This window comes from Zingiber officinale, chromosome 6A, assembly GCF_018446385.1.
Source record: "Zingiber officinale cultivar Zhangliang chromosome 6A, Zo_v1.1, whole genome shotgun sequence".
Classification (NCBI taxonomy): domain Eukaryota; kingdom Viridiplantae; phylum Streptophyta; class Magnoliopsida; order Zingiberales; family Zingiberaceae; genus Zingiber; species Zingiber officinale.
The window spans coordinates 134,388,930-134,533,108 of record NC_055997.1 but is presented as its reverse complement, the minus strand read 5'-3'; the positions used below and the strand labels follow the sequence as shown (position 1 = coordinate 134,533,108).

At 38.5% G+C, this 144,179-nt stretch overlaps 3 protein-coding genes across 8 annotated transcripts; 2 read left to right on the top strand and 1 right to left on the bottom strand.

The window, feature by feature from the left end:
* Positions 1-44,139: 44,139 nt before the first annotated feature.
* On the top strand, positions 44,140-46,023 carry LOC121998234. The gene has a single exon (XM_042553046.1). It carries the CDS (start codon positions 44,171-44,173, stop codon positions 45,854-45,856), a length of 1,686 nt encoding a protein of 561 aa, XP_042408980.1. The 5' UTR covers positions 44,140-44,170; the 3' UTR covers positions 45,857-46,023.
* Positions 46,024-57,852: 11,829 nt separating this feature from the next.
* LOC121998233 lies at positions 57,853-94,670 on the top strand. Its single transcript, XM_042553045.1, has 8 exons — positions 57,853-58,007; positions 61,509-61,581; positions 61,658-61,724; positions 61,815-61,903; positions 86,630-86,810; positions 87,417-87,876; positions 93,886-93,951; positions 94,036-94,670. The coding sequence occupies exons 3-8, from the start codon at positions 61,676-61,678 to the stop codon at positions 94,520-94,522; spliced, it is 1,332 nt and encodes a 443-aa protein (XP_042408979.1). The 5' UTR covers positions 57,853-58,007; positions 61,509-61,581; positions 61,658-61,675; the 3' UTR covers positions 94,523-94,670.
* A 2,319-nt stretch (positions 94,671-96,989) lies between these two features.
* Positions 96,990-124,761, bottom strand: LOC121998232 (putative uncharacterized protein DDB_G0277003). 6 transcript variants are annotated; one of them, XM_042553041.1, is made up of 10 exons: positions 124,599-124,761; positions 119,939-120,008; positions 114,647-114,781; positions 108,462-108,525; positions 108,317-108,386; positions 107,818-107,902; positions 107,685-107,741; positions 99,353-99,460; positions 97,760-97,830; positions 96,994-97,358 (listed from the first exon to the last, which is right to left on the bottom strand). In XM_042553041.1, the coding sequence occupies exons 1-10, from the start codon at positions 124,700-124,702 to the stop codon at positions 97,115-97,117; spliced, it is 1,008 nt and encodes a 335-aa protein (XP_042408975.1). In that variant the 5' UTR covers positions 124,703-124,761; the 3' UTR covers positions 96,994-97,114. The 6 variants fall into 6 exon arrangements, with proteins under 6 accessions (XP_042408974.1, XP_042408975.1, XP_042408976.1 ...); XM_042553042.1 differs by having other exon boundaries at positions 96,994-97,475; positions 114,647-114,789; positions 119,939-120,057; positions 124,599-124,736; XM_042553043.1 differs by having other exon boundaries at positions 96,995-97,475; positions 114,647-114,789; positions 124,599-124,671.
* Between the last annotated feature and the right edge of the window lie 19,418 nt (positions 124,762-144,179).

Sequence of the window (144,179 nt, the reverse complement as noted above, 5' to 3'; positions counted from 1 at the left end):
GGAAAGCTCAGAACTTGATGTCTTGAAGTGCTGGTCGAAACCCCTTTATAAAGGGTGTTCAAGGCGCCTTGAAGACTGTTCAAGGCGCCTCCATGTTGCCGAGTCTTCCGCGTGGATCAAATCTGATCTGGTCGAACTTCATTCCTTTAAGGCGCCTTATAGCCTGCTCAAGGCACCTTCCAAGGTGCCTTATACTCCCATGAAGGCGCCTTCAATGAACTTTCGCAGCCAGGTCAGCCTTTGCACCCGAGGCGCCTCCAAGCTCCATGGAGGCGCCTCGGATACTGTTCATCCGTGGAAAAACCCCATTTCTTTGTACCTGCAAGATGTGTTAGTCCCAAACAATATCTTGCAACACAAAGTTAGCATAAATAGCAGAATGAATATGATAAGAATTGTTATGACAATCTCCGGACTGTCCGGGTCTGACTTCGGATTTTCGTCCGGAAACCCTAGGTCGACCCGACGCCTACTGTTCCCTCTACGGGGAACGCGTCCTCACCTACTCCACTCAAGAGATTTACCTGTTGCCAGTCGATCCTCCAGATCGACTGGACTTTTTCTCAGCACTCGATGCTTCCAGACTTTCTGCTGGACATCCGCTTCCCGGCTAGTCCAGTCTTTCACCTGGTTCGCAACACCAGGACTTTTCACCTAGGGTTACCACCCCCTAGGACTTTTGCCTGAAGCCATCGAACTGCCAAGACTTTCCGCATAGGGTTACCACCCCCTATGACCTAGGGTTACCACCCCCTAGGATTTTCCCTTTGCCTAACCGTAGCTAGGACTTTTCTCCACCTAGGGTTACCGCCCCCTAGGACCTAGGGTTACCGCCCCCTAGGACCTAGGGTTACCACCCCCTAGGATTTTCACCTGCCTAACCGCAGTTAGGACTTTCCTGAAACACTCATTCAACATGTTAGATAACAACAAGACTTAATTTTAAACCCTTTGCCATTATCAAAACTTGGGTTCGATCGTCGGATGCTTCCCGCACCAACAAAGAACGTCGGCGCCACCTACCAGAGGCTCATGAACAAGGTGTTTCAGAAACAGATCGGTAGTAACTTAGAGGTATAAGTCGACGACATATTAATAAAGTCAGTCCGAGCTACTGATTTGTTTGCAAATATCGAAGAAACATGTCGAACCTTGAGGACATACGGGATGAAGCTGAACCCGAGCAAGTGTCTATTTGGTGCTAAAAGTAGACGCTTCCTCGGATATATCATCACCGAACAAGGTATTGAGGCGAATCCGAGCAAGGTAAAGGCATTGCAAGACATGCCCCCACCCCGTAGCTTGAAGGAGGCCCAACGGCTGACTGGACGGATCACAGCATTATCCAGATTCATATCCAGGTTATCCGATCGGAGTCTACCGTTCTTCAAGGTGGTGCGCTAAGCGACAAGATTCCAGTGGGACGCGGAGTGCGATCGGGCATTAGAAGAACTCAAGGAGTATCTTAACTCCTTACCCGTGTTAACTAAGCCGAGCACCGGGGAGCCACTTTGGTTCTATTTGTCGTCCATTGACTATGCGATCAACTCAGCATTAGTCAAGCAGAATGACCATGAACAACAACCTGTGTACTTTTTAAGTTATATATTGAAAGATGTCGAATCCCGCTACACTGGTCTCGAAAAATTATCCTACGCTTTGATGCTTGCCGCTTGGAGACTCCGCTCGTACTTCCTCGTTCATCTGATCATCGTCATGACCAACAGTACCCTGGAAAGAGTCCTCCTCAACCCAGAGGCGTCTGAGCGACTAATCAAATAGATAACTGAACTAAGTGAGTTCGATATTCAGTATCAACCCTGAACGATGATCAATGCTCAGGCCTTGGCCGATTTCATCATAGAGGTCTAGAATGCCGAGCTAGCAGCAACTCGAAGAATATATGTCGATGGTTCATCCACTCCACAAGGCAGCAGGATTGACATTCTTCTCATTTCACCATGGGAAGACCGGATGAAACTTTCCATTTGGCTGGATTATCGGGCTGCAAATAACGAAGTCGAGTATGAAGTCTTGATAGCCAACTTACAGGCAGCGGGGCATGTCGGAGCAACAAAAGTCCTCATTCACTCAGACTCTTAGCTGGCCACTCAACAGCTATTAGGGATGTTCGAGATTAGCTGCTCCCAACTCAAATTATATGTAGAAACTTTCGAGAAGCTGAAGGCAAATTTTCAAGAGATCACTATACAGAAGATCCCCTGATCGGACAAGCAAGTAGCGGATGAACTGGCTAAGTTAGCTAATTCATTATCCCCAGTGGAGATCAGCCAGCTGATCGAGCGAGTCTCATTGGCGGTGCACATCGATCAGCTGGAGGGAGTGTGTTGGTGTAGCGGGGACCGGCAAGAGGGGGGTGAATTGTCTGCGATAAAAATTATACCCTCCTCAAAGCTTTCAACTCTTAAAATTAACGCAACTAAAATAATAAGAGAAAAAGAGAAATAGAATTTTAACCTGATTACAACCAAGAGGGTTGTTAATCCAGGGCGATGAAAAAGCGCAGTAAGAAACTCCTTCTCAAAAGGCCGAGAAGTCTTTTACACTTGAAAGCATAGAAGTTGCTAAGAGAGAATTACCGAGTTGATTTCGTTCATTTTCGTTGTTCTTCGTTGTACATCAAAGCCGCCCGAGACCCTCCTTTATATAGGGGTTCTAGAGCTTATCGGATGACCTGATCTTCGGGATCAGGTTTTGACTCGAGAGGGATTGGTCGACCGATCCCCAGGTTCGGTCGACCGAACTTGCTGTACCTGCCCAGTCTACCGTCCAGGTGTAGTCTCTGAGGATCAAGCTTTGGTTCGGTCGACCGATCCTTATGTTCGGTCGACCGATCGGCCAACGGTCTCCAGCTGAGTTGGCCCGATCAATTTGCTCGACTAAGTCTCTGGATCAACTTCGGTTCGGTCGACCGATCAAGAGGTTCGGTCGACCGATCAGCTTTACCAACGGTCAGCTTCTGATGTGGCATTGGCGATTGGCTGCTGATTGAGAGGGGTTCAGTCGACCGATCAGGAGGTTCGGTCGACCGAACGATTGACAAGTCAACCTCCAGTTGACTTGCTATGGTTCGGCTTCTTTGGGTGATTTCGGCCATCCAGAATAGGGTTCACCCGAACCCAGTTCTCGGCCTTCTCCTCGAGCAGTCTTCCGTCCCGGCTTTACGTCCCTCGAACACTGCGCATGTTCTTCACGCCCACCGGGTGTACTCTTCCGCAGCTCTCTCGTCCTTCGGACGCACCGAGCCCGTCGGCTCCCTTCCCGTGCCGTCCTTCTCGCTAGCTGCGTCTTCCGCTTGACTTCCTACGCTCCTAAGCTCCTGCACACTTAGACACAGGGATCAAACACAAAGCAGGACTTAACCTGAGCTTGGTTGATCACATCAAAACTACCACGAGGTTCAACAATCTCCCCCTTTTTGATGTGCATCAACCCAAGTTCAGGTTAGGGTTAAAACAAACAGATAGTAATTTAAAGAAATTACTAAACTAGCAATTCAGGCATAAATTTACAACTTTAAATTAAATTGCAATATGAAAATTTAATTTTAACTAACTCCCCCTAACTGAACTTAGCTTTATTCTCCCCCTTTGATCACAGCAAAAACGGGGTACAGACAAATTTGAGTACAAGAAAAAAATTCAAAGTTAAACAATTTCTAAGGAAAGATTTATTAAAAACTGAGTTAAATTTTTTTTTTCTAAGTTAAGATGAATTTAAACAAAAAATTCTAAGTAAAAATTTCAAGAAACATTTTTTCCAAAAAAAATTAAAGAATTTCTAAGGAAATGGTTAAGTACTTTTCAAAGCATTGTTTAATTCTAATTTTTAATGGTTTTATCAGAAAGTTAATTAAACATTTTTATTTTGATATTTCGGCTTCCAGGTCGTGGCGAGACACTAGGCCTTCTTGGTTATTGGAGTAACAACCACTTTCTTAGACAAAGCTTCCATAAAGAATCTCAATGTTTAATTTTCTCACTGTAAGCTTTTAATTAAAAGAGAAATTTAAACTAGTAAAGATTTTGGAACCTAATAAAGGTTCCTACCTACAGGGTTGGTCAAAAACTTAGGGGTACATAGTTTCTTGGTATTTTCTTAAGTTGACCATGATGCTTTCGTATATACCAATTTAATTTTCCATATAACTTTATTTTTGAATGTGGAAAAATATTTTTAAAACATGCATTAGTTTTCAATTTTTTAATTTCTAATTTTAAAGCTTCATTTTCTGATTTCAAATATTCATTTTCCTTTTCTATTTTATCTAATTCTTTAGAAAGAGCTTTAATAAAACGAAAGGACTGTTTAGGGTTTAGGGCATGTACCTTACTTACCTCGTCTTGCGATGCTCCCCCTTCATCACAACTTTCTTCTTTTTCTGTTGTTCCTGCCCCTTCATCTATGCTCATTTATGAGCTAGACGTTTCTTCTAGCTGATGGTTGGCCATCAGTGATAGCCCCAAGAATTCTTCGACTTCGGATTCAGAGGACGATGAATCATCCCACGTTGCCTTTAGGTTGACTTTGGGTCGAGCTGGCTTCTTACTCTTTTCTTTACTTTTGCTCTTCAGTTTTGGGCAGTCATCTTTTATATGCCCTTCTTCGTTGCAATTGTAGCAACGAACCACTCTTTTCTTTTGTTGGAACTTTTTCGACTGCGATCTAAATTTATTAGATTTAAAAAATTTATTAAATCGTCTTACCAATAGTGCCGCTTTCGATTCGTCGATCGAGGCTTTGGAGTCAGAACCGTTTGTTCTTGCCTTCAAAGCGATGTTCTGACTAATCTTTTCTACTCCATTGGACTCTGCAACTCGAGATTCGTGAAGTTCAAATGTAGAAAACAAATGTTCTAGAGTACTTACCTCGAAATCCTTAGAGATGTAGTACGTATCTACTAAGGAGGTCCACTCGGGAGTTCTCGGGAAGACGTTGAGCGCGTACCGGATCGAGTCCCGGTTCGTTACTTCTTCTCTAAGATTTGTTAGTTGCGTGATCAGCTCTTTGATCCTTGCTTGGAGTTGCGCTACCTTTTCTCCTTGGTTCATCCGGAGGTTCGTCAACTGGGTCCGGAGGATGTCGCGCCTTGCTAGCTTTGCCTCGGAAGTACCTTCGTGAAGCTCTAGGAATTTTTCCCAAAGATCTTTCGCGGAGTCGTAACTTCCGATCCGATTTACCTCCTGAGGTGGCAGAACGCTGAGCAGGTGGAACTCAGCCTTTCTGTTGGCGACAAAGTCGGATTGCTCCTTCTTGCTCCACGTGTTTTCTTCTTTATCTTTCGGTGCTGCAAAACCATATTTCATTGTAATAAGAATATCAAAATCCGTTTTAAAGAATACCTCCATTTTTCGCTTCCATGTAGCGAAATCTCCGTCGAACTTCGGGGGATGAATGTTCGTGTCGGCCATTGTTCTGATCTTTGTGCTTCAGATGGCGGTTAGTCCCTCTGAGGCTGTTGGGCTCTGATACCACTTGTTGGTGCAACGGGGACGGACAAGAGGGGGGTGAATTGCCTGCGATAAAAATTATACCCTCCTCAAAGCTTTCAACTCTTAAAATTAACACAATTAAAATAATAAGAGAAAAAGAGAAACAGAATTTTAACCTAGTTACAACCAAGAGGGTTGTTAATCTAGGGCGATGAAAAAGCGCAGTAAGAAACTCCTTCTCTGAAGGCGGAGAAGCCTTTTACACTTGAAAGCACAGAAGTTGCTAAGAGAGAATTACAAAGTTGATTTCGTTCGTTTTCGTTATTCTTCGTTGTACATCAAAGCTGCCCGAGACCCTCCTTTATATAGGGGTTCTAGAGCTTATCGGATGACCTGATCTTCAGGATTATGTTTGACTCGAGAGGGATCGGTCGACCAATCCCCAGGTTCGGTCGACCGAACCTGCTGTACCTGCCCAGTCTACCGTCCAAGTGTAGTCTCTGAGGATCAAGCTTTGGTTCGGTCGACCGATCCTTATGTTCGGTCAACCGATCGGCCAACGGTCTCCAGCTGAGTTGGCCCGATCAATTTGCTCGACTAAGTCTCTGGATTAACTTCGATTTGGTCGATCGATCAAGAGGTTCGGTCGACCGATCAGCTTTACCAACGGTCATCTTCTGATGTGGCATTGGCGATTGGCTGCTGATTGAGAGGGGTTTGGTAGACCGATCAGGAGGTTCGGTCGACCGAATCATTGACAAGTCAACTTCCAGTTGACTTGCTCTGGTTTGGCTTCTTTGGGTGATTTCGGCCATCCGAAATAGGGCTCACCCGAACCCAGTTCTCGACCTTCTCCTCGAGCAGTCTTCTGTCCCGGCTTTACGTCCCTCGAACACCGCGCATGTTCTTCACGCCCACCGGGTGTACTCTTCTGCAGCTCTCTTGTCCTTCGGACGCACCGAGCCCGTCGGCTCCCTTCCCGTGCCGTCCTTCTCGCTAGCTGCATCTTCCGCTCGACTTCCTGCGCTCCTAAGCTCCTGCACACTTAGACACAGGGATCAAACACAAAGCAGGACCTAACCTGAGCTTCGTTGATCATATCAAAACTACCACGGGGTTCAACAAAGTGGTCTTCCCGAGTGACTGGAGAATGTCGCTGATTGAATTCCTCTGATTGGGTAGCACTCCGGCTTACCAGGAAACAACATGACTATTAAAGAAGAGGGTCGGACAATTACCCTAATCGGAGACCAACTTTATAAGAGATCTTTCTCAAGACCCTTGCTCAAGTGTGTTGGACCACAAGATGCAGAATACATCGTGCAGGAAATGCACCAGGCTCCTGTGGAAATCATCCGGGCGACCGTTCGTTGGCTCGAAAGATTCTCCTAGCCGTATATTTTTGGCCAACTTTTCAAGAGGATGTCACTCGGACAGTAACCACATGCGTGTCCTACCAAAGGTATCACAATATTCCTCATGAACCAACCGAGGAGATGAAGGCAACCACGTTGTCTTGCTCGTTCGACCAATAGGTCATGGACATCGTGGGATCGTTTCCCATGGCAACTGGTTAGCAGAGGTTTCTGCTCGTTGCGGTGGACTACTTCTCAAAGTGGGTGGAGGCTGAGCCATTAATAAGGATAAGTGAGCAAATGATTATCAAATTCATCTGGCAAAATATCTTGTGTCGGTTCGACATCCCCCACCAGCTCGTCTCGGATAATGGGAGGCAATTCGCAGGTTGGAGGCTCAGGGAGTGGTACGAAGGCTATGCCATCCAGTAGACCTTCACCTCAGTAGCCTACCCCCAGAGCAATGGCCAGGCGGAAGTCACGAATCGGGAGATCCTTAGAGAATTACGAGCTCGGCTTGATCACGCAGGAGGCAGCTGGGTCGACGAGCTCCCAAGTGTCTTATAGGCATTTCGCACGACTCTAAAAGAAGCGACCGGTGTAACACCATTCAAGTTGGTGTATGGAGGGGAAGCAATGGTCCCCGTGGAGGTTGAAGTAAAATCTGACCGGGTGCAACTTTACGACGAGAAAAACACCGAGCGGAGGTTAATGAACCTCGACTTGGTGGATGAATCGTGGGATAAAGCCGCTGTCTGTCTAATGGCATACTGACAGTGGATGTGGCAGAACTACAACCAAAGGGTGATCCGAAGGTCTTTCCAGGTCAGTGATCTAGTGTGGAAGAAAATCATGCCGGTCGGTGACGTCTCCAAATTCGAGGCGCCATGGGGAGGACCTTACAAGGTCGTAAAGAAACTACACTCAGGGGCCTACTACATGGAGAATGAAGACAGAAGGCAGCTTGAGTGGCCATGAAGCGCGAATCATCTCCAACCCTATAGGGCCGGATGAGAGGTGTGTAAGTAAATATAGATGTATTTGTGCATATGTCTTCTGGATGCAGGACAGACATGAATAAAAAATAAGTTTTCCAGTCTCTTGAGCTAATTGTCCAAGTTAAAAGTCGAGCGGCGACTATAAACCCTTGTCTCCATCAATGGTCGAGCTGTGAGCTTAAACCCTTGTCTCCGTTAATGGTCGAGCGACGACCTTAAACCCTTATCGCCATCAACGGTCAATCAGCTACCTTAAACCCCAGTCTTCATCAATGGTCGAATGATGACCTTAAACTCTTGTCGCCATCAATGGTCGAGCGGCGACCTTAAACCAGTCTCCATCAATGGTTAAGCGGCGACCTTAAACCCTTGTCTCCATCAACGGTTGAGCGACGACCTTAAACCCTTGTCTCCGTTAACGATCGAGCGGCGACCTTAAACCCATGTCGCCATCAATGGTCGAGTGGCGACTTTAAACTCTTGTCTCGGTCAATAGTCGAGCGGCGACCTTAAATCCATGTCTACGTCATTAAACGGTCGAGCAACAATCTTAAACCCGGAACTGATTGATCGGCTAAGAAAACAGATAGCCCGTTGTCGATCAAAAAAGCACGAGGCCACACTTTGAGGAATAAGCAACTCAATTTTGATCGTGTCTACGTGACAATGTGTGGGCTAAATGCAAGTCAAAAATTGAAAATGCCAAATGACAAGAAGGGATATAAGGGTTCGCCGAACGAACGAACATTCATTGATACTTCAAAAAATTACAGAAGCAAAAACTCGCTCACTCCAAAAAATCAAAACATCGTCAGGCAATGACTCAGTCAGATTCTCCCGACTAATGACCTTTCTTGTTAGAGCGGAGGGGAGGTAGTCGCCTTCCTTTAGTTGAGCGAGCGTCCCGTCGATAGCAAGGTCGAATAGACGGAGTGCCCGATCGATGACTTTGTCGTTGAAAGCATCCAAGAGGATGTAGACCTGCTTCATGAGATCGAACCTGTTAGACTCAGCTTCCTGATAAGTCTCTAAGGCCGCTCGAGAGGCCTTCAACTCTTCTTTCAACTTGGCCATCTCTTTATCTTTGGCATCGAGATGGGTCTTCGTTGCGGTTTGCTCAGCCGATTGTCCATCCCGCTCAGCCTTCAATGTGGCCTCAACCTCCTTTATCTTTTGGTCCAACACCTGAGACTCCTTATTTTTGATCTCTAAGTCCTTGATGGCCCGGAGCTTCCTAGTGTTGGCCAAATTAAGCTTGGACTCGAAGGAGCTGACTTGTTTATCAAGCCGAGCCAATTGAACAGCCTGTTCAGTGCCTTTGCTCTTCTCTGCCTCCAGTTGCTAAGAGCTCTTACTCAAATCAGTCCTTAATTGAGCCATCTCAGTGCTCATTTTCTCCAGCTACGCCTAAGAAGCCACTGCTTGACCGCTCGGGGCGCACAGCTATTTGACTTCTTGATCTAAAAAGGCAAGTCTTTGGCACATAGCTAGACTTTCTACCCAATACTACGAGGAAGTAAAAAATTTTAGGCCCGAGCAACGATAAATAGTAACATGTAAAATACTTACCCCAGTGGACATCTAGGTATGACTATCGGCATGCGTCCTTAGAGGCATGCCTGTCGCACGGGCCAGGGCGTCGACCTATATCTAAGCGAGCGACCCTTGAATTTTTATCTGATGTTCCGAGGCTCGAGACTCAGCGTTATCAGAGTTGCGCCAGTCATCCGTAGGCAGATGGATGACCATTGTTATGTGGTGCTGGCCACTCAGAGCAGACTGGGCTGAGGTTGCTCTGCCAGCCGACTGAGACGTTGATGCCGGCCGGATGCGAGACTTCTGAGTCTTCGGCGGTGGAGGTGGTATGAAAGTGACCGGTGGCGCACAGATTGTTCCTTGTGGTAGCCCGAACAAAGATGATGTTCAATCGGATGAAAGCGAAGTATGTGGAATAACCGTCGCTTTTTCCAGGTGTGAGGGTTTCGCCCTGCTCTTGGTGAAAGATGTGGGTTGGTCCTGGTTGGAGTTCGTGTAGCGGAGGTAGTAGATCGGGTGGCAATATCGTCGTGACACATCTTTCGCCTTATCATCGGCTCCCCGGAAGAAGCCGATTCCGAGGCCTCGATGACTGGAATTACTGGAAGACACTCGGGTAGGAGATTCACTGCGACAATCGCTTCACCACAAACTGTCCGACTGGCTACTTCTTCGCTCCCTTGAGCTGGGGCTCCTATGCTCTCTCCGAGCGGATCCTCATGAGAGTCGACTGGTTGTAAGCCGCGGCTCGCCAACTCGGCCATGGCTGTAGCATTGATCTCTGCGTCCGTGAGTTTAGACTTGCCGGCCAGACATGCGCGCAACATGACTCGAGCTACAAAAGAAAGAGAAAAATAAGTTAGATTCAAAAGTTAGACCAAGAAAGAGCATACCTAGACTGGACGGAAGACTTGTGCGGATTGGGCTCAGGTCGAACACGTAGAGGACACCCTCCAGTAGTAACTTGTGTATATAGTATTTCTGACCGGCCAAGTTGAAAGCTGCATGAAGGTAGTCCGAGCGGCTCTTGTATTTCTTGAGCTCGAGAGGGTTCGACACCTCTAATTGCCACTTGGTTGGGAAGTCTGGACGCTCGAGAAAGCGAATAAAGAAATAGTAATCATTCCAATGTTTGTTGGAGGACGACATCTTGTCAAAGAAGACTAGGCCCACTTGGGCTTGGAAGAGAAAAGTCTCTGGCTCTGACAATTTGAGATAATAGAAATAGTGGAAGAACCGAGGAGTAAGGGGAATGCCATGCAGGCGGAACAAAACGACGACCTTGCACAACAGTCGAAAGGAGTTTGACACTAGTTGATGGAGAGAAATATGAAAATATTTACAAACGGTAGAGAAGAAAGGGTGGATCGGGAACCGCATACCGGTGGTAAATTGGTCCTTGAAAAAACATACAAACCCCGGAGGTGGCTTGTTCGGGTGGTCAAAGGCCGAAGGAAGACCGATTTGATAATCGGAAGGAATTTCAAAGGCAGCTCTAAAACTCTCATCACCACCTCCGTCGAACCTAGACTCGATGGACGTGTACTAGAGCCCAGGGACGGAGACAAGAGGTTGAGAGGAGTTTGGCATCAAAAATAAACATTGATAAGAAACAATGAAGAAGTTCGATTGAAAGAACAACGAACAAAGCTGATTGAAGGGTATAGAAAGCTTACTAGGGAGATCGCTACGACCGCTGGAAAAGAGGAACGCAGTGTCGCCGGAAAGTTCGAAGACGAAGACGCAGAGTGAGGAAGACGACGACGCACGAGAGGTTTATAAACCTTGCGGCTGATCAACCTCAGTCGTCTGATCTAAAGCCACGGAAACCTAAAAGCAGATCTCATCGTTGATTTTGAAAAGGCGCACACCTCGTTATAAGAGAATATCCGCCTGTCACATTGAGCGTGCGGTGATAGTGAAGGACACATGTCCTTCGGTCACCAGGTAGCATTTAATGAGCTTAATTGAAAAGGTATGGTCGCATGCTCGGCCATAATTATTAGGGATTTGCACGGTCTCCAAGAAATTTGGATGACGTCAGTCACGATCGAGCTCGCCCAAGGACGCGTAGGCAAAAAGAAACACATGTGCCAAGTGTTGTTGCGCATCGTCCCGATCGACGCAAGGAACGGGTCACAGGGTTGAACCTGGCAACGGTAGAATGATGCTAAAGTGGTGTTGGCTTGTAGGCCGATTAGTGATTAAAGACCAAGCACAAGTCGATTGACATATGGGCCGAATGGACCTTGAAATCGCTGAAGACACATCTTCTTGTCCAGTTAGTTGGACTTGCAACCTCCTTCAACTAGATTTGAAGGGGAGGCTTGTGATGCGGCGATAGGGAGGAGCCTACCTGACACGAGTCAACTGTCACGGTATAGGTCAAAGTCAAGGTGGTCAACGCCAGGGTTTAAGTAAAGCTCGACCACACTCGAGCGGGAAGCAGTTCATTGATTGATCGGAGAGATCATTGTCCGGTCAGCTATCTGAGTAAACCAGTGACTGGTCAACCTGGTCGACAGGAGAGCAAACTGAGCGGGTCAGGAGCCCGAGCCGAGTGGGTCGCCCGTCCGGCTCGAGGTAGGGCATTGACATTGTACACATAATGAACCGATAAAATAATAAAAGAGGAAAAGATAGATAATTAATGAGAGAAAGAGAAAACAAAAGAGAACACTCCATCTATCATTAAATAAGAAGAAGCCAAAACAAAGATGCTTTCTGTCGGTAATTAATATCATTATTAAACAGGGAAATATGGAGGGTCACTGAAAAAAATATAAAAGAGTATGTCAGGTATGAAGAAAGATAAAATGAATCTCTATCTCGAGTATTTCCATTCTCTTCTTCTTTTATTTCTAACTTGAGCGTCGTAGAATTAATGACAAAGACCCTTTTCCTAATTTTAATTTTATTTTATAGAAAAAAACGAAATCCTCATTCAGTCACCTTTCTAACTTTCTAACTTCGTACCTTCGGACGAGATCATCTGCAGATAGAATGTAAGAAATGCTTGAAATGAAATTACTTGCATGTTAGTCTTACTTTCCTCATTACTTTTGAAAACAAAACAAAATAAAACACGTAAAATAGCGGTGAGCATTGGGCCGTCTTAATCATTTCTTAGACTCTAGGTAGAAAAAAATTGGAGCGTTAATATATTTTTAAAAAATAAATATTAATTTTTAAAAATTTATTTTTTATATAAAATTAAATTTTCTAATATAAAGTTACTAATTAAATTCTTCCAGATTCAAATATTTTTCTTTGAAAATTTTTCACCAAGCAATTATTTTTTTATATCATAAAAAAAATTAAAATTATCTTCATATATATATATATATATATATATATATATATATATATATATATATATATATATATATATATATATATATATATATATATATATATATATATATATATATATATATATATATATTATAGACAGTTCAAATATTAAAGAAGTGATAAACAATGCAATTAAAATAATTAATTTTAAAAGAATTTTCAAATAAAAGTCCCATCTTATTAGTTTTATTCTTATCACGAAATAATTAGTTTCATTTGAAAATAAAAATACTTAAAATTAAAGAAATAATACAACCTAGTTTATGCTACTTTCAATTTAATGATACTTTGAAGTTTGACATTATTACCGAATAACTTATAATTTGTTGTAGGTATTAAAATGAGACGGGTGATCTTAAGAATCATGAGAATGAACAACTTTGATTTTTTATTTTCCTTAAATTGCTATGTTTTCTTACGAGGAAGTAGAGGGCAACCATTGCTTTGCGTCAATGGATAAGTTCTTCCTATTGCTAGCGAGCAAGAGGCTCCCTGCTTTTTGCATCGAATGGGTGAGGAACTCTTACTACCTATTCCTCTCGTGGAAGAGAAGGAAAGAGCAATGAAGGGAGATCATTGACAAGCAGGGGTGTAACTAGCAATATTTTCTCTAGTGGGCAAAATGTTTTTAAATATTAATTTAAACTTCATCTAATAGAAATAAAAGAAACTAAATAAAAATGCCAAATTCTTATTTAAGCAGTATTTTATGATTTTTCAATACATCAAACTTGTTTAAGATAAATTCTATATCAATACCTAGAGCAATATCCTTCTCTATATAAAGGTCATTTTCCATTTTATTACAAAGTGTGTCTTAATGAGTTTCATCCTTGAAAAAACTTGTTTTCTAGTTACGGTAGAAACTGGAAGAATCAAAGCCAATCGAACTAACCTATCAATCAAAGGATAGATAATCGACTTCGTCGTTCTGGCCAATGTTTGACACAAATGATGCAACGAATCAAGATTCTGAAATTACGCTTGACGCAATACATTAAACTTAATTATAATGATCCATTTCTCTCTTTAAATCTCTTCTTTCTTCTGGACTGAAATTGTGGTAGTAAAACTCATCAACAAAAGAACAAATGTCCGATAGAGAAAATGATTTGAATCCATCAACGAAGCTCAAAGTATTACTGAGAGTAAGAAGTTCCATTGTGCCCTCTAGAAATCTCTCATTCAATTCCATCAACTGAAACTCTATTACTGCATTGAATATTTCAAAATTATAGTGCTCATGGACTGTTATATTATTTTTCTACTAGCAAGAACATTTTGTACCTTGTGTGTAGGGAACCTCAACATCATTCCTTTCACAAAACTTCAACACATTCCAAAGAAATCATTCCCATCTAGCATCTCAAATCTGTTGAAGATTTAGTCTAGTAGTAAAAACCAAATTCATAGCATTCAAAATATCTCTATCATTCTTTTGTAATGTCTGACACAACTTATCTAATATTCTCAAAACTTCATGCATAAAAAATAATACCAATACAAAGTCAAATGATTTTATATCCAAATACAAACTTTTATCCTCTCTTGAATGTTACTATTGAGACCTTTGTCAATAAGATATTGAAGAAGTGTACTCACTGAACCAAACAAACCAATGAATCTTCTAACAGAGTTGAAATGTGAACTCCAATGAGTAGCTCCAGCTCAGACCAAAGAACAATCTTCATTAGATCCAATACCAGTGTCAATTTCTTGTAATCCTATCAAATCATTAATTTTAGCTTTTCAAATAGATTTTAATTGAAAATGAAATTTAGCAGATGAACCAACAAAATTAATAGCCGAAGTTAATATTGAAAAGAAACGTCACACATAATGCACCTCTTTAGAAACTGCAACTAAAGTAAGTTGCAGTATATGGGCAAAACAATGAATATAATAAACATGGGGAGAATGTTTAAGAAATAAAGTCAGGAGTTCATTCCATTCCCCATGCATATTACTTGTACTATCATAGCCTTGTCCCCTTAGATTTTCAGTTAACAGATTGTATTGGTTGAATAAACTGCATATCTCTTTTTTCAAAGTTAATGCATTTGTATTTTCACATGAACAACTTCAAAAAAAATTATTCTCTAATGAACCCATCCCAATCAACATATCTTAAAATGATAGTCATTTGTTCTTTACTTGACTCATCCATTCTTCATCAACGAGGATATAAAACTTGGCTTCTCCAATTTCTTCATGAGTTTTATCTCTGTCAATACCAACAATAATTTTCAAACTCTCTCTTTGAATTTACAGTGATGTGTATACTTTGCATTTTTAAATATTTTTTATTTTAAAATACTACCAATTTTTGGATTCATTCTTCCCAACAAAGTTACTAATTCCATATAATTTCCATAGTTTTTAGAGACAACTGATTCTTCATAAACCCTAAAAGCACAACCTTGCATTACAAGAAACTTCACACTTTCTATGGACACATTTAAGAGCAACCGATTTCGCTCAATTTGCTAAGAAGATTGTTTTTTTAATCTTCTATCAATATGCCGATCAAGATTTTTCAAATCTCCCCATTTTCGGTTGGCAAATCTATGTCTTGAATTTCCATCTCCTTTATGTCTCTTGAATGATAACTTTTACAATTAACATTTTTCCAATTTTTAAATCCATTGACAGTAAATGTGTCAAATTATGCTACATTAGTGCCAAAGACATAGCAAGGGAAACAAAATACACTTTGCTTCTCAATAGAAAATTCAAGCCTTAGATATTTTTGGAACCAAGAAGATTGGAATTTATGCTTTTGACCTTCACATTCAATAAAAGGATAATCATATATAGGTTGAATTGACCCTTTATCAATATATGTTCTTTTCACCTCATCTTGCAGTTCAATGGGATGTTGCAAAATTGGGATGTGAATTTCAGAATCAGGAACATCTTACAAATTGTTACTCGGAAGTGGTTCATCAAGAATCTCATTTTCAAGTTTGACGCTGATTCTAAAATACAAGAAAATATGTTATTTGACTCATTTAAATCACTTATTGATTCATCATTCTTCTTTTTGAAGAAATCAAAGAGTTTTTAATTCTTCTTTGTAATATTTCACTTGTAATCAAAATAAATTTTATAAGTTTAATTTATTTAAGCTAATTCAATTCAAATTACAAATTCTGTTCTTTTTTAACCATATAAGTTCAATTAAAAAATTTCAGCACAATTATAAATATAAAATAACAAGTAAAATCGTTTAAAAAAATAATTTTAAAAAAAATACACTTCGAACACATGGGAAGTGAACAAATGAAATAAAATTGTCAACATTTTCAAATATGAAGATAAAAAATTTCAACCCTACATTTTCAAATTTCAACCATAAAAAAGTTCACAAATTTGTCAATACATATAAACTAGATACTAGGTTTAATGTTTACATTTTCAACTATAAATATTAGAAATCTTGAAATCCCCTAAAAAATAAAAATCTTAATATATTCACATAATATTTAAAAACTGAAAGCTATATAATTGATTACACTATTATATCTAAATAAATTTGAAACACAAAACTAGAAGCATTTTCGGTTCTTCAAACTTATTCAAAGTTGTTCTTGGTTAGTCTCGTCTATGCACGGGCGCCACTTCTTTTGTGAATGATTTCAGTCGGTTGCTTTAATGATTTGTTAAATAATGATTCAACAATCTAATCTAGACATTAATAACCTGGTCCTCTAAATTGAATTGAGCTTTAAAAATGAATTGGGCTAGATTTGATAATTACTACTAAATAAATTGGGCTTTAAACATATATACCTAGACCTAAAATTTAAAAATTTCTGTTAGGCTTGTGTCCAGTTTTGCTCATATTGTTCTCCGCCCTGGTGACTACAAGAGAGAAGAAGGACATCCTTTGAGAGTTGGATCATCAACGAGGGAAGCCAAGGTCGCAACATCACTTGCGAGGGAAAAAAGGAACGTGATCACTGATGAGAGAGGGAAAGGGCATTGAATCACGGACGATTTTGAGGGAGGGGAAGCAATGCGGAAGAGGAAGAATATAGGTTTAGGAAAAGAGCTATGATACATCCAAGGAAAAATCTTAATGAAATCTTCAAGAATAGACACATAAATTCATGGACCGCCATTTCATTTTTGTGGGTCCCATCATTTTATGTGTTTATTCTTGAACATTTCATTGAGATTCTTTTCTTGAACATATCATTTTTCTTGAAAATAAGATATCGATATGGAAGAGGAAAGGTCGGTTAAAAAAATAAATTATACAATTAAAAAAAGTAATTAAGAAAAAAATATAATATAAATAATATTTAAAATATTAGGGCTTTTGGAGGCCCCAATAAAATAAGAGCCCTAGATATAGGTCTTGAGTGAGGGGTCAATTCAAATATACTTAATTAAATAAATTAGATTAAAGTTTTTAAAATTAATTGAACCGACTAAATTTTACTATTAAAATTGAAATCAATTAATTTGATCGGTTATCAAATTAATCAAAATTTTTTTGATCTGTGATATCATCTGTTATTAATGATATTGACTAATTGAATCAGATTAATTTATCAATGGAGTTGAGTCCCGTTCAAATATATAAAACTTCTCGTTATAATTGATGTTTCAATTTAATCAATTTAATTGATATATAAAATTTAAAATTGAATCGAGTAAATTAAAAAAAATGATTTTTTTATTAAAAAAATAATAAATTTTTAATTGAATTTTTGAAATTCGATGATCTTTTCATGATTGTCAATAGCATGATGATATATGGTATATAAATATCATTACAAGTATATAATAGGAAAACATATAAAATTAGAAAGCACATAAAAAATTAGGAAATAAATAAATATTTCCTAATAATGTAAATAACAAATAACTGAAGTTTAGAAAACGACTTGGTAAGTGCATCAACCAACTAATTCTCAGCAAGAATATAAGTAACTCGTAGTTCGGAGGACTGCACCAGATCACAAACAAAGTTATAATCAATAGTCAGATGCTTTATCCGAGAGTGAAAAACATATTAATTGAAAGATAGGTGACATCCAAATTATCAATGAAGAACACAGCAGATGTGATAACCGGAAGAAGTAGGTTTGCCAAAAGTAACTTAATCCATTGGATCTCAGATACCGCAAAGGCAATGGGGCGATATTTGGTCTCAGTTGAAGAGTGTGCAAACGTACGTTGCTTGGTAGATTTCTAGGAAACCAGATTAACACCCAGAAAAATAATAAACGTACCCGTAGAACACCGATCATCCGGACCTCCTGCCCAATCTGCATCGGAGAAACCATGAAGAGTAAGAGGTGTATCCGCAAGAAGACGAATGCCAATATCTCTAGTACCATTGAGATATCAAAGTAGATGCTTCACAATGCCTCAATGCGTCTCTAAAGGGGCATGCATAAACTGTGAGAGCTTGTTGACCGTAAAGAAAATATCAGGACGAGTCATACGGAGATGTTGTAAGCCCCCAACCACCTGTCGGAACTTAGTCACATCAAAAGACGAAGTCCCATCATGCAAAGTAAGACGAGAGCCAACAGTAATAGGAGTGGAGACCGGCTTGGAGTCAAGCATGTTGTGTTTGGAGAGAAGATCAGTGACATGCTTTTGTTGGCACAAAAGAAGACCATTTGATGTTGGGCGAACTTCAACACTGTAGAAAAAAGAAAGAGCCTCAAGATCCTTAATTGTAAATTTTGCATGAATTTTACATACTATGACGTCAACAGAAGAAGCATCACTTCCCGTAATGATTAGATTATCAACATATATAAGGAAATAGATAACAGTACCATCCTGAAGATAAATAAATAAGGAGATGTTAGTCCGAGATACGACAAAGCCAAGAGAGACCAAGAAGGCGTGAAGCTCCAAATATCAGGCCCACGAAGCCTGCTTCAAGCCATAAAGCGCCTTATACAAATGACATGCATGATTCAGAAATTTAGCACTGCGCATATCCGAAGGTTGTGTTGGTGCAATTGACCTCTAGGGTTTCGATATTTGACAATGCACCTAAGTCGGGTCAGTTTTGCCAAGGGTTAATCCAAACATGACTTGATGTTTGGAAGAGAGTAGTCTAGTTAGGATTAGATGACTAGTAACGGTAAGTCCTAACCGAAGGATAGGCAAGTGAGAAGTCCTAACTAGAGGTTAGGTAAGGGGAAGTCTTGGTGAGTGAAGCCGGAGCCTAGTGAGTGAAGCTAGGTGGTGGAAGTCTTGGTGAGTGAAGCCGGACCCTAGTGAGTAAAGCTAGGAGGTGGAAGTCCTGGTGAGTGAAGTCGGACCCTAGTAAGTGAAGCTAGGTGGAGGAATTCCTGGTGAGTGAAGCCAAACAATGGAAGTTGTAGTTAGTGAAACTAGGCAACCCTAGGGAGGTAACCCTAGGTAATGTGTGACCGACGTGCGGTCGACCGGACCAACGAATCCTGAAATATGTTGACACTATTTTATCTACTATACTAACCTAGTGTGTAGGAGTTAATAGGTTTGAGGGAGTCCAGATAGGTCAATGGGCTGACCGGATATCTGACACGAAGTCCAGTTGGGTCTGCAAATCGGACAATTGGCAAAGTGGTAAGTTAAGTCACTAGAGGAGAGTGACCTTGTGAGGGCGCGTTCTGGTTGAGGGGATAGTACGCGTCAGTCCAGATTAGGTTCATTTTGGATACCTAATCTGAGACTTTGACTAGTTTTTAGTCTTGAGAGGACAGAAACTAATGACTACTTATTATTATTATCCTAATACTTGTTTTGCAGTTATTTGGACTAACATTATTTTGTAGAACAAAAGGAGTAAATTTGCCTTCGGATGAATAGTATCTGAAGGCGCCTTCACTTTCAACGGAGGTACAACTATCATTCCAGGAACTGCTATACCGCTACCATAGCCTTGCGCATATCCACACGCTCCCGATCATGAGCCCTTATTTGGGGCCTACTTACTACTGAAGACTCCCCATACAATCTAGGACAACTAGAGTGGCATACTATTTAAATAGAGGGACAAAAAGAATGGCTGGAAGGCAGGACTATAGGCTTCGACTGTCAGGACTACTGGCAGGAAATCGACTACCTTGGGAGCGCCTTCCCCAAGAGTCTTTCTAGAGCTAGCTCCTTGCTTGTAGTTGACCTCTGACTAATTGATCTCGGGTTCTTTTCTCCCACCTCATTCGCTCCTTCCCGCTCCTTCCCAGCTCCCTACTCATTCATTGCTTAGGTGCCCTCGCTTACTCCTAATCTTCGACCGACTTGATTGTCTTTCCCCGAGCTCCGAGGCATTGACTCTTTCCTAAATTACGGTAAAGCGAGCTATCTAACCCCGTCGAATATTTTATCACAATTAGGTCGCCCCAGCAACAAACAAAAACATACTCACTCTCTCCAACACTAGTGATCCTGTCCGAACGCCGAATCGATGGACACTGGGCACGTGGCGCTCTCCGAACTGATGATGTGGACCTCCGACCGGTCGTCTGAATCTCCGGCGAACCTGCAAGGAAGTCGGGTCGGGAAGGGGTTCCCGGCGACGACCCTCCGACGCTCAAGTTAGGCAAGAGGAAGCTATGAAGATGTGAGATCGCGTGATTGCATACCTCCGCCGAAGTCTGAGGGCTCTTATATAGAGCTGTGGGGAGGCTCAGGCACACCTAACGAGGCGTATACATGTCCTTTGCCCATACCTTAGCATGAGCTTACTAGAGGAGCATGCCTAACACCATACTACTACAGTCCGAGAACCTCTCTGATGGGACAACAGCACCTTCTGTCGTAAGATTTTGCGTATGGTTTGATCACTGAACATGCCTGTTGTCAGAAGATGTTCCCCAATGTTCCCTTTGCCCTTGTCTTCTTTTTCCCCGAGCCGAGCGTCCCTCCGCTCGGCAAGCATCGATCCGACCGGACGTAGGTATCGGTTCGACCGGGCGCTCGGCTCAAACTGTTCCTTTACAGTATCGATGTTTTAAGCCTCGGCCGAGCGGGCTACCCGCTCGGCCCGGCGACTCTGTTCACCATGAGCGTCGGAAACCCAACTCCTCGTCGGGCTCTTTGATACTGCTACAGTCCGGCTACCTTTGACCTCCACGTGGCGTTGAATCTCCTCAAAGGGGGTCCTGCATCCGTACCACCGGATCACTTGCCTCCCCTTCAAGTCTAGTCGAAGGAGGCGATTAGTCCGACTGACTGGACCATCAGTCACGCCGAGCGACGTCTATATGCAACTATCCTCCGCTCGGCCCCCACGGAAGTTTGCGCCAATCTTCATGATTAAGGCCAAGCACACGCTCATTAAATGCGCTCCAGTAGCTGAATGCCACGTGGTGATGCTGACGTCATCGTACGACGGCGGCATGGTGTCCGACGGGATCGAGGCGGTTTGAAATGGACGGCGCGATGCGTGCTCCAGTTCTCGCGACCTGCATCCGACGTTGGAGGCCGCTCGGGCTCAACCCTATAAAGCCTTCGCTTTCTTCCTTCACCGCATTTCTGCTTCCGCGTGCCCAGAAGCTTCCTTCGGCGTTCCAGTGCTCCGGCGGCTTCGATTCTCCTTTTTCCAGCGATTCAGTGTTCTTCTCCGATCCTCATTCTTCTCTGTAAGGTTCTTCTTCTTTCTTTCTTTGTTAGCCTTGTGTTTCTTGTCGTGTTTTCGTCCTCTGGTCGCTGCCTTGTTCTTCCTCTTCTTCCCTCTATCGTTGGCCTTTTTTTTTCGCCTTTCGCTTGCTCTGTCGTTCGGACAATGGCCAGTTCTTCTCAGCCTCAAGACCAAGCCCTTGGCCCATGGTATACTGTCATGGAGTCGTGCTTCGATCGGCGCGACGCCGATATTCTGATGGACTCTTTCGAAATTTCCTCTGATTTTGAAATTATCCTACCCTCGCCCTCCGCTCAGCCACACAAGCCGCCACGCGGAGCTTTCTATGTTTTCCGCGACCAGTTCATAGCCGGTCTGCGCTTTCCAATCCATCCCTTCATCGTAGAAGTTTGCAACTTTTTCGACATTCCGCTCGGAAGCCTATTCCCCAACACCTTCCGCCTTTTATGCGACGTTGTCATTTTGTTCAAAATCCACAACATCCTCCTCCGACCGGAGGTCTTCTATTACTTTTATTACCCTAAACAGTCCGAGCTGGGCACATACATGTTCCAGGCTCGGCCCAGTTTAGTTTTCTTCAATAAACTGCCCTCTTCCAATAAGCATTGGAAAGAGTTCTACTTCTGTCTTTGTATGCTCGAGCGGGCCTCTTTCCGAACTCTGTGGCAGGTCGACCGCCAATCTCCCCAGAGCTCAAAAGGTTCAAGACCCGACCGGAGTATCTTCACGCTGCCAACATGTTGCCCGGTCTGAAATTTGACATCAACAAATTCTTACCCGAAGGGGTCATGTACATATTTGGCCTGAGTCCGATCAGGACCCCCCTTCCGAGCGGCTTCGGTAAGAATTTTACTTGTGCATTTACTTTGATTGCTAACTGATTTTCTCCTTTTTCCTTTGCAGCGGACATTGCCATGGAGTCCGTGATGGCTAGCATTTTGAAGAGGAAAGCGGCGGCGCTCGAGGCCGCAGCTGCTAAAGAGATGGAGCAATTAGGCATTCAGCCGGTCGGCTCTAACGAAGGAGAGAGCGAGACGAATGCTCGGGAGTCGGCCGCTCAGGCTTCTCTCCCAGAGCCGGCGGTAGGCATAACTTCCAGCCGAGGGCCTTCCGCTCGGGAGGAAGGCTCCGCTCACGAGGAGGAGCGCCCTCTTCGACAAAAGAGGCGCCGAGCGGAGACACCCCTTCGATCGGCCACTTCCGCGGTCCAGCCGTTCGAGCGGACCACCGCAGATTCTCACGGCAAGGCCCCAGCGGTGGAGGCTATTTCGTCCGATCGGACTCCTTCCCATCTGGACGCGCCCATGGACCCCCTTGAGGCCGTGTCGGTCAGCGTCCTTCCGCCTTCTCCCCGCCGAGTCCAGTGCTCGGCCATTTTATCCCAGATGTCGGCACCGGCCTCCGATCCTTCTCCAGCTTCCGCCCAGACGACTCCCGGTCGGCACCGTATCATCCGGATCTCCTTGTATCTCCCCACCGAAGAGCTGATGCCCCAATCCGCTCGGCCCACCGCGCCCGAGCACATGATCACGATGAAGGGGCCCCTAGCCGAGATGTGGGCTGACGCTCGGGCGCGCGTCGCGATGATTCCTCTCAGCAATCTGGCCAACAACCATATGCAACAGGCCACTGGGGTAAGCGTGTTTTCTAAAGTCCTTTTTGCATTCTTTCCGATCGGCTATTAACAACCTTGCTTATGTCAGAGATGGGTAGAGGAGATTGCTGTCTCCAATCGGCTCGCCATGGTGGACGAGGAACTAAAAAGATTAAGGAGTTCGGGCGGCGCGCCTTCCCAGGGTCCTTCTTACGCCAAGCTGCAGAAAGAGCTCAAGAAGACCCAAAATCTGTTGGAGGCCGAACGGAAGAAGACGGCCGACCAGGCTCACACTCTGGCCGAACTTGATCGCCAGAACAAATCACTAGATCGCAAAATAAGCCTGGCGACCGAGTGGAAGAAGACGACTATCTCCGATCTGGAGAAGAAAAATGTCGAAGCTCGGGGCCTGGAGCAACGGGTCAAAGAGCTGATGGAGCAGCTAGACGGTGAGAAGGCGAGCCGTTCGGCCGAGGTGATTAAATATAAAGATGAATTGAAGACTTTGCAGGAGTCCCTCGCAGCCTCCCAAGCGACCTTCAAAGAGTATCAAGAGGCGGAGCCCGGCCGAGTCGCAGCCCTGAGGCTGAATTACATCTGTTTGGATGAATTCTCGGAGAAAGTCTGCGAATGGATGTACACTACCTTCGAGTTTGCTATGACTGCCACCACGACTTATTTGAAGTCCAAGGGTCATCTTGCCGACTCCGTCCTCATCCCGGCCCAAGACCAAGCGGCGCTCTTCGGCACCATCCCCCAGGACATTTATGATTTCCTTGAGTAGAAATTTTTATGTAACTCGGCCGCTCGGCCAAAAACTTATCCATTTTTGTAATTCGGCCGCTCGGCCTTAATTTCTCTGATATGCTATCCTTTTGCTTACTTTTTTCTTTTGCTAATCAATACGCATGCTGTCCGCTCGCCTCTTATCACACCTCTCTTGTGTTCGAAAGGGATTTTTTACGAAGTATTTTGCATAGCTAGTTCGCTCGGGCTGAATATATCCTGTTTCGACAAAAGAGGTTGTTCGCTGGATGTTGACGAAGTACCTTTGGGTACTTGGCCGATCGGTGAAATGACTCACAAGTCGACCTCTTTATTGTCCTCTTCCGACCGGAGTGTTTATAGTCGCCGGCTCGACTTTCGATTTTTAACGTCGGAGCTCAACGGTCTTCCGGCCGGAGGGTTTATAGTCGCCGGCGCGACTCTCGATATTTAACGTCGGAGCTCGACGGTCTTCCGGCCGGATGGTTTATAGTCGCCGACGCGACTCTCGATATTTAACTTCAGAGCTCGACGGTCTTCCGGTCGGATGATTTATAGTCGCCGGCTCGACTCTCGATTTTTAACGTCGGAGCTCGACGGTCTTCCGCTTGGAGTGTTTATAGTCGCTGGCGTGACTCTCGATATTTAACGTCGGAGCTCGATGGTCTTCCGGCCGGAGGGTTTATAGTCGCCGACGCGACTCTCGATTTTTAACGTCGGAGCTCGACGGTCTTTCGCTCGGAGTGTTTATAGTCGCCGGCGCGACTCTCGGTTTTTAACGTCGGAGCTCGACGGTCTTCCACTCGGAGTGTTTATAGTCGCCGACGCGACTCTCGATTTTTAACGTCAGAGCTCGACGGTTCTTCCGACCGGAGTGTTTATAGTCGCCGGTGCGACTCTCGATATTTAACGTCGGAGCTCGACGGTCTTCCGGCCGGAGGGTTTATAGTCGCCGGCGCGACTCTCGATTTTTAACGTCGGAGCTCGACGGTCTTCCGCTCGGATTGTTGATAGTCGCCGGCGCGACTCTCGATTTTTAACGTCGGAGCTCAACGGTCTTCCGCTCGGAGTGTTTATAGTCATCGGCGCGACTCTCGATTTTTAACGTCGGAGCTCGACGGTTCTTCCGACTGGAGTGTTTATAATCGCCGGCGCGACTCTCGATTTTTAACATCGGAGCTCGCCGGTCTTCCGGTTCGACTGACGATGCTTTGTACTTGTTCTAATTTCCCGATTTTTTACTCCTACATTTCAAATATACAGCCGAACGGAAAATATACAGCATACATTACATTGGCGCACCTTTCACCCCGCCCGGTAAGGCTGGAGGTGGTTCGCGCTCCATGGTCGATCCAGTTGTCGTCCGTCTTCGTCCTCCAGATAATAGGCACCCGAGCGGAGCTTTTCGATGACTTTGAAGGGGCCAGCCCAAGGAGCTTCCAGCTTGCCAACGTCCCCGACCGGCTTTACTTTCGTCCACACTAGGTCGCCGACCTGGAACGCTCTAGGGATCACGCGCCGATTGTAGTTCTGCTTCATTCTTTGCCGGTATGCCATCAGCCGGACGGACGCCTTGACTCGCTCTTCGTCGATAAAGTCCAACTCCATATTCCTCCGCTCGGCATTGTCATCATCATAGTTCTGGATCCGGAAGGACTCGACGCCGACTTCAATTGGGATAACTGCTTCGCCGCCATACACTAAATGGAAGGGCGTGACGCCCATTCCCTCCTTTGGGGTCGTGCAGATAGCCCATAGGACGCCCGACAGCTCGTCCACCCAGCTTCCTCCTATGTGGTCAAGCCGAGCCCGAAGAATTCTGAGGATTTCTCTGTTGGTTACTTCCGCTTGGCCGTTGCTTTGGGGATACGCCACGGAAGTAAAGTGTTGTTCAATGCCATAACTTTTGCACCATTCTTCGAGCTGCTTCCCTATGAACTGTCGCCCGTTATCAGATACGAGCCGGTGAGGGATGCAGAACCGATAGATTATATGCTGCCAGATAAACTTTTTGACCATCTGCTCGGTGATCTTGGCCAGTGGTTCGGCCTCCACCCATTTGGAAAAGTGGTCGACCGCCATCAGTAGAAACTTCCGCTGACCGGTCGCCATAGGAAACCGACCCACGATATCCATTCCCCACTGATCGAACGGACAGGATACCGTAGACACTTTCATCTCTTTTGCCGGTCGGTGGGAGAAGTTGTGGTACTTCTGGTAGGAAAGGCAAGTCGCGACGGTCCGAGCGGCGTCCTCTTGTAGTGTTGGCCAGAAGTACCCGCCAGTAGGATCTTCCTAACCAGCGATCGTCCGCCCGGATGTCCTCCGCACGATCCTTGGTGCACTTCCTGGAGGATGTACACCACGTCTTCCGAGCTCACGCATTTCAACAGTGGGCGGGAGAAAGCCTTCTTGTTGAGTTGGTCTCCCATGAGTGTAAACCGTCCGGCTCTCCTCCCCAATAGTTGGGCTTCTTCCTGATCGGATGGTGTTTCTCCCGATCTCAGAAACTCCATGATGGTTGTCCTCCAATCGCTCGAAAACGCGAGGCCCTCCATCCGGTCGACGTGCGCCACCAAAGATACTTGCTCAATAGGCTGCTGAATGACGACCGGTGATATTGAACTTGCAAGCTTGGCTAACTCGTCTGCTACCTGGTTTTCCGCTCGGGGTATCTTCTGGATAATGACTTCTTTGAAGTGAGTCTTGAGCTTTTCAAAGGCCTCAGCCTAAAGCTTGAGCCGAGCATTGTTAATCTCAAAAGTGCCCGAGAGCTGCTGGGCTGCCAGTTGAGAATTTGAATGGAGTGTCACCCGAACAACGCCAACATGTCGGGCGGCTTGCAAGTCGGCTATAAGGGCCTCATACTCCGCTTCGTTATTTGTGGCTCTGTAATCCAGCCGGACGGATAGGTGCATCCTTTCTTCTTGGGGAGAGAGTAATAGCACGCCAATCCCGCTCCCGAGCCCAGTGGACGATCCATCCACAAATATTTTCTACATAGCTTCAGGCTCTGGCTTTTGCACTTCGGTGACAAAATCTACCAAGGATTGCGCCTTTATCGCCGAACGGGGTTGATACTGAATGTCAAATTCACTCAACTCCATTGTCCATTTGATGAGCCGTCCGGACGCCTCTGGGTTCAACAGCACTCTTCCCAATGGGCTATTGGTCCGGACGATGATTGTATGTGCCAAGAAATAAGGACGAAGTCTCCGAGCGGCGAGGACCAAAGCAAAAGCCAACTTCTCGAGCCCAGTGTAGTGAGATTCGGCATCTTTTAAAATATGGTTCAAGAAGTACACGGGTTGCTCTTCTCTGCTCGTCCTCACTAATGCCGAGCCTACTGCCTGCTCGGTTGAAGACAAATAAATACAGAGCGGCTCGTCTACAGCTGGCTTGGCTAGTACGGGTAAAGAGTTCAGATATGTCTTCATCTCTTCAAACGCCCGATCACAATCCTCGTCCCAATGGAACTTAGTAGCTTTGCGTAGAATCTTGAAAAAAGGGAGACTTCGGTTGGCGGTCTTAGAGATGAATCTGGATAAAGCAGTTATCCGCCCGATCAGGCGCTGTACTTCCCTCAAATTTCTTGGTGGCGGCATATCTTGCAACGCTTTTATCTTGCTGGGATTTGCCTCGATGCCCCGCTCGGTCATTATATAGCCCAAGAAACGCCCGCCTTTTGCTCCGAACAAACATTTCTGAGGGTTCAGCTTGACTCCATACTTCCTCAGCGTTCGGAAGGTCTCCTCCATGTCTTTAAAAAGATTAGCCGCTCGGACGAACTTGATGAGAATGTCATCCACATACACTTCTAAATTGCGTCCGATCTGCTCCTTGAATACTTTGTTCATCAGGCGCTGGTAGGTTGCTCCCGCGTTCTTCAGTCCGAACGGCATTACATTGTAACAGTAAGTGTCGTCGGCTGTGACGAAGCTGACCTTCTCTTGATCTTCTCGGGTGAGCGGCACCTGATGGTAGCCCTGATAGGCGTCCAGCATGCATATCAACTCGCACCCGGCTGTGGAGTCCACCAGTTGATCAATCCGAGGGAGAGGGTAGAAATCCTTTGGGCACGCTTTGTTGAGGTCCCGGAAATCGATGCAAAACCTCCACTTGTTGCCCGGCTTGGAGACTAGCACGACATTCGCGAGCCAGCTCGGGAACTGGACCTCCCTTATATGGCCGGCCTCCAGGAGGTTCTCGACCTTCGCTCGGATGATGACGTTTTGTTCGGCGCTGAAGTCCCTCTTTCTTTGCTTCACCGGCCGAGCGTCCGGTCAGACGTGGAGCTCATGCTGCGCTATACTTGGCGAAATTCCCAGCAACTCATGCGTTGACCAAACGAAGACGTCGCAGTTCCTCTGGAGACATTTGATCACCTCCTTTTTCTGGCTTGCCTCCAGATCGGCCGCAATGAATGTGGTGGCCTCCGATCGGGTGGGGTGGATCTGCACCTCCTCTTTTTCTTCATAAATCAAAGAGGGTGGTTTTTCGGTTATGACGTTCACCTCGATCCGTGGCATCTTCCGAGCGGAATTAGCTTCGGCTCGGACCATCTCGACGTAGCATCGCCGAGCCGCCAGCTGATCTCCTCGCACTTCTCCAAATTATCTTCGACCGGGAACTTAATTTTTTGGTAGAAGGTGGAGACGGCCGCTCGGAACTCACTGAGCGCCGATCGCCCCAAGATGACATTGTATGCTGAGGGAAAGTCGACCACGACGAAGTTTGCAGTCTGCGTCCTTCTGAGCGGCTCTTCTCCCAGCGAAATATCCAATCGGACCTGTCCGACCGGCATAACTTCATTGCCCGTAAACCCGTAGAGAGGGGTTATCATGGGCAGCAGCTCAGCTCGATCAATTTACAGTTGGTCGAAGGCCTTTTTGAATATAATGTTGACCGAGCTGCCTGTATCAATGAAAATACGGTGAATAGTATAGTTAGCTATTACCGCTTTGATGAGGAGCGCGTCGTCATGTGGCACTTCGACTCCCTCAAGGTCCCTGGGTCCGAAACTGATTTCAGTCCCGCTCGCCCGTTCTTGACTGCAGCCGACCGCATGGATCTGGAGCTGCCTGACGCTCGCCTTCCTTACTCTGTTGGAGTCACCTCCGGTCGGTTCGCCAGCGATGATGTTGATTTCGCTTCGGGAAGTGTTGCTTCTATTTCTTCCTCCCGTGCGGACGACCTGGGCCGCTCTCTAGACACCCGGGGATTGTCCTCGTGCCTCTGAGGATAATGCCGCTCGGGGGACTATTGATGTCGCCTGTCGGGTATCCGCTGATCGGCCTCATGGTGTCGCTGTCGCCTGTCGGATGATGGTGATCGACGACGGCTACTCTGAGGAGCGGGGTGGGCGATCAGGGGAAGGCTTCGGCAATCTTGTGTGTTGTGCGTGTCGGTCCGGTGGAACGAGCAAAACATGGGGGTCCATACCTTCTTCTTTGGTTTGGGCCGCTCGGCAGCTACCTCTTGGACTGCTTGGGACCTCGCGTGGTGAGGGCGGACTGCTTCGGCCCTAGGTCCTCTGGGCGGCTCCTGGCGAGTGAGAGGCTTCCGCTCGGCAGGGGCTAGCCGCTCAGTTGGAACTTCTTTTTTTCGGGCCGCCTGAGCTTCCTCCACATTAATGTACTCGTTGTCCTGGTGTAACATATGATCGTAGTCTCGGGGCGGCTTCCGAATGAGTGACCAGAAGAAGTCACCGTCCACGAGGCCCTGCGTGAACGCATTCATCATCGTTTCTGAGGTGGCTGTTGGGATATCCATGGCCACCCGGTTGAATCGCTTGATGTAAGCTCTGAGCGGCTCCCTGGGCTCTTGCTTGATGGCGAATAGACTAACACTAGTCTTCTGATAACGCCGATTGCTTGCAAAGTGATGGAGAAAAGCAACGCGGAACTCTTTAAAGCTGGTGATGGATCTGTCCGGCAGCCTCCGGAACCATCGTTGCGCCGATCCCGAGAGGGAGGTGAGAAACACCCGGCATTTCACTCCATCTGTGTATTGATGTAGTGTAGCTGTGTTGTCGAACTTACCAAGATGGTCGTCCGGATCGGTGGTTCCGTTGTATTCCCCGATCGCCGGGGGCACATAATGTTTTGGCAGAGGGTCCTGTAGGATGGCCTCTGAAAATTGCCGGTTGATCCGCTCGGGGGAGGCGTCCGTTCGGGGAGCCTTGCCTTTCTGTTGTCTCGCCTGGGCGCCTCGTCGGATGAAGATCCTCGATCACGGTTAACTATTGTAACTTCAGGAGGCGTACGAAATAGGGCCCAATGAAATGGAACCGTGGTAGGCGGTGCTTCCGCTCGACCTCCTGATGCTGACGTCGCTTGTTGCTTCGGCCGCTCGGCTTGCGCCTTCTGTTTCTGTTGCTCCACTAGCTTAGCTACTCTTGCCTCGATTAGAACATCGAGCTCCTCCGTGGAGTGCATCACCGTGTGAGGTCGTCCAGCTTCGTCCATTGCTTCCGTTCGAATGCAGGTGCGTTCCCACAGATGACGCCAATTTGATCATGTCTGAACGCCGAATCGATGGACGCTGGGCATGTGGCGCTCTCCGAACTGATGACGTGGACCTCCGACCGGTCATCTGAATCTCTGGTGAACCTGCAAGGAAGTCGGGCCGGGAAGGGGTTCCCGGCGACGACCCTCCGACGCTCAAGTCAGGCAAAAGGAAGCTATGAAGATGTGAGATCGCATGATTGCATACCTCCGCCGAAGTCTGAGGACTCTTATATAGAGCTGTGGGGAGGCTCAGGCACACCTAACGAGGTGTATACGTGTCCTTTGCCCATACCTTAGCATGGGCTTACTAGAGGAGCATGCCTAACACCATACTGCTACAGTCCGAGAACCTCTCTGATGGGACAGCAGCATCTTCTGTCGTAAGATTTTGCGTATGGTTTGATCACTGAACATGCTTGTTGTCAGAAGATGTTCCCCAATGTTCCCTCTGCCCTTGTCTTCTTTTTCCCCGAGCCGAGCGTCCCTTCGCTCGGCAAGCATCGATCCGACCGGACGTAGGTATCGGTCCGGTCGGGCGCTCGGCTCAAACTGTTCCTTTACAATATCGATGTTTTAAGCCTCAGCCAAGCGGGCTACTCGCTCGGCCCGGCGACTCTGTTCATCATGAGCGTCGAAAACCCAACTCCTCGTCGGGCTCTTTGATACTGCTACAGTCCGGTCGGTCCCCCCCCCTCTCCAGTCGGTCGTTTGACTTTTGACCTCCACGTGGCGTTGACTCTCCTCAAAGGGGGTCCCGCATCTGTACCGCCGAATCAACTAGCATATTACAGCGTGAATGGCTTCCTCTAAAAAAACGTTAGCAATCTTGAGTCGTAAATATTTACTATATTTATACAATTGCTTTTATTTTATAATGATTCAAAAAAACACGTAGAAAGATCTAATCCCTATCCCTGCCCTTATGGTAATTCCAAGCTATTCGTTGGTCCTCTCTCATGCGCTCGAGCCTATCAGGGATACCCTTTCAAAATGGGCAGGTCAATCAGGTTAATCCCTGGAAGCCTGTCTTTTTGGCCTACTTGCCTTTTTTCCTTACAGTCATATAGACTCAGGGCATTCTCGCAACTACTTCTTTTTGGTTGGTAGATTTCTACTCCAATAGGGTACTTTGAGGAATAGGCAAAAACACAACCGAACACACAACTTCACTCCTGTTCTCATCTGATTGGGCGAGGTTAACAACTAGTTGTACTCCCGCACTGCCTTGCAATTGGTTATGCTGGATCCTATAACAACTCAATGAGGGGAATCGTCGTCCTCATGATGTTTTTGTTTCAAACCGAGTGGCAGGAACACAACGAAGACGAGGGGTGCAAACTTGAAAGGGGTAGGTTAGGTCTTTCTCCCGATCTCCTACGTATGGAGGAATTCAGGGGCATCGCCTTTCTTAGAAAAAGTACCCATTCCCGGGTCAGGAGCTATGTACCAGTGCCTTCCAGTAATTGATAGAGGAGGCCTCTCTGAGGTAGCTTTTTTGGGAGTTGCCCCGGAAGCGTCGTGATATCAACATTCCACATGTTTACCACCCGCTTGGCTTGTGCCCCCTCTTCTTAGTGGTCAATCTCAGCCCTTGCTCCCTCTGACCACCACTCGCGTCCCCACCCACGACCATCCTTCCCGGCGCTCCTTCGGTTGGAGCTTTTGAATCTACTTTTTAGACATTGTCGGAAGTCGTTTAATTTGTGGCTCCAGTGTCTTTGGATACAACTATCCAAAATCCTGGGATTGTCAAAAGTTAAGGTATTAACCTCTGTTCCCATGGGAGCTCTTATTATGTTTAGGGCATTATGCCGAGGAGTGGCATCCTTAGAGGACTGACTTCCTTGCCTCCTTCACTTGTTTTTTGCGCTCATCAACGGCCCTTCTTGGCTTCTTTTTTTTCACGTGCTTCCAAATTCATTCCTTTTTTATGGGGATATAGTGTTTCAAGAAAAACAAGATCTGGTGGTTCAGAGATTGGAGTTTGAGCCTGTCCTTTTGCTTACTAAGCCTAAAAATCATTCTATTCTGCTTTCTATTTTTTGTCTTTTAGTAAGCTTCATCAACATTTCGGCTTGTGAAAAGAGCTTATGTTTGGCTCGTTCTTAGGTTTGATTTGAAAATGTCAATCCTAGGGAAAAAATACCCCACCCATAGATCACTCGATATAGGGAAAAACATTCTTTTTTTATTTTTAGAGAGGTATTGGAGCGCCATCCCGATTTTATTCTGCGGGGCTCTTGAAAATTATAATGAAGTCATTCTCTTCTTTTCTCGAATCACAAAGGCAATGGGAGGAATTAGAAGCCGAACTAAAGTATTCCGACATCTGTTGGAACAATCTAGGTGCCCTAGGTTTTGATCTTTGAGCAAATATTTAAGTTAGATTTATTATTATATTTGATATATATTGTGAATGTGCAAGATACAGGTACAACAAGAAAAGTCCAAGTGTAATCTTGGCAAAGGAGAAAAGTCCAAGGATGAGTTTTGGCGGTGTAAGTCCAAGTGTGACTTGACAATGGATGAAGTCCCGGAGGTGAGGAGTCTCTTGGAAAAGGAAGACCGACAACAAGGACAAGGTCGAAGGAAGCTTCAGAAGGTAAGACGTGAAGGATGGGAAGATATCCAAGAGACGCGAGGCTGATGGAAGAGGCTAGAAGGCTAGGTCTAGGTTGGTCGGGTGAGGATGAGTGTTGAGTGAATGTACTCGGGGGTCAAATCCTAGAGTTAGAGTTTGACTAGTTGACTGGGGTAAGGCACAAAGTGTTTCTGTGCCCGACGGCTGCGAAAATAGTCGTTCAGCACTATAGCAGTCAACTGGTACTATAGCAGTCGATTGGTATACTGTAGCACTCGACTGATGCACTGTAGTAGGCGACTGGTAGTCGACCGTTGTCTTGTAATAGTTGAATTTCACTTAGGACCAATCGACTGGTAGTTGTATCAGCCGACTGGTGGTGGGAAAACACTTGGTGTTTCCCTCCCGAGCTCTATTTAATAGAGCTCGGGGTACTTGGACAAAGTTGACGAAATAGATTTGGTTAGAGCCTATTAGAGTTTCCCAAGCCCTCGTGTGATCGGTGTACTTGTATTCAAGTGTTTGTGGCGAGGTTTCTCCATTGACAAGGAGCTTGAGCTAGCCGGAGGTTTTCTAGGGAGTCATCCACCGACGGATAGTTATCGTCCACCTTACGAATAACCGTGGAGTATGAGATTTATCTCCGAACCACGTTAAATCAACATGTTAGGTTTGTTTTCTCTTGGTAGTTTTTATTTTTGTATTCCACTATATGTACTAACCATTGTAGGAAGCAAATGTTGGGCAAGACGCTATTCACTTCCCCCTCGTCACGCGGGTTGAAGGAACAAATCAACCCCGCTCTCTAGATAAGATGGAAATCCATTGTTTAGAAAAGATAGCAGAAGATATCCATGAGAAAGGTGCCATCAAATACTATTTTGAGAAATGGAAAAAGCACTTTTTTGGTGAGGAAAGGATCCTTTTCTTAATTGAACTACGATGACCTGATTCTCTCATACCGCTTCAATAATCTCTTTTCTTAATTGAACTACAAGAGATACGTACTGCAACCCACGAAGTCACTCTGGGTCCGATCCTATTGAAAGAAGGAAAGAAAGCCTGAAAGCAACTGAGTGTGAATCTCCGAATCCCCATATCTCATTAGCCTAGCTAGGCTCGTCTAATGGTTGTGCAGGCAGAGCTAATTCAGTTTCAATCGATCGCCCTAACAAGGAGGGCTTTTCCCTTTCATCCAGATCTCCGCCTTGTGGCATTTTCACAATTTCAAGCTTTGATTCATAATCTAGTTTCTTCAAATTTGTCTCCCAGAGAGATCAAAGAAGAGGAATGAGCAACTCATGTAATGAAATACTTTTTTTTCCCCTGTCCTCAACCTTCTTAACTTTCAAGATTTGTCTTTCTCCCAGATTCTCATACATGAATGAGCCATTTTTGCCAGTTTTGACTGCTATCCGCATGAGAGTTATCAATTAAAAAAGAAGACAGGTTTTTTTAGTAGTCGATCACCTTCTAGGTCTATCTTTGCAACAGTAGTGGTGGCTAGTCATTCCGACATTGGTGGCAGCTGTTCATTCCTTAAGTTGGTTAATGCGACTCGACTTACTATCTTTCTGCCCTAGTCCCTTTCAGTAGATTCTCATTTCGTTCCTAGGCCTAGAGTTGGCTACTCTCGTATGAACACCGTTTCTTTCATTTGAACATACATGGAATTTCCTTCTAATATCAGAACCCCTTGAATGTGATTCACTCCGTTTTGTTGTTGACAACTTGGCCTTCTCCTCTTTATCCTGAACTGGCGCAGGGACAAAGATCGTAGGCACCAACTGAAACCACTTTGACTGAGAGTACCGTGGAAAACCCCTAAGGCAAAAAACAAATTTATCTTCACTCCGCCCCCGTCATAGTGCAACCTAAGAGTAGACCACAGAACAATATCAGAGCAGAGCCAACAACCCTTGCTTTGAGAAGCCGTTCAACCTCCTCGAAGAATTCCATTGACTGGTTTGCTACCGTTGAAGTTGATCCCTACTGGCTATTCATTTCATTCTGTTGATGCTACAACCTATTCATTCAGTATTAAACCATACTATACTGGCTCGCTATCCTATAACAATTATTTAATAATTTGAACTTCGATATTAATCTTTCTAAAATCGTACGTTAGTTGATCAATTCAATGTAATTGAACCTCATCATGCTCGTGCCTTCATACTGTTCATAGAAGGCGCCTTCCACAGGATGAAATTTTGACTTCACCGCAGATAAGTGCTAGGTTGGTCGGGATCGAATTTTTCAGATTGAAGACGCCTTCAATAGCTATGGAAGGCACCTTCCATGCCTTATATAAGGCAGGACGACTGTTCTGAGGATTTTCGATGGCGGTCGGTAGACCGACACCAACACACAAACGTTCTCACACTCGATCCTTACGTGTTGGTAACAGGTTCTATCTGTGTACTTAATTACTGCAAAAGGACGAGTGCAGTGTGTTGCACTTGTTCTAATCTTCTTGTACACGATTCTGTCTTCCGGATGTACCGGAAACGACTTTTTAGTGGATTACCCATCGATAGGTCTGCAGGACCTAGGTCTTGGAGTAGAAGTCGTTGAAGGCTCAGAACCAAGTAAACCAACTGTGTCATCTTGTATTCTTTGTTCTCGCTTTCTTATTTCTTTTTACGCTGCATACTTTATTTTAAGATTTTAAAAAGAAAAGACAAGTTTTTTGAAAACCATGTGATTCACTCCCCTTCTCACGTGCGTATCGATCCAATAGGTTGCGCCATATAAACCTCATATGCAAGACGACCATTAAGAAACTCATTATTGACATCAAGTTGGCGAAGACACTGTTGGGACTTTGACGCCGCTAGAGCGGGGTGAATACCGTCTCATTCAAAACGTCACTTCCTACAATGATTAATATGCACAGCAGAAATACAAGACAAACACTAACAAAAGAAGGCAAACCTAACACATTGTTTAACGTGGTTTGGAGATGAAGCTCCTACTCCAAGGCTACCCGTAAGGTGGACGATCCCGATCCGTCGGTGGATGACTCCCCGGAAAACCTCCGGTTAGCTCGAGTAGCTCCTTGTGGGTGGAGAAACCTCACCACAAACTCGCATAAGCTCTTGATCACTCAAGAAAACCTTAGAGACTCTAATAGGAGTTAACCACTTCTATTTTCATCAACCTTGGCCAAGCATCCCGAGCTCTCTTAAATAGAGCTTGGGAGGAAATACCTAGCTATGTTTTCCACCACCAGTCGATTGGTACAACTACCGCTCGACTGGTCCTAAGTGAAATTCGATCATTACAAGCCAACGGTCGGCTACCAGTCAACTGATGAAAACACCAGTCAACTGCTACAGTAACATTACAGTATTGCTACAGTAACTCTATAGTACATACTGGAATTTTACCCTAAGTACAGTCTCTCATTCATTCATCCTTGCCCGTATAACCTAGACCTAGCCTTCTAGCCTCCTCCAACCTCGCATCCCTCGGATGCCTCCCCATCCTTCACGCTTTATCTTCTGGAGTTTCTATCGGCCGTGTCATTATTGTCGGATCTTCCTTTGCCAAGAGATCACGCCTCCGGGACTTCATCCATAGTCAAGTCACACTTGGATTTACGTTACCAAGACTACATGTTTGGACTTATACCACCAAGACTCACCCTTGGACTTTCATCTTTTGCCAAGATCACCCTTAGACTTTTCTTATTGTACCTGTGTCCTACACATTTACAATGAATATCAATACAACAATAAACCTAACTTAAACTTTTGCCCAAACATAAAAACCTAGGGCACCTAGATTGCTCCAACAATATCCCCCCTTTTGTTCTTTAGCAACCCGTTTAAGTTAGGAAAACATAAATGCAATAACAATGCAAATCATCATGCATATCTACTCATGAATATGCCATGGAACCTAACCCTAGACTCCCCCTTCACCTAAGCTCCCCCTTTGAGTTAGGATTTTCTGCAAAGGTAAACTTCCCCCTCTGCCAATAAATAAGCAATCACTCCCCCTTCTCCTAAGCTCCCCCTTGAGTTAGGATTTCTTGTAAAGGTGTGTAGGTTTCCCACTTAAACCTAAACTTCTCCCCCTTTGTCATACATCAAAAAGAGCTCCAATAATATCCCAATTATTGGACTCTTTGACCTCTAATGACCATAAACATCAAGTATTAATCTCCTATAAGATTACATACATGTTTACCACTTTTTTGGTCATTGTCTAATGCTGAAAAATACTTTCAGACCGTATCAGTCGACTGCCATAACTCCCAGTCGACTGTCATCCTCAAAATGAGCTTACAAAGACATTCTGTGCTCAAAATTACTATTACCAGTTGATTAGTAACTGTATCAGTTGATTGGTACTCTATTTTAGCAAAAATCAGTATTTTTGACCCATATTCAGAAATGTACCAAAAATTCCACAGACATCCAAAAAATTCTAAATTTTGTGGAGAGGTCTATTTTATCCATGTCTACTTGGAAAAAAAAATATAAAAATATATTTATCATAGATCCCAAGTTTAACATAAAATTTAAAACTAGTTAAATGATTCAATTGAACCTTAACATAAAGTCCTAGTTTTGGCTTCCTCTTGATGTATCTACCTATACTAAACTATAATGCATCCCTAGCATTAGTTTATATGGCATCTATACATCAAAAGCTAATTTTTCATGCAATATGAACTCAATTCACATTTCAATGCATGAAACACATCCCAATTGTGTCAACCCACTAGGTTAGAGACTTAAGTCCGTCTCCTAACCACTTGGTACATTTGATAACCCATCTACCATGGGTCCCAGAGGCTCCTCCTAACATTAGGAATCTTAACCTTAGTCATCTCCCTTAGTAACTCATCTACTATGGCTACACCCACATGGTGTACCATAGGTGACATTTGGTCTACAAACTTAACTTTCTTAACCTTAAACATCTTATCTTTGGTTAATTTCTTCTTGTTCTTCACCTTGGACACCTCATCCTTGCCATAATTTTATGTCACCCTAGCATATTCCTTCTTATTAACCTTGGATGACTCTCCCTTGTCCTTTTTCATACCTCCCTTACCAATGTCATGTGTTACCTTAGCACTTGACCTCCACTTGGTATGGGAGGGACCCAATTTGATACTTTTGGATCTTTGACCACCCAAACATATGTCAAGTCCTCTAGATCCATTAATCAACCTATTTAGGACTTTTTCATTTCTTCAAGTCTTACCTTCAAGGCTTGATTTTCTAATTCTAGGGTTCTAACCCTTGAATCAATATGTCCACCTTGGACATTCCTAGACCTATCCAACTTCCTAGGCATATGTCTCCCCTTCTTAGGGTTTATACTTAGGATTTCACCCACTTTCCTTCCTTTAAACAAAGTGATTTGGGTCTTATTAGGTCTACCCTTACTAGATTTAGTATGAATAAGTCTCCTAGGGTTATCACCTATATTAATACTATTCCTATAATTGTACCTAAATCCATGATTATGCTTAGGTAAATCATCTACATTATTTCTAACCAACATATAAGAATTAGAGCTTTGATTAAACTTTAAAATAAAGATTACCTTCCCATTTACCTTTGAAGCTTCTCCTTGACTTGAGCTCCTCTTCTTTTCCATTTCTTCTAGTGCGGTAATTTCTTGAGCTCTCCTCTCCTTGGACACTTTGTATGGTAGTGACCCCACTCACCACATGTAAAGCACCCAATGTGCCTCTTCTCCTTCTTCTTTATACAACTCATATTAATTTTAAAATTAACTTTAGTGAGTTTAGGGTTTATCTTCTTTACCTTCTTGAGTGAAGGACACATACTCTTGTAGTAGCCCATCTTACCACACTCAAAGCATTTGATGTGGTCCTTTGTGCTCTTCTTGGTAGTTGAGGTGGAAGGTTGAGCTTCCAAGATCTCCTCTTCATTAGATTGCTCTTCTTCCTCTTCACTTGACGATGTGGACGGTTCCACTTCTTCCTCACTTAAAGATGTAGATGATACCTCCTCATCTTCTTTCTCCTCCTCGGATGTTGAGCACGTGTCAACAACAGATTGATCCTTCTTCTCTTGAACCAATGAGTCCTTCTCCTTGTGCTCCTCTACTATTTGGAGTTTTGTAGGATCTTCAAGAAATGTAATTACTTTTTTCCATAGGTCACTTGCATTCTCGAATTTACTTACACTCACCAAAATGTTAGGGGGGCAATAAATTCAATAAATTTTTTGTTATTTCCTTATCTGCTTTTGATTGTTTCCTTTTCTCCTTGGTCCAATACCGAGGACAGAGGCGTTTTCCCTTCTTGTCCGTCGAAGTTTCGAATGGATCCTCCAATGCCATCCAATGGTCCAAATCTATTTGGAACCAAGTCTCTAAGTGAGACCTCCAATACCCGAAGTCTTCTCGATCATATGGAGGTGGGATCCGGATATCCCATCCAACCGGACCTTCTGACTCCATGTTCCTCTAGCGCTTTGCTCCCTTGACGATTAGTTCGTAGAAGAGCGGCTTAGCTCTGATATCACTTGTTGGGACTTTGACGCCGCTAGAGGAGGGGGTGAATAACCTTTCACCTAAAACATCGCTTCCTACAATGGTTAGTGTGCACAGCGAAAATACAAGACAAACACTAACAAAATAAGGCAAACCTAACACATTATTTAACGTGGTTCGGAGATGAAGCTCCTACTTCACGGCTATCCATAAGGTGGACGATCTCGATCCATAGGTGGATGCCTCCATGGAAAACCTTCGGCTAGCTCGAGTAGCTCCTTGTGGGTGGAGAAACCTCGCCACAAGCTCGTACAAGCTCTTGATCACTCAAGAAGACCTTAGAGACTCTAATAAGGGTTAACTACCTCTATTTTCATTAACCTTGGCCAAGCACCTCAATCTCTCTTAAATAGAGCTTGGGAGGAAACACCTAACTATATTTTCTGCCACCAGTCGACTGGTACAACTACCACTAAACTGGTCCTAAGTGAAATTTGATCATTACAAGCCAACGGTCAGCTACCATTCGACTGATGAAAACATCAGTCGACTGTTACATTAACACTACAGTATTATAACAGTAACTCTACAATACTGTTATAGTATACATTGAAATTTTACCCTAAGTATAGTCTCTCATACACTTGTCCTTGCCCGTATAACCTAGACCTAGCCTTCTAGTCTCCTCCATCAGCCTCGCATCTCTCGGATGTCTCCCCATCCTTCACGCTTTGCCTTTTGGAGCTTCCATCAGTCTTGTCATTGTTGTCGGGTCTTCCTTTACCAAGAGGTCGTGCCTTCGGGACTTTATCCATTGCCAAGTCATACTTGGACTTACGTTGCCAAGACTACATGCTTGGACTTGTACCGCCAAGACTCACCCTTGGACTTTCCTCTTTTGCTAAGATCACCCTTGGACTTTCCTTGTTATACCTGTATCCTGTACACTCATAATGTATAGCAAATACAACAATAAACCTAACTTAAACCTTTACCCAAACATCAAAACCTAGGACACCTAGATTGCTCCAACATATACCACCTCTGATTCACAGCCAGACTAAGAACAATGCGGATTGTTACTGGATTAATAACAGGACTGAATGTATCATGAAAGTCAATACCATGACGTTGATGAAACCCGCTTGGCAACAAGGCGAGTCTTATACCGATCAATTGAGCCATCAAAATTATGCTTAATGTGAAATACCTACCTGTTACCCACAAGATTTTGGTCTGACGAAGACAGGACAAGAGTCCCAGTCTAATTATAGAGAAAAGCATTATACTCTTCGTGCATGACTAGTACCCAATTTGGATATTTGAGCGCCTGTGTGACAGAGGAAGATTCACAAGGTTGTGGAAGACTAGTATGAAGAATATATTTTGGATTGAGTTTGTAGATGACATTTTTGGAGCAAGTTTGCATGGAATATTTGTTTACGAAAATGAGAGGGGGATAGAGAGGTGGTGGGCTAGAGGATCGGCCTCTACTAGGCAGCGTGAACATCCCGACAACAGACGGCAGTGAAGGAGTCAGTTGTGGGCGGCTACTGCTAATGGCAGGTTACAACATCGATGCCAGAGGATCCCACGAGAGGACTAGTGCAACAGAGAGCTCAGAGTTAGTGTCTATTATTATAGAACCCAAGCAAGAGGTGACGACAAATGGAAAAATATACTTCACAAACTTAACATGATGAAATACAGAAACTCTTTTGAGAGGGGCATCATAGCACAGGAAGATACTCTTGGATAGCCAAGGAAGACACAAGAGGTTGAGTTGGGATCAAGCTTATGGTGGGAGTAGGGGCGTAACCATGGAAAGCATGGACACCTGAAGACTTGAAGCTTCGAAAGATCAGGAGAGATGGTGAAGAATTTTTCAAAAGAGGGCATGTGGGAAAGACCGACCTTCGGCATGCAGTTAATCAAATAGACTGCCGCATCAATAGCATAAGGCCAGAAAGTGAGTGGAATAGACGCTCTGTGCAATAGAGTGAGACTAGTTTCGACTATATGACGATGCCGATATTCAGAGTATCCATTGTGTTCAGGAGTGTGCAGAGGAATGGTAAGGTGACTGATACCATAAGTAGTAAGAAAGGAGCGAAGGGCTAAGAATTCACCTCCATTGTCAGTGAAGAATGTTTTGATAGTCATTGAGAATAGATTTACAACGAGAGTTTTGAATACAATAAAGATAAAGTATATATCTAATTTTTTGCATAAGGGATAAAAACATATATACTTTGTAAACTGATCAATAAAGATAACATAATATTTGAGTCCATCAAATGATAATATAGGAGATGTCAAAATATTAGAAAAGATAATATCCAAAGGAGTACGAAATGAAATACTAGATTCATGAAAGGAAAATTTATTACTTTTATTAATATTGCATGAAGTGCATAAAAAATTAGATAAAGTATTGGCAAGAAATGAAAGATCTAAGGACAACAAAAAAAACATCACAAAACACCTAGAGATGGATGACTTAGACGATTATACCATAAAGAAATAGATGACGAGATAGACATAGAAATGGCGGAAGGGGATGATAGTGTATATGTAAAAATCAGCCAGTAATAGACACCATCTCTATGGACCCCACTGACTAGTGTTGCCTCCGTATGATGATTCAACATATGAAAATATGAATCAAAGAAAAGAAATATAATATGATTAGTAGCATAAAGTGCAGCAACAAAAATCAAATTTTTTGACATAGATGGAATATATAAAATATTGGAGAAGACTAAAGGCAAAGATGGAGTGGAGAAAGACAAAGAACCATTGTGGGTAATGGGCAGTCTAGAACCATCATCAATAACGATGCTATCATTCCCAAAGTAAGGCTCATGCAATGAAAGAGTAGTGAGATCAATGGTGACATGATGAGAGGAGTCAAAGTCAACCACCAATTCCCGAGAATCAGACGGAGGTGTAAAATGAACAGCAGTGTGCACAAACGGTGTATTGTACGCAGGACGCAAAGCATGTTGTGAAGTCAGCAGAAGCAGGGCTAGCATTGAGGCAGTTGTATGATCGCACTGACGAGCATAGTGACATTGGACACCACAGATCTGACAACGCCCAAGATAGTAATTGGGACCGGACACAACTAGATGTTAGAGCCGTCAATTTGTGTTGGGCCCGTCGGGTTGGCCCGCCCCGCCAAACAATTTAAGCGGGTTAGGTTGGAATTTTATCAACCCAAGTCCGCTGTGGGCCGACCCGCCTAGGCCTGCGACCCGCGCGGGTCGGCCCGCTCGGGCTTGGGTTGGCCCCCGGGTTGAAAAACACATGTAAGCTAAGTTTTAGGTCAATTTATTATCTTTCTTTGTTATAATTTTAAAATAAAAATAGTATTTTTCATCCAACATAAGTACTCGTTTGTGTTCATTTATATTTAAAATACATGTTTATGTATACATTTAATTGTAGAAAACTTTTTCTAAGTAAAATGTTGAAGATATGAAATATTTTTAAATTTTTTTAAAATTGTTTGATGGGCCCAAGGGTTGGCCCGCCAAACCCGCAACCCGCCTTAGAATGTGTTGGGTTGGAAATTTCCCAACCCGCCAAGTTGGCGGGTTGGCCCGCCCCGTCCCGCCAAATGGTTAACCCGTCACGGATCGACCCACCCCCGCCACGGGTTGACTCATCTGACAGCTCTACTAGATGTGCAGGAGGAAGCGCAGGCAGCCCTAGGGCAGACATGCGCGGCTGATGGGACATCAACGGAATCTGCTGGCGACCACCATGATAGTTTGGATATCGATTATGAAAATTCCCTGTTAGAGCCACAAGAGCAGTCATTAGCGGCAAAGATGGAGACGGAGTCGAGACTTTTAACTAGACCTCATAGCTGTGGAGCTGCTCGAATAGCTCACTAAAGGTAACAGAGATGTCACGAACTTGTAGAGCATGTGAGATATTGTAGTAGTCTTGGCTAAGACCAATCAGAATACGAATGGAGAGCTCATCAAAGTTAACTTTGAAATTCATAAGCGCAAGAGCATTAATGTGTCTTTTGATGTTTTGCATATAATCAGTGATAGATTTGTTATCCTGGTGAGGGCTGGTAAGATTTTAACGATAAGTCATAATCCTACCACGTGAGGGAGCAGCTTAGGTTCTCTCCAGTGTCTACCATGTATCTCTAGATGAAGTTGATGAAGAAATAAACCGCACAAGAGTAGTAGACATCGAACCTACAATAGCGTTGAGGAGAAGTTGATCTTGTCAGAGCCAAAGAATACGATCAGGATTCGCCTGAGGGAGTGTGGCGCCTGTAGGCGTTATCTGTGCAAGGGCAGGGACGTGAGCCATCAACAAATCCTAGTAAGTCACATCTAAATAGAAGAAACGTGAACTGCAAGTATTAGGTAGAATAATTGGACATGATGTGTTTCAACGATGTCTGAGCATTGACGTTGAGAACCATAAGACCAGAAGGTAAATAAGGAGCATTATGAGAGATAACCGATCAGTGATGTCGTTGGCGGTAACCATTATAGGAGACGGTCTGTGGATATTATGGGCGGCTATTAGGATTTGAGGGAAAAAATTATTGTTAAATTTAGTGCTCTTATACTATATTGACAATAGAATACTATATTTATTAATTGTTATATATGGTATATAAATATAATTAATTAAAGGATAAATTAGAAAACATATAAATTAGAAAAATATATAAAAATATAAAAAAATAAATATTTTCTAATAATAATATTTCCTAATATTCATATCCTTACGTACAAGGAAACGAATCAACGATTCTTCAAAGTAAGTATGTCTGACGAGACAAGAAGAGACGCAAGGACGCGCATTGGATTCGTTCCTGCACGTTATTACTTCCTAATAAATTCCACTGCTGCCTGCCTTGCCACCATTAATTCGCACCATCGCCCGGCTTTAACTGGCCGGCCATGGGGAACACTACTGTCCCTCTTTCATCAATCACCAACAACTCCCTCTCTCTCGCTGCTTCCAAACCGACCAGAAAACTCGCCCCGATTGAAGCTCCACCCTTTCACCTTCCGTCTCCATTGCCATCTTTCCCACCAGGAGCGGAATTCGCAAAGGGAGCCATCGATCTCGGTGGCCTTCAGGTTCGCCAAGTCTCCACCTTCACCAAAGTTTGGGCGGCTCACGGTGGCGGCTCCGACGACCTCGGCGCCACCTTCTTCCAGCCTTCTTCCCTACCCGACGGCTTTTCGCCGCTTGGCCACTACGCGCAGCCCAACAACCGCCCTCTCTTCGGCTGGCTTCTCGTCGGAAGACCCACCGGCCTCAGCGACGATGCCCTCGCAAAGCCTTCCGACTACACCCTCCTCTGGACCAGCGAGTCGTCCGCCGACCTCAACCAAGATGGCCGCGGCTACTTCTGGCTCCCCACTCCGCCGGAAGGCTACCGAGCGGTCGGCCTCGTCGTCACCGGCTCGCCGGGGAAACCGTCGCTCGACGAAGTCCGGTGCGTGAGGAGCGACTTGACTGAAGAAGTCGAGAACGATGAGTACGTCTGGAGCACTGACGGGTTCAGCGTGAATGCCTCACGGCCTGCAGTGAGAGGCATCTCCGCCGCCGGCGTGCCGGTGGGATCCTTTCTGGCTCGAGCAAACAATGGAATTACCACGAACATAGCTTGTTTGAAGAACAAGGCGTCCGATTTCACCAACGCCATGCCGAATCTTAACCAAGTGGAGGCTCTCATGCGAGCCTACGCGCCGAGGATTTACCTCCACTCCGACGAGGAATACCTGCCGTCGTCGGTGAATTGGTTCTTCAGCAACGGGGCTCTGTTGTACGACAGAGGAAACCAGAGCAATTCTGCAACTCCGATCAACCCCGACGGATCGAACCTTCCACAGGGGGGATCCAACGACGGAGCTTACTGGATCGACCTGCCGGCCGACGACGGCCAGAAAGATAGGATCGTGAAAGGGGACATCTCCAGCACCAAAGTCTACCTCCACGTGAAACCCATGCTGGGCGCGACCTTCACCGACGTGGCGATATGGATATTCTACCCCTTCAACGGGCCGGCGAGGGCGAAGGTGGAGTTCCTCAACGTCAAGTTGGGGAGGATCGGGGAACACGTCGGCGACTGGGAGCACATGACGCTGCGGATCAGCAACTTGACCGGCGAGCTGAGGCGGGTGTACTTCAGCGAGCACAGCGCCGGGAGATGGGTGGAGGCGTCGCAGGCGGAGTTCGACGGGGAGACTAACATGCCGGTGGGGTACGCGTCGCTGCACGGGCACGCAATGTACGCCAAGCCGGGGCTGGTTCTGCAGGGGGACGCCAAGCTGGGGATCGGCATCAGGAACGACACCGACAAGGGGAGCAGCGTGAGCACGGCGGGGAGGTGGGAAGTGGCGGCGGCGGAGTACTTGGGGGTGGAGGAGCCACCGTGGGTTAACTACATGAGGGAGTGGGGGCCGAAGATCAGCTACGACATCGCGACGGAGCTGAAGAACGTGGAGAGGCTGCTTCCGGGGAGGCTGAAGAAGAGATTCGAGAGCATCATCGGGAGTCTGCCGGATGAGGTGCTGGGGGAAGAAGGGCCGACGGGGCCGAAGGAGAAGCACAATTGGGCGATGGACGAGGCGTAGCGACTAGCGAGTCATCGTTGCATTGCCTTGCAGCAAATGCTTGCGTAGATTTGCAAATAAAAGATTGGTATTAGTTTTAATGGAGGAGGTAGCCAGGTGCTAATAAATTCCTGTTCAATCCAAGTTAATGGTTGATTTACTGAATAAAATCAGTCTATATACAGATAGATTATTCTTGTATATAGTTTGTTTATCCCTATGTGTGCTACCGTGATTAAAATATAGGATATTATGATTATAGAATTAAAATTTGATATCTCCGAGCTTACCTCGACCATTGCATTAATGCTAATAGTCATTCTTGACTAATGCTAATAGTCATTCTTGGTTTATGATCTAAGAATGAATTAGCAGGAAATGAATTGACAGGGCGTAAGAGACTAATAAATCATCAATAGATACCTAGTTGACTAGAGAGTATCAACTTTCAATGAATACATACGCTGAGAAAAATAAAAAAAATCCTCCCATCTTCTAATCAATTTACCTGCCCACCTCTCTTCACATTATCATGTCGATGAGTGAAGGTTTCCTCGGATGGATCTAGTAGTTAGCGCATGAAGTGTTGTCATCACGATATCTGGGGTTCGAATCTTGACAAAATTGAGGTAAATGTCTCATTTATTTGTTAGTCATTATTTCAAAGGCTAATAGTCGTCCATGATTTACCTCTTTCGTGTTGACCCTAAGTGAAATCACTTTATATACAAATGTTTTTTTATTTGGGAGTAGGGCATTAAATGTTGCAACTTAAGCTATAACAAACATAAGATAATCTTTTAACCACGATGATAGTCAGAGTCTTTTTTTAAAAAAAATTAAAGTCTGATTATTAATTTGATTATTTTATTTAATATTTTAGTTAATCTAATTAATACTGTTTTAATTATTCTTATTATGATTTTGATTGATTTGATGATAAGGCCATTGATACATATTATAATTGATCAATTGATTTAGCTGATTAAATAGATTATTAATCAGATTAACTTGATTAATTAAATTATTTCATTAATTTGATTATTTTTTTATTATCCTTAATTAAATTTGAATTATTAGAATTAGTCATTAAATTTAAATTATTAATCAAATTAAAATTATTTATTAAATTTAAATTATCTTGATTAATTGTGTTATTAATTAAACCTAAATTAATTAAATTAATGGAAATTAAATTATTTGAATTAATCAAACTGTCATGGCCTATTCAGATAGGATTATGATCATCTAATTTACTAAAATAATATAAAGTTAAACTAGCTAGAAGAATTATAATTATCTAAATTATTGTTATCATACATTTCAAAAATAGAATTTTCATGAATCTTAAAGTTACTTATCTAAAACGCTCCCTCTGGATTTATGAATATTCTCCATGGACACTGATTTTTATAATGATCACCTGATTTCTTATATTTGAAATATACAATGTGCTCATTCTCCTTTCAGATCTTTAGCAAAGGTACCTCCTTCACCGCATGTTATGCAAAACCATTCTTTAAGATACGACACTTATTTTTATAGTATCTTCTTTCCCTATAATGAAATTTACAATTTAAATTATAATCCATACCTCTAGCTTTCTCCATTGGTTGTTAATCCAATTGAAGAACCGCTTGTTCTGATGTCATTTGTTAGGATCGAACCTACTTGAGGAGAGTGAATAACACTTGTTCTTTTTTGGTATAGTTCTTGCTACAAATTAGTACGTAGTGGAATAGAGAAATATAAATAAAACAAGACACGTACACGCCAGATTTAACGTGCTGGTTTGACAACCCCAAAGTTCTTCCTACTCCAAGACTATGCTTCAAACACGAACACTATGTCTTTCTTCTTTCTAGACACATTCCAGTAGTGGATAAACCTCTTACGGATTATGATCACAAGAAACAAACAAAGTACAACAAATACTAAGGATAAGAAAATAAAAATCAATCAAAGTTACTAAGATGTAGACCTCCTTCGGAAGTTCTGAATGTGAGTGCACTTTCCTGGAAGCTCTTGGATCACACGAGCAACTTTGATTTCGAGAACACGAAATAAGAATATATCTCAAAATGGTTGTCTGAACCTCAAACCCCTGCCCTTCTTTTAAGCCATCTGTCGAGTTGCTAGTGTGGTACCTATTCGATCATTTGGAAGCCTTTCTTGTGCTTGAACCCTTACTCACTCAATTGTCGATCTGATCCTCGTGAACTTCATATCTTGCCGACTTGATGACTTTTGGTCGCTTAGACCATCTTCGATTGATTGGAGCTCAATCGACTCTGATCCTTTAACCGCCTCGTCTGGATCGGCTTGATCTAGTCTTCGGGTCGCCCAAACCTCTTTTGGTCGCTCGGATACGATAGGACCACTTTTGATCGCCCAAACCTTTGGGTCAACCAAACCACCTTCGGTCGCTTAAATCTTTGCGTTGACCAAACCACTTTTGGTCACTCGGATCCTTTGAGTCCTTGTCTTCAACTCTAGCTTCCTATAACACAGGATTAGTCGACAAACAACATACAAGATATGTTATACCTAGTATCTAGCGTACTTGCTTACTGGGGTTGCTTGGTGGTTATCTACCTGACTTATTAGAATTTCTTGCTTGTTTGAAGTTCACTCCTCTAAAATTTTCCTCTTGCTTGGAGTTCACTCATTTGAAACTTTTCTCTATTTAGGAGTCACTCCCCTAGAGTTTTCCTTTGCCAAACATACGATCCTTTTGACCTACTTGGATTTTATACTTACCTAGCATCTAGTTCTCTCAACTTTCTAAGACTTTTCATTCGCTTAGGTTACCCTTGACCTATTAGGACTTCTCATCTTATTTACACTATAAAAACATTATTTTAGCAGCAAATATTTGCGACTGATTATTTTCATCTTAAATTGGCAATGAATTTTATAACAAAACAAGTAATTATCAAAAATCGGTAACAAAATTTGCAACAAAAAAACATTTGTCCGTAAATTGGCAACAAAAGAATTTTGTCACAATTTTCGTCGCTGAAAAACATTTGTTGCCAAATTCGTAGTCAATTGGCGATGAATCGAGGATTCATCTTTAATTTAGTGACGAATACTAGATTCATCACCATATTTACGACGAATAAAGAATTTGTCACCAAATTAAGGATGAATCATGGATTCATCGCCAATTTTAAAGATTTTCACTAGTAAAATTCTTTAAATTTGGTGACAAATACTGAATTCGTCACCAAATTGGCGACAAATTTTGGATTCATTACTAATATGACGACGAATCTAGAATTCATCGTCAATTTGGGGGTGAATACTAGATTAATCGCTAAATCAATTGCGATAATCGATTGAGCTAATCAATTAACAAGTTTCGTGAAAAGTCATAGATTCCCCCCCCCCCCCCCCAATTGATTTGCCAATCGATTCCAGGTCATTCTGTGATCCAAATAATTTATGGCAATTTGGGAATGAAACTTGAATTCTTTGCCAATTGGCCCAATCGATTACCTAATCTATTGGCCTAATCGATTTCAGGTCATTTTGTGATCCAAATAATTTGTGCCAATTGGCAATGAATCTTGAATTCGTCACCAATTTGGCGACAAAACCTGTTGATCAATTGAGATAATCGATTAAGAAACTTTCCGAAAAGTCACAAATTTGCCCCTAATCGAATGCCCTAAGCTAATTGATTGTACAATCAATTCTAAGTCATTATGTGATCCGAATAATTTGTGTCAATTGGCGATGAATCTTGAATTCATCACCAATTTACAATGAATCCTAAATTCGTAGTCAAATTGGTAACGAATTCTTGATTCGTTGCCAAATTGCCAATGGATCCTTGATTCATTACTAAATTTAAGCTAATTGTAAAAGGGTGGGATTTCAAATTTGGTGATGAATCCTTGATTCTTCACAAAAGATTCATCACCAATTTGCAACGAATCCTTCATTCATCGCCATTGGCGATGAATTCAAGGATTCATCGCCAAAAGCCCTACACAAATTTTCCCGATCTCCCCACCCCCAAATCTTCTCGCTTCCCTCCAACTCCCCCGATCCCCTCAAATCCCCCTGATCTAGCGATGGTAATGACGACTGTGACTTTCGTGAGCTTGGAGAGGTGCAACGGTAAGATTCCTCTCATCTCCTTTCCCCTCCCCACTCCCCCCTCTCATTTGCCAAATCCCTTACTTGCCAGATCTAGTCGTCTGATGAGGCTGGCCACTATGGTTGGCCAGTCATTGTGGCTAGCCGACCACTAAGCTGGGGCCTTGAATTTCTTTGGATAGTCAAGGCCTTGAAGTTCTTTTGTGATGAATAAGTGCTAGATTATCTGGGTGAGATTAGTATTTATTGAAGATGATAGTTCCAAATCCTAACATATTATTAGATAAGAGGATTGTGAATTTTAGATCATGTGTCGATTATAGCTTGATATAGTCTATGAGTAATTGATTTTGAATCTATGCCTTAAACATGATGAAGTTAAATTCTATACCTTAAGAACTCAATAAGGTGTTAATGATAGGTGATCCCGTCCGGAAGCTGAGTCAGACGGACCGTCGGGTGAGGTGGATGAAATGTTGACGAAGTCACGGCGTCCCGGAGGGGGGTGTGCTGAGATGGCTCCCATGTTGACCAAGTCTTCAAAAGTCCTCTGGTCAACGCTACCTGCAGCCAGCGACCGGGTTGACCCGGCCCCCGGTACCCCGATGTTCGGGGCAAATCCAACGAATATATGAGTACCAGACTAAGCCATAAAATAATGAAAATACATATGGAATATGAACAAGGAACGTACCCTGGCCCAGGGGCGCCCTCGGATGGGACGCGGCTCGAGTTGTCGCGACCCAGAAGAGTAGCTGACTCTGATCAGGCCGTAGAGCTGGATCTGACGACGCGAAGCTGGACAAAGCACGGACCCGGAGGACGAGCTGCAGATCGGGATATAATACCGGTACGTAGACCGGGACACGAGATCGGTACGCAGACCGGGAAAAAACACTGGTACGCAGACCGAGAACTGATATCGACGCACAGGCCGAGAACTAGATCGGCACGCAAGCCGAGACATAAGAACAGCACGTAGGTCGGGACACCAGATCGGCACGCAAGCCGAGATACAATGGACACACCCACATAAGACAACGCTACAAGGATCAAAACGTAGCCTCGGCTCGAAGGCCAAAAACAATCTAAATGAACGGAACCACGCGGAATGCTGGGCCGTAATTAAACATGTATGATCGGATGGATTGGAGGGACACGCACTGATGAGGACGGTCTAGAGGACATCGTCAACCGCCGGAGACGATGTTGCCTGGCTGTGGATGGCGTCGACTAGCGGCAGCAGAGGGGGCTGCAAGATGGACGAGTCTGCGACGGCAATGCTGTGTCGACGATGGCCAGCTGCGAGCGAAGGAGAGGAAGCTACTAGCAGGTAGCTGCGAACGCTGGAAGGAAGAGGGAGACAGATCTGAGGCGGCTCCGGCGAGAGGAGCTTGGAGGCAGCGGTAAGGTCGGTCTCACGTTGGCTACAGCACAACCAAACGGAGAATATCCCTCCTTCCTTTGGCGGCGGACCAAAAAACCTCCCTGTTGGCGGCGCGCGGAGCAACGCGAACCTAATTTCCCCTTCTCCGAGCTTTATCTGCGGCCTGGTCGCATAAGCAAGAAAAAGAAGAGAAGGGGTGACAGCTGGAAGAAGAAGGGGGGAGGAATGGTTGGCCGCCGGCGTCCCCCTCGGTCCAGAGCGTGAGAGGAAGATGCAGAAGGAGACTGCCGCCGGCGACCGTCGCTCGATGATGTCGACGAGGGACGAAGAAGGCTCCATCTCCTCATTGTGCGTCGGGCGCCGAAGGGGAAGGAGAGAGGAAAGGGAGAGGGGCAGTGGAACCTCGGCGATGTTGGCGTGGGGAAGAAGAGGAGGTGCGGCCGGAGGCGAAGGAGAGTAGAGGAGGAGAAGGCTGGCGGTGGCCGGCGTCCGAGCCGGCAAAGAGGAGAAGGCCGAGGAAGGCGTGCTGGCGGCGGAGACCAAAACACGGCCAAAAAAACCCCCCCTTTTTCGCATGCTACAGTGCCCTAAATAAAGGTGCTACAGTACATTGACCAAAATGCCCTCCCCCTCTCCATTAATCCCTCCTCTGCCCTTTATACCTAGCCACATCAATAGGTAAATTTTGTTATTTTAATATAACAAAAAAAATTATATTCTATTTTCATATATGATAATGTTTGATTTATGAGTAAATTTGTTTTAATATGCAAATTTACAATACTGGTAGCTCTAGTTGTTTATATACTATTTCATTTTTAAATTTATATATTTTATCTGTTCTATTTTTTCAAGTCATTAGAGATGACATCTTTATGTTTTATATCACACACTCTTTGATCGGTTCACAAATATGATAAGTTTTTCATGCTCTTCATTATGCATTAATTTTTTATTTACTTTATCCTAAAAATTTTGGTTGACAGCCTCGACGTGGTGAGCATATAACTCTTGGCTAGTCTACTTCATCACCTGGCACTCTGCCCCCTTTCTAGTGCAGAACCTTCTCATGCACTTGTTTTAACACCTTCCCATTCATCATCGCAATACTTTTGCTAGTACATTCACGAGTGCCCAAGCAAATTCCTTCCGCTAGACACTCGGTTGCTGAGATGCAAGACACCCGAGAGTTTATAGTCCCGCTCGGAGATTCGTAAATATTATAAAATATTTTATTTTTCAACTATCTTAGTTATTTAACATTATTTTTTGGTAACTTTATGATATATTTATAAATTCTATACTAGTTATTCATGATATTAATGGAATAATGAATAATTATTGAAGAGAGACTTCAATGACGTATACAAGCACTCCAACACCCACAAAAGAGCTTTGGTAGAAAGAGTTTAAGGTATATCCCCTTTAGTTTAGATATAACATTAAAGTGAATATATAATCAATTGTTTTTTTTCTATTCCAGTGGATATTCAATTGGGAACCGAGTGAAAAAGTGGAAATAAAAAGAATTTTAAGAAAAATTATGATGATTACATTCGGTCTGTGCTTAATCATCAAAGACTCGGAGGAAAAAAGTCACCCAACATCACCAATGAAAATTAGGCCAAAATTTTCAATTTTTAAGCAATCGAGGAGAGCAAACAAAGGAGTCAATAGAATAGAACAAATCAAGTTTATAATTCTGAAGACTTATCTGCGACGCATGTGAAAGACTTTATCAATATCGATGAGTATTCACGTAGATTGCTAATTTGTTCTCTTCCACTAAATTTTTAATCTAATTTAGACTATTATTTTATTTCTGTGTTTTTTAACTAAGGGAACTAAGGAAGGAGACATTATTCATAAACACTTTCACTCACACATTTTTAAAAAAAAACTTGGAGAAGGGATAGAGCTAAAGAAATTAAGATTTGGATTAATCTTTGATCTTAATTTATAACTTAAATTCTATTAGGTATGTATATGAGTTTTTAAAATATTATTATTATAATTTCATCTTAATTTTTTCATGAAAATATAGAAGAAATATGATAAACTAGAGCTAGTACTATAAAAAAACAGAGCTTCCATATTTGCAACAAAATTACTGATCAGATTTAGTTAAATAAAATATAATATATGGAAAAAATATTTGAGATAGAATATAAAATGAATCTGAGAAGAATTTATAAATAAATTTTATAAATAAAAATAAATACAAATTACAAACGGAATCTTAAACAAGATTATATTTGTCATAAAATTGATTTAAAAAATTAAATAAAAAAATTCCATTTAAAATTTATATAAATTTAAAATAAATTTATTAAGTAATTATAAATTTTATTTTATTTTAATAAAAAAATGTCTAAAATAATTTAAAATTTTATTCTCTAATTTATTAATGTTAATGTCTTTGTGTCAAACATCCGATATTCTCAATTAATTCTAATCAAAACTCTATCTTTCTTTTCTCTCTGCCACCCTGGATCTCTTTTTTTTCCACCACGGGCAACCGGTTGTTCCTGAGATCATCTCATGCTGCACCTGTCGTGTCCGCTAGCAGAATCGCATTGTGCGACCACTGCCATGACTGCCAACGTGATAGCGTCGAACGTCCAACTCATGTGATCACTGTCCGTGAAAATGGATCATGCTCGCGGTTGCACGAGTTTGACGTGTGCACGACAAACTCGTGTCGACACTTCCTTCACCTCGCACACATCCAAATAGTGGTCATAACAGCTACTGCCCGAAAGCACTGCAACAATGGCCACAACAGAGGTCGCACGAGTTGGACGTGCATGCGACGAAGGCAGTGACCCTTCTTGAAGAAGGCAGTAACAACCACCAAAATTATGCAATTTCGGGTTTGGAGTATGAAACAAAAAATAAGACTATTATTTACGAGCTACCTTCTCTTCGAACAAGAATATGTTTTCAGGTGCCCCCACGGGCGGGATCAACTGGTTATGACATGGATTCTTGCAGCATGAGTCGAGAGGTCGAGGGTCTGCGGCAGCAAATGCGATAACATCAATATCTGTCCGTGCTAAACACCTGAGACCGCCATGTCATAACTGGGCCCGTATTCACCGTGATTTACTCCCTCTCATACTTGTGGGGCCGGGTTGAGGGGGCCGCTAGGTTGGCGGTTCCAACCTTTTTGCAGCAAGAATATGTTTTCAGGTATTAATTTACTTAACATGTGTGTCTAATCGTAGAATAGTTTATAGTTTGGAGTAACCATTGAATCTATACTTTTTATGATTTTCTTTAAGTTGACATAGTATGGAAAAAGATTCTAGGTTATGTGTTTGTAAAAGTAAAAACATTTCATGAAACTACTATATTTTATTGGTCTGTATCAGATTAACTAATAGAAATAGGTTTCTTTCATATCTATGAACTTTGTCTTTTGTTTTTGTCTGCAATTGACTGATGCAACCTTATGAATCCAAGTTATAGTTATGCAGTAAAAGAAGCTTAACTTCTTAGGAATCCAAGTTACAATAAGTTGAGAGAGATGTTGAAATTCACGTCAAGAATGATATATGATAGTTACAAGAAATAGACAAATGCAAGGCAACTTGTAGCTAATAATTAGATGATGATGAATTATATTTAATGAATATGAGTGTTTATCAAATTTGACTTCTAAAGTTATGAACATAATGTGTGTACTTTTACGACTTCCTACGAGCTGTGAAATGACAAAACTCAATCCAAAATATTTGCCAATGGAGCCAGATGCCTCTACTATTTTCTTGATATGGACATTCAAGATTTATACTAACTATTTCTCCTTTCATGCTACTGTTTTGTCCTATTGTACTTTGTATGCCATTGTCTTATAACAATTTTAGATATTCTCAAGATTTATCAGTTTTTTTTCAATGCAGGCTTCAATTTTGTAGGCTATTTTTTAAAAAGACAGTTGGGTTCTAAAATCTCCTTTGTTCAATGCAAAAAGATCCATTAAAAGGCCTCTATAATTAGTTGCATATATTGAACTTACCGAATATGATTTTCTTAAGTAGGTGCACATGATTAACTATTGTCCTGTACCTTTTTGATTTGTATGCTTGTAAGACATTTAACATTAATGTAGGATTTCAAATAGAAGGAAGGATATTGGTTACAACAAAAGGAGATCAAGGGGGAGAGAGGAGGAGAGGATGACGGAGATAACAATTTCTTACAATAGATGAGTATGTATATTTAATGCTAGTTAGTGGTATACAATTTCAAAAAATTATTAAATTATATAATATTTACTTTAATGATGATGCATGTAGACAACATATACTAAAATTTGACAACATATCAAATGAAATATAGGTTCATGAATGCATAACCCTATGCTTGGATGGGGTGAGCGAAAGTTCATTAACGGAAAGGGAAGGGAGGGGAAGAGGAAAAGGAAGGGTAAGTAAAATATTTATATTCTCCTTATTTGGGAGGGAGGAAAGATTCATTAAAGTAACACGTGTTACCGTGTTGGGAAGGAAATTGAGAGTAATGAAGGTTAAATATATAAAGTTACAAAATTATCCCCACTTTTGTTAAAAACTTACACGCTTACAAAATTATCATCTTGCATATATTTTAAAAACTTACACGCTTACAAAATTATCATCTTGCATATATTTAGGAGGCGTTTGGTTCTCTTCAAGGAATCGGAATGGGAATGAGTATCATAGTATTATGAAATGGGAATGGGTATGAGCTTGGGTATCATTCTTAAAAATGATGTTTGGTTAGTTAAATATTTTCAATTGGAATGAACTTAAATTTCCTTTTTTACCCTTACAGGAAAATAAGAAAAAAAATTAGATGGGAGAAAAAGTTGAATATGAGAGAAACATATGATGAAAGAAAATGATGAGAGAGAAAGTATGATGAGAGAGAAAGTGTATTAGTAAAAAATGAAGAGAGAGAAAGTATGTTGTGAGAAAATGAAGAAAGAGTGCATGATAGGAAAGATTGAGAAGAGAAAAAGTATGATGAGAGAGAAAATGTGATAAGAGAGAAAAAGTGATGGGAAAAAATGAAGAGAGAGAAAGTGTTATGAGAGAAAATGAGAGAGCGAGGAGAGAGAAAATATGATGAGAGAGAAAGTGTGATGGGAAAAAATAAAGAGAGAGAAAGTATGAAGAGAGAAAATGAGAGACTGAGGAGAGAGAAAGTACGCTGAGAGAGAAATAGCGATGGAAAAAATGAAGAGAGAGAAAGAATTATGAGAGAAAATGAAAAAGCGAGGAGAGAGAAAGTATGATGAGAGAGAAAGTGGGTTGAGAGAGACAGAGTGATGGGAAAATGAAGAGAGAGAAAGTGTGATGAGAGAAAATGAGAGACTGAGGAGAGAGAAAGTATGATGAAAGAGAAAGTGTGATGAGAGAGAAAGTGTGATGAGAGAAAATAAATAGAGTGTGTGATGAGAGAGAATGAAGAGAGGGAAACTGTGATGAGAGAAAATGAGGAGAGAGAGTATGATAAGAGAGATTGAGGAGAGAGAAAGTATGATGAAAAAACAAGGAGAAAGTGTAATGAGAGAGAAAGTGTGATGGAAGAGAATGAAGAGAGAGGAAATGAGGAGAGAGAGTGTATGATGGGAGAGAATATAAAGAGAAAATGGTAGAGAATGTGTGATGAGAGAGAATGAGGAGAGAGAAAATGTGTTGAGAGAGAAAGTGTGATGATAAAATAAGGAGAGAGAAAATATTATGAGAGAGAACAAGGAGATAGAGTATGAAATTAAAAAAAATTGAACAAATATACTAAGGGTATTTTTGTCTAAAACTTAATTCACATTCTTATTTCATCAAAACCCAAGGGAGGGGGAGGGTTTCATCCATACCCAAGTTTTTGGATTTCATTCCAAAATCTTGATTCCATTCCCATCAACCAAACATAAAGTTTGGGAATGAATCCATTCCTTCATTCCCAAACCCATAAACCAAACGCCACCTTATTGATTAAAACTTACGCATTCAAATATTTGCAGCTCATTTGTTAAAGTCGGCGTCAGCATCGAAGTCAGCATCAAAGTTAGTGTCGGCGTCAAAGTCCACGTTGGCATCGAAGTCGACATCGAAGTTAGCGTCAACATCAAAGTCGACGTCGACGTCGACGGAGTGCGAACATCGGGCGGTGCGAGTCGGGTGGTGCGAGTCGGGCAGTGTGAGTCGAGCGGTGCAAGTGTTTTTTGTCACGACTCAAGGTCAATTGCACAAATATGAGTTGCTTCTGAAATCTAAGACTTGGAAGGGTGGGTTAAAGGTACCTCAAAAAAAAAAACTGAGAAGCAATCCAAGAAAATAAACACTAAGCACATAGGTCTATAATTAGTAAATCGATAGAAATAAGTATTAGCAGGGGCGGATTTACACGTGGACTGGGGGGGGCCACGGCCCCCCCAGTCCATGTGTAAACCCTATTAATAATAATATTAATTATTAGTAATATTATTACTGAATATTAAATATAAATTCATTTGGGAATGGGATAAAAATAATACGTTTGCACTTTGCAGCCTTGCACCGCTGCAGACGGCATATCTTACTCATCGTTCGGCAAACGGCAATTGCTCCGGTGCCTTCGAACGAGCAATCAGACATTGGATGTGGAGGTCTCGTGCGACGAAAATATTCTCGAGCCCGATTTAAAAGAAAGGTACAATTTCATTCTACTCCTTCCTCCTTAGTCCTTAGGGTTTTGATTTTAGAAGCCCTTAAAATTGAGAACTGAGAAGGGAACAACAGAATTTTTTTTTTTTGGTATTTTCCATCTTCGTTTGAATCGTTTCTACTTTCTACCCCATAAGCTAACCTCACTATGAAGCTTAGGCTGCTTAACAGATTTATCATTTATGATATATACCTAATACCTTTATTTATGAATGAGACGAGAAGAACACATGAGGCAAAGTCAGAGGACCAAACAAAAACAATTCCATACATTTTGTTAGAAAAAAATTAAAATAATTAATTTTACATGGCCCTCCTTGAGTCCTTGTCCTTCTTGATTTCTTGCTGTTGATTGTTGAAAGTGAAGGCTACTTTAGATTTTTTTTTTTTTACCTATAATATATGCACACACAAGCAAACATACTATATTGTAAAAGGTATCCATCAATGGTCCTACCATTTAGTTGCTATGGGCCTGTGATTTTGAAATAATTTATAGATTTATCTCTTTTAGGACTTATGATTTATAACTTTTTACTAAGAATAGAACTATGTAAAGCCCATAATTTTACCAGATTCTTTTATTTTGTTTGCTTTTCTCCTTTTTTGCTAGATTCTTTGTTTGTTGTTCTCCTATGAAATGATTAATTTTAAGCATTTTAATTAAATCTTGTGATTTTAGAAATTAAAGTGCCTAAATGATGAAATAGTTGAAGTTAGAATTGTTGATTTAATATTTAATTAAAAGAAAAAAAGTTTGGTGTTTTTTTTATTGTATGATGTTGTTAGTATTCACTGACTTAATGTTTGGTTTAATGTTGTTATTATTAATTATTATTCACTTATTTGAAATAATTTGAGTTTTTTATTGTTAAAGGTTTCATATATTTTAAATGGGAAAATCCGTTACGATTGATAAGTTTTTTCAAAGGAAGAGAGCAAATGAACCAGATCCGGCTACTCCTATAACCCCATCGACAAGATCAAATAACAATGATCTTCCATCTGAATTTTCTCCTAAAAGATTCAAAAGTACAGAAATTGAAGAGGTTGATCTCGATTCTTTAGAGCGTGATCCAGGATTGCGTCGACAAATTTGGGAATATCATCCTAACCAACGAGAGGAAATTCGTCGAGCTTATTTGAATCTGAAGGCATACCAACCTATTCTTCAAGAATATCCACTAAATAAAAATATTAAGCACCCGCGAAGATTTCAGTCTACTTGGTATGAACAATTTCCTTGGTTGGAGTATTCACCAGCTAAAGATAAAGCATATTGCTTTCTATGTTTTATCTTCAACAAGCCATCGGGATGCTCAAATCAAACTGCATTTACTGTTAATGGATTTAATAGTTGGAAGAAAGTTCGAAATGGAAAAGCTTGTGCTTTCCTCAGCCATATAGGGAAAGGCATGTGAGGATTTGATGAACCAACCACAACACATATCAAGGAGATTCGACAATTTTAATGATGAACAAATCGCAACTAATCGTCTTCGATTAAAGGCTCACATACATGTGGTGTTGTTGCTTGCACTTCAAGGAATTCCATTTAGAGGCCATGATGAGAAATCTAGTTCATCTAATCGTGGCAATTTTCTTGAATTTTTGGATGTGCTAAGCATGTACAATGATGAACTTTCAAAGGCAATTGCGAAAGCTCCAAAAAATGCCAAGTATACAAGTCACGATATTCAGAAACAAATACTTCATGTGCTTTCAATGAGAGTGAAAAATGCAATTCGTGAAGAAATTGGAGTTGCCAAGTATTGCATAATTGTTGATGAAGCCCGAGATGAGTCAAAAAGAGAGCAAGTGTCTATAGTATTGAGGTTCGTGGATACTAATGGATTCATTCAAGAGCGTTTTTTTGGGCTTATTCATGTATCTGATACAGCAGCTTTGACTTTAAAGGATGCTATATATTCTTCTTTGGCTCACTACAATTTGGATGTTCAAAATATTAGAGGTCAAGGCTATGATGGTGCTAGTAATATGAGGGGCGAGTTTAATGGATTGCAAGCTTTAATCATAAAAGATTGTAGAAGTGCTTATTATGTTCATTGCTTTGCTCATCGGTTACAATTGGCTTTAGTTGCAGCATCAAAAAATGTGACACCTATTCATCAATTTTTTGATAGATTAACTTTTATTGTTAATATTGTTGGTTCTTCGTGCAAGCGTAATGATGAATTGAAGAATGCTCATGCAGATGACATTGCACATTTGATTGCTATTAATGAACTTGAGACAGGGCGTGGACTTAATCAGATAGGTACTTTACAACGAGCTGCTGATACACGTTGGAGTTCTCATTTGAGATCGTTGAAAGGCTTAATTAAGATGTTTAGTGCATCGTGTATGGTATTGCTTAAGGTTATGGATGATGGACTTCCTTCTCAACGAGCCGATGCAACATCTGTTTATGATGAAATGACTTCTTTTGATTTTGTATTCATCTTGCATCTTATGAAAGAGATCATGGGAATCACAGATATCCTTTGTCAAGCTTTACAAAGTAAGTCTCAGGATATTATAAATGCAATGGAGCTTGTATTATCTACTAAGAATTTACTTCAACAAATGAGGGATAACAAGTGGAATGATTTGCTTGCAAAAGTGAAATCTTTTTGTGAACTTCGAAATATTGATATTCCTGATTTCAATGCTCCATATATTAATAGACGAGGTCGAGCCCGTGCTCGTCAAGACAATTTCACCATTGAGCATCATTATCAGGTAGACCTCTTTTATGCTTCAATAGATTCACAGTTGCAAGAAATTAATGGGCGCTTTAGTGATGATGCTATGGAATTGCTTATTCTTAGTAATGCCTTAAATCCTCAAAATCCAGTGGAGTCTTTCAGAGTTGAGGATATATGTAAATTAGTTGAAAAATTTTATGCCGAAGACTTTACAAGAGATGAAAAAGAGCAATTAGAGATGCAATTGAAGCATTACGAGTATAATATAGTCAAAGGGCCCAACTACAATAATCTTGCAACTATTTCAGAATTATGTCAATGGTTGGTGAAGACTAACAAGTCTGTTACATACAATCTCATTTTTAGAGTGATTGTACTTGTGCTTACTCTTCCAGTTTCCACTGCTACTACAGAACGATCATTTTCTGCGATGAATATCGTGAAAACAAGGCTTCGGAGCAAAATGGAGGATGGTTTTCTCTCAGACGCGTTAATGATATATATTGAGCGAGAAATTGCTAGAAATGTGAGCATAGAAGCTATCATTGAAGACTTCGAAAATTTAAAAGAACGTCGAATTCCTTTTAGTTAGATAATTGTATTTGATACTTAATTGAATGTGTTTGTTCTTTGACTATGCAACTATTTTACAATTAGTTATACTATTCTGTATTTCTGTTTGAAAATAACAATCTGTTGCTCTCTAAAGAATTATCTGATTTATTGTCCATATAATTCTCATGTTAACATGGTGTTTGTGAGTTGAAAATCTCTTGAAGAAAGCTTTGCCTTCCCGACCATCATTATTCCAATCAATACGATACATGTCATCTTCAAAAAAAATTATTAGAGGTTTGGCAAAATACATTTCAGAATATCGCTATTGATTTGCTGTTACACCGCTTATGATGCTCTTATTACTTCATAGGTCTTTCATTTGACACTAATGATGAGTTTAAAAGAAGCATTTATGAATTATGGTGAAGTTGTTGATGGTAAGTCGTTATTGTCTTTTTTATTTCTTTTTAATCTTTGCAGTACATGACTATACTCACTGGTATTTAACTAGAGTGCATCATTGGCAGGGAAAGTGGAAGGTCTAGAGGGTTTTGGTTTTGTGATTTTTATATCTAGCGAAGAAGCTTCAGCTATAATCAATGGCATGGCTGGAAAGGTAAATATGCTTTGCTCTTCTTTGTGTTTATTTTATATAATGTTAATAGAATATGTAGATGTTGTTGCATTATTCATTTTAAAAAGCATGAAAGTGTCACATTTTATGGGATGTATAACACAAATTAGTAATCTGATGCATGGAATTTTATGTAGTGATTATAGTATGCTATGTTAGATTTATGTACTAAGGACTATAAATGCTAATTTAGTCTCTTGTTTTTTTTTAATCATAAGGTTGTGCTTAGGTTCTTGATAAGTATCTTTAGATAGTTTCGGGATTTAAAGGAGTAAGAGGATTTTCATTATACGGCCCCCCCAAACTTAAAATCCTGAATCCACCCCTGAGTATTAGCAAATTAACAATACGAAAATGTTATAGAATGAGTTGAGGAGGAAGTCCTGATTATCATGGAGATGTCTAGACTTGATCCCAGAATGTGAGGGAGTCCATTGGCATCTGGGAGAAGAAAAATGAAGCTCCACCCCAGGACCATGGGATATGGGATAAGCCACTAGTATCTAGGAGAAATATGGCACAGCCCTAAAAATTAACATGTCCCAAGAAACTATATGCAAATTAACAAATTGATAATATTAATTACTAGAAGGAATCTGCCGAGGTCCATCTCATTCTGGAATCTCTGTTTCAGACTTTCAGTAGGTGATGATAAGACTCAGTATCTACTGTTGAAGCTTCTATACTCGCCGTTGGAGGAGATTTTATAGCAGCGACCCATGCACCTTGACTCAGATGTTAGAACACTATGGTTGCCAAGTTGAATAGCTTGGCGAAGCTATCACTTTGTTTGAATGCCTAGAGTAAAAGGATCTGAACTTGAACAAATCTCAACCCACAAGCTGATGCTATCCTCATCATCTACATCCAACTCTAATTAAATTGAATGCTTAATCTTCCCCTCCAACATTTGCACATACCTATGGGTAAGAAGATCATCTCGAGTGCATGGCCCATCTTGCTTAAGACAAAACAAATCAGAACTGTATGGTGCCAACATTCCCTGGGCGCCATTATCACCGTAGATACCGAATAAGAGCCACATTCAAGTTCATCGCCACCATCCTCGCCGCCTACTCCTTGGGCGCCAATGAAGGGCTATGCCAGATAAGTGGAGCGTCAACATGGAAATCCTAGGTGCTGCCAACCGGTATCTTAATGCCAGTGAAGTCTTCGATCGCTCCTTCCCTTCTAGCAAAGGACAATCCAAGCGAAGGAGACGGAGGGCCCCTAAGCCTTCCTTCTGATCAACGAAAAATCCTTTCGTGGATTTGTTGATTTTTCGTTGCGCGGGGATGTCTAATTAAATTTGAAGTACAATTTACGCATATTTGAAGTTTGATCTCTGAAATATTTATGTTCTTTAAATTTAAATTGTAATCCTCTTATTTATTCTGGTAACCTCTCCCCTACCAAGGATGAGAAGTAACTAATCCATTCCGCAGGATTAGATTAGAATTCATTATCGAAGGAAAACTAAAATGAGGAGGAAATTTCTAAAAAAAAAAGGCGGGAATAGCGTGATGATGAAGCGTCTAGTTAAAAGGGTGCGATAATTTACTATAATCAAGGGCTTTACGCTTTTTGTTCCATATGATTTTAAGAATTTCTTTGTATATTTTTATATATTTTTTCTTGAATGAAATAACAATAATATTTTTGCCACAAATAATATATATATATACACACACTCTCCGACACCTCCTACGTGACGGGGAGCGAAATCTGACGCAGGCTATCTAATGCGATCAAAATCTAATTTTTTTATCCTCCTTTTATCTGTATGCAATAATTTTTCTTTATTTTCTTTTAAATTAAAATAAATGACTTTTATCTCTTTCTCCTTGAATTAAAATAAAATTATGACTTCTCTCTTATGATTGTTGTGGTGCTAATTTTTAATGGTGGTGCAACTGCTACAACATTCTAGCAGCTACTATACAGTAGCTGTTATAACGTTGTAACAACTACTAAATAATAACTGCTATACGTTGTAGCAGTTTCTATACAGTAGCTACTACAATATGTAAATAAGAGATGAATTAAAAAAATTGAGTTTTAGCTGTGTCAGATCGCCTATATCAGATGTCGCTCACAATCATGTAGGAGGCGCCAGACAGCATATGATTTCTCTCTATATATACATGATACCCTGCACACCCTTTCGGTGCACACTCTTGGGTAACCCTCACAGGTTCAAACGCCCGGGTGCACCTCAACACACCGATTCGCTTTTGAGAATCGGGGTGCCCGGGCGTTCTGTCTGAGGGTCGTTTAAGAGTGTGTACCTAATGAGTGTGTATATATACAAAAACAACTAAAAAAATCAATAATATGAATTTTATAGCCAGATATATACCCCTCAATAATATGGTCTAACCCAACCTAGACCAAGACTAAATCATTCATCAAGAATACCGAGAAGATGGGTATCAAGGCCCAAGGCAATAAAACCCAAAAAGACCTACTATGTTAGAAAAAGTAGAGAAAAGAAATCCTATCTGAATAAAGAAAAACATGTACGAAAGTTCAAACCAAAGAAGATGTATGCTAATACCATCACATGTTTCGCTTGTAATAAACCAGGACATTTATCTTCTACCTGCCCAAATAAAAAGAATTTATATGCCAGAGAAGCAAAACTAGTTACTTGCACAAATCTTGATTTAGTAGAAGTACAATCAGATATTTCTGACACATCCTCCATCTACTCTATTGTTTCTATAGATGATGTGAAAGAAGTTATCCCTTCTTCTGACTATTATCTTGTAAACTCCTTCTTGCAACCTTCATACTAGCAGTATAACCTACATCCTGAAAGCCAAAATTGCATACCCTTTGATACGCTAGACAATCTAGAAGAATTATGGGATGAATTTCCAGATACTAATCTAATGTTTAAACAACTCAGTACTAAAACTACAGAAGAACTTAACTATCCACATGAGTGGATACTCAAAATAGGAATTGATAATATTTCTTGTTTCTTTTGTAGTTATTATCCATCTTTAGATAAAAGAGGTATCTATAAGTTAGGTAAGAAACAAGCCTGTAATCTTGTCTTCAACAACTATTCTCTATTATAATATCCATAAGCCAACTTTCTAAGGGAGCTACTCGAAAATTTTTATTAGAAACAAGAGTCTTTGTATTAGAAACTTGCATTAATAAATTGGAAACAAAACTAGAGATTCTAGATAAACAAATGAAAGAAAACCTTCCTCCACTTTCTTCTCAGGCTACTCTTGATAAAAGAAAAAGCTTACAGCTTACACCAGTAGATATGATAGATAGAGATCTGGTCTTTATAAAAGCCTCTAGTATTTGTAATATAGGAAAAACTCGACATTAGAGATAAATGCCTGGTAAATATCCATGGTTATGAGTTCACACTACATGCCTTTCTAGATAATGGAGCCATCAACTCCACCATAGATGAAAATACACTTCTTTCAGTCTTGCCAAAAACTTTTATAAAAATCGCATCATAACCATTACTAAGTACATAATTTGATGGCCAACAATTAGCTTGCACACAATTTCTCATTAACACCCATCTGAGGTTTTATGACAACTATGGTAAATATAGCACACTACTCCCACTCTTTAAACTATGGATTAAACCATTATTACATCCTAATATTCACTTAATCCTAGACTTAAATTTTCTTGTAGCACCAGATAGAGCTTTTCTTCTAACCAAGGATTATGCTCTTTTCTTTTCCTCACCCATAATATCTCCAATAGTATCAGACTGTTCCTCTATTGTCCATCCCTTAACCACCAAATCCCACATAGAAATTATACCTTCTGACAACACATCATCTTGTCAATGTTCTCCTAAAAATACATGTAAACAACCCAGTAAGCATCCACAACCTAATAATAGCCAAACCTGTGCTATAGTTTTTTCTAACTAACAAGATTCGGAAAACTTGCCTCACTTGACTGGTCAAGCCCTATAACTGATAACACCTGGATCCCACCTGATCTCATACTCCTACAATAGTTACTTCAAATAATAAACACCCATAAACCTGATTTAGACTCCCTCATTTCTAGATTATAAAAATTAGAAATTATTGGAGACAATCCGACTAAATATTGAGATCGAGACAAAGTCTACTGTAAACTATCAATAATTAATACAGACCTTACAATTAAGGCTCAAGACTTAAAATATATAAATTGGGAAACTGAAAAATGTAAAATGCACATTAATCAACTCTTAACTTTAGGATCCATTCAAAGGTCCATATCTAGGCACAGAAGTCCAGCTTTCATGGTTAATAAAGGATCATAACAAAAACATGGCCAATCTAGAATGATATTTAACTACAAAAGACTTAATGATAATTATCAAAAAGATGGTTATAAAATCCCTGACAAAGACTGACTCTTAAATAAAATCCAAAAACTCAAAATGGTAATCTAAATTTGACATGAAATCAAGATTTTGGTAAGTCAAAATGCATCCTGAGTCCATTGAATGGATAGCCTTTTCTTGCCCTGAGGGACATTTTGAGTGGCTTGTTATGCCTTTTGGCCTTAAGGTAGCGCCTCAAATATTCCAAAGGCCGGACCTTCTGCTCCGGTTTTGCTCGCCTCGGTCCGGGTCTTCCACTCCGATTCTGCTCGCTTGGGTGATCTCGGCCATCTGAAATAGGGCTCACCCGAACCCAATTTTCGACCTTCTCCTCGAGCAACCTTCCTCCCTGGCTTCTCGTCCCTTGAATGTCGCGTACGTTCTTCTCATCCATCAGTGTATTCTTCCACGGCACCTCGTCCCTCAGACGCACCAAGCTCGTCGACTCTCTCCCGTGCCGTCCTTCTCGCTAGCCGCGTCTTCCGCTCGACTTCCTGTGCTCCTAAGCTCCTGCACACTTAGACACAGGGTTTAAACCAAACATGACCTAACTTAACTTGTTTGATCACATCAAAATAACTTTGGGGTTCCAACAATCTTCCCCTTTTGGATGTGAGCAACCCAAGTTAATATAGGGTAAATAAATATAATATAAAAACCAATAATTTTGCAAATAAGTGCAAAAAGGATTTTACAATTTAAAATTTAGATAATGATAATACCTCCCCCTAGACTTAATAGTCCTTTCTCCCCCTTTGATCACATTAAAAATGGGGTATCACAACAAGTCTAAGGGTAATTCTGATTTTTGTGCAGAAAAATTTTAAGCAGAAATTTTTTTCTAAGTTTAAAGATAGAATTTTTTTGCAACGTATAAAATAACTTAAAAAATTTAAGTTAAACAGATTAAAAAAATAAGTTCTAACAAAAACAATTTAAATGAAGTTTGCAATTCTAAGTGAAATTTGAAAAAGTTTTTAAGTGAAGTTTGCAATGTTAAAAATTTTAACAAATGTTAAACCTTTGATAAATATTGAAAGCATTTAATTTAATTAACTATTTCATGCTTATCAGTTTGTCAATTAAATATTCAATTCAGAAATTGGCTTCCAAGCTGGAACGAGGTATTAGGCCTTTTTGGTTATTAGATCATCAACTACTTCTAGAAAAAGTCTTTTAATAAATTCAAATATTTAATTTTCTACCTGAAAGCCCTAAGTCTAATTTCACTTTTTAATTTAAATAAGTTTTTGGAACCCAATATAGGTTCCTTCCTACAAGGTTAATCAGATATTTTCTAGGGATATAAGATTTTGTTAATTTTCTGATCTGACCTTTGTGAAATCTATAGTATCAGTTTAATCCTCTATAGTTTCTAAAACAAGAAACATTTGAACATGTAGAATTTTTCAAGTTTTCTATTTCTTCTTTTAATTTAACATTTTCAAGTTTTATTTTTTCAAAATCTTCTATTAGGCATGATTTTGTTAAAATTCTTTTCATTTCTAAGTTTTCATTTTTTTAATTCATCATTTTAATTTTTTAACTTGTACATAGATTTTTCCATAGACTTAATACCAAAATAGAGTTCATCAGGAGGTAAGAGGCATACCTCACTTACCATATCAGACTTGAAGCCTGACTCTCCCCCCTACTTCGCTGCATTCATCTGAAGTTGCTCCCCCTTCATCGATGCTGGCTTCTGAGGTGCTTTGCTCTTCATGGTTCGCCATCAGTGCTAGTCCGGCATATTCTTCTATTTCTGACTTAGATGATGAACTGTCGTCCCAAGTAGCCTTTAGAGTCTTGTACTTGTTTTGCTTGGAGATCTTGCCCTTTTTCCTTTTTGAGTTCTGGGCAGTTCTTTTTTATGTGTCCTTCCTTTTGACACTGGTAGCATCTAACCTTTCTTCTAATTTTTGGATTTTTCCTGTTCTGCATTTCTTTAAATTTGTTATATATAAAGAATTTTCTGAATTTCCTTACCATGTAAGCTTCTTGATCACCTTCTGAGTCTGACTCGGGTTCATCCTTCTTGGTTGCATTCAGTGCCATAATCTGGCTTGACTCTTTTATTGTACCTGTATATCTGGTTTCATGTAACTCTAAAGTAGAAAAGAGTTCCTCTAGGGTACTTACCTCCAAGTCCTTTGAGATGTAGTAGGCGTTAATTATCAAGGTCCATTATGGAGTCCTGGGAAAGTCATTGAGTGCATAGCGTATCGAGTCCCGATTGGTTACAGTTTCACCGATGTTTTCGAGTCCGTTGATTAGTTCTTTCACCTTCACGTGTAGATCGACTACCTTCTCAACTTTTTCTAGATGGATATTCGTCAGTTTGTTCTGAAGTATGTCTCGTCTTATGAGCTTGGCTTCGGATGTGCCTTCGTGGAGTTCCAAGAATTTTTCCCAGAGTTCTTTGACCGATGAGTAACTCCCAATGCAGTTAACTTCTTGAGGCGGTAGCACGCTCAGCAAGTGATATTCCACTCGGTGATTTGCTACGGAATCATTTTATTCTTTCTTTGTCCAAAGACTCTCTTCCTTCTTCTCTCCATTTTGATTCGTAGGAGCTACAAAGCCATACTTGATTATTAAATGAATTTCAAAGTCAATTTTTAGAAATACCTCCATTCGGCATTTCCAGTATGCGAAGTCTCCCTCAAATTTTGGTGGAACGATGCTTGGTCCGGCCATTGGTTTCTTTGCTTCGATCAGCGGTTAGTCCTTCTGAAGCGTCTTTGTTCTAATACCACTTGTTGGACCCTTGGTGGCCGGCAAGAGGGGAGGGGTGAATTGCCCTGCAAAAACAAACTCAACCATTTCTCGACTAATAGCTTAATAAAGAACACTTGTAATAAAAAACCAAGAGACTAATTACAGAGACAGAAACACAAGGAGACTTATTTGGTTTGCAATCAGAAGATTGTTAATCCAAGAAAAATAAAGCGCACTTTATGACGATCTCCTTCAGACGGAGCAACCTCTTACAATGTTAACATCTCACAAATGAAAGTAGAACAGAAAGAAATGAATTACAAGTTGTTTTAACTATTGAAATCAAAGCTATATTTATAGCATTGTTCTGGACATCTGGAAGGGTTCTAGGCGCCTAGAGTGGGATAAAATTCTATCCCCGATGCGTCGGTCAACGTACACGTTGATTCTGATAAAAGTTGAGTTCCGGGGGCTCGGACCCACAAAAGTCAACATGATTGACTTTTTCGATCTGGACCCTCTGCTCCGATTTTGCTTGTCTCGGTCCGAGTCTTCCACTTCAGTTTCGCTCGCTTGGGTGATCTCGACCATCCGGAATAGGGCTCACCCGAACCTAATTTCCAGTCTTTTCCTCGAGCAACCTTCCTCCCTGGCTTCTCGTCCCTCAAATGTCGCGTACGTTCTTCTCGTCTACTGGTGTACTTTTCCACGACACCTCGTCCCTTGGACACACCGAGCCCGTCGACTCTCTCCTGTGTCATCCTTCTCGCTAGCCGCGTCTTCCGCTCGACTTCCTATGCTCCTAAGCTCCTGCACACTTAGACACAAGGGTTAAACCAAACATGACTTAACTTAACTTGTTTGATCACATCAAAACAACCTGGGGTTCCAGCAATTCTAGGCCTTGTATGGCCATATTTGCTTCTTCCCGAGTAGTATATACCCCAGCTTGTGGTCCAGAGAATACTACATAATAAGGGAATTTCTTGCCTGCTGGTTTTTTGTATGGTTGTTAGAAAATAGTTTGTTAAAGCATTTATAACTTCTATCTTATGCCCAGAGCTACCAGGAATGGTTGGAATGTGCCAAATGTTATCAATCAGACAGTGTTGTATGTGATCTAATTTGTCTCTAAATATAGAGCAGAACTGATCTTCATGTGTGCGAACTGTTGTAATTCTTGAGTTCCAAATCTTAATGTTTTAGTAGCAAATGATGTTCGTACCTTCCTTGGTTTATCCATTACCTGAAAAAAATAGTGGAGTAAACGAGAAAAAGTATCAGCTAAAGAATTGTTAATTCCCTTTATATGTTCCCAGTGAATGCGTAAACCTTTTATTAATAATCGTATCTGTGAATTTTAACCATCTCTTAGTACTTAATCCTTTTCTTAATCCTTTAGTATGTTGACTATAGTTTATAGTCTATTCTAATAGTAATTTCTTGCTTATTGCAAATGAATATTCGGAAGGTTTCTAGATAATAAATAACTGCTAATATTTCAAAATCTAGTGAAGTTGAATGTCCTTTTTTCTTGAAATTTCCTAGAGGCATACCTGCATAAGGTTTCTATAGGTTTAGGGTCATATTTGGAAGTTTTTCTAAATAAAATACCTCTCCATCCTATTTCACATTCATTTGTTTGAATAACTAAGTAGTCAGAATTAAGTAGAAGTGTTAACATGACAATTGTTTTTACTAAGTGTTTAATTTGTTGTACAAGTGCTATATCTTGTTGATTAAAATATTTTTGTCTAGTTAAGGAGGTCTTATTGTATAAGTGGCCGCTAATTTTTCCTATATCTTTTAAATAAAGTCTTGCATAATTTAGGAGTCTTAAAAAAACTCTTAGAGTTTTAGCATCTTCCATTTTATCTGAAAAGTAAGGATTTTAATGGAGATATGAGGTTGAAGGGCTATTTGTTCCTGACCTATCTCGTCTCATAGGAAATTAATATAAATAGTTGCTATTGTCATTTTCTTTTGAGAAATAATTAGACCATATTTCTTAAATAGGTAAAAAATAATATAAAGATGAGCATAATGTTCTTATTTAATTTTAGAAAAAAATTAAAATATCATTTATATATATATATATACAAGTAAAGAAAGAAATATATCGAAAAATGTCATCTATTTTGGTTTGGAATAAGTGTGTGGGGGAGAGAAAAACAAAGATAATTACTAGTGGCATCTAAAAGGAAGACGAGTAGATTTTTGGTTGTCGAAGTTTTCGAAGCCAATTAACCCTGTCAACGCCACAAGAAGTGCGAAACCTATCCAATTCCAAACCGTCGCCTCTTCCTCCCTTTTCTTTTCTTTATTATCTCTTTGATCTGCTCTTTTTTTGAGGCCGGGGATCCGCAGAAATCCGCATCAGCCTCAAATTGCTTGAACTCGTCAAACTTATATCGCAAACATCGTCGTTATTCTTGTTGGTTGTGGTGCTGCTTCCTCGGATCCAAAGAATGGCGGAGTTCTCCCTCCTCGCTTCTACTGGCCTCTTGCCGACCATCCTTCAACAGGACCATCAGGGATTCTACAAGGCTCCTTCTAAGGTACACAGGTTCCGGTCCGAACATCTAGTTTTTTCATGATTGAGTTGATTCTTTTTCTTCTGCCTCTTTGTTGATTCTTTTTCTTCTGCCTCTTTTTTGGATTGTTAAGACCTTGTTCAGAGTGTTTGAAAAAAGTTCTTAGGTCGGCCTGAAGAAACAATTGGATGTTAGATAGGTGGTTTTGAATTGAAATTTTGCCATCGTGAAGGTCGGAAATACCCCACAATCATCGGTCTTGTAGCTTGATTTTTGCAGATAGCCTTGACGTATGAGCTCAACTGCCTATGAGTTGTTGCTCCAGTAAGGAGAGGCCTTTCCTTCTACTTGCCTCTCGATTTGTTTCTTTGTTTGAATCCTAGTGGTTTCTATAAATCTCTAGGCCAAACTAATCCTTCAAAGAGTTTTGTGAACTGTCTCAGACATGAATAAACATCTTCTCTTTTGTTAAATAGAACCTAAGTGTTGGGACTGATATGATGGATGACTGGAATGCTGGAAGGGGTGGGCGTGAATGGTGATTCTTCCTGTTATTGCAGAGGAGACGCAGGGGGGCAGAGCTCATTCTCTCCAGGAGGATGGACACAGGATGGTTACACATGGGTAGATCTGCATTGCTGGGGGAGATGATGGACCATATGCATCACTGGAGGAGACTCCACTAGTCACAGGAGGAGACTGCAGATTGGAGAGGGCGTGGGTCAGTTGGACACACATTCATGATGCTAGTAGAGCATAGTGGATCAGACGGCTTGCCATGTCATTCATGCGTCATGACAAGTGAGGGGTCGAGATAGGATGGTATGTTGGATGGTGAGCGGTGGACTGTGAGGAGCCGGGCACATACCCCAGCATATCATCTCAGTGGAGGAGGATGAATGGGATACATATGGGTGAGAGTGGAGGAGCCACAGGAGGCAAGAGCATTTCCCTCCAAATGGTTGGACTCATGACTGGTGGATTTGCACTGACTGGAGATCAGGGGCATGCCACACGCTTCATGGGAGGAGGCTACGTTAGCCACGGAGGGGATTGCAGATCAGATATCTAGGGAGCGGAGGAGACTCAAGTGCATGATGCTTGACACATATTTACTAGGGGATCAACGCTATTTGGGTCCGGAGGAGACTCAGGTGCACGATACATGACGTTTATGCACTAGGGGATCAGTGCTATCTAGAGCTTGGAGGGAGGCTGCACATACCCCATGAGGAGGCTACATCAGCCGCAGGAGGGTTATAGTGCCACTTACATGACAGGCTGCGGTATGATGACATATTTGATAGTGATTGTTTGACTTTGAGGTTGGTATTCATGTGAGGGTTAGATGTATGAGAGTACAAACACATGCATATGGTTCCATATACCTTGGATATCTACTCAGTTCTGATATTTCATAAGAAATGAGCAGCTACCCAAGGACACATGTATGCTTTGTACATTTTGATGATATCCATTTACCTTTCATAAAAATAAAGAAAAAGAAAAAGACTTAGACATAAATAGATGCAATTTGTATAAATTATGACAAAGAAGGATACGAACGCTAATACACTAATGTACGTGGTTCAGGACTCTCATTTTTGCTCCACGACCATAATCCTTTGACGAATCACCCCGACTAGAGCTGTGCAAAAAAATCGGGAAATTGAAAACTAGACCGGAACCGATAGTTTACCGGTTCTGGTTAACTGGTTTTGACCGGTTTACCAGTCGGTTGACCGGTTTAGGATTTTTTTTACCAGTTTAACCGATAAACCGATTAACCGATAATCGGTTAACTGGTTAACTAGAAAACCAGTTAACTGGTAAACCGGTAATATTATTTATAAAATTAATTATATATGATATATTATATATATTGGGAAAATTTTTAAAAAGGGTAGTAAAAATCTTATAATTAATAAAGAGGGTGCAACTTTTGTAAACTTTTAATATGTGCACAAGCATACATCCTAGTGCTACAAAATTTTAACACTTCCACTTGTACATTTTTCATATAAAAGATTTTAATATTTCGTTATAACACTAAAAGCTAAAATTCTTGAATTATTTTTGTTATTATACATTTAAATCATCAAATTGAATTATACAATTTTGAGTGAAAGTTAATATCAATTCTAATAAGTATTTTATTAAACTTTAGAGTTAACTACTAGTATTAATTAATTTGAGTGAAAAAATATTTTTTTATGTGAAAAATACATACATGTAGCATGTTTGGTAATTGATAGGATATATATACTAACGCTCTTTTTAAGAATTTAGAAAAATTTATACCGTTTTAATAATTATATAACCTCCTTTTAAAAACTTTCCCTTATATATTTATATAAAGTCTAAAGGGTTCTTAAGACTAAGAGTTCCAACTTCCATTTGTATAAGTATATTATATATATTTTTAATTCATATAATTTTGACAGAGCATCTTCTATAACTATTAACTAGATAGAAATTCCCTGTCATAAAATCAAATAAAATAGCATCCAATGTTATACTAACAAATAACAACAATCAAATGTAACAACAATCTTCATCTTCCAAATAACCATTAACCATCATAACTAAAATTTATCCATTCAAAAATATCTTAAAAATACATCAACACATGTTACACATCAAACATTGTCTCTTTGTCTAACACATATTCAAGATTTCTAAAGGATTGCAAATTGAACTCTCCACTCTTCACTCTCCACTCTTCAGGCTTTAACTCTTCAACTTCAAAATCTAAAATCTGCAAATGTCTTGAAACGGAAACGTTAACATAAGAATGAAAGATTCAAACAAGGATTGCAAAGAATGTGAATTGCCAATTTTTAGATATAAAATAAAAAAATTGAGAATATATTTTAAAATTTTCATAAAACTTGCCTCTCACTTGATTTGCTTCTCAATTCTGCATAATGATCTTGGCAGAGAGAATCCGTTACAAATTATCGAGAAAAGTACAATCCTTTTCTGATGGGTTCAATTCTATAACAAAAAATATATGTTAATAATTTATTTCATATAAATCAAACATTACAAAAACTAAAATAGTCAACTTTAATACCTGCTTCAAATTTTTGTAACTCTAACAAATTCTCCTCAACTGGCATTGGAGACCCAGTAGCCCGAAACCAATCTTGAGCACAAATCAACGCTTGCAAAATTCTAGGAGTTAAAGAACTCCAAAAAAAAAATCTAATACCCTACCTCCAGTGCTAAATGCTGATTCCGAGGCTACCATAGAAATTGGTATTGCAAGCAAATCGCGAGCCACCTTAGAAGGTATAGGAAATCTTGCCTTGTTACTCCACCAAGATAAGATATCAAACCTTTTTGTATATGGATGGTTTGGCTCACCCAAATACCTTTGCAATTTTGAAGTTGATTCAGTTACAACATTGACTTTCGATTGGAAATACATTCTGCATTTCCAATCGATGTCCGACATTTTCTCTGTTTCTTGCACAAACATAAGAATTTGTTGCATCTGAAACAAGAACATCTCGTGAACTTGAAGAAACAGAAGTTGGGATGAAGTGAAGAATCTCCCGACCCATACAATCTCTTGTAATCATCATACATCTCCTCCATAGCTTGTTTTATACTATCAAATAAGGTTCCACCTATATCCTTCTCATATATATTTGTAAGCATGAAAGAAAGGTATCCCAACTTTCGTCTCGGATCCATAACAACAGTCATAAAAACAACTTTGTTCATCTTTGATATATCCCCCCAATACTTGTTAAATTTCTCACCCATAAAATATGTCGTTTCACTTGTGTTAAGATCAAGACTCTTCTTCAACTCTTTTATCAAACCATCAATTTCACTAATATGAGACACAAATTCATTCGAAGTGGCATACTTGCGGGTAGAAACTTCATTAGTGACATGATAAAAACATTCCAAATAATCACACAAGTTCTTTGCATTATCCCAATCCTTACAAAAAGGCACATTATGATCATCTTCTTTCAGAGCTACTACCATATCACCATGCTTCTCAGCATAAGATTGAAAAACTCGAATATCATTTAAACATGAGGAAAGCATGATATATGTGGAGTTCCATCTAGTTGGAACATCCAAAGCAAGGTGCTTCTTGTACTCAATGTTTTCAAGTAAAGTTGTTTCTTTGAATTTTCCAATCCTAACAAGAGACATTCTAATATACTTTGGTTGCCCTTACATTCTCCACTGATTCATCTGTTATTCTCTACCCATCTTTGACAATCAAATTCAGAATATGTGTTAAACACCTAACATGAGACATCTGCCCCCCCCAAATATGCACTTAGGCCAGTTCATAAATTTTCTTTTCAAATACAGAATTGTTGTGTCATTTGAACTTGCATTGTCAACTGTCACGGTGAACACACTATTAATGCCCTAATCTAGCAAGCATTTATAAATCAATTCACCAATATCATTGCCTTTATGACTAGAGACAGGACAAAAATTCAAAATTCGCTTATGCATCTTAAAGTCAGTATCAATAAAATGGGTAGTTAGACACATATAACATTCCTTCTGTTTTGAAGTCCAAGTATTAGTCGTCAAACAAATCCTACCACTTTTATTTTTAATAAATGACTTTAATTTATCCTTTTCTTCCATATACAGCTTGTAATAGTCCCTAGTAACAGTAGACCAAGATGGAACAGAAAATGAAGGACAAGCCACACTCATTAAGTATTGAAAACCCTTACACTCCAAAATCTAAAAGGCAGCTCATCTACTATGATCATATAAGAAACAACATTTCTAACTATAGTTTGATCGAATTTCCAAGCCTGTAAATTGGCTTTTACTTTGCCAGACACCTCATCAACTTGTCTTCCCGCAAAAGTTAATTGACTTTGTATTACCTTTGAGTCCTTTCTGTTGTGCGATTGTTTGGACACTTAGGAATATGTTGCCGCAGAGATGTAGTGCCATTTTTGCTTGGATCCGCATAGTAAACATGACTGCAATGCAAACACCTTACCCTCTAAATTCCATCATTTTTATCAATATAAGTTTCAAAATGCTCCCAGACGATTGAATTCTTCTTTCGAGAACCAACACCGCCCAAGCTCTTTTTCGTTTATTCTTAATATCTTCAGTCGATTATGAGCTACCGTCACTCACTTTCAGTGTTCTTGTTAGATTCTACAATTGCCATTGGATCATTCTGCAATATATTGAGCACAAATAAGTCAATGACAATTCACAAAATGAGAAAACAACAACTTTTATTCCAAAACATTTATTCTGCAATATATTTTTCAATTCTTTTGCTACGGTGGTGACGGTGACCTGTGTGACTACTTCTGCACGCTTTGACAGAGTTGGTGACGGTGGCCGCCAGTGGCATGGTGGCCTCTGATTTGATGTGATTGGGTGGATTGGAGCTCCCACGCCCCGGCACTTGGAAGAAGGTTGAACCATCGTTGATGACGTTGGCAACACAGCAACACCGAATGGCCGGTGGCAGTGACTGCCCTTGGACGACGTCAATGACTCTACACTGGTCGCTAGCGACGATAGACAACTCGTATCAACTAAACTTAGGGCGTAATTTGGGAATTTGGGAGGAGAGAGCTAGAGAGAGACGGTCGACTCATTTCTTTGCCTACTTTAGTTAATTAGTTTGTAAAAAAAAAACCAATAACCTCCACTAAGTCCACTTACCCAGGGGCGAGACCCTATTCTTACCAGTTCTCGGTTGGAACCGGTTAATCGACCGGAACCGGTTGGAACAGGTTAATCGGTTGGAACCGGTTCAACCAGAACCGGTAAGAATATCGGTCGGTTAACCGGTTCTATATAAAATATGGTAAACCAGAATTAATCGGAACCGATAAATCGGTAAACTGATTAACCGACCGGTTGAACTGGCTTAAACCCCACTAGCATTTCTTCTTCTTGGACTTCTTTTGGAAGTGGAGAAATCTCTTATAAGTTTTTACAAGATTATACAATTTGGCTTAGAACGAGGGAGAAGTGTTACAATGAGCACAATAATATTACTATGAATATTAGCTCCAAAATGTACCCATTGCTTCTCTTGTGTAAGTCCTTATCACCTTCCGCTGGTGTTGTTCATCTACTATGTTGATGCCAAGCAGTTGATTAGATTTCATGATTAGTCGACCGATATACTATACTAATTAAGTCATTTGACTATTGTTATGCATACTTTTCTCTATAACTTTGGTGAGTTAAATCTTGCCATCAATCAACTAATCCCTGGTCAGTCGAGTCCCTAGTTGACTTAGCTACAGATAAAAATATTCTGTTTGTTGGTCGATCAACTTGAGTTGATTACCCAGTCGATTTAACTACTATCAAATTATTGAACCATTTCAACAGTTGACTAACTCCAAACTTAGGTGTGACCTCAAACATAGTTTTGAACCGAAATGTTTTGATTGCTAGCTAATACTGAGTTGACTACTTGGTTGACTCAACCACCAATTGACTGAAGTGACTCTTCAGTCGTCGATTAAATCGTACTACAACCATCCTAATGGTGGAGTCTTTGCTTAAGTTAAGAGTTATCATCTCTCCCAAGTACAATCTCTCAATTCAACTTACTTAAAAGTTTACTTTGTAGCTCCTTTGCTATAAGGCTGTCTCTTGTCGGGCTTCTCGTCCCTTAGATGTAGCCAAACCCTTGGCTTGCTTCATAGGCTATCCTTTACGCTCCACCTTCGTAGTTTCCTCCACTAGCATAGCTACACTTTGATGCTTCTCGCCCTAATCATGGTTTGAAATCTCATATTGTATAGGGTGAATCGGTTGAAAAATATCATTCTGATATAACAACAATTACCAAGCTTTTTTCCACTAGATGAGGTCGGCTATATGGATCTTTATATGTCATTAAGCTCTATCTCCTACTATATCATCATCCATACTTCAAATAAATTTTATCTTGTTTTATTATTGTTAACCAAGTCTTTTTTGGTCTTCCTCTTCCTCGTTTGATATGTATATTTGTCATAGTTTCATATCACCTGGAACATTTATTGGTCATCTAAGTACATGCCTGTACCATCCTAAACGTGTCTCTTGGAGTTTTCCTTCAATAGATGCAACTCCGACTTTCTCTATAATTCTCTCATTTCTTATTCTCTCTATCCTCATATGTCCACACATCCACCTTAACATCATCATCTCTGCTCATGTGTTCGAGTCATAGCCCAACATTCAACTCCATATAACATAACAGGTCTAATTATGGTTTTGTAGAGCTTTCCTTTAAGTTTTAGATGTATCCGATGCTTTCCTCCATTTCAACCATCCTGCTTGTATTCTATGTAAGATATCTCTCTCAATCCCTCCATCATTTTGTAAAAATAATCCTAAATATTTAAAGCTCTTGGTTCCAAGCAACTCATCATCTTCTATCTTAACAATTGTCTTTAAACTCTAAAATATATCATTCTGATAAATTACTAAAATTTGATACTATTCGACACTTGATACTACTCGACACTGAGATAATGTCTCCTGTGTCGATGTGTCAATCATGTCAACAAGTATCATTTCATATTAATATTCGACACCACTTGACATATTAAAATTGAGATAATATTGTTATTTTTTTTATAATTTGTCTCCATACTAGATAATGTCCAAATTATAGCATTCTAGATGAAAAGCAAAACAATAAACATATAGTTGTCTTATTTTATTTTTCAGTTTTTTCCTCCTTGCACCTTTGATTTATCATCCTTCAATTTATCATCGACATCATGCATTGAAACATCAGTTTGATATTGAAACAGTATCATTTAGGTCCACGATCAAAACATCAACATGGCTTGAGATTTTGAATCCTAGTCCTAATGTCCCTTGGATGTCTCATTCGATCCTTCTTTGATCTCTTAGGACCTGGAGCCATTTGGTAACCACCGACCTTAGCCACACCAAGTTATGTTCACGTGTATATCCACCAAATCCTACATGAGCCAATACATATATCAAATACATATGCTACCTATCTTAAACTTTTTGCGAAAACATCAAAACCTATGATTGAGCCAATGTCGTAGGGCCTGATTGCATGTTTGACAATATGTGTAAGTTAGACAAATGATAAATTAAATTTGAGACATAAATTAGGCTCCTTCTACACCTAAGCTCCCCTAGAGCCATGAATTACAAATTCAAATTCATAAATTTGTTAATAAGAGGAGAAACTAAGTTTTTAACTTGAACCTCTTCCCTTCTCCCTTTTTGACACATAAAAAAGATTACACTACAATCTAGAGACATGAAATTCATTTAAAATCATGACAATTATGATAAACTTGTATTCCTAAACCTTATCATGGATCTAAAGAAATCCCTAAGTTTAATTGACCCAAAACAAGTTGAAAGTTACAATCTTGAAACTTTTTGCCTTGATATAGTCGACTACCATCAGGCTCCAATTATCTAATCATGGAGCCAACCAACTGGTCACTTGAGTTAGACAACTCTGCTTTTAATTGCAACTTTTTGCCAAATTTATAAATGCATAAAAAATACACACTTTGAAAAATTTTTAAATTTTGCAACCAAGTTTGTCTCAAGTCAATTTATCATTGAAAAAAACATTTTTCATGACAATTCATCTTAATTTTCAAAATTGACACAAACTCAAAATATTTTGAAAAGTCACAATTGTGTATCAACTTCATAGCCTTTGTTTTGAATTCCTACTTTTGAAAATAGTAACTCTAAGTTTTCAAAATATTAAATTGTATTTTCAAAATAAAATTTTCAACCATGATCTTAGAGCCAAATATACACTATCAATATATTGACCTTCCCCATAGTTGGCCAATGATTACTATATTGATACTCTTATGATTCTTTAAGGTCCTTCAAACATTATGAACCAATTGTATCACCTTAACATCTCACTTGATACTGAAGTTCTTTAATACAAATGTCAAGTTCTTTCTATGATTTGCGTGACATGCAAATAACGGTATTCCTAATTTTGCTATGTGAACCTGCAATTCTACCCATGCTATGTATCAAGTTAAACATGTATAATAGATATTGAGTGGCTCATTGTGGTTGACTACCTTAAGATACTCTAAGGAGTAATGATGAATTTGGGCACCCAAAATAGGTTTAGCTAAACATATAATAAATATTGAAACTCATTGTGGTTGACTACCTAAGATACTCTAAGGAGTAATGATGAATTTGAGCACCCAAAATAGGTTTGGCCCAAACAAATTTACTAAATACTCCTTTGAAATCCATTTCTTACGTACCCTCTTTGTCTTTATTTGTCCTCTAATAATTAGACCATGATATTTCCCGTCAACCCGAGTCACATGTGTCACCTGCAATCGCACAACTCAAGGACCCATATCAAATAACGAGGGTAATCCTAACTTAAACCCTTTGCCCAAACACTAAAACACATGGTCCCACGAACCATTGGGATTGCTCCAACACCCTCTTTGTCTTTATTTGTCCCCTAATAATTAGACAATGATATTTCTTCTCATTCTTGAACTCCTTGTATCCTAGCCCATTTTTTCCCCAAATTCACTTTTTGTCTCTCTATGATCATGGCCAATAATTTAGAGCCAATTGTGAATCTCTAGGCAACCTTAGGGTATCTAATTTTTTTCCCTTAGCCCCTTGTTTTCTTCCTCTAAGTTATGCAACTTATCACTAAGGCACATTTTCTAATTTTCCTTCTAGAATCTCCTACTAATTTCTTAAGATGCATATTTTTCCTTTTTGTTTTACTTAAATACTTATTTAAACCTGAAATTGCATCTAGTAAATCATCAAGAGAGAGATTCTTTTCTTATCATGTCATTCAATTCATATGATTGAGCTCTCCCTTCATTGGAGCTCCCTTCTCCTTCTTCCTTAGACGAAGTTGAGACAACTCCATCATCAATTACCATGAAGGTACTACTCCTTCCTTTGATGAAGAATATATATATATATATATATAATTGCACATTATCTATTATCTATCATCTTCTTTTATCCAATTATATTCTTTTAGTGTTTTACTTTTTCTAATCATTCTGATTGGATTCGTATTGTAGATAATATACGATGTTGATATTTAGGCTTTTTTATTTCTAATTTTGATTTTGGTAACCATGATTCTGTGTTAGCATTATTGGTTTTTAGATTATATTAAATTTCAAGGAGCATATACGAGAAAGTAGTCACACATAACATTATTCTTTTTCTCACTTATAATGCAAGTCATCTTTCACACAACATTATTTCTCAAAATTGTATTCATTTTATATCTCATTTCTACATTGATGATATGACATAGTAGCTCTTATTTAGGACCCCACTTGTGGAGAGTTTTGTTGCTTATAGTATAGATGAGACGTTAAGTTCAACATTTGTACTTCGTCCTTACTTTTATTTTTTATTTTTGAGATTTAATTATTTATAGAGATTGTGGAAGTTGGATTATTCATGGAGCAACTCACAAACTTAGGTTTCAGTTAAAAGTACAGTATCCAATATTGAAGAAAAAGGCCTATTTTTATGCAAAAGTTAAAAACTGTCATCCATCTAAATTTCACCGCTTTACCACTCAACTATTGGTCTTGCACTTTGAAATTCCTCAAACCCTTTATATTAGTTAGAGATGCAAGTCTAATTCCATCTTGACTCCTTACCAGGCAAAATTAGCCATCTAAAGTTCTTAAGTACAAGACTTTAGGGAGTCACACAGATGTTGGTACTAAAATGATATGTAAAAGAGCTTGTCCATCTCCCTTTACTCAAAGTAAAGTGTTTATAGTAATTTTGATGTTTAATTTCCCAAGTTTCTTGTTTGCCAGCATTGTGGAGTCTTGAGTCCCCATCATATTTTGAAGAAGTCACGACCTAGTGTGTTCTTGACTCCGATATATCAGCTTGTGAATCCTCTTGTCGTTACAATAATTCAATCAACATTGTTTGTGCTGAATGTCAGGGCACTATGGAATACCTTCACAAGATACTATTAGAAGCTAAATACTAATTGTTAAGCATATAGAAGCAAGAATGCCAAACATGTATTAAGAGAAATAAAGTTGACATAGTTTTATTAACAGAAACTAGTAGATAACTAAAGGAAATAACATCATCTAACCACAAACAAACTCTAGAAAAGTCTAGTCGTAGAACACGTCTCAGATTAATCTAATGATGTTTGGCACCTCCGATACTCGCCTCTAGTAAATCTAGATGCAAGGCAATTATAGATGCTAGGAGAAATAATCCATAGGAATATCTTGTGCAATAACAAGAAGGTGAATAATAACAAAACATGCAAAATGATATAGCATTTCAAAGTACATATACGAGGTATAGTGGTTTAATCTAATAACAACATGAAGAATTTGTATATCAGGTTTTAATATATTATAACAAGATTGAACTTGTGACCTTTTGGGTTTTCTCCTTGTAGAAGGAGAGGTATTTGGTGTATGCTCATGATGTGTACGACTATCTATAATGGACAACTTACACAGATTGTGTAGATTGACTATGACATAGTAGTAAAAGCAAATATTCATGACTAAATCTATAAGCTGATGGAGATCAATAACAATTACATATAGCATGTAAGATGCATGTATGGATCAATACTATCAATACCAGTAACAACAAAGTTGTATCATTAGCTTGATGATGAGTTTGAGTAAACTAAGTATGTGGTATGCAGTTATACTTGATAATAACATTAAGAAATTAGTGTTTAATTTAAGGTCAATGAAACAATCCACTTAGATAAGAGTAAATGACGTAAAAAGAGTCACTTCCGTTGTGTCCAAGATCCATTGTCATGCTTTACTCGTACATATTGTATGATGGAAGAGGACTCATACAATAGATATATGGATCCTACCTCAAGCGAATGTTGTTTGTTGAAACCAATTGGTGCTTGACTACTTTCACTTACATGTTCCTTGGTTTGTTGCTTGACATGCATTATGTAAGAGAGCTATTTGGTAATGTCCTAAAGATGTTCATCTCACGTCAATGCCCTAAGAAGCGACATCTCTTGGGGAAATTCTTGCCTTGTGGTTGGGTTTGTCTATATTGTTTTGATGTATTGGCAATAAGGTTTAGGTTAGGTATTCTTGGATTTAATATGTATATCAAGTGTGTAAATAGTCATAATGATTCAATTTAGAGATTGCATATGGAACTTGAGGAACTCGGTGGACTTGAGCTTAGAGAGCTCGTGAGCTAGATGAGATCAAGTTATTGACATGGAACTCAGTGTACTTGAGAGTTGAAGGATTGGATTGAGTTGCTTCACTTAAAGCTCAAGGAGAAGCTTGGTGGGCTTAAGAGCAATATGCTCATATTTAGTTGTTGCATTAGGAGCTTGGGAAGAGCTTAATGGACTCAGAAGCTAGAAGCTTAGATTAAGTTGTTGCAGTTAGAGCTTGAGAGGAGCTAAAGACCTATAGGCATGAGAGTCACTAGTGATAATGCGAGAGGCACGAGTGATAATGCTGTGTATTGTAATGTTGGATTTTGCTTTCAGACATATGTATTGTAATAATGTTGTGATTTCGTAGTGGGTAGGTTCTTAAAGGTTATTTGTTGATGCCTTGTATTGTAATAATGTTGTGATTTCGTAGTGGGTAGGTTCTTAAAGGTTATTTGTTGATGCCTCATGATGTTAGGGTGATATCAAATTGAATAGTTGACCCAGCTCAAGTCTTGGACTTGACATGCTTCCTATGGTGTAAGTGAAGGGAGACTTGCCTATATTGTTAAAATTGACTAATCGGGGTTGATAGGATTGAGGGTTGGCAGGCAACTGGATTAAGGTTTTGGTCAATTATAATATTTTTGTTTGAGTAACAATCAATTTATAAGAAATTTCTGATTAACTAGAGGCTTGACAGTCGACTGCTCTAGATTAACAATCAACTAACCTTGTACCCATTGTCACCCAATAGGCAAATTCTGGCCAATCTAGTTGATTGGAGGCAACCATAATCTATCAATTGAAGAATTTTATTTATAAGCTCTTGTGGGCTTTTAGGCTTACAACATTGATGAAAATATCTCTCAAACACTTGTGCTCATCAAGATCAATGCTCAAAAGGATTCAGGAGCTTATATAAAGATTGAATGCTTTCATATCTCAAGCTCTTAGTAATTTTCTGTCTCAAGCTTTCATTTTTAATATCAGGGAGATAAGTTTGGTCTTTATGAGTGAAATCCTGAACAGTTGAACTCGGGTTTGGGTCGGGTTCGGGTTGGGTTAAAAAAAAAAAAAACTCAATTCGACCCAACCCGACCCGATCCACCCGAATTGACACCCCTACTGAACAAGGTCAAGTTTATTAAGTTTAAAAAATCTTATTGGTTAGATGGAGACTTCATCTTTGTAGGGGTGGACCTTGTTTTCTACTGTGAAGGGGTGGTGGTAGTAGTGAATCTATTTAGTGACATTATATATTGGGTAGTAGGAGCTGAGTCTTTGAACCGCATAAAATTATCTACTTGTTTTTTTTATTTTGTTCATTTTCGCTGCATATAAACTTGACATTATTCAATCATCCACAAACACCTTGCTACTAATCTTGTATTGTTTGTGTTTGTCTGAGGAAATGAATGAATTTGAGTGTCATCTATTCACCTCCTCTAGTAGGATCATTGTCTTGATTCTATAATATTCCTCACATATAGTGTTATCAAATGGGTCAACCTGTGGCCTATCATATGGTGGGGCAGGCTGGGAAATCTCCAACTCAACCCAAGGAAGGTTGTGAGTCAGCCCACGAGCCTGCCAAAAAATAAAAATAAAAAATTAAAATATAGAAAATATTGAAATCTTAAAGTTTGTATTACTAATTAGACGGGCCAAGCCCACAAGCCCATTAAATTTTTTCCACTTTAGTTTTAAATTTTTTTTAAAAAAATTCTCATCCCGCAAGCCAATCCGAAATTACGAACCAACTCGACGGGCTCAACCCAAATTGACGGTTCTACTCACAAATGCTTGGGAGGAGAGGTAGGGGTCATGGTTGCTTGCACAAATTATTTGACACTGTTCTCTCTTGGCTGGTTATGCTTGCACAAGTGAAGTGGTAGTGGTGGCTCATCTCACCAATAATGTCACATCTCACTCTCATGTAGGGGACAGCTAACCATGATTCACCACGACGGAATGGAATCTTAGAGGAGAGGGTTAGTGTTCTTAGAGGAGGAGAAAAATGGTTCTTGATGGGTTATAGAATGGGAAATGGATTTCTTTTATAGTGGAAATTGGAGAAAAGGGGTGTTAGTGGGGATTGTTGTGATTGGAGGATGGGGGTGATTGGCAGTGGCTGTGGTCACATGAGAGGGAGGGAGACGTGTCGCCTTGGCCATCTGCTCGTTGAGAAGCAGCGCCCATTCAGGGGATGGCTGCTGACCCCTTCCATCTTTTTTTGTTTTTATAGCTATAACAGAAGAGGAACAAGGGCTACATTCTTTCTAATGGACAGAAGCTTATTAGCAGTAGAAGTTAATTTATCTAGGCATCATATTCATTATTTAATGTGGGAGGAAGTGAATTCCTGCATTGTTTCGTCCTTACATCTGATCCTCATTATTCAATGAGTATGCTACAATTGTATGCATGTTTATTGTACTATTCCTTCTTTCTTACAAATTTATAAACGTGCTTCTACTGACGTGTTGGACTTTTGGTGCACTCTATGAATGTGGTTTGACAATTTTCATGTGTTTAGATTTTTTAAGGGAATCATGAGACATAATGGATACTTTTATACTATATTCCTTCAAGAAACATATTTTTTGTTGGTAAAGAAAATAAATAATCTTTTCACTTGCCATTAAACTACTAAATCAATATGGTCATGGTTAATCTGACATGCCATATTACCATTTGAAATAGTTTTTTTTAGTATGAAAACTTTAAGTTTTATGCCAATCTCTTATTATATATTTGGATTTTTGCCTGATGAAAAAAAAAGATTACTATGTTTGTCATATTCTCATCATTTTTCTTATGATTTCCTGAATACATATATATATACACACACACACACAGCATGTTCACTTATATTTTTGATACTTCAGGAATTTCATTCTGCCTTACCATTTCATGGTATAAAACAAGAGGCACCGAAATCTGGTTCTGTTCAGTTCAATGCACACCAGTTCGAGAAACTGCTCCTCCCAATGTATATGTTATTGGAGAAGAATCAATCTTCAAGGATATATCCTATGATTGAACAAAATGTGCTTATGGATGTCCAAGGTCTGCAGTTTATATAAAGTTATAACAATTAAAGTCATATACCATATTTGCCGTTGTTTAGATGGGTTCAGTTTATTCAATAAATGTAAAGAATTAATATTTGTTAATTTCTCATATGCTTGTTATGGGGAATATATGCCTTAATTTCCTACAAGTCTATTTAAAGGTATCATTTCTCAAGTCAACGAGATAATTTCTCAAGAAGGAATGACAAACTGATAAGGTTACCTATAATTTTTCTGCTGTAGGCTTGCGCACTGTTTAAAGCATTGTGCAATTCACTACAAAAGTAGTGTGTAAGCAAATCCAACCAGTTATACTCTAAAACCTTCATTTTGATGTCTTTATGAGTTCTCATGTATTTATGCTGGCATGTATGCTCATGTATTGCTGTTGTGCTACTCTCAAATAGTATAACAGTATAGCTTTTACAAATTCTACCGTTGGTTTGATAGAATACTACTAAAAGGTTTTTTTATTGGCATAAAAGAATTGGGCAAATTGAAATTGTCAACATCTTTGTTCTTAATTCTTTTGTTAAGATTATGATTTTCCTCCTTGGAAAAATTCTAAAGTTAACAACTTGATTTCTCTATTCCACAACAGATCCACATGTTAGTTCAGTGCTGTTCAGCTTTGGAATTGCAGAGAAGTGCATAAGAAATGAAAAGATCATGGAATTTCTAAGCTCTAGATCGAAGTTTGCTGAAGGCAAAGACCTGGATGTTTCTACGATTTCAGAAGTTATGGGTCTTTATGATGAGGCTATTGACATGTTACATCCTCACCGTGTACTTTTGGATGACAAATTTTCTGTTTATGATGCTGAGATGACTGATCCTCACCATCCATTGCATATACCGAAACAGATTACACCAGAGCTTCAGTTGGACTTTGTTAGGAACTTGCCTGATATATACTTTACAGAACATCCAGATGGGCAGCTTCTGCTCCCTGACAATGTAGCTAAAATAGAAGATCTTGTATCAATTGTTGCAGAGTTTGATCTGCCAAAAAGATCACCAACTGGCTGTAAAAAGTCATTGCTGGTCCCATATTTCACAAGGTATATACACCCTTTTTTTATTATTATTGTTTTTCAACTAATTCCAACATATTTGGTCGGAATGACTGTTTATATTGTAGGACTGTTACTCGGAGCTGTATTCTCACTTCCTTTGATATGTTTAATATTCAGATGCTGTGTTCCTATGTGATTAACCTTTTCTGAGTTTAGATATCATCAATAGCCTTGCATAGTGTTTAAAAAGAGTGTTATGATTGACTGATCTCTCAATAGGAGCTTAAGTTGGTACAATCTACATGTTTATATTCTAACTGTCAAATGCTCTCCCTGCATGTTGGCAGGCAAGTTGGATTGGATTGATCCAAGAACAATATGTGGATCCAGATAAAAGACCTCCTTTTGATATTATGATGAATTTGATTTGGTGACTCCTTGATACCAAAAGTGAGGGGAACAAACTTTGAAACTAAGAAAGGTATAACAAGAACACTAAGAAAGGTATGAACAAGAAAATGGAAGCGGAAAATAGGATTGAAGTAAAAGGATAAGTATTTAGAGAACTTACTAAATTACAGACACTTCTTACTTTTAGAACTTGCCTGAGTAAGGCTCAAGTTAGGCTTAAATGCCTTGCAAAGGCTCCTCAGCTCGTCTTATATAGAAGCAAGGAGAAAGCCTCGGGTGCTCAATGAGCCCCATCGGCAGGATTTAACTTTATCTGATAAGATCGAGTATGAGGTGTCTTTATTTAAAGAAGGATATTATTCCTTCTGTGACATGACTAAAGAAAGATTTGATTCCTTCTTTTACAAAGCACACAAATGCCTATCCTTTTGTAACTTTTGCAAAGATGCTGCTTTCAAGAGATCATTAAAAGACCTATCCTTTTGTAGTCAAATACCTATCCCAGGGTATTACAAAGGATCAGGATCGGGCACAAAGAAGTATGGCTTACGAAGAAGCAGAACTTAAAAAGGAAAGCCACATGATACACATGCAAGGGTGGAAAAACATAAGCATTTATTAAAAAATAAAAAATGCAAATGTTATCTTTGTGGACAGGAAGGGCATTTTGCACGAGATTGTCCGAACGACAAAATAAGCAGTAAAAGGGTTGCTATGTTCGAGCAACTTGATATTCCCGATGATTGTGAAATTCTCTCTGTCCAAGAAGGTGAAAACCTTAGTGATGCTATCTACAACATTTCAGAGGGGGAGGAAACAAATGATCTACAAAGGTCAATACAAACGTTAATACTCTCTGAAAATATTTTTATGCTGGGACAAATAGACGGTGGTTATCGACCACAGATTAAAGTGACAGATCAGCAGTATGAGTGTGCCCATCAATGGATAGCCAATGGGGACACTTATCCCCCGCAACCTATTAAATGCACAGGATGCCAAAGGGACACACAGAAGAGGGCACGAATTCATTGCTCAAATTATTTAATAACCACATGCAATTTATGCGGCCCATATTATTTTGGGCAAAAGGTACCAATACTACCTCCTTCCACTCCTTTCTTTCCTAACAAATTGTTACAGGAACAACAGAAATACATTTCCTGGAGTGAATCTGAAATAGAAAGGCTAAAGCAAGAAGTTTCTTATTATAAGAATCTTTATGAAGAACTTAATCTAGAACGGGATCTTCAACGTGATTTTGAAAATCTTGCCACTACACACTTTGAAGAAGGAGATGAAGAAAATGATTTGGTCACTTCTTCACAACTTGCTCATGTGCTCTATACAGAGGCAACTGAAAGAGTTTCTTTAACTCAAGGAAGTCCAAGTCCCCAACTCGTCAAAATTCTGTTATATAATCTTCAGGTGGAAATTGATATTCCAGGTATCCCAAAATTTATTTTAAGGGCAATTTTAGATACTGGAGCTACTACCTGCTGTGTAGATCAACATTTGGTACCAAGCAAAGCATTAGAAGAAAATTCTTTTTTAGTACACTTCTCCGACATTAATTCACAGCAAACAACAAAGTTGAAGTTGAAACCAGGGAACATGACAATTGGTGATAATAATTTCCGAATACCATACACCTACAGTTTCCCTATGATCTTGGGAGACAATTCAGATGATTATCGGCGGCAATTTTATTCGAGCAATGAATGGAGGAGTACGTATAGAAGGTAACATTGTTACTTTTTACAAAAACCTGACTGTCGTAAACAGTCTTCCCGCAGTAAATACACAGGCAACAATTCAAGAGCTTGATCTCGAAGAAGAAGAATATTTACAAATAAAAGAAGTGGTATTCTATTCTATTGGCCAGTCTTCACAAACCTTTTCTGAGCAGTTTGGGCCTTTGCTAAAAGAATTAGAACAACAAGGCTATATTGGAGAAAACCCATTACAACATTGGGCGAAAAATAAAATCCTGTGCTATTTGGATATTAAAAATCCATATTTCATCATTGAAGACCAGCCTATTAAACATTTAACTCCAATGCAAAAATCAGCTTTCACTAAACATGTTGAGACATTACTGACGCTCAAGGTTATACGACCCAGCAAGAGTCGGCATCATACGACAGCAATCATTGTTAATTCTGGTACGACTATTGACCCCATCACGGGTAAAGAAAGGAAGGGCAAAGAGAGAATGGTCTTTAATTATAAACGACTTAATGATCTGACCAATAAAGATCAATATAGTCTCCCAGGGATCAATACAATACTACAAAAGGTTGGTACAAGTTCATTATATTCAAAATTTGATTTAAAAAGCGATTTTCACCAGGTGGCGATGCACCCTGAGTCCATAGAATGGACGGCTTTTTGGGTACCAAACGGGCTTTATGAATGGCTCGTTATGCCTTTCGGTCTCAAAAATGCACCTGCAATTTTTCAAAGAAAAATGGATGCATGCTTCAAAGACACAGAAGATTTCATTGTCGTATACATAGATGACATACTGGTTTTCTCAAAATCAGAACAGGAGCATGCAAAGCATTTAAAAATCATGCTTTCTATTTGTCAAGAAAATGGACTGATACTGAGCCCAACCAAGTTAAAAATAGCAATTCCAGAAATTGAGTTTTTAGGTGCTGTCCTGGGCAATCGACAAATCAAACTTCAACCTCATATCATTATCAAAATTATTAAATTTCGAGAAGATCTCATGACAAAGAAGGGGATGCGCTCATGGCTAGGCATCCTTAATTACGCAAGGAATTATATTCCTAATCTGGGTAAATTACTTAGCCCCTTATATGCAAAAATAAGCTCGATAAACGTATGAACTCCCAGGATTGGTCTCTGGTCAAACAAATCAAAAACACAGTTCGAAACCTTCCAAATCTAGAAATACCTCTTGAAGAAAGTTTTATTATCCTTGAAACTGATGGTTGCTCAGATGGCTGGGGCAGAGTCTGCAAGTGGAATCATTATAAGTTTGACCCCCGATCCCCCCTAGAAAAGATATGTGCTTATGCTAGTGGAAAATTTGCACCACCAAAATCCACTATAGATGCTGAAATTTATGCTGTAATGAACACGCTGGAAGCTTTGAAGATTTATTATCTAGATAAGAAGGAATTAATCATCAGAACCGACTGTCAAGCTATCATTAGCTTTTTCGGGAAAACAACAACCAAAAAACCTTCAAGGATTCAATGGCTGACATTCACAGATTATATAACCGGCACTGACATTCCTATTAAATTTGAACATATCGAAGGCAAGGATAATTTACTTGCGGATTCATTATCCCGACTAATCACTTGCCTTACTATTTCAGAATGGCCGGAAGCAATTCTCAATGGTCTGGGGTTAATCCCCCAGGCTCTACAGGAAATCCAACAAACACCAACACCGAAGGCGGAGGAGAGTCTCTCGGAGGCACTCAACAGCCTCTCTCATTGGTTGAGCAATACCAGCAGAACCTCAAGTCAAAATCATACCCTATCAGCCTTGAAGCTGATGACAAACGACGAGAAGAACTTCACCAAATACAACAGCAATTGGCAGTACAAGCACAAAATGCACTCCAATGTCTACGTATAGTAGACATGCTCAAGGTACGGGAGTGCCAATCTCTTAGTACAAAGGATAACTGGTGGCATGATTGGTTACCAGCTACAAGACAAATTGATCAACAACTGGAGCAGATAGCGTATCTACTAAGTGATGCGGTCCGACGCATGTCTAATTTCAAAATCTAAGTGTGCTGTAAAGGAAGGAATCAAATCCTTCTTTAGTCATGTCAATAGACCTAAGTGTGTTGTGTGCTTTGTAAAGGAAGGAATCAAATCCTTCTTTAGTCATGTCACAGAAGGAATAATATCCTTCTTTAAATAAAGACACCTCATACTCGATCTTATCAGATAAGGTGAAATCCTGCTGATGGGGCCCACTGAGCACCCGATGCTTTCTCCTTTCTTCTATATAAGACGAGCTGAGGAGCCTTTGCAAGGTATTCAAGTCTAACTTGAGCCTTGCTCAGGCAAGTTCTAGAAGTAAGAAGTGTCTGTAATTTAGTAAGTTCTCTAAATACTTATCCTTTTACTTCAATCCTGTTTTCCGCTTCCGTTTTCTCGTTCATACCTTTCTTAGTTTCAAAGTTTGTTCCCCTCACTTTTGCTATCCCCTCACTTTTGGTATCACCGAAAGGTTTAAATTTCTAAGAAGAACCCAATTGATAATTTGATAGCTAAACGTTAAGCTGTTTATACATGGAGAATATTTTCCATACAACTTTATGTTTTGTGTGAATTTGTAAAAATATAGCCTGATCTTAGGTTTCTTTTATGGATCTAGCTTGAAGGACAAAAAATAAATAATTCAAGTATAATTAATTTCAATTTTGCAGCATATAGCCAATTATGGCATATAATAAAGTGAATCAAGTCCTTAATCTTCTTTGCTAGCCTGCATGCGTATAATTTCAACTAGTTTATATGCTTGATTGTCATCTAATTATCATACCTACAGAGTTTATCAGATTCAATTTACTGAAACCTAAGTACAATTCTACCCAAATCCTACACGTTGTCCATCTAATTTTAACCTGAACTTTTCCTTACCAGTGTAAGCTTATTTATTTATTGGTCAAACATCCTATTGCCTGGCCTACCTTAGTCCTCGCAGAGAGTGAAATTCAAACCTCAGAAGCTAGGTGGAATTATTGTCACACAATAGCTCATAGACAATTCATAAACTTATTTTCACATCAGGAAACTTGCATCAAATGATCACCACTCACCATTGTTTTTTGGGAAAACAAATGATTTTGACACAGTTTAGCTCAATGCATGTTTATAAGGTATGAACCACTTCTGCTAACCTTGCCACAGATTGCAACATTGACAAAATGTTACAAGAACATATAGAGATTTTGTAAGTAGCTAAGAAAGGAACAAAAATGTTAATGGGGGAAAACAGGAAAGTGCAACATTCTCTCACTTAGAAAATTATCAAGTTTGTGCTGGTTGGATGATTTAATAAATGCTAGCCTATGCTTGTTAGACTGTTATGTTTTGTTTAAATTGAGTATTAATGCAATTTTAAGTACATTCCAAATCTTCTGTCTTATATAAAGTCTTCATCCATGCAATAACTAATAACTCACATCAAGAGTAGTGCTTTTGCGAAGTCTTTTGTTTTTGTATTCATATTTTAGAGTTTACATATCATAACCTGTCGTGCTTACTGTTATTGCTAAAAAGGCAGTACATTTCATTTAGGATGAGCATTTTTTCCCATTTTGTACAATTATTATATCATGAAGGGGAGTCTTGGCGCAAGAGTAAAGTTGCTGCCTTGTGACAAATTATGGGTTCAAGCCTTAGAAATAGTCTCTTGCAAAGCAAGGTAAGACCTTTCCCCGGGACTCCGCTTTAGCGGGAGTTTCGTAAACCGAGCTGCCCTTTGTACAATTATATCATGGCAACGTTTGCTATTTCTCATATCAAAGCTGCATAGCAGTTGCTATTGCTCATGACAGTTATATCATGAGAGAAGTTGCTTTTGCTCCTGTATCCAAAAAAAAAAAAAAAATAGAAACTTTAATGGGTGATTGCATATGTGCAGGAGGGGTCGAGGACGTTCACAAGCCCTGAAACAGGTTACCTCAGCAACCGTCGCCCCTCTGAAAGGGTACACCTTTATATGAATTCAAGTTTATGTTGAGATTCTTTTACATTATTGTTAATAATTTATGTCGACCTTTTTCTGATATAGCCCTGAAGTCCCTAAGCGGAAAGCGATGAGTAAGAAAAAGAAGAAATCAGCAGAACAAGACCTGTATCAGAGGAACTCTTTTCATGCCCTTGAAAGACTTCTTTCTGTTCTCCTAAATGAAAATGGCTGCACATCCATACTTTCCCTAAAGAAATCAGGCCCTGAGATAAGCCAATTACTCACTAAGATTTCTGCCACAATTGCCGGTACGGGCCTAGCCATTATTTTTGCTGTCGCATGCAAAGTGGCATGTGGAAGGGTAGCTCTGTGTGCAACCAAGGTTTTCAGTACTGGATTTGGACTTGGCCTCTTCTGGCTTTCGCGGGCGATCAACGGACTGAGAGATACGTTTGTTTATCTTAGCAAAAATTCGGGCAAGATGAATCTCAAGGAGGAAGAAATAGCTGGCATGGTTAAAAGAAGCATGAATGAGATTCTCTTTAGAGTCATGGCATTGGTAGCAGTTACATTGTTGAGGTTTGCATAAGCACCCGTCGCAAGGATGAACATAAGTCCCCGAGTCTATACCCTAAAACAGTTTTAAGTTTTCTTTTACCAGTCATGTAGAAGGTCAAACTGAAGGTTAATTTTGTGTATGAAAGCTTGCTGCTTCTGAATAAAATTTTATTCTACCAGATTCGAGATCGTCATGAGAGTTTTGAACACTGTTTATTTTTTTTATTTTTTTATTTTTTTATTTTTGGTGTGCGCGCGTGCAAGATTAGGAGTGGTAATTAGTTGCAAAGTGATTTTTTTGTTTATAGTCTGATTTTAATATATTTTTAGTTTTGCACTGTCGATATCTATCGGCCACTAGATAAAAAGCCATTGTAGTGGCAAAACCACCTTCACCTGCGCATGCTCGCATCTGCCCTCACAAGGGGTGCAAGCTGCAAACGAATTGAGCCGGTTGGTTAACTTTTTAAGTTGGTTCGAAATATATTTAATTTGTTTTTAAAATTATCAAATTCGAACACGTTCGATATTTCTTTTTGAATTGAATTCGAATTTATAATATTTTATTTGATTGCTCACAGATCTCTCACGAGTCAAATTCAAATTGAATTTTTATCATTTTTATATAATTTTAACTTAAATATATTCAAATTAAAGTTCAAATAATTCAATATGTTTAAATCAAACTTCGAAAAATTCAAATCAAATTCAAATTTTATTTCGAATCGAGTTTGAGCCAAAATAACTTATATTTTCTAGCTTCTAATCAACTTTCGAATATCATATATATTTTTAGAACTCGAAATCAATTATCAATATTTTTATATTATTCAATTCAATTTGTTTGTGCCCCTAGCCCTCACCAACGTCCATTTCCACTCCAAATGGCATCATCAAAGGGCCTGATCCATTTGGGTCCCTTTAGCCGCTCTCAATCTCTTATCTTGGTCTGCGTCCCTTTTGCCTCTCACACTCTAATAATGCCCAATGCATTGGAAACAGATTTCTAATTGATTGGAGATGCTAATCGATTGCCCAATCGACTAAAAAGAGAGTTTGAGCCGCCAAAACATTTTGTGCAACTAATGATCGACTAGATGGATTTACAGTCTAGTGGAGATTAAGCAGCCGGTTGGAGATAAAAACCTATGGATCATGGTTGCAAATTGGTTGCCAACAGTTACAGTGTTTGTCCGATCAATTAGAGTATTTTTTTTTTTTCAATTGATGAGAAACGACTAAATTGTACCAATCAAACTTGTTTTTAAGTAAGCTCTTCGGGTGCTTTAATTTGAGCACGTAGTGAACACATGAATATTCTCATTTCTGATTCAAGTGCTCAAAAGTCTCTAAAGTGTCGGATCAAATCATCAAAATTAAGTAACCTTTCATTTATATCTTTTAGAAAGAATGATAATTATTTAAGAGTATCCCATTGATTGAGATTATAGGTGTGCTTTCTAACCATTACAAGACACTCAAATAATGCTCTTACTATTCCTTATCCATGGGAAAGAACAACTTAATTGAAGATACTCAAATAATCCAACAAAGGAATTGATAAAAAAAAAAGGATAAAATTTGAATTTGAAATGATTTTAACTATAATTGCATTTTTAAGTGTTCTTTTAATTTGATAATTATTTAATCAACATCATTTAATTTAGGATGAGTTGATAATGTGATTTCATTACTCAACTAGTGATATTTTTTTTACTTGGTTATAGTCAACTTTGCACAAACATTATCATCTTAATAATACATTTTTTTAAGTTTTAATTATTAAAATATTTTAATTTTTAATGCCAAGTGAGGTCTTTTTTTCTTTATATAAAATAATTATCTCTATATTTTATCAATTTATTATTTTAATGATTGCATAAATTGGATATTAGAGCAATTGTATGCTATGTTAATTTAATATCCGAGTGAAGTGAATAATTCCATCATACCATACCATATTACATAAGTAATTCAAATTTTTTTTTTTGTTGACACCATATATCTAACTTACGTCGATTAATTTTAAGAGTATCGAGTCTAATCCCATAAAAATTTTCTATCGGCCATTAGGATAAATCAAAAAATACTCACAACAAATAACCAATCAATTCAATATTTTTAAGTAAATCGGGCATTAAAAAAATTCATCTATTGATTCTCTAAAACTGAGGCTCAACTTAGATGTTTAAAAAACTAAGAAGGCACCTAGGGGTCATAAGTAACTCATTGGAATTGCTACACCTTGCATTAAAGTCGATTTCCCATCTTTTAATAAAACATCAGGGAAAGGTTTCAATGTGGAAGACGAGTTCATCTGGTAGATAATCATTCTCATTCAGACTAGAATCTAATAGTAATGGATGTGCAGAAAGGAACCTACAAAGGCTTGTCCTTCTACAGTTCTTTTGGCTCAATCTGTTTAATTTTTTTATTTTTTATTTAAAAAAAAAACGTGTGAACCACCATCAATGGATTTATTTTGCAAGGTAAAGTCTCATAAAACCGAGTGAATTCCTAAAAATCCAATCATACAAGCTGGTTGGGTATAAATAGTAACTTCTAAACAAACTCAGGATCTTATTAGAGTTCAGTCCTTGCCTAAATACAGAGTAACAAAATGTTACAAGCATATTGGCGACACTCTCAAGAGATGCACACTTGATCTGTCATATGATTGCATGTAAGGAAGGAGATTCAGTGGTTTCACCATCTCAGTAACGTCAACAACAGAAAGTGAATTTTCAGTAGCCACTCGGAGAAAACAATCAAATGTTTCCTGATTCCGGATGACAGTAGCTATATATGCAATAGGAGGTTCGCTGGTGCTGAGTCCATGTTGTGCATCTTCACTTTCTTGAGAGAATCTATAACAGCCAACTTGATTTGCTTTAGGTTCAGATGCAACAGAATTCAGAAGAGTAGAAAGAACTCGAATGAGATGTGGAATGCAAAGTGGATCGTAGATTATATCTGCACCCAATCTACAGATGAAAAAGCAAGCAAGATTTCATCATCATTTGATGATACTCATCACAACTGATGTAGGATATATCAAATTTGTGTTTAGTCGGGCATCAAGCAAAATATATTTGGAAGAATACCATGAATTAGTCATCATAAGTATCACAGCTCTGCTTCCTTGATGGAGCAATATCACAGGTAAGATCACCCATGAAGAGACGTTCAACTGAGATATTCTGGACTAATTACAGGCATGGGTTTCTGGTAATTCTGGGAATAATAGGAAATGCATAATGCCACTTACACTATTTCTGGCTGATAAATCAGGAGCTCACTCTTAGATACAGACTCCCATGGCAAATGTCTGCATTCGACCTGTATCATAATTGAGTCAGAAGAGCCATATAAAATTCATCATACTTCAAAGATGTATACGCTAGCCAAAATAGAATGAGTCATTGACTTAAAAAAAAAAATACCCGACTCACTGCATAACAGCTGTAACAAAAGATACTAGGGGGTGTATTCATGTGAGGAACACAAACAGAAAGGAAATAAAGTAATGGAAAGATTTTTCCAGCTGCACTTGCCTTCAGACTAGAATCTGACTAGAATCAACAATGGTGCATTAGATTCACCTTATTTACTCATGTTAATACTTATTTTTTGGAAGCTCTCCTATCAATGTTATTGGTTATCAATATCTTGTACTCATTTAGATCATCTTATGACGGATTGTTAGACACACTGCTACTACTGTTGCTTGAACATCACTACGACTAGGTTTTAGTTTTGCACATCACTTTAGGTTTTCTGTTAGTTTGCTACGCATTACTATCTAGGTATTTACTATTTTGTTCTTTGTATTTATGAGAGAGATGTTACTAATGATTGTTACAATTTTAACTATATGATCTATTTAGATTCATTTTGTGTTACTATTGTCAAAATTCTTGTGACAATCATCTCTACTTGATGATGTATGAGGATATGTTGCAAGTGTTGTTTAGCATCTCCATGGCTTGCCGAAACGAGGGGTGTGCTGATGAAATAGTTGGCAATCCAGAAGAATTTGCATGCCAATGGAATTGTGCACTGCCAAGAAGAGCTTACTCAGGGTGTGACATTTAGAAGTAATATCTTTGTATCCTAACCTATGTATCCCCGCAAGGGTGGTCCCCAAGACCCCAACTACTTAGGAACTAGCAAATTCCAACTTGATAGGGTTTGAACTCAGCTCTCAAATGAATCAGGTGCAATTATAACAGCATGAAACCTAGGCTTGCTTAGATGGCTGAAATATGGTATCCTCAGATATTGTTTTATTTGCATTTATTAACAGTAAAACCATATGAACCTCAGATCATCAAGCAGTGTGTCCCCACTATTTGAAGTCGTCTAGATAATCATACAACCCATTGAGTTCTTCTATATCAGTCCAGATTAATTAGTAGCTCTGCGGTGACATTTTGATGGATTAGGAGCCTCATACTGTAACAGATAATCAACCGATAGATTGTTGCTGGGAAATTTGTAATGCAACTATCTTAGAAGACCTTTAAGTTATACTCTAATACCTACGTGTTCACATGATAATGAATGACAGTGGGCTTGATTGGGATATTTTTGCAATAGAGAATTGATACATTTTTAAACGCTACTTTGCCTTGATCCAAACTAAAATCTGCAGAAAAATAAGCTATTTCATGAGTATGATAATGCCACCTAATGCAAGAACTCAAAACATCTTACTGAGAATTACATGCATATGATCTAATTAACATTTGGGTTTAGCACATTGGGAAAAAAAGACAACTCTGATTCTCTGAAGATGGTATGAGTCATGCAGCAATTCTAACAGTCGTACTTTTGAGAAAAGACTGATGCAGTGACTCACCATAGGCTGTCCACTTGACCTCACTGATGATGCTTCCATTAGGTTATTCATCTTTAAATTACATCTCATATTTGCTAAAGTTGACAAATCCCCATCAGTAAGAATTACCTGCATAGATTTGGTTTAAGATCATGCAGCATATCAACGACAACATCAACAAGCTGCTTAAAGACAATGTCATGTCTAAAACAAGCACATAATGAGTGAAACACGTGAACCATCATGAGTTGTCCATTGAATTCCATCAATTTGAGATGGGACATGTAAATCTATGCACTCAACTAGTTTTCTAGAAGAAAAATTACAACTGAAATAACAAACATGTCCTACACTTAGTGTGCAAATCTCTTCACCACAAAACAGAAAAAGGCATTCCAGAATAGTATGCGTCCTCCATAGTTTTAGAAGCATACATTACATCCAGCTGATTGGACCATACTTCTTGAGAGCTCTCAGTCAAATGGTATCAGACCTAACTACACTTATTTATGCCATGTTAAAGAGAAATGATGGAATGGAAGAATCTTTTGCAACCAAGGTTTTAAATAAATGTATCGGAATTGGTTTTAGTCCTTGATCGGAATGGTTCCATATCAGTGCTGATCTGTGCCAACACACAATACAAGTCTGCATCAATGCTCAGTGTTGAGGTACTACAGAGGAAATGGAGGATAAAGAGGAATAAAAAGAGGAAGTGGAAGAGAAGCAACAAGACATCTGCACTGTGCCAACAAGAAGGCATCTGTTCCTGATTCCTTGAATAATCAACTTGTCCTTGTCCTTGTCCATTGTTTATACTTACTGCCACGTGAAAAAGTTTCTTTTTTGATAGGCTTTGATGTTCCACCGCCCTGCACAATGCCAACAATGGGAAATAGCTTAGACATTGTGTCACTATGCCTACATGTTCTGGTCTTGAGATTAGCTCAAAATGATGTCTCCCTGTCTTAACTTTCAAGACACTGCACTGTCATATTTGTTTTCTTCCATGTGACCGTCCAAGTCACTAAAATTCCCCACGTTATGCTATCAGAATTACTTGTTACCTTCCCCATTCTTTTCCCTATTTCTTGTGAGAGTCCACCCTCTCCTCTCTTCCCCATACTATGAGGGTCAACCTGCATCACCACTTCAAGATGCTGCAAGTGGGGCAAGTTCTAGTCTAATTGCATTCGCAGATCACACAGTCCTTGAATCAATTATCTCTTCTCTTCTGAACAACCATAGAGCATGGTCCTTGCAATGACGCTATAGTTAATCAGTGCAACAATAGTGTCATCCAGGCATTTCAGAGGTTTAGATACCCCCTTGAGGTTTATGGTTGCCTCATGAATTTCGCCATGATAGTTTCTGTAGTCACAATGCTTGATAGACAACCTATTTCAGCATGCTGTCAAATATCTAGCCATCAGCTTACTTGATTTCCATATCAATTTAACACAAGAGTACATACCTACCAGCAACATTCCAATTAATCCTCTGCGCCCATCAACCTTGGTATGCAAATCCTTGGAGAATGGCTTGGTGTTGGTCATGACAAGCTTTTTAGATGAGTTAGCAACTCGGAACACAAAGAGTTGGCCTTGGTAGAGGAGATGGCGAAGTAGGTATTCATATTGTAGCAATCACTGTGTGTATTGTGCTAGATGATGAAGCCAATGAAGAGTGCAGCAGAAATGAGCAGTAAGTTGTTGATGCAAAGGTTGGAACTAGGTGCTCTGGTTGATATGGGTGTTAGCGCTATTTCCATTGTTTCTGAATCTGTTATAGCAACAAATTCCCTTATACTGTTACACCATTTATCATTTATTGATATTGTTGCACTAATTAGGTACTCTGGGAACATATTAACAATAGAGGATAGCAGAAAGGCTCAATAGGAGAAGAGCATGTGAAGACCACATGTAGCCAACACAGCACCAAATAGGCGCTGAATAATGTTTTCTCACATTTTATCATAAAGTACCTAATGTTGGTAGTTATATAGAGTTAACAAAGATCAGATAGTTAGTACAAGAGTTTGGTCTATACTGCAGGCACAATGGTGACCGGAAGGTATGGAGATTGTTATGTTAATGTTTCAAATAATGCATAAGGTACTGGATAATTACAACTAACCTTCAATTCACACAAATCATTCATGTATCCAAATATTAAATGCCTGCCCCCACAAGTTGGCGCAGTGATACCTGCATGAGTGTTTGCTTCAATAGGTCTTAAGGTCAATTCCCAACGGGTGCAAAATACCTCATTGGATGTCTGACCTCCTCCATGCAAAGGGTCACTGCGCTAGGGCAAAATGTCCCCCGTGATTTACTTATATCTTGCCATAAGGTCGGCGATATTGAGCCGCTTGGGGTGAGCGATGTTACCTTTTGCTCCAAATTTAAATACTTAGATTAGTCCAAATTCACAATTCACTCTCTTCTTGAGTGGTTTGAAACTCATGCACCTTAGTATGACTAGGAGCACAGTCCTTCAACATGCAGTTTATGACATTTATCCTGTAGAAAATAAAATGTATCAAAGATTTTATAAACTATTATCGCATAGGGTTTCAATGATTAAGAATATATAAGGGCTCATTTCATGAACAAACATTTCTTTGGCACTGAAAAATTTTGTTCACACTAAGTTTCTCTTCTTCTATTCATATTTCTATCAATTTTTTCATGGAGATACAAAGTAGCATCAATTTCTATTAGTGTATAGCTGATCCTCCTACATTCCTTTCTTTTTCATTTTCCTTCTTCCATCATCTCCTTTTCCCACCAATACCATCTCCCTGCTTGCCACTGCCTGTGGTCATGGTCTTCATCATGACCTTCCCAGCCACCTTAGCAAACCCTTACTCCGCTAATGATCATAAATAGGCAACCTGAAGTTTCCACATTCATCTTCCCAGCTATCTTAGCAAACTCTAACTCCGCTAATGATCATAAATAGGCAGCCTGAACTTAGTTCCACATTCACACCTTCACCAATCTTTCCTCATTTCCATCATTTTCTTTGCACTTAGCTCCCTCCTCAACTTGTCACATTAGCTCTCATTATCATACCATCCTGTTGCTTGATTTGCAGATTGCCTACTCAGCAAGACATACCTGGCTAGTGCTCATTAACAATACTTAATTGCTCAGCGTCACTTCTTTAGCCATCATAATAGCCACATGAAAGTTGAACATTTGTTTCTCGTATTTGTCCATTTTGTCTGCAATTCTAACTAAGGTTTAAAATTTCAAGGCATGAGTTTTGATATCTAACCTGAATGACAATTTTGGTATCATTTCATGTTGTGTTGATAAAGTCTTAGTACTTTTTTTTTAAAAAAAATGTGTATATTAATTAAAAAACTTTTTTTTACTAATATTTTATTTCTATAGATGCTCATTAATGAACTAATGAGTTTATATTTTTCAGATGTTGACTAATGAATTGATGTTTCAACATTACCACATGAGATGTTTAGTGCCTATTGAATCTTTTACAATATCTATCAATAAGAAATAAAATTTTAAAATTATACTTATATTATTATTGCACATAATGAAATACTCTTAATCACTTGAAATATCATTGCAGTTTGGCAATTTGCATCTAGAATTGTAGATTGAGCTCCAGTTTTTACATTATTAGATATACAATGAATCCAAATTGTCATAAGTTTAGAGTTTTGTTGATCATGGACATTACTTATGTTACATTTATTTGCATGTTTTAGCTTTAAATTATTAATGTTTGCATTTTGAGAATATATAAAATTTGATTTAAGAATATAGATAAAATTAGATCTCCTATTTTACATTGAGGGGACAAGAGGATGTATAGTGAGGGAATGAAGAGATAATAGCTTTAATTTATTAATATATTGCATACAACAACAGCAATCAAGCTTTTATCCCTTTAAGTGGGGTTGACTATATGAATCCTCATACCCATTGGGTTCTATCCTATATCTTCATCTATATTTAAATAAATTTTATTTTATTTTATTTTATTATTACTAACCAAGTATTTTTAGGTCTTCCACTTCTTCGATAAATGTACGTATTTATCATGACCACACATGAGCTAGCAGGGACATTTATTGGTTGTCTAAGTCAATCTCGAGTCGTGTTGTCCGATACGGATGGTTTTTACAATTTCAATATGGGACCGGCACCGGCACAGCAATGGCGACAATTTCGGGTGTGTCATCATCGCGTGCATCACGTGCACAACTAAAGGAAGAAGGGAGAAGGGAGAAGGGAGAAGGGAGAAGGGAGAAGGGATCAAGATCTGGAAGCATCTGGTAAGAGATTAGCGACGACGACACTAGGCTGCAGCGAGGCGAGGCGGTGAGGCTAGATGGCCGTGAGGCGACAGTGAACAGCGGTGAGAAAAAACACGAAAGGGAGGAGAGGCCGATCACAAATCGATGAGGGAATTAAAAGTTTTAATTAAAATTATTATATTATATATAATTTCTAATTAATTATTATATGAATTAAAATTATATATATTATATAAATTAATAATTAATTAAATAAATGGTTAATTAATTAATATAATTATAATATATAATTTTATTATTTTTATTAAAAATATAAAAAAAATAAAGAAAAAAAATAATTTATATAATATATAGTTATAGAATTTAAAATAATTTTAAAATCAAATTTTAAATTATTTTTATAAATTAAAAATAGATTAAAATTTTATAAAAATTGATAAATAATTTTAAATTTTATAATTAAGCATAAAAATTAAATTATTAAAAAAATTAAGAATATATAAATTCTTTAAATAAATTTGATTTTAAAATGCACTATAAACTATTTATATATAAACTATAATATTTAATATATATTATTTAGAATATTTATAAACTATAATTATATAAATATATATTATATAAATAAATAAATAATTTATATAATTATTATATATAAATTAGGATTTTTGTGTCAATTTAAATAATTATTATAGATAATAATTTATTTATTTTTAATCTTAGAATCAATTTGAGATTTAGAATCATGAATATTAACATACTTTTGACGCTTAGTAAATATTTTATTATTAACTATCCTTTATTTCGGAAGTTTTGATAAAGATATGCTATCAAATTACATAAAATTACTATGCAACTTATATATATATATATATATATATATATATATATATATATATATCGAAACCGTATCAGCACGGCACAATACGGTACCGAAACTGTATCATTCCAGTCTGGACCAAAACCTCGACACGTGTCGAGATTTTAAACCTTAGCCTAAGTACAATATATTCATATCATCTTAAACATGTCTCTCAGAGTTTTCTTTCAATAGGTGCAACTCGACTTTCACTTTAATATTTATATTTATTTCTTTTCAAAAATAGTGGATATGTGGGGTATCGATCCCCATACCTCTCGCGTATTGAGCTTTCTACCATTTGAGCTATTGTCATACCTCATATCGCCTAACTGGGATGTTTATTAGTCGCTTAAGTACATGTCAATATCATCTTAAATGCGTCTCTCGAAAATTTTTTTTCCTGATTTTCTCTCTAATGTTCTCATTTTTTATCCTCAATTTTCAAAAATAGTGGAGATGTAAGGTATTGATCCCCATACCATATTATATTGCATACATTGTAAAATATATTAATTCATGAATGAATAACTGTTTCCTTTATATTTTTCATTTAAAAAACTATTTTCTATATTATTGTTGATGTTATACCGGCTTTATTTAAACTTTCAGATGTTGAACAACTTGGCATTTTTAGACAAAGCTAAATAACCACATTTATCTTTCTAAAAAAAATTGATACAATGTTACGTGGAATTAAAATTTACACAAATAATTAGGATAAATTTACTGAAGCACTTATTGCCTTGCTAGTACCAAAAGAAATATCATGTATCATATAAAAGCATAGGTTTTTGCAAGATCCTTGTAATATCAACCTTATACTTTCAAACACCCAAATTAAATAATCATGGACATGTTATTCTCATATTGATTTCTCCATATGTACATCAACATGCCTAAATTCACCTCTACAAGTTAGACTTAGACTGACACAACTAGAATCAAAACTAGTAAAGGCATGGATACACGTGTCCCCGAGCTCTAATATGATGAATATATAATGCATCAAAACTATACAAGAAGACTAAAAGTACGATGAAGCTACATTAGTATAAATCGCACTAAACTCTTCTTCATATCTTGATAATCATGAGCTTCATTTTGTCTGTCACCCTTATATCGAGACTGATACTGATTTTTAATAACTTTAGAATTATAATTATCATCTTAGGTTGCATATATGTAATTTTGTGTATATGTTCAGGGCTTAGGTGTTGAAGTAGAGGGAACATAAGTTTCACTACCACTAAGGGCATCTCAACTATCATAACCTATCAATAGTTGCACTACTATCAACATCATTATTATCATTAAGAACTTTCCATTAGACTTTAGCGGCAGAAGACGATAATGTTTCATCACTCTCATCATATTCTTGTTCATCAATTGCATTGAGTGAATTTTGGCTATCATCAATTAAACCTTTACCTTGAAAGCAAGAGTTTAGTCTTTTCCTTTCTCTTGAGTAGAGATTGCAAAAGTTGTGTGGTTGTCCTTGGGATTGAGATGTCTAAGAATGTCTAGGTTGAGATTAAGATAATACAATTTCTCAAAAGCATCATCACCATTATCTTCCTCACCAACATCTAGGTTGTGAAGTTAACTTAACACGACAAAGTTGGTTCGGCTTAAGGCTTAAGAGATTCGTTCGGAGAAGGATGATATGAGACATTCTAGGGCCACAGGATGAGAGGATTAGAACAAGTTCGATAACAGGAGTTGTAAGAGATTGAGTTCGTAGGTAATAGTGAAAGATGTTATATGGAGAAGGTCGTAGACTTGGTGCATTCGAGGGACAACTGCAAGACAGTGAGTTGTGAGAGATTGTGTAACTTATAATCTTTGGGTTCATGATTTCGAGTTAGATAGACTTAATTGAAAGCCTTCCATAGAGGAACATGAGTTCCTAGTAATAGTCTAAGCATGACCTTGATCTTGGAGGTTTTTGATGGCTTACGATGTGTATAAGTTAAGAAAAATTGGAGATTGAGTCAACGGAAGGTTATCTTAGTCGACCGGGATGTTGAATCGATTCATTGGACAACTAAAATCTCGTGCTCAAGCTTAGACTAGGTCTCTCATTGATTTAATAATGTTATCACTCAGTGGCTATAATTCAGTCCACTAAATCTTGCATCCCACTCAACAGTCAACTAGGTTGGATAAGATCACAGGTTTATCTGCCAACGATTGTTATCTTCAGTAGAATCCACTAGGATCCAATTGATTCAACCATATTCAATTGACTCAACTAGCTGGTATAACAAGCTTATCTTGTCCAACGGTCAAATCGATCGATTCAGTTAGTTGACAATCCAATTGACTGTTACAGTTCAGTTGACTCACTCCAATTGGAAGCTACCGAATGAGCTATCTTATCCTCTGTTTGAATGCACCCTTTTTACTATAAATAGGGGTGCAAGGGGACCTCAAATACTAAACTCATACACCGCAACTATTCACTTCTCTGTACTCATTCTAAGGCCTCTAATGCTTAGGTCTGGTAATATCTTCTTAACTTATATGTAGAAGAGATTGTGTACAAAGTTTCTCAACCTCTCTCAAAGGAAATCTTTCATAGTGAGAATTTCAAACTAGATCTACCTAACAAGTATAATATTTCAAACCACATAGTGGTAAGCAATGAGTTCCTGAAACTATAATCTAGAAGTCTTTATTTATTATGTTCAATTTTCCATGGAATTTATTATGATACGATAGAAAATGTTACACGAATTATCAATTTCTTATGAATAGTTCACTTCTAGCTTCTCTGAGTTACAAATATTTAAGAGTAAGTTTGCTCTAACCTTTAACAAATTATAAATTCTTAAAGACAACTCATTTGATAACTAGAATTGTAACAAAAAAACAAATTAATTGCATTTCTATATACACAATTGGTTGAGCTTGATTGAAGAGGACAAGAGACAAGTGTCAACGTGTAAACAAAAAGATAATATATTCATGATACTTAAAGTTACTCTTGTACAAAAATCAAGGATGCACCAACAAATATACTCTAATAATTCAAAAATGAAAAGTTACATAAACACATGAAAATTCATCTAAGATATGTTCAGCAGAATGTGTCCTACGCCCCAAAAAACACTTCACAATAGAATCGACACAAACAAAAAGTAATTCTAAAGAAACATATAAGAATTGAACCTAGAAGGAAAATCCTAGAAATTTACCTTCGAAGCTCCAGCATGCAGAAGAGTAATCCCAACCAAACCAACACCAGAGCCAATCTACAGCTTTGAAAAAACCACAAAATAATTAATCAGGGACTTTATGTTAGAACAAAAACATATCAACAAATATTACCTCAAAGCAAAATCGGTTTGAGAAAATTTCTTGGAAAGAAAGTATAAACTCTGATAAGAATAGACTTGAAGGCCAAAGAGCACAACTGTCAAGACAAAGCTTCAAGAATGATTATCAAAGATAGGCAATGGATGATTCAAATAACTAAAGAGTAATTAGTAAAGAAAAGAAGAATCAGATGATAAACTTTTGAGGATCTCAGATACATTATCAATTCAGATGATCTGAACATGAAAAAGTCATACATAAACCAAGTATTTCTCTTGGGTCATGTCCCAGCAGCTCATAACCTCTTTCCCCATGTGAGTGATTCATAAGACATGGATGACATTTTTAACACTCATCACTCACATTAGAAACAAGTTGCAATACCATTAGAAACACCATTAGCAGCATAATGCTATATCGATCTTATAAAAACATCTTAAATTTTATGATGGTAATATTCTTTTTCTCTTTTTACAATTAATTTTTAAGTGACAGAAAAAGTATTAGATACCCTGTGTCTCCTTCAAGCATGTTTAGAGAGCATTGTAGAGAAACTACTAAATCCACTGCAGTTGAATTGCCTGTAAATAATTGACAAATGCCCATATGACTAAGTAGGTTGAAGATGTAATGACTAAAAAAGAATTATTTCTTACCTGGCGATAAAAGAAATGTAACTTGCTTGCAGATTCTATTGTTCTCCTTTAACAACTGATCCTCCTAAAGTATGCAAAAAAATAGTGAACTTATACATAATTTTAGAGAAACTACAATTTGATTATGTTGATATTCATAAATCTCAAAGAAAAGAATTAACAATAGCACAATCCTTCACTTGTGTGAAAATAAATACAGGAGTTGATAATTAGTTGTAACTCTATAAAGAAAACAACAATAAACAAGCTTTATCCCGCTAGATGGGATAAGTTATATGGATCCTCCTACGTTATTGGGATCTATCTCCAACTATTTCATCATCTATATTTAAATAAATTTTATCTTATTTTATTCTAACCAAGTCTTCTTTGATCTATCTCTTCCTCGTTTAATGTGCATATTGTCATAGTTTGACATCATCTAACTAAAGCATTTATTGATCGTCTAATTATATGTTTGTACCATCTTAAACGTATCTCTCGGAGTTTTCCCTCAATAAGCGCAACTCTCACTTTCTCTCTAGCATTCTCATTTTTTATCATGTCCAACCTTATATGTCTGCACATCCACCTTAACATACTCATCTCTCCAACTCTCAGTTTCTGCTCGTGAGCTAGAATCATAGCCCAACATTCAACTCTATATAACATGATAGGTCTAACCGTTGTTTTGTAGAATTTCCCTTTATATTTTAAAGAGACTTTACGATCATAAAGAACATCTGACATTTTCCTCCATTTCAATCATTCTATTTGTATTCTATATAAGACATCTCTCAACCTCTCCATCCTTTTGCAAAACGATCATAAATACTTAAAACTCTCAGTTACATGTAGTAACTCATTATCTTCAATCTTAACAATTGTCTTACTACGTCTAATATTGTTAAATTTAAATTCTATTTACATCAAGTTAATTAACCAAAGCAACTAATAAAATTTCACATCTTTACTTTACCAAATTGAGATTAATTATCATAAACAATCCATATCTCACTATTAAATATTTTCAATGTGAACCTAAAGTCCATATATGATATAGAAATCAATATAAGAGAACAATTTACATGTTCACCTTAGAAATCATTAAGGTGGGACTACATGGCTAAATCTAGTTTAATTGAATTCTTAACAAGCCAAGAATTGATTTAGCCAGTATAATCCACATGTTACCACAAGTAGATGCAATGTGATCTCTCACTATATAAATTGACATAGCTACATGAAAGGCTTATGTGACTGTTTTGGAAATGATGTAGACTAATTGGTTGCAACAAGAGCAGTAGGAGGAGCAAGGTTTAAATTTTCAAATTGTGCCGAAGTTTCGATCTTTAATTGAAATGATAGTGTTTCGATATCTTGTCGAGATTTAGATGCATGGTGTCGGTGGAAAATCAAAGGTTGGAGGAAAGAGATGAAGCAGAAGGAGACATTGACACTATCGAGTTTTGGTAATTTATCGAAATAATACAACAATTTCACTCAACATCATACGAGATTTCAAACCATGAGTAGGAGTATTATGTGCAATATGAACAAGCTTTGATCAAGCATCCTCCAAATTGAGGACAGTATCATCAACTAATAGTTGGTTACAGACACTTCCAATAGAATCATTTAACATCAAAAATTTGCCAACCAAAAGTTCTCATTTTATTGTTTACTTGCATAAATTTGGTTAGTAAAGATTAACAAGATGATAAGAAGTCCATTCATCTCACTTGTTGAGGTGTGCAATTCATGGTTCGAACATCTTGGCAAAGAACAGGCTTCTTTATACAATTTATAAATGCAAAACCTTCCTTTCTTATGAACTATGCCACTCAGATACCAATATATGAGTGCAGATCCAAGTGTCCGACAAGGCAATTATTGAAACAAACTTAGTTGTCTTTAGTAGTAGAATGGAACATAATAATTGAGTAATATAAGAAATTATACAATTGATAAGTCAAGTATAATTCATGCAAGTTTGATAAGACAAATCTTTCTGCCTAAAGAAAAATCTAAGAAGATATTTCCATGTAAATACATGAGAAAAGAGATGTCTGTTAAATAAGAACAAAATTGGAATGGTAAAGATGAATTGTATCTAGAAAACAAGTGGCAATAGCTTCGAATTCACAAAAAAAAATTGATAGCTCATTGGACATGATTGGCACACCAATGTAAAGAGTGGTATAGGGTTAGAAGACCTAGAGTTGGGATTTAAATAAAAGGCATCCCCTATGTAAGCTATAAGGGAAAAGGACACAGAAGGGGTAATAAGTAACCTTACCCCAAATACAATTAACTGAGACAAAATCCAAAAGTGGGATGACACAACCCGAATATATAAACAGGTTAACACGAATTGGCACATTTATAAAGATATTGCATTTTAAAAAATATTATTTTTTATATCAAACAACTTAATTCTTTAGAAACTTAATTCTTCTTAGAGATACATCTCATAAGTTTTTTTTTGAAAAAATATAATTATTCTATGCATGGTTTAAAATTTTGATCCATATTAGAACGAAATGATACAGTTTCAGTACCATATTGTACTGTATTGATATAGTTTTGATACTTTTGTTAATTTTTAAATATAAGTGTATATTAATTTTATTAATATTTAATTATTAAATATGCTTACTTTTTTTTTTGGATAAGTAAATTTTTATAGCATGAATCAAAGCACAAAAACCGATCTTGAGGTCCTCATGTCTGACGAAGCATCAGATCAAAGAAAACACCCAAGATCGGTATACATGAATTTGCACAATCCTTTCAATGTCTAATTGTCCCTTACCAAAGAAACTTCTATTTAATATGCTCACTATTAATGTTATATTTTGAGGTATTGAGTTTATATTCCAATATTTTCTTATAAGATAATGTCTAATAATTTTTTATAAAAATTATTTTAAAAAATAAGTAATTCTCAAAATTTAAAACTAAATCTAAAATTATTTGAAAGTTTTAAATTATTCTTTGAATGCATTTGTAAATTTTTAAAAATTTATTCGAAATGTTTAAGAATTATATTTTGGAAGAAAAAAATAGATTATTATAAATTCACATTCAATTTTCAATATATATTAAAATATAATAATTATTTCATTCATTTTTAAAATTATTTTAAAATATTAAAATAATTTTTAATATTTTAGAACTACTATTAATAATATATTATATTTATAATTATTATATATAATTAATCATTTATTTATAATTAAAAATATCTATTTAAAAAATAAAAAAATAATGGCCTTAAAAGAAAAACCACAACAACAAGTGTTACGACCCCACGAATGGTCGCGCACCCTCCACGATCTAGGGTGCGACGAACCACTACACCCTCCTTGCCTCCTCGAAGGGTCGTTGCGGGGTCACAACACCCTCCGCGACCTTGCGATGTCACCGAGAAGTCACAACGGACTCACGGTCACAGTGTTGATAGGGTACCGATGCTTGTCCTAGTCAATCTAGTGTCAGAATGGTAAATACCGCCTATTTTGGGTGGCACGGCATGACATTTCAAATCATGATTTTATGTTATCTCATATATAGGTTTAGATTAACCTAATGACACAATCTGCTTATGACACAATTAAGATGCAAGATTCAAAATCTTGAGACATGTAGGAGTTTTTTTTTTTTTAATTGGAATGATATTGTTTTGGTATCATGTCGATGTTCTAATGCATAGTGTCGGTGATGGATTGACAATTAAAGGAGAAAGGAGATCAAGAAGGAGGAGACATTGTCTTTGCTGGGAGGTATCAAGTTTTGGTAATTTATTGAAAGATACATTTCAACTGCTCGGCTTGACACGATAAGAGATTTCAAACCATGTTAAGATGACACTAAACGAATTGGAAGCCGTACGTAATAAGCTTCTCTTCTTCAAGTTGGAAGAAAACCCATGAGAGAAGACGATGGTAGTTAAATATTGTCTACATTATTTATCTTTATTGTCAATACACTAACTCATTGTGGTACTATAGCAAGAGAAGACAGAGATAGGTGAGTGGCTGCGATGGGAGGAGAATGGAATTTATTCATATACCAAGTTGGAGTTGAAGGGGAATAATATCATTCATTTGCAACATCTTATAGAAATACATAAACTTATTAGTACACAAGGGATAATTGTTCTTTCAGTTTGAGGCTACAAGTATGTAACTATAATAAGCTTCTCATTTGCCCAACTTGATCCACCATTACAAGCCAAATGTAACATTCTATGTTGGTATTGATTCAAAAGTCTAAGGACATATATCTGTCATTAAGTCATGAATTACCTATGTTAGGTAGTCAAAAATAGACCTAGTATTACGCTAGAAAAGGGATCCAACTCTTGAATAAAGGACATTAGAAATGTTAATCCTACTGCATCAGCTTCTCATTTTCCCAACTTGATCCACCATAACAAGCCAAACATAATATTCTATATCAGTATTGATTTAAAAGTCTCAAGACATATATCTGTTAAGTCTTGAAGTACTTATGTTAGGTAGTCCAAAACAGAACTCTAGCAGAGGGATCAAACTCATGAATAAAGAACATTAGGAATGTTAATCCTACTGCTCTCAAATATGCTTACCCAAATTTCCATTTAAACTGACACGTTAAGTATTTCAATAGTAGCTTTTGTGGCTCACTTTGTTTCTTTCCAAGTTTTGATCAGAAGAAGAGTGATTAGTGCTGTAAATGAATCAAATCACGTCACAACTAGCCTCTTACCAATTTAAATGAATTTTATTTGATATATATATCAAGGATTAAAATCTCAAGCCAAGTTGGGGTTTGGTCCTCAACGGGCTCAAGGAGGTGTCGTCAATACTAATATCGATGTTGGAGTGCTGAAGTAGAAGGGGGTGTCAGTGCCAAAGGAAGAGAAATAGGAATATGTGAGATGTGTCAAAGGAGGAGAAAAGGAGCATCAATGTCAGAGGGAAAAGAAGACGACGAGTAGGAGCTATCAATATGGGAGGTTATATCAAATGAGAAGGGGGCACTAGCGTCAAAGGAAGAGAAAGGGGAGGAGAAAGAGGAAGAGGAATAGGAGACAAGAAAATGTACCTAGAGTGCAGAAAATTCATGTGACATGGTGCTAGAAAAAGAGTCGCAAATGAGCTGGCACTAGAGGAAGCTAGGTTTCAATTTCGACACGAGGAGAAACATAGGTTTTGGTATAGAGGAGGAAGCCACAAAGGAAGTGAAACAACAAAGAGGTGTGTCAAGCCTCTCAATATACAACAAGAAAGAAATTGCAATCGCTCATTGTCTGTATTGAGGATCTCACATATCTACCAGCGAGCGGAACAAAAAATTTCACCCTCTCAAGTGGCATGATCAAGATTTCAATATACAACCTGTGGATAAAATCTCAATCCATGTCAATCAACATAAACAAAACTTCCCATTTCATCAACCTATTGGCATGTGAAGTAACCCAATACAATGGTATGATTGAAGCCAACCTTCTCTCTATTGAATCTCATGTGTTTTCCCTCTTTGATATTGAATCAAACATAAGGCAAGCCTTCCTCTAGGAAATCCCATGCATTTTCCTTCTCTAGCACCGAAACCAAACACAACGCAAGCCTTCCCTTTACAGTATCAAAGTGTTCCTTCTTCAACATCGAATTGGGTTATTCCCCCTTCTCCTCGTCTTATATGGTTTATCCAACACTCTCAATATATCTTCATCCAGAGTAGAATGAAATTTCAAACCTTGATAAACCATTGCTTCTTTATTACAATGCCAACATTAATTAAGGAAGAAAGGTTCCTAAAGTCATTAAAAGAATAATTCTTGTCAATCAAATCTCAATAGTTTGCATGGGTTAATTGGTAGGATCTTTCTTATAAAGTGAAAATAAAAATGTGTTCATGTTCATATCATGTCATAGAAAGGAATACTTTAATTTAATAATCATATCATTAACAAAATAAAATCACTTGACTTATTAAATAGGAATCTCATAAAGACAACAACCTACTAAGACCCCAAAACAAGAATGCTAATCACATGACAAAAATATCTAATTGAACTAATAAATAAATAAATTATTCTTGTTGCATGATATAATGTCAGAAGTGGCAAATTGAAAAGAAACTAATAACATTTAAAACAAACTATTAGCTTGGCAAATTAATCTTCGAATAGAATTTAAAGAAGAAGCACCAGTTACCAAATTGATTGTCAAATAATAAGCAAATTTTTCATACAATCCCTCCACAACTTCAGAAGTTGATTCCACAGCGACAATGAGCTTTTGGAGAACGTTCTTAATATATTTGTGGTTCAACTTTGGGCCTTTTATTGCCTGCATAACTACAGTTATGAAACTTCAAATAGTAGACGAATGATAATTACCAAAATTCTTGCTATGATAGAATTTGTGTACATGGGTTAGAACTAAATGAAAGCTGGAGTAGACAAAATACTGTTATTCAACTTAATGCAAGTTTCCCTTCATTTCTCAAGGAATTGAAGACTTTCTATCTCCAACAAAACACAGCAAAAAAAAAAAAAAAAAAAAAACAGAATGCCAAGGAAATTGGTATAGTAATTGATTTCAGGACAATCATTTAACAAGTTGGAATTATAGGTACAACGGATAAAAGAAAAAACATGATCATATCTTCATTAGTTATTTTTGCCTCAATTATTTTTGGTTATCCCTCCGTTGACCTCTTTGATTGTTCATTTGTAATATTCAATCAATTAATTTGTTTATTATATTGAGTAACGTTTCTTTAATGTTTCTATCCCTTAAAGCTGTCTCTAAAAGTGATTTTACTTTTTGACTTAATCTATTAGTGCCTTTTGAACCTGTATATATCATTTTAACACATTTTCTCCCATTTATTATATTGGAAGAACATAATTGTTGTCAAACATGGTTTCAAATGTTGTTTATTAAGGGTTGACATAGTTGAAATATTATCATTTCAATTGCTCACTATTATTATGTCAACATGAGTAAATTCACTATGCCACTGGTGTCTACACGATTTAGATGATATAAATTGTGATCTTGTCTAAAATTGCTTCCCAACTGAAAGAAGAAGATTCTCTTTCTATGTGATTTTTACCGACACGGATAGGAGATAAAACACTAAAAAGGGGGAGGAGGGAGCACCAACAACCAATACCTACACACACAACAATAACAACAACAATAACCAAGCCTTATCCCACCAGGTGGGGTCGGCTAATACCTACACACACAAAAAAAATATCACTAATTCTTCATTTATATATCCTGATAAAATACTAAAAGGAGAGGGGAGGAGAAGAAGGTGCACAAATTGAAGCACCAACCATAACAAAGACTGAGTGATGCCAACATCCAAGAATCAAGACGTATCTATATATCCTATTCTTATACTTCTTCGCATTTCAATTATATTAGTGCAAGTCAAATTCTCAATGGTTAACAAAGACATATTATGCATATGTGAAAATTAATACCAATAGACATCCTAGGAGCATTATTAGATATAGGTCTTGGAAAATCATGAAAGTAACCTCAATAGAATTCTACAGCCTACAATAACCAATACTTTAATCCAATGCACAACACTCGTTTTGATATTAGGAAAGTACAATCATTAGTCAAGATATTTGTTGTGTTTTGAAACTTTATGCTACTAAATTTTATTTCAATTGACTATATACTTGCTAGAGGCTTATATTTGGAAGTAAACAAGTTGATGGAAAAAATTACAAGATTAAAACTTATTTGAGTTGATCTCAAAACACTTTAAGTCTACAGAATAGCGACTTAGCACAACATAATAAATACCATGTTAGCCACAAATTGAAACTCTGACACAAAATATGATATTTTAAACCTTTCTCTCAGATATTAGTTTTTTTTTGTTCGCTTGTTTTATCCTTTCTAAACTCCATGCATCTATCTTAGCATTTTCATCCCTACTAAATCAACTTTTCATATGTGTTGCTTCTTAATTTCCCATTACTCTTATCAATATAAAATAAGATCATCTCATATGGAAATTTTCTTAGTTAAGGGCACATGATGATCACACAAAACTATAAAAACAACATGTCAATTTCCTTGTTAAATAATGCATCCAAGATACTCAAAACTTTCACTTACAAGAATTGTATATCCATCTTTGCTATTTTCTCTATTCTTTTCTTATTACTGAAATTATATATAATATGTCTAGTTCTATTTATCAGAAAAACTTTATTGTGTTTACTTGAAGGGAAGGAATTAGAGGGAAATGAAATCATTTAAATTAAAGAAAAAGAAATAAAATAAGTATATAATCTAATTTCTACTCCAGCATTCATCTTGTTTACTTGAAATAAACCGAAAGGAAATAAATAATATCATAGTGTTGGGCATAAATAAATAGAAGAATTCGTGGCCTTCAGTCAACTATACAAAATCATTTGTCACACGCACAATAGCTCTAGCACTAGTAATAGCATTATCACACATATTTTTTACATTGTAATTACTACACATTTCTTTCTTATCTAAACCGCACCATAATCTTTGGAGACTCTATCATGTATATGTGACACTAATATACTTAGTCACATTTAAGTGTAATGAATTATATGCATGAATCTTCAATATTTTTTTATGAGCAAATTAATTATATAGCACTAGTTGAAGCCAAGGATATTGATAGCAAAATGTGTTGATTGGCATGGACACATTTCTTTCTTATCTAAACTGCACCATAATCTTTGGAGACTCTATCATGTATATGTGACACTAATATACTTAGTCACATTTAAGTCTAATGAATTATGTGTGTGAATCTGCAATATTTTTTATGAGCAAATTAATTCTCTAGCACTAGTTGAAGCCAAAGATATTGATACCAAACTGTGTACCGGCATGAGCAGAATTTACTATTCCACCTACCAATCAACACTAAAATCATTTAGCACTAGCATCAAGCAGAGTCGCAAGGTGGTGGCAGCCTTGCGGAGTTATCCACGAGGTCGTAGGCCGTTGGGACCTTGCGGCAGCCTTACCTAGCCATGGCCTCACAATGGCCGTCGAGTTTCTTTTTCTCTTTCCTTTCTTCTTTTCCTCCTATTTTCATCTTTTTCTTTATTACTCCTTTTCCTCCAATAATTTCTTTCCCTCTCTTTCATTCGTTTCTTTCCCTCCATCCGTCTACAAGGTAAGCAAAGACTAAAGGTTGTTAGGATAGATTTCTTTCCCTCCTTTATTTGTCTACTAGGGTAACAGAGACTAAGGGGAAAAAATCACTTTAATGATGAAGGTGGAGAGGAATTATTAAGAAACCATATCAGCATGACATTATAAGGTACTGAACCATATCGTTTCGATCATAAACCCAAACTCTGGCATGACTCAAAATTTTAAACCTTGGGGTTAAATTGTTTGTTATAGTAAGATAAGTTATCTTATATATTTTAACAAACTGTAACATGTTCACTTTCATAATCAACAAGTTGTTTTTTACTTTATTTTCTTAGTAACAAATACAATGACAAATTAAGTATGTTTAGGACATTTTTCACCCTTATATTTGCTTATATAGCATGCATTTTTATTTTAATTGACACAAATATAGTTTCAAGTGTCTATCCTTATTGCTTAGCATGAATAAGACATTGTTGTCGTCAACAGATATTGATGTTGATATTATGTCATTGCAGATGAATGCCATTGTCTTCCGGGGTTAGCACCAACCAAGACAAGCCTATCTCAACCTATCTTGTCGGTTCCATCAGAAAGAGACCAAGAGTGAAAGATTCTTTCTCATGACTCATCCTTTGACTTTGTGTGTCAATCACATGGAGCAGATGAAAAGAGTATAAAAAGACAAGGGAAAGAGGTGAAGAACCATTAAAGAATCAACACTAGGAAAGAGACAGGGTAACACCTAACTTTGAAAAATCCATATGTTATGTGTCTGTTCCAACTCCAGCTATGTTAGTCCAATTCATGATTAGCCAAGATATATTTATGGACATGAAAAGAATTCAATTCTAGTACTAGATATTTTATAAGCATTATTTAATTTGGATCTTAAAAAATTATAGGGTTAATTTAGGATGTTATAAGAATCAATGCTCCCATCGACTAAAAAGAGCAAATTGGTATATATTTAAACTAATTGGAATCCCCTGTCTCTACCCCTTTTTCCAAAGGATTTACAGTATGTGAATCCCGAGTAACATTCTTAGCTTTAGATCAAATTAACCCATCGTTATCTCTCCTAAATATTGTTGTTACTGATTACAAATGAAGTTGATAACAAATTGGATTTGATAAGACACTAGAAACATTGATTTGAGACCTCCTTATCCTAGATCTTGATTTGAACAGATATTTTTTAGGAGGCCTGAATTCCTACAGGCATAGACATTACCTGATCTAATTCCTTAATTTAGATAGCACATCAGTACGTTTGAAAAAGACCTTTGTGTGTTTCTTCAAGTTCTCTTGGAAAAGATATAGGGATCTCTTCCAACCTTATATGTCATGATTCCTTACTTCAACAAGATAGACAAAAAAATTTACCACTCTTTTCAAAAGAAAAATCCAAACCATTGTCATGTTTGGTATTTTTCTAAACCAAGATGGTAAAGTTAGTCATTCTTCATTAGCAGATGGGATTTCTCGATCAAAACTCCCAAACTATTGTCATGTTTGGTATTTTCTAAACCAAGATAAGTCTTGTGTCTTAATGATAACATCTAGAGTTCTTTCAACATTCCTTCTAATAGATGATTAGTGAAAGACAACAAAAAATTTACCACTCTTTTCAAAAGAAAAATCCAAACCATTGTCATGTTTGGTATTTTTCTAAACCAAGATGGTAAAGTTAGTCATTCTTCATTAGCAGATGGGATTTCTCGATCAAAACTCCCAAACTATTGTCATGTTTGGTATTTTCTAAACCAAGATAAGTCTTGTGTCTTAATGATAACATCCAGAGTTCTTTCAACATTCCTTCTAATAGATGATTAGTGAAAGACAAAGAAAAACAAAGTCTTCTGGTTTGATTCAGAAAAGAGATAGGACAATAAACTGAATAAATACAGCCATATGAACAAATACAAACAAGAAGGTTAAAAATAGAGTGTGGAAGCTTCAGCTAGTGGTGTTTGGATTAGAGTGTTGATTCATATTAATGGATTAGAGTGTTCAGTTTTGCTAATATCAAGTTTAGGTCAACACTAGCTAAGATTTGTTGAGGTGGACATTTTTGTTATAAAACAATGTCATTTTAAGTTATTTGCATACTCAAAGGGTGTGAAGCACAATGGTAATATGCAAGATAATGAGCTTCCAGGGCTAATTAGTGCAATTTATTCTTTTTAAATCAATGATGATATTTGCAAAATTATACAACTACAATGCATATATGTAACATAGTGATCTTGCACAGATCTTGCACTTGAACAATGAGTGGAAAATGAAAAGGAGAACAGAATCTACAAAAACACTTACATTATCATTTATACACTCCTCCAAAATGAAAGTTTGAACCCTTGTTGTTATAGAGCCTCCACCAACTTGTCTACCAATAGAAAAGAACACCCAATAAGAATTAAAGACTTCTAGAATACCTGAGGAAAAAGGAGGGGAACAGATGGAAAGGACAAGACTGAAATTCCTTTTATTTGGTAAACATAAAAGGCATGTAGAAGAGAAAGGAAGCGAAATAAAGGGATAAGTTTTTCTCCCTTCCCTGTGTTCAATTAAGTTTCAAGAAATCCAATAACCCATTTATTGATGTAAACATACACTTAACTGTATGATTCTAAAATTCAACAGGTAAACAATAATCATCATTATCACTTAGTCCCTCAAATGCACTCTAACTCCTCTCACATCCAACAGAGCTATATGTTAGGTTAAGAATCTAAATTGTCGTTCTTTACAAGTGGGGAGAACCTCATTCAAACAATGGCCACCAATGTAATATCAATTTAAATTAATAAGTGCTATTAGTAAATTATATAATTTATTCAAAATGACTAACAAAGTTAACTAAATATTAGGTGAACTAAAATCAATGCTCTTTGACTCTTGTACCGCAGCTAATTGTCTTCACCAAAGAATTCAAATGCTCTTTTATATGCTTTCAATTCCATAACCATTATTTTGGATGGTAGGATCAAGAGAAAGAAAGTCTTTATACCATAATAGCACTATTAAACTCAACATATGAGTGTATCAACCATAATAGCACTATATCCATACCAGCACTATCAGACTCTTTACATGTGCGTATATGATCCACCATCAGACTCTATTTCCATAGAGTCTCTATAATAACAAAAAGGATTAAGGAAATAAGCAACCACGTGAAGAGCACTATCTAGTTGCTCCACATATTTGTCAATAGGATTCACAAAGAAGACTGCATTTTTAAAAAGTAGTTAGGCTTTCTTACCATCCTCTATAGCACAAATTCCATGGTTTTTTTATCTCCATCAACAAACCTTAACAACTTCACTAAAGGTAAAAAAACAAGTGTGAAATTTACACCAGAACAAAATTGTGTGATCATCACAATGGCATTTGCTCACTTGTTTTTACACTTCTAAGTCATTTGCATTGAACTCATTCATCCAAAGAAAATATCAATATCATCCTTAACTTAAGTTTGTATCCATAAGACTTTGAAATGAAAGAGAAGTTGCAAATCTTGTGATTCCAGGTCATATAAGATCCATTCTTTTGAGTGAAGTGGCACATTATGCTCAAAATCTTACAATGGTTGTATATAAAATTAGTGAAAGTTCTTGCCTTTTAAAAGTATTTTAATTTTCAATTCCTTACTAATTTTCTCAAGAATAAAGTCAAGAGTGTAAATTTCACACGAATATGTGCATGTACCTCTTTCATTAGCCTCCCAGCAGCTAAATTTAATGTAGCTATATGTTACTAATTGTATCATACTTTTGTCCACAATCTCATTTATGAATTCATCAACAATCTTAAAAATGTATTCAGTCATGTGGGAGCTCTCAAATGCATTAATGGACTTCAAGAAGCTTATGCCTAATTCATAATTTATGCATAAGTTCATAATTCTTTTGTCCCTCTTATCTCTCCATAAATAGTTCGCCATAGAGCAACTAGTATTGGTCCTACGTGAGTTGGATCGCTAGAGAGGGAGGAGGTGAATAGCGTGCCTGCAAATAAAAGATAATTATTCTCTTGCTGAGATTTCAACAAGAACACATAAAATGAATTAGTAGTGAAAACATAAACCAAAATGCAAGTAGATACCTAAGAGCAGTGTCGTGCTATGGCAAAATTAACATAGAATCCCCTATTATAGTGTGGTCTAGGGCCACTCCGGATCGTCTCAAGGAATGCAATAGAACCATAAATGGTAATTGGGGATTTGTTTTTCAAATTTGAACACTAAGAACAATAACTGTAAATCAAAGCAACTAATAGAACCATAAATTCACTAAACTACAATGGTGAACCAGGCTATGTCTCGTTGTATGGTACTCAGTTGTTCTTAGCGATAACCGAAATCTCGGTTCTACACCTAATGTTCTTACTCGACACTCTGAAGAATTAGTTGACGACACAATCTCCTTAACTTAAAAGAAAGTTTACAAACAACAACTACCTAAGTTCCTTACTTCCGCATGGCAATCATAGATTACAAGTTGATCAACCTTAATCTAACCTACCTATATCTTGCATTCTAAATGAACAATAGAAATTCTAACATTCAACTGAAAACAAGATATTGCATAAATAAGTAAATCAAAATGCATTCACGGAGTAACAATAGTGTGAGGAAGTAAAACCCAATCCATTCTCATGGTCAACCGATTACAAAGTGTTTGCTTTTCCATGGAACTCGGATCCGTGTTCCAAAGAATAAGTTAGATGACGACTAATGAGCTGAAAATCTCCAACAACAGAAGCCAAGTAAGGGGTTGCTGTGATTCTTCGTCAAATCTGCCTAAAATCCACTAAGAACCAATTGCTCATGAAAACCGAAGCATTGAGAGAGCGAATGAATCGAGGAAGAATGGCTGAGCAAGAAGAGGGCAGAGGATCCTTGCGCCTTCTTCTCCTCTACGAACTGTGCACTGGAAGGAGGACTGATCAAGAAGACGGCGGAGGATCCTCGTGCCTTCTTCTCCTCTACAAATGATGTGCTACTCTCCCTCTGCTCCAATATGTCTGACGCTGCCTAGTTCCTCCGGGAAAGTGCGTGACCGAAGGTGCTCAGAGGAGGAGCGTGAGAGCCCTCCCAAGGGGAGTGTTGCATTCGGAAGTGAAGCTATTGGGATGAGGATGAGTTGCGTGTGGTTCCCCGCGTGCCTTTCACAACAATGACCACCACCTCAGCATAATAGAAATCATACCTTCACATCCTGAACTGGTGGCACCTAACTCCTCCCACTAGGTCGAACTGCCCCACCTTTTTCAACACTTACTGGTCATCAATCTAAAGATTGAGTGTCTAAAGATCGATCTAAATTCGGATGCCTATCCAAGGACTTTCGGGACATTGATATCCTATTCTCACAAGAAGAAGGTTAGACAGGTGTTGAGGCGGACCTCAGCGAAAACCCCTCCGACGCTTAATCCAAATCTTAGAGGAGAGACTAACAAATAAGCAAGATTGCATAGAATAACATAGGATAATGTACCTCTCGATGTTGACATTATTACCATATACGAGAAAAATGGTAAAAACTATCCCGCCTTTTCTATCAAGACACACCTATATCATTGTTGTTCTTCTCTTGCCTTTTCTCAAAGCACATAATTGTATCATCGTTGTTCCTCTCCCACCTTTGTAACTATCATCGTCGTACTCGAGTTTGAGCTGTTAAAGTTTCTAACTCCTAAGCATACTCGAGTTCGGGTTCCTGAGCCCTCGGCTACTGAGTACGCAAATTGTCGAACACTCGGGCGATGAGCGCTTGAATGCTCATGGAAAAGCTGGGTGAACGTCATGGTGCTTAGAGCATCCGCATCCGTTCTCGATAATATCTCTAACATTTAGAGTAAACCATCTACTTTATTAAATTTAGACAATTATTTTTCATTACATACTACATCAGCTACCCTAAAATTTCCATTATCTTTATTCTTTCTTCTCTCTTTTCTATTTTTTTTATTATTTTTTTCTCTCACTATATAATATCTACTTTTCATTAACTAATCCATTCCCTTTATTTTTTCTCTCTCCCAAATTAAAATGATATTTTAATGTTTAAGGAATAGATTTCATTCCCTAAATTTAGAGAAGTACTATTCATGAAATCTAAATTTAAGGAATGGATAAGGTAGCTGATGCAAAGGTTTTTTTACGTAAAATGTAAAATTTAAGATAAATTCTGTATTTAGGGAATCTGATGTGGATGCTCTTAGCAACATTGCTGGTTTTCTCAAAGCGGGTCCCACCTTGATCGATGCATGAACCTATGATGTTCTCAAAACGAGTCCCACTTTGGAATGCATGGAATGCTCGACAATGTAGCCACTCCTTTGGATTAAGCGATCCCACCTTTGATGAATGCATAGAGTGCTTGGCTTGATGAGTGGATAGAGTGCTCAGCGCATGTTAAAAAGAGAGAGAGAGAGAAAAGGGGAGGGCATGAAGGCAAAGTAAAGAGAAGCGTAGGTTTGATTTGGTTCAAGGGCAATAAAAGCAATTGATAATGGTCATTATTGGTGGAGGTTTCGGGTGACCATTGAAAGGTAATAATGATAGTTGGCGACCGTTACAGAACGAGAATATTAATGTCATAAAGGGTGCCGTCTCTGACTCCTAAGCACCTTCCATCCTCCTCTTTTCTTATGGGTCCAACTCAGTCAGCCCATCTTGACAATCACATATTATTATGGAGTATCAAGGAAGAATTCAGGAAAAAAAAAGACTAAAGGACAATAAGAACAAAGACAACAGGGAAGTAAGCATTGATCAAATAGCTGATTGCTAATTGTGTGCTCCCCGATTGTATTACACATTACATTACCCGGAAAGCAACAAACAGAACGCTGACAAACGTCTAAATTTCTTTTTTTTGGGGGGTTCAAATCATGCGAGCAAAATTGGTTGAGAATCGAAGTAATAGATGAGCAAAAGAGGAGGAGAAGAAGAAAAGACGGAACGGACCTGGCTAAGGAGATCAAGCAATCGACGGGCTCCATGGCGATGAAGGCAGCCTTCAGATATACGAAGCTCGAAGGTTTACTGCAAGCTTCAGTTGCCGAATCCATCTCGTCAATCCAAACCTTCGCCCCGTCCAGCCGCCGCCTCTCTTTTCTCAAGGAGTTATTCCGTCAGAAAAACCCTTTATATAGTTCCAATATTTATTTTATTAAGTCACCTGAATGTTTGTTGATGTTTATGGTAAAAATTATATAATATATTTTAACATCCAATCATTATCGAGATAGAAATAATAATATATAAAAAATTAAGGATAATAAAAATACAGTAAATAAATATCTTTATTGACCGAACAAAACATAGTTGAGTTTTAAAATAAGTTAAATAACAACAAGCGCTGAAGAGGTCGATGATATGTCGAATAAGGCCGGTTATATTTTCTTTGAAAAATGATATGTTTAAGAAAAAAAATTTAAGGAAAAATTTAAGGATAGATATATAAAATGATGAAGCTCATAAAAAATGAAATGTATAAGATATGAAATAAAACTAAGTACTCGAATAATTGTAGCAACCACAAATAGTCTATGTAGATTAAATCATTTATTTCCCTTTCTTTACAAATCATGTAATTGTCTTAAATGTGGTATAAAAATTCCTTATGTGATTGGTTCAAGACCTATCAATCAATTTGTTGACTTATGATTTAATCAACTTATTAATCAATTACTCAACTAATTCATTTATTAATCAGTTGATTCAAACTAATTTAATTAACTCGTTACTAAATTAATCAACGCCCTAATTAACAAATCAGTTAGTAACCTCATTACATGAATTACCTTATCATTCATAAATCTTAATCAATCTCAAATATCAATTAATCAAATGAATCTCACAGTAAGTCATGGATTTTCTACGTTATTTGGAGCTAACCTGATTAAATTAATCAAATACAATTTTTAATCAAATTGCTTCATTACGCTATAGACGACAAAGTAAAGTCGCTACCAGTGGTTAATAGCAACATCAAGTGGTGTCGTGCAACTCCTTAGGCGGTGACAGTGAGCAAGAAGGCATCTCGCGAGTGGTGCTAGCACACGATGTCGATGGCAGCCATTAGCGTAGGCAGAGGGCAACGTCGATAGTCGAATGCTCAAGCAGTGGCAATGGTAAGCTCATATAGGACATGTGCTAGGGTGACCCAGTGATCGTCACACGTAGTGGTGATCGTCGCGTGTAAGGACAATCCCAACAAGGAGGTGGCTCAGGATTTGTGCTCGTGACGACGATGAAGAAATAGGTGGCAGTAGCAATGATTGGGAGAAGATTGGCATAGGCTCCGATTGCTCACAAGGGTAAAGGGAGGAGCGACTTTAAGGCGAAAGTTGTCGATGGTCGGTTGGCGGTGGTGAATTGGGGAGAAGAAAGGATCGGGTGAGAGGGGAGAGGGCGGCGGCGACGTCAATTAGGGCACGGGTGGAGCAAGAAATGATTTAAAGAAATTAAACATTTCCTCATTAAAATAAAGTTCACAAAAATAGGCTTTCCTCTTACCCGTTTATCCCCTAAAATATAAAAAGACTTCTTTAAAATCCAAAAAAAATATAAAAATTCTCAAATATTCTATGAGATTATTTCCTAATTAACACTTATTATTTAATTATCATTTAATTATCGTATTTAACATTACTATCAGGCCTTTTGGGAAGAACTCAAGAGCAAAGTCATGAGAGCTTAGACCCAAAGTGGATAATATCATATCATTGTGGAGATATGTGGACATCCTTCAGTCACAACAAATAGTATCAGAGTCATGATCCAGACCAAATACCATATGGGGTGGCCTTGAACGAAATTGAGGGTAGGTCCGAAGTTGATCATGAGTGATTAGATGCTCGTAGGGAGGCTCGAAGTAGGTCAAGGTGATCGAATGCTTGGGAGCCTGGAGTAGGTCAGAGTGACCGGATACTTGCGGAGAGACGAGTAGGTCGGGGTGACCAGATGCTCACGAGGAGGCCCGAAACAGGTCAAGGTGATCGGATGTGGATGCTTACGGGGAGGCCCAGAGCAGGTCAGGATGATCGGATGCTCGTGGAGAAGCTCGGACCATGAGAGCAATTATGGTTCTTTATTTGAGGGGGGGGATTGTTGGGATTCAATCAAAGTCTCACATTGGAAAGATTTGGTAAAGATAATGGGTTTAAAAGGATATAGGATATTTCCATTGGCATGAGAGCTTTTAGGGAGAATCCAAGAACAAAATCATGAGGGCTTAGGCCCAAAGTGGATAATATCATGTCATTATAGAGATATATGAGCATCCTTCGATCATAAAACTATCCTTGATAGAGGAAAATTTGGAGGTGACTATGTCCTTGACTAAGAAAATTTTATAAGCAACTCTATCTTTAATAGAGAAATATTTTGAGATGATTCTATCAAACACAAAGGAAATACTTTATCCCTAACTAGATTTAGTAAGAAGAAATAGAAACACCTAAAGATCTACATAAATGATCCATGAGCAATACTTCAACACTAACAACCCTCAAAACACAATGATCAATAATATAATACGACAAGATTATAAGGGGAGTTGAGAAGGAAGTTTTCATAGGAGGTTCTCTTTTTTTTGACATTTTTTATATTTCTCAACATCTTCACTTATGCTCCCATAGACGACACCAAAATGATGAGACAAAAATCCTCATTTGAGAGCAATATGGCGAGAGCTGAAATGATTGATGACGCTTTTGATATCCTTCTTTTGATGTGGTTGAACTCTTTATGACACCGAAGAGGCTTTCTTCTTCTGATGTGGTTAACTCTATGAAGAATAACTGTTGGTACAATTACCCTGGGTCAAGATTGACCAGGTTGACTAAGCTTGAGTTGACTCAAGTTTAAGTCTTGATATTTGAGTTTCGATGTTTAACAATATATGGAGATTACAGTAATAATTGTCCGTATGTGGAGATTGGTCAAGTAGGTCAAGATTGACCAGATAATTGATTGAAAAGTCCTAACTAGAAGTTAGGAAAGGGAAAGTACAATGAGAAGGTTGACAGAAGATGAAAATCTAGGTGGGTCAGTATTGATCGGACACTTGGTGTTAAAAGTCCTAGTGAGTGAAGCCAGACAAATGGAAAGTCCTAGTGAGTGAAACTAGGCAGATGGAAAATCCTGGTGAGTGAAGTTAGGTGAAAGCCCTAGTGAGTGAAGCTAAGCAGAAGGAAAGTCCTAGTGAATGAAGCTAGACAGAAGAAAAGTCCTGGTGAGTGAAGCTAGGCATGTGGAGGTCCAGGTGGATCAAGGTTGACCGAACATCTGGCGTTGGGAAGTTCAAGTGGGTCAAGGTTGATCGGACACTTGACATGAGATGGGAAGCCCAAGTGGATCAAGGTTGACCAAACACTTGGCATGAGATAGTAAGTCCAAGTGGGTCAAGGTTGACCAGACATTTGGCACAAGAAGAAAAGTCCAAGTGGATCAAAGGCTTGACCGAACACTTGGCAAAGAAGTCATAGCATGTCAAGACTGACCAGATGCTGGGTAATAAGGAGTCCCAACAGGTCAAGGTTGATCGGATGTTGGGTAAGGAAGCCCTAGACTTTGGTTGGGAAGTTAGGCCTTAGTAATCAACTAGGTCAGTTGATTACCATAGCTTAATCGATTAAGGTAATCGATCAAGCTTGGAAATATGAGAGAGACTCTCTAATCGATTAGTGTAATCAATTAGGACACCGTAAACGATTAGGGTAATCACTTACGGTGCTTTTCGCATCGAATAGAATGTTTCTATTCGAAGCTTAAGCAATTAGGTTGATCGCTTAAGCTATTTTTCATGAAAGGTATAAAGAGGTTGGTAAGCGATTAAGTAGGGAAGCTTAATCGCTTACGGACTATTCTCGCGTAAACAAAAAGGTTCTTAATCAATTCGGCTAATCGATTAAGAACACTTAAGCAATTAGAGTAATCACTTAAGGTTGAAAATATAGTCATTATCAGCTTGATATAGGGCATTCACGTGGATAGTCTTTGGATCTCTCCTTCCACTCTCCTACGATTCTTCTCAGGTGATCAATGTTGGTGCAGGAAGCACTATATGATCAAACCTGTATTTTGATAATGACCAAGGATTCAAAAGTTAAGATATCTTGTTGTCTAATAAGGTGATTGAGCTTGCAGAAAAGTCTTAAGTTGTCTTAGGCAAGTCCTAGTGGATTCTAGGCAGGTGAAAAATCCTAGGAGGTGGTAACCCTAGGTCCTAGGGGACGGTAACCCTAGGTGATGAAAAGTACTAGCTGCGGTTAGGTAGGTGGAAAATCCTAGGGGTGGTAACCCTAGGTTATGGAAAACCCTAGGGGAAGGTAACCCTAGGTCTTAGGGGGTGATAACCTTATGCCAAAAGTCCAGTTGGTCTGAAGGACCGGTCTGACAACAGGTAACTTCTCCTGAGAGGAGTAGGTGAGGACACATTCCCCGGTAAGGGAACATTAGGTGTCGATTCAACCTAGGGTTTCCGGAGGAAATCCAAAGTCAAAATCCGATAGTTCAAAGGCTGTCAAAGTTATTTATTTGCATATTATCTGCTATGTACTAACTTTATTTTGTAGGAGACTAACACTTTATGCAGGATTAGAATCGACCGAGATCGGTCAACCGAACCTCCAAGCAGCAAGATCATAGTTCTAGCGAGTGGACCGGGTTCGACCAAGGGATTGGTCGACCGAACCGAGGATAAACGGTGACGTTGTTGAGCTGAGTTGATCGGACTATATGAGTTGGGGATCAGTCAACCGAATGACGGGATCGGTCAACCGAACAAAGAAACTCTATCCGAGCAGCAAAACCAGGATTGGAAGGTTGACCGATTCAGGTGGGATCGGTCGACCGAACCTGGGGATCGATTGACCGATCTGATTCAAGTTAAACCTAATCCCGAGATCAGTGGATCTGAATCAGGTCTGAAGAATCTATAAAAAGGAGCCTCGACTAACACTGACAACATAATTCAGAACGATCTTCTAAGCTGCTCGTTGCTCCGAAATGACTCAACAATGCTCAGCTGCCCCGACAATCAACTGTTGGACCTTGTAATTATTTTGATGTGATCAACCAAATTTAGGTTAGGTCATGTTTATTTTTTATCCCTATGTCTAAGCGTGCAGGAGCTTATGAGCGCAGGAAGTCGAGCAAAAGACGCAGCTGGCGAGAAGGACGGCACGGGAAGGGAGCTGACGGGCTCGGTGTGTCCGAAGGACGGGATAGTTACGGAAGAGTATACCAGTGGGCGAGAAGAACGTGCGCGACGTTCAAGGGACGTAAATCTGGGGCGAAAGACTGCTCGAGAAGAAGCCCGGAAATTGGGTTCGGGTGAGCCCTATTCCGGTTGGCCGCAATCACCCAAGTGAGCAGAACCAGAGCAAGTCAACCGAGAAGTTGACTTGACAAGTGTTCGATCGATCGAACATCTTAATCGGTCGACCGAACCCCTGTCATCAGAGACCAACTGTTGGTGACATGTCAGCAACCAGTCGTTGGTGAAGTGATCGGTCGACCGAACCGGAGATAAACCAGAGACCTGGTCGAGCGATTTGATCGGGCAAGATCAGGTGAAGACCGTTGGCTGATCGGTCGACCGAATACTGTGACCGGTCGACTGAACGCAGGCTCGATCCAAAGAGGCTACATCTGGATGGAAGGTTGGGCAGGTTCAGCAAGTTCGGTCGACCGATCCCTCTCGAGTCAAATCCTGATCCCGAAGATCAGGAGATCTGATAAGTTCTGGAACCCCTATATAAAAGGGCCTCGAATAGCTATTCGACATCAACTCTGATTTTCATTTCCAAGCAACTTGTAAGAGCTCTTAGTATAAAAGGCTTCTCCGCCTTCAGAGAAGGAGACTTTCCTAGTGCGCTTTCCAACTGCCTTAGATTAACAATCGTCTTGGTTGTAACCAAGTAAAACACTGAGTATGTTTTTCTCTGTTTTTATTTTAACTTTATTTAATTTTATAATTGTTGCCTTTATTTTAAAGTTGAAAGCTTTCAGGGGGGTATTCTTTCTTCCAGGCAATTCACCCCCCTCTTGCTGGTCCCCGCTGCACCAACAATTGGTATCAGAGTCCAACAGCCTTAAAAGTACTAACCGTCGACTGAAGCATAAAGATCAAGACAATGGCCGGCACGAACATTCATCCCCCAAAGTTCGACGGAGATTTCGCTACGTGGAAGCGAAAAATGGAGGTATTTTTTAAAACAGACTTCGATATTCTTATTACTATGAAATATGGTTTTGTAGCTCCAAAAGATAAAGAAGAGTATCAATGGACAAAGAAGGAGCAAGTAGATTTCGTCGCAAACGGAAAGGCGAATTTTCACCTGCTCAGTGTTCTGCCACCCAAGGAGGTAAGTCGAATCGGAAGCTACGACTCCGCGAAAGACCTCTGAGAAAAATTTCTGGAGCTTCACGAAGGTACCTCAGAAGCAAAATTGGCAAGGCGGGACATCCTCCAAACTCAGCTGACGAACCTCCGGATGAACAACGACGAGAAGGTAGCGCAACTCCAAGCGAGAGTCAAAGATCTGATAACTCAACTGACCAACCTCGGGGAATCAGTAACAAATCGAGACTCAATCCGGTACGCGCTCAATGCCTTCCCAAGAACTCCAGAATGGGCGTCCTTAGTAGATGCTTACTACATCTCTAAGGATTTTGAGGTAAGTAGTTTAGAAAACTTATTCTCTACATTCGAACTTCACAAATCTCGTATTGCAGAACCTAAACAAATAGAGAAGTCAAACCTCAGCGTTGCCCTACAAGCAGAGATGGGCGATCCTGACTCCGAAGCGTCGATCGACGGAACCAAAGCGACGCTATTGGTAAGAAAACTAAATAAATTTATTAAAACTAACAAATTCAGATCGCAGTCGAAAAAGCATCAACGCAACAAAAGGATGATCCGATGCTACAACTGCAATGAGGAAGGGCACATCAAGGATGATTGCCCCAAGTTGAAGAAAAGGCACAAAGAGAAGCCTCAGAAACTGACGTCCTCTACACACAAAAGTCTTAAGGCTACATGGGATGATACTTCATCCTCTGAGTCAGAAGTCGAAGCCTTTTCATGATTAGCACTGATGGCCAACCATCTCTTTAAAGATGACTTAGACTTAGAGATGAGCATAGATCAAGGGGGAGAATCAGAAGAGGAGAGCTACAATGAAGGGGGAGCATCACCAAGTGAGGTAGGTAACGTACGTGATCTTACCCCTACTCAGTCTTTTTGATTTATCAAAGTACTTACAAAAGATCTAGCAAAATTAGAAAATAAAAATGCTAAATTGAAATTAAATTAGAAGAATCATGCTCCTTAGAGTTATTTAACGACCTAAAAATAGAAAATGATAGTTTGAAATTACAAATTGAAAACTTGAAAACTGCTGCATGTTCAAAAACAAATGGCTTTCAAAAATCAAAACTTAAAATTTATGGAAAGCTAAATTGTTATATAAGAAAACATCAGGGACAACTCCGAAAAATTTCCAAGACTTATGTACCGCCCAAATATTTAGCTAATCCTATAGCAAGGAACCTATACTGGGTTCCAAAATCTCTACTAGGTTAAAATTCTCAATATTTTTTTTTACCTAAGTTAAATTTTTAGAACTTATTCTTAAAAATAATTTAAAATTTAAAATTTGCACTTAGAATTTTTTGCAACTTCTGATTGCCGAGCTGAATGAATTTTAGAATATAGGGTCTCCGACTTATGATATTGTAAGTAAAACTAATTTTACCTTGTATGATGCCTTATTATAGACCATTAGTAATTTTTCAACGTACTCAATATTGTCAGGATGAAGCATGGATGGTAAGTTAGCATGCCCATATTATATGTGACTGAGTTTGATGCATTTTTATTATCTTACGGTGGAAGGTATCTTAGTTTAATAATCACCAAAAAATTTTACTAGTTGAACATCCTTTCATGCGAAATAAGAAAATTTTCATAAAGAATGTTGTAGTTAGGAAACTTTTGCCAAAACTCTTATCAGGTGAAGAAATCATTGACCAAATAGACAACTACGGATTCTTATAGTATCCTATAGTGATTCTAATTAGATAAATAAATACATTGTTATGACATACGAGTGTGGTTAGAGGAAAAGAAGTATTTTCTGGGAGTTGTCATATATTAAAGTATGTACTCATTTGACATAATTTAGATGTAATGCATGTTGAGAGAAATTTCTTCGATAATATCTTCAATATTATGATATATGTGCCTGGAAGAACTAAAGACATTGCAAAATCATGTGAGAAATTAAAAGAACTAGTCAGTAAACCAGACTTGTATCAGAATAAAATAACTAATAAATTTTTAAAGGCTTATTATACATTGGACAAAGATGGTAAGCAAGTTTTATGTAGTTAGTTAAAAGAAATCAAATTCCTAGATGAGTATGCCTTGAATATGGCTAATGCATGGACATGAATATATTAAAAAAGTTTGAAATGAAGAGTCATGACTGTCAAATCTTCATGCAAAGACTTATTCTAATAGTTTTTCATAACCTACTTCCTAATAACATTTAACAAGCATATATAAACTTGAGTTTATTTTTTAGAGATTTGACATCAAGATATATTGTGACTATCAATATGCTTCGACTTGAAACAGAGATTCTTGTCATACTATGTAAACTAGAGCACATATTTCCACCCAATTTTTTTGATTCGATGGAACATCTACCAATACATTTACCTTACGAGGCATGACTAACTAGTCCTATGTAGTACAGATCGATATATCCATTTGAAAGATTTTTGAAAAAAATAAAAAATAATATTTGTAACAAAGTAAGAGTTGAGAGGTCAATATATAATGTCTATTTAGTTGAACAAGCACCATCTTTATGCTCATATTATTTTATTGATAATATCAAAACTAGATATCGCAAGTGGCCTCCAAATTCTGATGATACTCAGTCAATAGACCTCAGAGGTGCTTTCTATTTTTAAGTTTCTTGGTAAGCCAATGGGTGTATCTATTTGTAGATGGTTAACTTAATAAGAATACTATACTGCACATACATAGACCTAAACTATGATGAGGTTAAACCCTACATAAAGTGAGTTAACTTCTCTAATAAAACATTTATTCCGTTGTATTTGTTTTCTATCCCAATTATCTTAAAATTACTTTCCATGATAGCTTATACGAACAACAACTACAACTACAAAATCCATCAATGGGTGCAAGTGAGGTAGCTGAAAAGTTAGAGGTGGATTTGCATTATGGTTTCAAATGTATGTAAGTTAGATAATTTTCCAAAATTTTTCATCAATGTGTATTAATTCCCATCTAATTTATATCATAACTACTTTTATAGGTGAAAGACAGTAGAATGTCAAATATGCAAGATGAAAGGATAATGAATCTTGTATTAGGTCTGTAAATAATGGTCTACTTTGGTTACTATGTTAATGACTTCAAATTCCATGTGGTATAATGAGATTTACGCATATTAACCTATAATTCTGGTGTTTATATTAAAGGATCTATTGATAACCATAACACTGAGTTTGATTACTATGGTAGACTTGATGAAATCATAGAGGTTGAATATCTTGCATTATCCATAAAAAGATGTCTGCTACTCAAATATTCATGGTATGATCCGACTCCAAGAGTAGGTACCAGAATACATGCAAACTATAATTTAGTTGGGGTTAATGTAAATAAATTGTGGTACAAGCAGGACAAGTTTTTTATATTGAATACCATACGAAGAGAAGAATATCTAGTGAATGGTTGATTATTTGTCGAATGAAGTCTCACTCGATCATAGAAATGCCAAACACTATCACTATTCAAAAACTATGATGCATTTTAGAATGACAAAGTGGAGAGATATTTAGTTGATTCACAACTACTTTAATTCACATCCCAATTACTTGTAGATGTTAATGTCATTTATGAGGAGATAGATGATGGAGAGATGTCCAAGAGTGAAAAGCTTGTTGAACTAACAAAGTCCAGCGATAAGCACTTAGAAAATGTTAATGTTTATGATTCATATTGCAATGTAATAATAATAATTAAATATTAGCATTATTGTTCATCAAGTAAGTTATGGTTTCATCTTATTTTTTTTGCATATATCATGATGTTAGTAATAATATTATGATGTGTTGTAATGTTATTTTGTAGATATTATCATATCAGACCAAGTAGTCGCATCCTATGGCCAGATTGTGGTAAAAATTGTTGGGGACTTGTAAGTATTTATATTAATATAAATTTAAATTTATATATGACTTTATTTATAACATATTTCTCATACCTTAACTTTTTTCATGCAATTTTATTCCAGATGGTCATTGGGTAGTAACGTACATTAGCAAAAAATTTAAAGAATAAGTCTACACTTTTGGTACTACATGGAGGTATATAGACAAGGAGATGAAAAATTTCTATTACTTGAAATTTTTGGTAAGTAAATTGAATATGCTTGATATTGTATCATATATATATATATATATATATATATAGATATATCATTTTTATACTAATTTGTCAACTTATTATTATAGGAAAATATACTTGGGAGGTAGGGTAGGAGGCTCAATTTAAAGATACTTAGAATGCTTATTGTGTAAAATTGTACAAAGACCTTCTATACAAGTTGAGAAGGAAGAGATCTGGGCTACATGGACTACTACATGGGTTGCAAAAAGGTGATAGTCAAATTCTGTAGCTGCTTGATCAAATAAAAATACAAAGCCCACCAACCAGAGAACCGGATCTGCGAAGCACACTTCCTGATCCCAATCTATTATAGAGCATGTTATCGATTTGGTGAGTTTAATTTAAAGTTATATAAGCAAATTTTAATTTATTATCGATTGAACTTGTATAAATTTGATGTTATTTTTTTGTGTATGTAGGAATGTACTTTACAAAGACAACCTACTTGTTGGGAGATATTTAATAAGACTCACAAGAAAAAGGTTGACACATTTGTCGATACTCGATCTCAGTCCATAGACGTAAAAATATTAACTTTATTACATATAACTGTTAACAATGATTAACTTTAGTAATTGTATACAATATATTAATCATATACTTCTCTTCACACAAGAGGAAATGACTAATAGAGTGACTCAAACATCTTAACCATTAGTAGAGGGAGGGGAGTCACAAGCTTTATCCATTGAGGCAATAAATGACATTTATAAGAAAAAAGAACTCCCTCTACAACCTTGACTTCCAGACCAAAGTGACATATGATCGTTTGAGGACTCCTAGGGGGCATCCTAGTTCTTCTTCTACTAAGGTGCAGTTGTTAAGATAAGAAAATCAAGAACTAAGGGATCGACTAGCAAAAGTGGAGCGGAGAATAGTCGATTGGGAGGTAAGAGATGATGTTGTCTGGTCCGAGATACGAGCGGTCATTGCTCAATTTACCATATCACAGTATCATTTTGAATCACAGGAGACTCAAGACCCATGTGCCCCTATTGAGTAGCTCATTATGAGATCTGTTCAACTACAAGTTAATTTTTTTTATCACTCATAAAACATACAAAATATATTTATTTAGTTTTGATATTTTAATCTGCTCATCTCTAATTGTATTATATTTTCTTAGTAACAATTCATCGCTATTAATATATTCTATATATCACCACCATCAGATATCTAAAATATTATTCAGGTATCTCTTTTGTTTACATGTAAAATTAGTTATACATTCATATTTTTATTGTATTATTATCATTGTTAATTTTTGAATCAATTTGCCTTACATGATTATGATAATAATCTATCATATTTTACTTTCTACAGAATTTGATGGTACTAGCTCATAGGATTGTATTTGGATGTCTTTGTAGTAGATTATGGATATAGTTTGTATGTCTTTGAATTTGTGTATTATTATTGGATTTGGATAGTTTATTGTGGATATTTGTGATAGTTTATGTGGATTTGGATAGTTGATTGTGAATCTTTGTATCACAATTGTTTATGAATGTAATGAGTTGTGAATGTATCATTGATTTGATTATTTGTGTATAGATTATAATGAGTTTGTGAATGTATAGTTGATTGGATTAGTTATTTGTGTATAGATTATTGAGGTTTGTGTATAGTGTAATGGAATGTAAACATGGTTTATATTGATTTTGTGATGGTTTGTAGTGATTTAAAAAATGTAGATAGGGTAATTGCAAATTTGAAGAAGAATTGTGAAAATTTTCGAAGATTAGTGATGGAATTAAAGTTTCCGTCTCTAGAAACTTTAATTTCATTGCTAATTATTAAAATAGGAATAGTATCTTCTTTACGATAATTAGCGACGGAATCGTAAATTCTATTGCTAATTGGCGACGAAGATGTAAATTCTGTCTCTAATTTTAGCCATGAAATGTAACTTCCGTTGCTAATTAGCATAACGGAGACAATTTTTTCATCAACTAATTAGTGACAGAAATGTAAATTCCGTCACTACAATAAGAAATGGAAATTATGTTTCTATCGCTAATCATAGCCACGGAATTATATTCCGTAGTAAATTTACAAAGGAATTTAAAATCCGTCGCCCAAACCGTCTACGACCTAATTGTTGGTTGCTACTTGGAATATCGTACTGATTCCCCTGTACAAAAATTTTGTACAAGTCCTGAACCTTTCATAACAACCTATTGTGTTCTTTAGAAATTAAATTTGGAATCGCAAACAGAACTTAACATTATTGATTTCAAATTTAACTTATCTGTTCTAAGAGGTTTAGACTTGGATCGCAAACGATACTTAACATTATTGATCCAAATCCACTCACGTTACAAATTCGATTAAATATTTATTTCAGACATTGACTTCCAGGTTAAACATGGCGAGACACTAGGCCTTCCTGGGTATGGGATCATCCACCACTTCCTAGACAAAGTCTTTCAACGAAATTCAATATTCAATCTCCTTATAGTAACCCTAGGTTTAACCAAAAAGAACAATCGAATCACAAGATCGAAAAACAAAAGAAACACAAATCGAATCACAAATCTGAAAACCTAGAATCACTAGCCTCTTGTGTTTGATATTTCATATTGGACCCCGTGGTAGTTTTGATGTGATCAACCAAGTTGGTTAGGTCCTGCTGTGTTTGATCCCTGTGTCTGAGTGTGCAGGAGCTTAGGAGCACAGGAAGTCGAGCGGAAGACACAACTAGCGAGAAGGACGGCACGGGAAGGGAGCCGACGAGCTCAGTGCGTCCGAAGGACGAGAGAGCTGCGGAAGAGTACTCCGGTGGGCATGAAGAGCGTGCGCGGCGTTCGAGGGATGTTAAGCCGGAACGGAAGGCTGCTCGAGGAGAAGGCCGGGAATTGGGTTCGGGTGAGCCCTATTTCGGTTAGCCGCAATCACCCAAAAGAACGGAGCGTCGAAAGCTGAAGAAAGCAAGCTCGAATTGGAGCTGCCAGCTTGGAGGCGCCTCCAGCAGGCTTGGAGGCGCCTCCAGCTTGAAGGCGCCTTCAACCTTGTTGAAGGAGCCTTCAACAGGTCAAAGTGACCGTTTCAAGCTGCAGATAAAGTTTTATCCGCTCACCTCTTGGAGGCGCCTTGGACCCCTATTGGAGGCGCCTTGGACCCTCGAGATCATATTTCTAGAGGCTATTTAAAGGCCCCTAGAGCTAGGAATTCACAACAACTTCTGTATTCAACTCTGTAAGCATTTCCTAGCAGTAGTTCTGAGCCGTTAGAGTGTAAAAGGCTTCTCCGCCTTCAGCAAAAGAGAATTTTCTTAGTGCGCTTTTCATTGCCCTGGATTAACAACCCTCTTGGTTGTAACCAGGTTAAAAATTCTGTTTCTGCTTTTATTTTCTGCCTCGATTATTTTACTACTGCATTTGTTCTGAGTTGAAATCCGAGGAGGGTAGTTTTATTTTTTTGTTTACAGTAATTCACCCCCCTCTTGCCGGCCTCCGCTGCACCTACAATTGGTATCAGAGTCTGATCGTCTCAGAAGGACTAACCGCCAACTGAAGCACTACGATCAAGACGATGGCCGGAGCGAACATCCATCCCCCAAAGTTTGACGGAGACTTCGCCACATGGAAGTACAAAATGGAGGTATTTTTTAAAATAGATTTTGATATTCTTATTACAATGAAATATGGTTTTGCAGCGCCGAAAGAAAAAGAAGAAAATACATGGAGCAAGAAGGAGCAAGCCGATTTCGTCGCCAACGGAAAGGCAGAGTTCCACCTGCTCAGTGTGCTGCCACCACAAGAGGTAAATCAAATCGGAAGCTACGACTCCGCGAAAGATCTCTGGAAGAAATTCCTGGAGCTTCACAAAGGTACCTCCGAAGCAAAGCTGGCGCGACGCGACATCCTCCGGACCCAGTTGACGAACCTCCGGATGAACCAAGACCAGAAGGTAGCGCAACTCCAAGCGAGGATCAAAGAGCTGATCACTCAACTCACCAACCTTGGAGAAGAAGTAACGAACCGGGACTCAATTCGATACGCGTTCAACGCCTTCCCGAGAACTCCCGAGTGGGCCTCCTTAGTAGATGCTTACTACATCTCTAAGGATCTCGAGGTAAGTACATTGGAATAATTGTTTTCAACCTTCGAACTTCACGAATCTCGACTTGCAGAAAATCTAGTAGAGAAGTCAAACCTCAACATTGCCCTACGAGCCGAAAAGGACGATCCTGACTCCGAAGCGACAATCGACGAAAACGAAGCTGCATTAATGGTAAGGCGTTTTAATAAGTTTTTTAAATCTAACAAATTTAGATCGCAGTCAAGTAAACATCGTCAAAAGAGAAGGACAGTCCATTACTACAATTGCAACGACGAGGGGCACATCAAGGAGAACTGCCCAAAATTGAAGAGCAAACAAAAGGATAAGGAAAGGAGCAAGAAGCCAGCTCGAACCAAACACAACCTAAAGGCCACGTGGGATGATTCATCATCCTCTGAATCGGAAGTCGAAGAATTTTCGGGACTAGCACTGATGGCCAACCATCAACTAGAAGACTCAAGCTCAGAGATGAGCATCGATGAAGGGGGATGAACATCAGAAGAAGGAAACAACAGTGAAGGGGAGCGTCACCAGATCAGGTAAGTAAGGTACGCAATCTAACCCCGTCTCAATCTTTTCGATTTATTAAATCGCTTTCTAAAGAGTTATTCGAATTAGAAAAAGAAAATAAAGAATTAAAAATGAAATTAGCAAAAGCATGTCCACTTGAAATATACGATAGTATAAAATCAGAAAATGATAAATTAAAATTAGAAATTGAAAAACTGAAATCTGCTACATGCTTAAATCAATTTCCAAACTCAAAATTAAGAGTTTATGGAAAATTGAACTGGTACATTAGAAACCATCAGGGTCAACTTAGAAAAGTACCGAGAAACTATGTAACCCCTAAATTTTTGAATAACTCTGTAGGAAGGAACCTCTATTGGGTTCCAAAATGTGTGCTAAATTAATTTTTTAATTAAAAAGCTTTAAGAGAGAAAATGAAACATTGAAATTCTTTATGGAAGCTTTGTCTAAGGAAGTGGTTGTTGCTCCAATAACCAAGAAGGCCTAGTGCCTCGCCACGACCTGGAAGCTAAAATATTGAAAGAAAATGTTTAATTAACTTTTTGAAAAAGCATTAAACAAGAATTAAATAATGCTTTGAAATTTTATCAAACACTCCTTAAAATAAACAAAAATTTCTTTTACTTAGATTTTTTTTTTAAAATTCTAACTTAAAATTTTTCTTGGAAATCTTCTGGAAAACTTCATTTGACTTAGATTTTTTTTAAAACATTCAAAAACTTAAGTTTAACTTAGAATTCTTTTTTTATAAAATTCTAAAAATATCACTTTTGCTTAGAAAAGTTTTCAAAAATTCAATTTAACTTAGAATTTTTTTCTAAAAATTCATTTTTGCTCAGAATTTTTTTTTCTATCTTAATAATTTGCTTACTATTCTCTTATTGGTACCCCATTTTTGTTGTGATCAAAGGGGGAGAGAAAGGTACAAGTTTAGGGGAGTTAGGAAAATTAGAATTTTACCTATCATCTTTTTTTTTAAAAAATATTTCTAAACTGTGTTGCAATTTTATTTATTGCAAATTTATGCTTAAATATGTTAGTTTAGTAACTTCCTTTAAAATTACTATTTATGTCCATTTGTAAACCCTAACTTGAACTTGGGTTGATGCACATCAAAAAGGGGGAGATTGTTGAACCCCGTGGTAGTTTTGATGTGATCAACTAAGTTGGTTAGGTCTTGCTATGTTTGATCCCTGTGTCTGAATGTGCAGGAGCTTAGGAGCACAGGAAGTCGAGCGGAAGACACAACTAGCGAGAAGGACGACACGGGAAGGGAGCCGACGGGCTCGGTGCGTCCGAAGGACAAGAGAGCTACGGAAGAGTACTCCGGTGGGCGTGAAGAGCGTGCGCGACGTTCGAGGGACGTTAAGCCGGAACGGAAGGCTGCTCGAGGAGAAGGCCGGGAATTGGATTCGAGTGAGCCCTATTCCGGTTGGCCGCAATCACCCAAAAGAACGGAGCGTCAGAAGCTGAAGAAAGCAAGCTGGAATTGGAGCTACCAGCTTGGAGGCGCCTCCAGCAGGCTTGGAGACGCCTCCAGCTTGAAGGCGCCTTCAACAAGTCAAAGTGACCGTTTCAAGCTGCGGATAAAGTTTTATCCGCTCACCTTTTGAAGGCGCCTTGGACCCTTATTGGAGGCGCCTTGGACCCTCGAGATCAGATTTCTAGAGGCTATTTAAAGGCCCCTGGAGCTAGGAATTCACAACAACTTCTACATTCAACTCTGTAAGCATTTCCTAGCAGTAGTTCTGAGCCGTTAGAGTGTAAAAGACTTCTCCGCCTTCAGCAAAGGAGAATTTTCTTAGTGCGCTTTTCATTGCCCTGGATTAACAACCCTCTTGGTTGTAACCAGGTTAAAAATTTTGTTTCTGCTTTTATTTTCTGCCTCGATTATTTTACTTCTGCATTTGTTCTGAGTTGAAATCCGAGGAGGGTAGTTTTATTTTTTTGTTTACAGCAATTCACCCCCCTCTTGCCGGCCTCCGCTGCACCTACATTTCAAGATCTAAACAAAAAGGATGAACTAGTTATGATGCGGAAACTAATAACTAGAATTATACCTTTTGTAGCTTATAGACCTCACGATCTTCTATCATATTCCTCTTCTTATCTCGAACGTCGTGTGAGCGACGATCTACCGAGACGAGAATCCACCCAAGCTTCCTTCTTCTTCTTGCAAGTTTCGACCAACAACAAACTCCTTGAGATGAAGAACTTCGGCCACCAACTTTCCTCCAAGAGATGATGAAGTTCGGCCATTAACTTTCCTCCAAGAGATGATGAAGTTCAGCCACCAACTTTCCTCCAAGGGATGCTAGATAAGAGAACCTCCTCTTCTTCTTCTCCTTCAAGCAACCGGCCATCAATGGATCTCTATACCAATATGTCGCCGACCACCAAGAGGGAAAACAAAGGAGAAGAGAGAAAGAGTAAGGGCCGGCCACCACCAAGGAAGAGAGGAGAAGAATAGAAGATGTATTCTTCTTGTAAGGTGATGCACCTCTACCCTCTCTCTTATATTCCTTGCTCTTGGCAAATAACGAAAGTTTTATAACAAAAAATAAAACTTCCTTTCTTATCTATGACATGGCCGACCACATGTTAATTTTCCTAGCAAGGAAAGATTTTAAACAAAATTAAAATCTCTCTTTTAAAATCCCTTTTGTGGATAGTTATAAAAGGAATATTTTATAAATTAAAATATCTCTCTTTTAAATCCTTTTTATGGATATCTATAAAAGATAAGATTTAAAATAAAAACATGGTTTTATAAAGGAAAGTTTTATAACAAAAATTAAAATCTTTCTTTCACATTATAGATATCTACAAATAAGGAAAGATTTCAAATCTCTCTTTTATTCCTTTGTAGAAATTTATAAAAGGAAAGATTTTAAAATTTAAAACTCTCTTTTTAAAACCAACATAAAAGGAAAGTTTTTAACAAAATAAAAACTCCCTTTTATTTCCTTTTATGACCGATCTAAAAAAGGAAAGTTTTATATTATAATCATCCTTTTAAATCCTTTTTATGAATCTCTATAAAAGGAAAGATTTTACAAAATAAAACTTCCTTCTCTTCATGGTGTGGCCGACCCCTTGCCTGGGCACCTTGGTCGACCCTAGCTTGGGCTCTAAGCTTGGCTTGGCCCCCCTTGCTTGGTCTCCAAGCAAGGCTCGGCCGACCCTAACTTGGGCCTTAAGAAGCTAAGCTTTGGGAGGATATAGGGCTTTATATAAGAGGCTACAATAGGGACCGAGAGGAGGAATTGATTTTGGTCTTCCGATAAACTTGAGCTTCCCATGTTCGCCCCGAACACCTAACTCGAGTTCATCAATAATAACTCATACCACTAAAGAGTTATTATTGAACTACTGCACCAATCTCATATTAATATATGTGCTCCTTCTTATCATGAGTGTGTTAATCTCCCTGTGTTTAAGATATCAAATGTCCACTAATTAAATGAGTTACTGACAACTCACTTAATTAATATCTAGCTCCAAGAGTAGTACCGCTCAACCTTATCGTCATGTCGGACTAAGTGCACCTGCAAAATTTACATGGAAATCCTTATGAGCTCCTCTTGGGGACATTATCAGCTTAGATTACTAGGACACAGTTTCATTCTATAATCAACAACACACCATATAAATAATATAATTTCCCAACTTATCGGGTCTATTGATTTATCGAACTAAATTGCATTCTTTGATAAATTAAAGAAATGAATATTAAGTACATGTGCTTGTTATTATATCATGATTAAGAGCACACACTTCCATAATAACAAAGGTCTTGTTCTTTTATGCAGTCAGTATAAAAAGAACTTATCTTAAATGGTCATGTTCAATACACTCAGAGTGTACTAGTGTAATTTAATAGTCAAGATAAACTAATACCAAATTACACTACGACTATTCCAATGGTTTGTTCCTATCCATCTTAGTCGTGAACAACTATTTATAATTTATAAAGAACTGATAACATGATCTTCTGTATGTGACACCACACACCATGTTATCTACAATATAAATTAATTGAACAACTACACTTAGCATAGATGTAGACATTTGACCAATGTGATTCTTTATTTCAAAATAAATGTTTACAAAAAGCTAGGCTTTTAGTATACACTCTAACACCAATATCTTGTGACTAACATATTTCGTCGTAATTTCATTGCTATGACGGAATAACGACGGAAATACCTATCGCTAAAAGCGATTTTTTTTTGCGGTGTTAGTTATGACTGTATAAGGGTAGAAGTAGCTGGTCTATCAAGGGTTTTTCTCTTGGATTGGTTTTGATATAAAGATATGGCACTTGACTAGTTATGAAGAAGGGGCATGTACTCACAATGGAATTTTAAGCAGAAAGAGTGGTTTCAAATTTGCCATCAGCGAAGTCGATGTTCCTGAGACTGGGCATTTGAAACTGAACTTTTTCT

Coding starts and splice junctions, on each gene's coding strand:
- LOC121998232 (XM_042553039.1), bottom strand. CDS start 124,702: ATGGATTCGGCAACTGAAGCTTGCAGTAAACCTTCGAGCTTCGTATAT. Junction 108,387..108,461: donor TACATTTCTTTTATCGCCAG/GTAAGAAATAAT, acceptor AATTATTTACAG/GCAATTCAACTGCAGTGGAT. Junction 97,831..99,352: donor GGTCAAGTGGACAGCCTATG/GTGAGTCACTGC, acceptor ATTATGATACAG/GTCGAATGCAGACATTTGCC.
- LOC121998234 (XM_042553046.1), top strand. CDS start 44,171: ATGGGGAACACTACTGTCCCTCTTTCATCAATCACCAACAACTCCCTC.
- LOC121998233 (XM_042553045.1), top strand. CDS start 61,676: ATGATGAGTTTAAAAGAAGCATTTATGAATTATGGTGAAGTTGTTGAT. Junction 61,725..61,814: donor TTATGGTGAAGTTGTTGATG/GTAAGTCGTTAT, acceptor CATCATTGGCAG/GGAAAGTGGAAGGTCTAGAG. Junction 61,904..86,629: donor TCAATGGCATGGCTGGAAAG/GTAAATATGCTT, acceptor TTGATACTTCAG/GAATTTCATTCTGCCTTACC.